This window comes from Leptodactylus fuscus, chromosome 1 (genome assembly GCF_031893055.1).
Source record: "Leptodactylus fuscus isolate aLepFus1 chromosome 1, aLepFus1.hap2, whole genome shotgun sequence".
NCBI lineage: Eukaryota > Metazoa > Chordata > Amphibia > Anura > Leptodactylidae > Leptodactylus > Leptodactylus fuscus.
In genome coordinates, this window is record NC_134265.1 from 6,206,960 (window position 1) to 6,345,167 (window position 138,208).

Below are 138,208 nucleotides of genomic sequence, written 5' to 3' on the forward strand. Positions count from 1 at the left end.
TTACAAAGGGTTACTGGCAGATACCATTATCTGATGAGGCAAAAGAAAAGACTGCATTCTCCACTCCTGAAGGCTTGTTCCACTATGTAGTGATGCCATTCGGGTTACATGGGGCTCCTGCTACATTTCAGAGGCTGATGGATCTGATCTTGAGACCACATCGTGATTATGCCGCTGCCTACCTGGATGATGTGGTCATTTTTTCACCAGATTGGAAAAGCCAACTCTGCAAGGTACAGGCTGTGTTAGACTCCATCAGTGATGCAGGCCTGACCATAAACCCTGAAAAGTGTGCAGTGTGTCTGGAGGAAGCAAAATACCTGGGGTACATCATTGGTAAAGGACTGGTTAAGCCCCAGATAAATAAGATTGAAGCAATACAGAATTGGCCTAGGCCATTAACAGAAAAACAGGTCAAGGCCTTCCTGGGCATTACCGGATACTACCGTTGGTTTGTGCCCAATTTTGCCTCAATTGCATCAGCATTGACTGACTTAACAAAGAGCGGTAAGTCAGTCATGGTAAAGTGGACTCCAGAGGCAGAGAAGGCTTTTCAGAGTCTAAAGTCTGCTCCGTGTGAACAACCTGTGCCTGTTTCCTCAGATTTCAGAAAACCATTTCCGGTTTAAACAGATGCGTCTGATACAGGGTTGGGAGCCATCCTGTCACAAGGAGTGAATGGGAAGAACACCCAGTGATGTACCTGAGTAGGAAACTGACCGCAGCAGAGAAAAATTGTGCCACAATGGAGAGAGAGTGTCTGGCCATCAAGTGGGCCTTGGAGTCCCTGAAATATTACCTGTTGGGCAGAGAATTTGTGCTGGTGACAGTTCACGCTCCACTTGCCTGGATGAAGTAAAATAGGGGGAGAAATGCGAGAGTGACCAGATGGTTTCTCTCGCTACAAAATTTCAACTTTAGAGTTGAACACAGAGGAAGGAAATGCGGATGCATTGTCCAGAGTGTACTGTATGTTCCGTAAAAGTGCCCAGACCTCTGGTCTGGAGAAGAGGGGGTGGGGGGTGGGGTTATGTGGTAAAGTGTACGGTAAAGTGCTGGACGGGGTGTATATCTCGCCTGGTTTCCTCAGCCAGGCGAGGTAAAGGAAACCCAGAAGAGGTGTTGCTTTAGTCTGCTGGGGCTCTTTTTGGTTACCATAACATGGGCTGGTTTTTCTGGACTGGAGGGCAGGTTGGTAGTGGGAGCCTTGCAGTGCACACCCCTACTCCACCACGGGTTTTTCCCTTTGTCCCAGGTGCTCACAGGTGAGGCTTCCTCATGGCCTTTACTAAGGAAGGAAGCCTGGCAAAAGGAGCGCTGAATGTTTTTGCAGTCAGAGTGAGACAAAGCCCCACATGGGACGGTACGTACCGTTTGGTCACGACATTGGATATATTTAACCTGCTTTAGCATAGAGAGGTATGCTGATATTCAGTTAGAGCCGGACACGCTTAGGTTTTTGTTTATTTTGTTTTGCTGACAGTGTTTTATGCTGAAGATACTAAAATAAAACACTCTGGATTTTAAAACTACTGCCTGTCTGACCCGTGTCATTGCCATACCCCAACCATGTGAGCTGGACCCCCTTACAATATATATATATATATATATATATATATATATATATATATATATATATATATTGTATAGAATGCCCGGCGTTTTTCGGCAATGTATGAAATGAATCGTTACGTACCTTCCCTCGGAATTCTGTAGAATGACAAATGCTATTTAGGCAAAGTATGAAAAACAAAAATAGAATGAGAGACTTTTCTGCTGGTGTTTTTCTGACAAGAAGGTTCCCAAAGGTGGATGTCCAGCTTAATATGATGACGTGTAACAGTGTGTTTTGTATTTGCTTGAATGTTCTTTCAACATTCTATAACATCCTCCTCCGTGTCCAATAGCCAATACCATGACGTGTAATGTTTTTGTATTTGGTTAAAAGTTTGTTTCATGTCCTTCTCCAACACTACAGCTTGCTCCTCCTCCCCCTCCATTTTCATGGACACTCATGAACAACCAGCTAATTCTAAGCCCGAGGCAGTGCACATGGGTTCAAAATCTAAATCTTTCTCTAAGCCTGAGGCAGTGACCGTTGGTGCTTGTATGCCTTGCTTATCGGCACAAAGCGCAATGAGAGATTTGCTAGTGCCTTGCCGGAACAAACGATGTGATCGGAGATGTGCTAGTGCCTTGCTGGAATGATGAGATGTCACCTATTTTATACTTTGCCACTTTGTCATTTGGAATTCTATAGAATGCCAAGGCAATGTGTGAAATTATAGTTGCATAGTAGATGAGGTTGGATAAAGACATCAGTCCATCAAGTCCAATCTATAACTCTACAATCTGAAAAAAAACCCATGAGGCTCATGCCAATTGCCCCAATTCAGGGAAGAAATTCCTTCCCGACTCCAAACTGGCAGTCAGTATAAAAACCCTGGATCAACGTGTCCTTAAAGGGATCCTATCGTATGATGAGAATTTTTTCTCCCTAAAACGTCGGAATAGCCTTTAGTAGGCTATTTGTCTCCTACCTTTAGAAGTGGTCTCCGCCGCGCCATTCGGTTGAAAAGCCCGGTTTTTGTTGTATGCAAATGAGGTCTCTTGCAGCACTGAGGGCTTCTCCAATGCTGGGAGAGACCTCTCCCGCGCCGTCTCCATCTTCTTCAGGAACGTCTCTTCCTGTGTCTTCTTCCGGCGGAGGCGGCAAAACTTGTAGGCCTCAGGCCTTGCGCAGAGCCTACTGCGCATGCCCACAGGCCACAAGAAAATGGCCGCTTACTTACTCATCTATTTGTTTTATTAGTATATTTTCAGCTTCTTCTGTTATATTTGGAGATTTATAACAAAAACCTTTCAGTATTTTATTATTTTTTGTTCCTCCCATAATTTCCACCCATAAGGACTCCACATATTCATTTTTCTCCCAGATGTCCTCACGCAGGACTGGCTTAAGGCAGAATTTTACATATAAGCAAACCCTTCCCCCTTTCTTATTTGTACGCTTTTCTAAACATACTGCACTCCTGTATATTTACAGTCATACAGTGTTGGGCAAAAGTATTGACCCCCCCTGCAATTCTGTCAGATAATACACGGTTTCTTCCAGAAAATGATTACAAGCACAAACTCTTTGGTAATATCTTCATTTATTTTGCTTGCAATGAAAAAACACAAAAGAGAATGAAAAAAAAGTCACATCATTGATCATTTTACACAAACTCCAATAAAGGTGTGGACAGAAGTATTGGCGCCCTCAGCCTAATACTTGGTAGCACAACCTTTAGACACAATAACTGCACACAACCGCTTCCGGTAACCAGCAATGAGTTTCTTACAAGGCTCTGCTGGAATTTTAGACTATTCTTCTTTGGCAAACTGCTCCAGGTCCCCCCTGAGATGTGAAGGGGGCCTTCTCCAAACTGCCACCAAGAGATCTCTCCCCCTCCCCCACAGGTGTTCTATGGGATTCAGGGCTGGACTCATTGCTGCCACTTTACAAGTCTCCAGGGCTTTCTCTCACCACCATTTTCTAGTGCTGACCTGAAGTGTGTTTTGGGTCCTTGTCCTGCTGGAAGACCCCTGACCTCTGAGGGAGACCCAGCTTTCTCACACTGGGCCCTACATTATGCTGCACAATGTGTTGGTTGTCTTCAGACTTCATAGTGCCATGCACACGGTCAAGCAGTCCAGTGCCAGAGGCAGCAAAGCAACCCCAAACCATCAGGGAACCTCCGCCATGTCTGACTGTAGGGGGCATCTTCTTCTCTTTGAAGGCCTCTTTTTTTTCCTGTAAACTCTATGTTGATGCCTTTTCCTACTTTTGTCTCATCTGACCAGAGAACATTCTTCCAGAACGGTTTTGGCTTTCTCAGGTAAGTTTTGGCAAACTCCAGCCTGGCTTATGTCTCTGGGTAAGAAGTGGGGTCTTCCTGGGTCTCCTACCATACAGTCCCTTCTCATTCAGACGCCCCCTGGATAGTACGGGGTGACACTGTTGTCCCCTCGGACTGCAGGGCAGCTTGGACTTGTTTGGATGTTAGTCGAGGTTCTTTATCCACCATCCGCACAATCTTGAGGTGAAATCTCTCGTCAATGTTTCTTTTGCGTCCACATCTAGGGAGGTTAGCCACAGGGCCATGGGCTTTACACTTCTTGATGACACTGCGCACGGTAGACACAGGAACATTCAGGTCTTTGGAGATGGACTTGTAGCCTTGAGATTGCTCATGCTTCCTCACAATTTTGCTTCTCAAGTCCTCAGACAGTTCTTTGGTCTTCTTTCTTTTCTCCATGCTCAATGTGGTCACACAAGGACACAGGACAGAGGTTGAGTCAACTTTAATCCATTTCAACTGGCTGCAAGTGTGATTTAGTTATTGCCACCACCTGTTAGGTGCCTCAGGTAAGTAACAGGTGCTTTTAATTACACAAATTAGAGAAGCAACACATGATTTTTCAAACAGTGCCAATACTTTTGTCCACCCCCTTTTTATGTTTGGTGTTGAATTATATCCAATTTGTTTTTTTGACAATTCTTTTTGTGGTTTTCCATTGAAGACAAATGAAATGAAGATAATAATACCAAAGAATTTGTGATTGCAATCATTATCTGGAAGAACACGAGTATTATCTGACAGAATTGCAGGGGTGCCAATACTTTTGGCCAACACTGTAGTCCTTAACCACAAGGCTGGCCCCAACCAAAGACACCAGGCTACCAGAGTCCAAAAGGGCCTTCACAGAGCGGCCATTAACCTTTAACATGCAAACATGCGGTTTAGTCCCTGGTCCTGGAAGGGCGGCACAAATAGGCTCTGCAAACAGGGACTGTCGCCGAGTAGCATCACACTTCATGGGCTCCGAGGTGAGTGGGCAATGGGCAAGCACGTGTCCCCATTCGTGGCACCTGCAGCACTGGAGGGCCCCTGGTCTCCTTGGCAGGGAGTCCTTTCTAGGAGTAGAGGGCCCCTGGGGTTCAGGACCAGTCTTTTGCCCTCACCCAAGCTCCAGGACCCTGCTACCTCTCGCACTTTTCCACACACCTCCCGCTGGAACCTTCTTACCCACAGGCGTCACGGGTCTGGCAGTCCTGGGAGGTGTTGGTGTTGCGTGGACATCATGGAGGTAGCGATGTACCTCTCCACCAGGTTCACAAGCTGCTCAGTAGTTTTGGGATCTCCGTGTCCAACCCAACATTGTAGCTCTGCCGGAAGCGCCCTGAAGAAATGATCTATGACCATCTTTTCCACGATCTGAGCTGGTGTACAGGTCTCTGGTTCCAGCCACTTTTTTACAAGATGGATGAGATCATACATCTGAGATCTGGCAGGTTTGTCAAAGGTGTAGCTCCAACTTTGGACTCTCCTGGCACGGACAGCTGGTGTAACCCCCAAGCGAGCAAGGATCTCCATTTTCAGTTTAGTTCCGGACATCCTGCTCCCTGAGGTCATAATAAGCCTTTTGCGGTTCACCTGACAGAAAGGGCGCAATCACTTCTACCCACTCTGCACCTGGCAGTCTCTTTTTCTGCCACTCTCTCAAATACTGTGAGGTAGGCTTCAATATCATCATCTGGTGTCATCTTTTGTAGGACACGCTGAACGGCCCTTTTCACATCAACAGTCTCAGATGGGCTTGCCTTCACACCAGTCTCTCTAAGCGCAGCAATCTGCTCTATTAACAGGTGCTTTGTCTCTTGTTGTTGTGCCATGACTTGTTGTTACTGTATATTGGCCTGTTGCTGAGCTTGTTGCTGGGATTGTAGAGCCTCTGCATAAAACTTTTGCTGCTGCTCATGTCTCAGGTTATCCTGCATCAGCTGCTTTATTACATCTTCCATTGCACTGGATCGGCTTTGCAAAGCAGTGGCAGCTTTCACCCAGGACATATGCTTCAGACTCTTTTAATGTCTGCAACATGCAATTCTCCAGCCTTCTATCATGCCGTTCTGCCTGCGTTCTCCACCACTTGTAGGGGGTCCAGCTCACACAGCTGGGGAACGGCAATGACACGGTTCAGAAAGGCAGTGGGTTTAAAATCCAGGGGTGTTTTATTCAAACCAATGCAAACCAAAACAAACAAAAGAAAACCTAGACCTGTCCGGCTCTAGCTATACACTTGGCGTACCTTACTAATCTAGTACAGGTCGAGACACACATCAGCAGATATAGCAGCAACATGTCACAAGCTGTGCCAGGAGTGTTTTCCTCTCACGCTCCCTGTCAGACTGTCAGCCCTTCCTTTTTCTAGGCTTCCTTCCCCAGTAACATATCAGGAAGCCTCACCTGTGAGCACCTAGGACCAGGGAACAAACCCATAGTGGACCAGGGGTGTGGACCGGAAGACTCCCACTACCAACCTGCCCTCCAGTCCAAAAAATCCAGCCCATGTAATCTTACACAAAAGAGTCTTAGCAGACTATGTTCTGCTAAAGCAGCACACAACTATCTGGATTTCTTTTATCTCACCTGGCTGAGGAAACCAGGCGAGATATACACCCCCGTCCACTATTTTACAGAACTCTTTACCACAATTCCTACATTATTTTTGAGTTTTTGGACATGTGTTTTATGTTATATGTAATGATGCTGTTTTTTTTGCTTCTTTTATGACCTTATGTCTTTTGATTGGTTCACATTAGCAGCAAATCCATAAACTGCTGCTAATTAAAACTTAACATTTAATAAACATCGGTTTAAAATATGAATGCATAAAAAAGAAGTGATGTTTCAATTATTTCCCACACTACTATGGGATGTGTAGGTAGGAAATGACACAATCAAAGATTACAACCTGCCGATAGCCCTTATCCCCAAATGACTTACTAGGGCATTCCTAAAGGGACAGCTTGGGACTGCCCTTGTCAGGGCGGGAGTCATTTTGGGGTTATGGGCTATCGGCAGGTTGAGCACAGGGATTGACTTACAGATCCTCCTGTGTTATGCCTGTTCTCCTCTGATGTCTTCCTGTTTTATCTTCAACAAATGGTGAGATGGTTTCATATTTGTTGTATAACTGACTATTGTGATACATCTTGTAATCTTTGATTGTGTCACTTCCTACCTACACATCCCATAGTAGTGTGGGAAAGAATTGAAACATCACTTCTTTTTTATGCATTCATATTTTAAACCTATATTTATTAAATGTTATGTTTTAATTAGCAGTTTATGGATTTGCTGAACTGATATCTGTTATCTTTGCACATGGGGCTCCTCCCATAGTGCATTTAGCTCATTTTTTCATTGGCTGATTATTCACATTAGCAGCATTTATATCACCCATGATACCATTCATGTCCACTCTCAGTATGATTTTTTTCTGACCTTCCTCATTGAGTTCAGGTAGCTCTGGTCCTCCTGTCTTATATATTATTGTTTGTTACTACTTGATATTTGTGTATTTTTTTTAAATTATACTTCAATAAATCTATCTATCTATATATAAAACTCTAATTCTGTAGTAGTCTGCTCTATACAAATCCACAGTTCTTGCCCGATTTGGCTGAAATATGGCTTGCCCCCTCTCCACTCACAGGAGCAGAATACTGTGCATGTTACATTTCGATAGCATCCCCCCGTCATGAGATTGGGGCCCCCGAAGTTAGGCCCTATACATATAATGGGGAAAAGTGAAGGTGAAAGTGCTGAGGGGAAAACAACAGTTGTGACTGACAGGGATGGATTATAGCGACGGCGCCAAAGAGTCGCTGCTAAAGGAGCCGCAACACCACACACAAACACCATATAAACATCACACAGACAGCACACATACACCGATCCACAAGCACAACACCACACAAATGCCACACTACAGCACACAAAACTGTCTGATAGTAAGATTGCCATTACTTACTATACAGGGAGCTTTCATCACTGAAACTGCTGAGGTAAAGTGAAAGCTGAGCTCTGATTGGTTGTTATGGGCAACTCCACAAGTCTGCCTGTGAGGCGGTTTTCATTACTGAGATGTCATAGTAATACTGTGAGGCGGCTCCTTCAGGTGATAGTAATACTGTGAGGCGGCTCCTTCAGGTGATAGTAATACTGTGAGGCGGCTCCTTCAGGTGATAGTAATACTGTGAGGCGGCTCCTTCAGGTGATAGTAATACTGTGAGGCGGCTCCTTCAGGTGATAGTAATACTGTGAGGCGGCTCCTTCAGGTCATAGTAATACTGTGAGGCGGCTCCTTCAGGTCATAGTAATACTGTGAGGCGGCTCCTTCAGGTCATAGTAATACTGTGAGGCGGCTCCTTCAGGTGATAGTAATACTGTGAGGCGGCTCCTTCAGGTGATAGTAATACTGTGAGGCGGCTCCTTCAGGTGATAGTAATACTGTGAGGCGGCTCCTTCAGGTCATAGTAATACTGTGAGGCGGCTCCTTCAGGTCATAGTAATACTGTGAGGCGGCTCCTTCAGGTGATAGTAATACTGTGAGGCGGCAACTTCAGGTCATAGTAATACTGTGAGGCGGCTCCTTCAGGTCATAGTAATACTGTGAGGCGGCTCCTTCAGGTGATAGTAATACTGTGAGGCGGCTCCTTCAGGTGATAGTAATACTGTGAGGCGGCTCCTTCAGGTCATAGTAATACTGTGAGGCGGCTCCTTCAGGTGATAGTAATACTGTGAGGCGGCTCCTTCAGGTGATAGTAATACTGTGAGGCGGCTCCTTCAGGTCATAGTAATACTGTGAGGCGGCTCCTTCAGGTGATAGTAATACTGTGAGGCGGCTCCTTCAGGTGATAGTAATACTGTGAGGCGGCTCCTTCAGGTGATAGTAATACTGTGAGGCGGCAACTTCAGGTCATAGTAATACTGTGAGGGCAGCTCTGTATTACTATTCATCCTATTACATCTCTTATCAGTGTCAGGTCTATACTAAAAGGTCAGAATCCTAAGGACTGTTTTTGAAAATGCCGCCCAAAAAACGACCATCTATTGGGCAAGTTCATCCAAAGGCTAAGAACGCAAAATTGTGTCTAAGAGCTGAGACAAGTGAACAACGTGACTCGTGGCTTGAAAAGAAACGGATGAGACAGGGAATGTCGTCTTTACAAAAATCGGATAAGGCAGCTGAAGCAAGAAATATGGAAACATCTGAACAAAAGGATGAGCGTTCTGAAAATGACCGCATACGACATACGCAACGTGTGCAGAGATGTAGGCAGGCTGATGCGAGTTTGGAAGTATTTCACTACAACCCAATTTAAGACTATAGGTCACATCAGAAAGTCAGAATTGGCAAAATGGACATAATATGCAAAACATTGTCAAGCAAAGAAGTTTCACTTGGAGAGGCCTGGTATGTGCTGCTCAGTTTGCCCCCTTTAGCTCGACCTCCTGAACCACTTCTATCATACATGTCAGGAACAACTCCTGAGTCGAGGCATTTTCTGCACAATATTAGGAGATACAATTCATCTTTCCAGAGGACATCCTTTGGTACGACAGCTGGACTCCCAGAGGCAGGATTTATGCCAAAGTCCAGGGCCAAATATATCACAAAATCGGTTCAAAGCTTCCTGCAGCAAATGAAGATCCAAAGTTTGTACAAATTTATTTTTTGGGAGACGAACAAAGGCAAGCTGATAGACGTTGTGAAGCTATACTTGAGAGAAAAGAAGAGATTGTGTTGAATTTGCAAAGATTTTTCCATCAGCACCATCAGTTAGTAAACCATTTCAAAACAGCCTTAGAAAGAATTCCAAGTGATGAATATCAAGTTGTAATAAGACAAGACACCGGTTGGCGATTTAATTCACCCACTGTTAATGCAGTAGCGATTGTACTGGTTGGACAGGACTTTCAAAGCCGAGATATAATTATTCAGCGACAATATTCAACGTATTGCAGAAACACATAGATCACATGATGCTCTGCAATATCCGATAATATTTTGGAATGGTCAAGATGGCTATCACTGTAATCTAACACAGACTGATCCCAACACTGCTAGGCCAAGCAATAAAAAAATATCAGCTATGGACTTTTATGCCTACCAAATAATGATCAGACATGGGTCTTCTAACCACATTTTACAATGTAGGCAACTTTTTCATCAATTTATAGTTGATATGTAAGCCAAGGTGGAAAGTGAGCGTCTTGTGTACATAAGATTGAACCAACAAAGACTTAGAGTGGATGAATACATTCATTTAAGGGATGCTGTTGCTAATGATGGCAATGTGGCTGACATTGGGTGTATGTTCATTTTACTGGCTACATTTACTGGAAGACCCAGACATATGCATGAGTCTGCTCAGGACGCCATGACATATGTTCGGATATATGGTCGCCCTGATTTGTTTATTACAGTTACATGTAATCCAACTTGGCCAGAGATAAGGGAACAGCTTCTGAATGGTCGGGGCCCCTCTGATCGACATGATTTAACAGCAAGGGTTTTTAAAACAAAAACTGATCAAGCTCATGGACGTCGTTACAAAGTGTTACATTTTTGGTGAAAGTCAGTGTTGGATGTATTCAATTGAGTGGCAAAAAGGAGATCTTCCACATTTTCATTTACTGATATAGCTAAAGGATAAGATACGCCCTGATCAAATTAAATGTGTTATTTCTGCTGAGCTTCCAAATCCAGAAGAAGATCCGATACTTTTTGAAACTATTTCTAAAAATATGATCCATGGGCCATGTGGGTCACTTAATTCAAGATCGCCATGTATGAAGGAAGGAAAATGTACTAAAAAGTATCCTCGTAACTTGATTGTAGAAACACAAATAGATGATGGTTATCCACCTTACAGAAGACAGAAACCTGAACAGGGAGGATATACTGCAACAATCAGATTAAAATGGGTTAAACAAAACACAGATATTGAAATAGATATGGGTTGTACCTTACTCTCCACTGCTTTCACAAATGTTTGATGCACACAGTAACGTAGAATATTGTAACTTTGTTAAGTCAATTAAATACATTTGCAAATATGTTAACAAGGGCAGTGATATGGCAGTTTTCCAGCTAGAGAATCCAAAATGTACATCTGATGAGATTATGCTGTATCAGATGGGAAGGTATACAAGTAGAGATGAGCGAACGGCGTTCGATCAAATTGATATTCGATCGAATATCAAGCTGTTCGAGGTGTTCGATTCCAATCGAACACCAGGTGGCAAACTCACTAAAAATTTGATTCCCTTCCCACCTTCCCCCGCGCGTTTTTTGCACCAATAACTGCGCAGGGGAGGTGGGACAGGAACTACGACAACGAAGGCAGTTAAAAAATTTTTAAAAACCTATTGGCTGCCGAAATCAGGTAGCCTCCAATTTAGACGAATGGTGAATTTACCATTTCGCTTAATTTGGAGCAGTGAACTATATGATAGTGGACTTGGTGACCCTCCTAAGTCGAATGGTAGGATCCCTTTTAGTGAAGCATTTTCTCCCATAGACTATAATGGGGTTCGATATTCGTTCGAATAGTTGAATATTGAGCGGCTATTCGAAACGAATATCGAATCTCGAACATTTTACTGTTCGCTCATCATTATATATATAAGTAGTAATGAAGCCGTGTGGCGATTACTAAATTTTCCCATCCATGAAAGACATACAACTGCAGTTCATCTCCGTGTCCATCTTGAAAATGGACGAGTTTATTTTGCTCCCAACAATGCAGAGGAAAGAGCTGCTCGACCACACAATACAACATTAACAGCTTTCTTTCTCCTGTGTCAAGCAGATCCTTTTGCAAGGACTTTATTATATTCAGATGTTCCAAAATATTATACATGGAATAAATCGAGAAAAGTATTTTGCAAGAGGAAACAAGGTGCAAGGGTCCCAGAATGGGATGGACGTTCCAGTGATTCTCTTGTACATGTGTATACAGTACATCCAAACAATGCAGAGTATTACTACCTCCGATTACTGCTTCACACTGTCCGTGGGCCAACTTCTTTCACAGGTTTGAAAATAGTTGACGGCGAACTATGTCAAACTTACAGGGAAGCATGCCAAAAACGTGGTCTGATTGAAGACAATCAACACTGGGACATCACATTGCAGAAAGCATCTCTCGCTCGCTTTCCACCTCAATTATGAGACCTGTTCGCTATAATAATTACAACCTGCGGACCTTCCAATCCCTGTGCGCTTTGGCACAAATACAAAGAATATCTTAGTGAATATATTCTTAGAGTACAAAGAACAGTTAATCCAGACTTAGACTTAAATTTCACCGCTGACATATTCAACAAAGTCCTCTTGATATTAGAAGAAAGGTGCATATCTATCAATAGTAAAACTTTAATAGAATTAGGTTTACCAGCACCAAATCAACCAGACTTTGATATTATGAACAGAGATATTCTGCAAGAAAAAAGCTATGATTTGGAAAAATGTAAAGAATTTGTCATATTAAATAAGCCTCTTTTGGTTGATGACCAAAGAACGGCCTATATGGCCATTATGGCTCAGATTTCCAGTGGAAATGGGGGACTATTTTTCTTAGATGCCCCAGGAGGTTCTGGTAAAACATTTTTAATTAATTTGCTGCTTGCAGAAGTTCGCTCAAACAATGACATTGCTTTGGCTGTTGCATCATCTGGGATTGCGTCCACTCTTTTAGATGGAGGGCGCACGGCTCATTCAGCTCTAGTATTGCCCTTTAATCTAAGCTAAGGTATTACAAACTTCCAAAGTAATTGTTTGGGATGAATGTACCATGGCGCACAAGAAAGCAGTCGAGGCTCTTGATCGCACTTTGAAAGATCTGCGGGGAACCGATTGTTTAATGGGGGGAATTGTAATTTTTGCAGGTGACTTCTGCCAGACGTTACCTGTTCTTAAGGGAGCAACACTAGCGGATGAGCTGAATGCCTAACATCTTCTTATCTGTGGATACATGTTCAGAAGCAAACTCTTACTACTTATATGCGGGTTCATTTGATGGGGAATACAACTGTGGACAAATTTACACACCAGCTACTATGTCTTGGAAATGACACGTTCCTACTGATTCCACTACTGGTCTCATTTCCCTTCCGGAAGATTTTTGTGAAATGACATCTTCGGTAATGGAACTTATTGACAAAGTTTTCCCTGATATTTGTAACAATTTTAACAACCATCAGTGGCTCTGTGAACGTGCAATCCTAGCGCCTAAAAATTATAGTGTCAGCTCCATAAATGTACTAATTCAGGGAAGGCTGCCTGGTATAGCAACCACATACATGTCCATTGATTCAGTCATGGAGAGTGAACAAGCCGCAATGTATCCATTGGAGTTCCTGAATTCTTTGGAGCCTCCTGTGATGCCACCGCATAAGCTCACTTTAAAAATAGGAGCCAAAATAATTTTGCTTCGGAACCTTGACCCACAAAAAATGTGTAACAGCACAAGATTGTGCATTAAGAGTGTCATGCTGTTACGGTTCTGTCTATATATATGAAAATAATAATATTTTAATCACGACAGAACCACTAGACTGCAAGACACTGCAGTGAGATCCACAAGCCCCAGGAGGGCAGCCGTCTGCCTGAATGCGAACTACCAGTTAAACTGCACTAGCAGTCAGTGGCGCAACTAGGAATGGCGGGGCCCCGTGGCGAACTTTTGACATGGGCCCCCCCTCAAACCGACGCCGAAGACCTCAACCGACCCCCTCCTCAGAACTCTATTATGTCCATTAGTGTCCCCTGCATACAGTATTAACCCCAATAGTGTCCCCTGCACACAGTATTAACCCCCAATAGTGTCCCCTGCACACAGTATTAACCCCAATAGTGTCACCTGCACACAGTATTAACCCCAATAGTGGCCCCTGCACACAGTATTATGTCCCACTGTGGACATCCATAAACAATTATTATACTCTGGGGTCTTTTCAGACCCCAGAGTATAATAATTGGAGACCCGGGGAATAAAAACATTTTTTTAAAAAAACAGTTGGTTACCTGTCCCCCGGCTCCTAGGCTGTCGGCTGCCGCTCTTGTCCTGCATTAATGATGTCGGACGTCACATGACCCGGGAAGCAGACCCGGGTCATGTGACGTCAGACACAAATGAGGGAGGCCGGAGGCAGGATCGTGGAGAGGTAAGTAACACTGTTTGTTATGTTCCCTTACCTCTCCCGGTCCACCGATCATTATACTCGGGGGTCTGCAAAGACCCCCGAGTATAATGATAGTGTTTGTGGGGCCCGTGGTGTCACTTGCCGATCCCGGCCCAGCCAGGATCAGCAAGTGAATGGGGCCCGTAACGGACTATTTAAAAAAAAACCAAAAAAAACGCAGCGGTAGTGGCTGTCACCGGGCCCCCTAATGGCCCGGGCCCTGTGGCAGCTGCTACTGCTGCTACCACGGTAGTTACGCCCCTGCTAGCAGTGATGTTGCGCGGTTCTAATGTGAACAGAGTGAAACACACACTCACCAGTTAAACTTCACTGGGAGAGCATGCCTGTGTATAGCTGCTGAGTGAAGCCAATTGAAGCCTTGCACAGACATCTGCTTTTTACAGCAGAGGAAACAGACCCTAGCAGACACTTCACCCTGCTACACAATAAAGACTGCCAGGGGTTAAACTCCACTCCTGGTCAGTAACAAAAAGGACTCCCCAAACAGCTTGGAGCTACAGAGTAAGTAGACAGTTCAAATAGGCTTTACTGATTCCCACTGGCAGAGCCAAGGAATCTTAACTAAGTCGCTAGACTGCTCCTGCCTTTCACTGGAACCTAGCCCTGACAAAGGCAAGTCCCCACCCCAGAGCGGCGGCATAACTTCACCGCACATGCTCAGCATGAGCAGAATGGGACTTAGCCTCCAAGCGGCTCTTAAAGGTCTGAGCATGCTCAGTAGGGGAGGAATGGGACTTAGCCTCTGGGCGCCTCCAAAAGGTCCAAGCACGCTCAGTAGGAGAGGAATGTGACTTAGCCTCTGAGCGCCTCCAAAGGATCTGAGTATGCTCAGTAGGTAGAGAGCTGGACCTAAACTCCACACTCCTTACTGCACAACGCCGAGGACGAGGGTTGGATTGGCCCGCAGGAGGCGCTATGCGCTGGTAGGGAAACCTACGGGACCCTATCCTAACATTAACCCCCTCCTAGCACCCCCCCCCCTCAAAAGTCGCAACAAGGTCTGGTGCGTCAATGTTCTTAGCGCGCACCCAAGACCGATCCTCGGGCTGAAAAGAGGAACCAGGACGGCAGAGAGTGTCAGCCACGGTCCATTCCCTTACCGCGGACTTATTACGGGCGCAGGGCACACATGCCCGCTCAAGTTTCCTGACATCACGGGCCATGCCAGGCCAGAAATATGTTTTGCCCAGGAGTCTCTGCATTTTCCTGCTAACAAAGTGTTCCCCAATGCATGAGGCGTGCGCCCAGGCTAGCATCTCCTGACGCCCATCAGATGATACGAAAGGTTTAACAGGAGTCACGGATTGGAGAGTGACCCCCTCCGATTGTGACAGGCAGTGCTGGTGACAGTGGTCACTCCAGGACAATATCTCTCCCGTGATGCAGTTGATCTGGGGAGAGTGTTGGCGAAGCCACGGGAGGCCCAGGAGGAGATCATCCATTCCCTCAAGAAAGAAAGACAAGAAATAGTCTCCCTATGTTTAAGGGGGAGTGTCATAACTACTGGCATTGTCTGTTGTGTGATCTCCACAGGTAAGATGGAGCCATTCATGACTTGCACCCCAGTTGGCTGTGATAGAAACACCAACGGAATGCCTTTTTTGCGTGCAAACTCAGATGACATAAAGACCCCGTCTGCTTCTGAATATAGTACGGGTACCTTCCACTAGGTGTACAGTAAAGACCAGTTTGGTGGGTGGTATATGCGTGGCTAGTAATCTCCCACCAATGGATACTAGTGGTTGAAGTTCTCCCTGTTTCTTAGGGCAGTGAGAGGAGAGATGCCCTGGCAGCCGGAAGGAGAAACATAAGTCATCCTGCTTCGGAAGCCGGGAAATAGATTCAGCATGAGAAATGCCCATTGGCTCAGGTGCACCCTCTATCGGCAGCACAGAGGAGCTGGAGGGGGGGAATTCGGGATCCAATCTGATACGGGATCAGCTGGCCACTTTCTCCATTCCTCGTGTGCTATGTTGCAAGTCTATGCGAGTAGCCAGGGCGATTAGGGCCTCTAGAGTTAAAGGAACCTCACGTGGGAAGCCAACCCTTTCCAAAGCACTAGTACTAAAGCCTTATCCGGCCAGTCAGTTTCGAATGCCAGTGTCCTAAATTGTACTGCGTATGCACTGACTGTACCCGAACCCTGGTCTAAGTCGAGTAGCTGCAGGGATGAGTCAAAGGTAACCCGTGGACCCAAGAAGGCTGTTTTCAGGGACCCTAAGAAAGATGTGGAGCGAGTGGTTACAGGATCGCCATGCTCCCATAGTGGCGTAGCCCACTCTAATGCCTGGCCAGCCAGGAGAGATATTACAAACCCCACGTTACTTTTTTTCGGTGGGGAATGCAGCTGATTGTATATCAAAGTGGATGGTACACTGGCTGATAAATCCCCTACACTCCTTTGACTCTCCTGAAAATTTATTGGGGAGAGCCAGATGGAGGTTTGCCCCAGCAGCTGATGGCATTTGAGCTAGGGCTTGCGCCATCACTTGTGCAGTGAGGGCGGCGTCCTCTGTAGCTGACGGCCGCTGCTCCAGAGATAGCAGACGAGCCTCCAACTGCTGCATTGTAGCGCTGCAACTGCTCTTGTTCAAACATGATGGCAAGATCTTGGCTCACACTTATGTTACGGTTCTGTCTATATATATGAAAATAAAAAAAATATTTTAATCACGACAGAACTGCTAGACAGCAAGACACTGCAGTGAGGTCCACAAGCCCCAGAAGGGCAGCCGTCTGCCTGAATGCGAACTACCAGTTAAACTGCACTAGCAGTGATATTGCGCGGTTCTAATGTGAACAGAGTGCAACAGACTCTCACCAGTTAAACTTCACTGGGAGAGTGTGCCTGTGTATAGCTGCTGAATGAAGCCAATTGAAGCCTTGCACGGACATCTGCTGATTACAGCAGAGGAAACAGGCTCTAGTGGACATTTCACCCTGCTGCACAATATAGACTGCCAGGGGTTAAACTCCACTCTTGGTCAGTAACAAAAAAGATTCTCCAAACAGCTTGGAGCTACAGAGTAAGTAGACAGTTCAAATAGGCTTTACTGATTCCCACTGGCAGAGCCAAGGAATCTTAACTAGATCGCTAGACTGCTCCTGCCTTACAGGATGCCCGGCTGCCTGCACCACCTACCCCGACACATCTCCTAACCCCTGCCTGGTCACCCTGAAGCCCGGCACGGTAGGAGCTGTCTCCTGAGGAGCCGCCATTACAATGCACAGTGCCTGTCGGATGCCGGAGCCCCCCCTAGTGCCCCCCACTGCTGCTACTGCCGGGGCCTCAGCCGAGGGGCTGGGGGGATACAGGGAGTTGTAGGAACAGGATCATCTTACTGCATTGATCACCAGCTCTAAACCTGCACTTGAGAAAGGACCCGTGGTGGTCCGAAACGCGTTGTGCCCTCTAATCGTTTTACAATAAAAAAAAACTTGTCTTCTACTACAACATTTGATCTTCCTACTATTATCCAAGACCTACCAGTAAGCGCGGACCTGTGCCTTTTAGTATTTTACCTTCCCTCTCCGGTTTTCCGGTGATTTCGCTGGTTCTGCTGCCACTCCCACCTGGATCTTCACTCAAAACGTGACTATAGAGGCTGTGATTATCACAAACGCTTCAGGTGAGAGGCCTACTGGTTTACGTACCTCATTTCATCATTCTTTTCAATATTAATACTACACTCAGAGCGCTCGGTGTCTCTGTTTTGTTTTTCACTGGCAGAGCCAAGGAATCCTAACTAGATCCCTAGACTGCTCCCGCCATTAACTGGAACCTAGCCCTGACCTCCTCCCGGCGGGCGTCGGCTCACACTATATTGTTAGGATCACATCCTCCATCTTGTATTTTGTCAGCCATCTTGTAACCTTTTTCTTATATAAACTTTATAAGCAATGTTTGTTTAGAGTCTAAGAGACCCCTTTAGGGGATAAGTGGAATGTTAATTAGAGATGAGCGAACAGTGTTCTATGGAACTCATGTTCGATCGGATATTAGGCTGTTCGGCATGTTCGAATCGAATCGAACACCGCGTGGTAAAGTGCGCCATTACTCGATTCCCCTCCCACCTTCCCTGGCGCCTTTTTTGCTCCAATAACAGCGCAGGGTAGGTGGGACAGGAACTATGACACCGGTGACGTTGAGAAAAGTAGGCAAAACCCATTGGCTGCCGAAAACATGTGACCTCTAATTTAAAAGAACAGCGACGCCCAGCTTCGCGTCATTCTGAGCTTGCAATTCACCGGGGACGGAGGTTTCCGTCCAGTTAGCTAGGGCTTAGATTCTGGGTAGGCAGGGACAGGCTAGGATAGGAAGGAGAAGACAACCAACAGCTCTTATAAGAGCTAAATTCCAGGGAGAAGCTTGTCAGTGTAACGTGGCACTGACGGGCTCAATCGCCGCAACCCAGCTTTCCCAGGATCCTGAATGGAACACACTGACAGTGTATTCCCGTATACCCCATATATACACCCCAAATCCCCGTTCCAACGGTGTGCCCCCCCACCTTCACCTCAGAAATACCCTGCAAGTCCCCTAGCAATAGAATTGGGGCTATATACACCCACTATTTTTGCTACTGGTATATAGTGCCATTGTCTCACTGGGAATTCAAAGAATATATTGGGGTTACAAATACCCTCATTTCTTGCTACTGCCATATAGTGCCATTGTCTGACTGGGAATTCAAAGAATATATTGGGGTTACGTGCACCCACAATTTTTGCTACTGCTATATAGTGCCAGTTTCTGACTGGGAATTCAAAGAATATATTGGGGTTATGTGCACCCACAATTTTTGCTACTGGTATATAGTGCCATTGTCTCACTGGGAATTCAAAGAATATATTGGGGTTACGTGCACCCACAATTTTTGCTACTGGTATATAGTGCCATTGTCTCACTGGGAATTCAAAGAATATATTGGGGTTACGTGCACCCACAATTTTTGCTACTGGTATATAGTGCCATTGTCTCACTGGGAATTCAAAGAATATATTGGGGTTACGTGCACCCACAATTTTTGCTACTGGTATACAGTGCCATTGTCTCACTGGGAATTCAAAGAATATATTGGGGTTACGTGCACCCACAATTTTTGCTACTGGTATATAGTGCCATTGTCTCACTGGGAATTCAAAGAATATATTGGGGTTACGTGCACCCACAATTTTTGCTACTGCTATATAGTGCCATTGTCTCACTGGGAATTCAAAGAATATATTGGGGTTACAAATACCCTCATTTCTTGCTACTGCCATATAGTGCCAGTTTCTGACTGGTAATTCAAAGAATATATTGGGGTTACGTGCACCCACAATTTTTGCTACTGCTATATAGTGCCATTGTCTCACTGGGAATTCAAAGAATATATTGGGGTTACGTGCACCCACAATTTTTGCTACTGGTATATAGTGCCATTGTCTCACTGGGAATTCAAAGAATATATTGGGGTTACGTGCACCCACAATTTTTGCTACTGGTATATAGTGCCATTGTCTCACTGGGAATTCAAAGAATATATTGGGGTTACGTGCACCCACAATTTTTGCTACTGGTATATAGTGCCATTGTCTCACTGGGAATTAAAAGAATATATTGGGGTTACGTGCACCCACAATTTTTGCTACTGGTATATAGTGCCATTGTCTCACTGGGAATTCAAAGAATATATTGGGGTTACGTGCACCCACAATTTTTGCTACTGGTATATAGTGCCATTGTCTCACTGGGAATTCAAAGAATATATTGGGGTTACGTGCACCCACAATTTTTGCTACTGGTATATAGTGCCATTGTCTCACTGGGAATTCAAAGAATATATTGGGGTTACGTGCACCCACAATTTTTGCTACTGGTATATAGTGCCATTGTCTCACTGGGAATTCAAAGAATATATTGGGGTTATGTGCACCCACAATTTTTGCTACTGCTATATAGTGCCAGTTTCTGAGTGGAAATTCCCCAAATAATTTGGGGATTCATTCACCCTACATCTCAGGCTCTTGCCATATTCACCCAGGTTGTCAGTGCTGCACCAGCTCGTTCCCAGACAGCTCGGCCCGAAAAACACGTTACCTATATAGAGGATTTGGACAATGAAGACAACATGTTCTAAATCTAATGTCTGCACCTTCTCCAGAATTAAAATAAAGGCAGCGTTTAACTTTCAAATAGCACTGCACAAAGGAAGAGCTTATCAGCTTGTCTCATGACATGCTACTGAAAAGTGTCATTTGTGTATCTTAATGTAAATATAGTTGTATAAGCTTTTTGGGTTTTAGGCACTGCCAAGTTATTTATTACCACCTGCTCCCTTATAATGATGATGACGCCAAAGTCACTGTGGGTGTTCAGAGCTCACAGCTTTGGGTGACATTTGTCTTGCTCTCTGTCGGTACCAGCTGTCTTTTTGGATACCGTAAAGTTATGTTGACTTTATTAACAGCTATAGAAGCTTTAGCCAGGTTGTGACGGTGTGTAACCCTAACAACACTAAGTGGGATACACATTAATAGTCAGTCTATGTACGCTAAACGTATCACTGAAGTAATTTTTTTTCCCTCTCCCCTAATATAAGAAAGGAACAGACATTAGACCTAGACCGGGGTTCGAGGCTTGTAAAAATCCAGTATTATTTGTTCTTCATGATGTGAAATATGTGTTGAAAAGCAACCCAAGATGAAGTCAGCCATGTGTGCCAGTGTGTTACTTGGCATGCCTTTGCTGGCCCCAACTGTAAGGGTCACTCTCCATTTCCTCCATTTTCCACTCCCCTTCACACCATTTGTGGTGAAGCAATGGGATGCACTGAAGTGCACCCTCTAGCCTCGTGTGGGACAGGGACATCAGATGCCACTCCAACCCCCTCGTCTTCCTCCGCCAGCCAACGGTGCGAAGATGAGAGGAGTGTGCTCTGAATGTTTTCTGCCTAGCAGAGGCTAGTTCTCACTTACGAAAATGGCCCCACTTTGACCTGTATATCAGGCACAATGGTGTAGGTTTCAAAGAAACATGGCACCAACAAGTTGAAAAACGTGGGCCATGCGTGGACCGTGTTTGAGTCTGGCAAGCTCCAGATCTGCTACCAGGTTCCAGCCATTATCACAGGCGCAAAAATGCCAGGCCCCAGGTGTAGCAGGGAAAAAAAAAAGCCATCTCAGCCAGGATGGCATCCCTGACCTCGGAGGCACTGTGCTGTCTGTCCCCCAAGCTGATCAGTTTCAGCATGGCCTGCTGACATCTCCCCATGCCAGTGTTACAGTGTTTTCCGCTAGTAGCTGGGGTGGAGGTTGCAGCATCGTAGGGTTTCAGTCTACTCCTGCCATGAATTTTGGCCTGGGAGAGGAGATAGGCCACCCCAGTTTGCACCCGGGGACCAGACTCCACCACATTCACCCTGCCTGTCATTAAAGATAAGCACTGCAGCATCCCTGACCACAGGCGCTTGTCCATGTGTCGGTGGTCAAGTGGACCTTGCAGCAAAGCGCAGAGCTCTGGGCCCGACTGATGTTATGGGACACATGCAGGCGCAAGGCAGGGACAGCACACCAAGAGAAGTAGTAACGGCTAGGCCCAGCATAGGGAGGTGCCCCAGCTGCCATCTGCTGACGGAAGGCCTGGGTATCCAGAAGCATTCTAAGATCCCAAAGGAAGCAGGCAAGAGATGTGCAGTGCAGAAAAAAAGATGAGAAAATAAGTGTAGGCTGTAGAGCACAGAGGGATCGGAGAGGACAGAGCTGGTGTCGGCCAGGTATTCCCACAACATGCGCCTATACTTGTCCCTCCTGGTGACACTAGGCCCCTGAGTGGCAGTAATTTGTCCAGGGGGGCCATTAACGTGTTCCAGACCTAGGAATAAGTCTTCCAACAGGGTAGAGTTTTGCATGCCTTTGCTTCTACCCACTGTTTTTGCTGCTTAGCTTCCCTCCACATCTACACTGCTTTCACCCCTAAACATCACCCCAGTTTATGCCTTTGCTTCTACCCACTGTTTTTGCTGCTTAGCTTCCCTCCACATCTACACTGCTTTCGCCCCTAAACATCACCCCAGTTTATGCATCTGCTTCTACCCTGTTTTTTTGTTGAATTAGCTTCCCTCCACATCTACACTGCTTTCACCCCTAAACATCACCCCAGTTTATGCCTTTGCTTCTACCCTGTTTTTTTGTTGAATTAGCTTCCCTCCACATCTACACTGCTTTAGCCCCTAGACATCACCCCTTTCCATGTGGGGTCGGTGGCCTCGTCATCCACCAACTCCTCTTCCTATTGCGCACTGCCCCCTTACTGCAAACCGCACATGACCACAGCTTGCCCTGATGGCAACTGTGTCTCATGATCCCCACTTAGGTCCAGACAAGTCGGTGGCGGGTCCAAAACCCCAAAATTGGAAGGAAATGGCGGATGCTGCAGTATTTCTAACACCTGTTCCTGGTGCTCGGGCCTGGTCTGTGTTGTAACCTGCACCCTGCTTAACGCAGCTGCCATATCCGGAGTTGTGATGAGCGCATGCTGATGTTTCGTGTCCAGTGCAATGGATGGGATGGGATTTCACATAAGTCTGCCACCCATGGCCACTCATGGTTGAGCAACTGAGGGAGTTGACTTTGACGAACCCGAGGGTTTTGGAGTTGGAACTACATCAAAGGTCTGTGCTGCTCACACACTCTGCTCAACACATGATATGTTTAGTGCCAGCAGTGTGGAGACGTCGCACAACAGCCGTTGTTCCAGCAGGTACAGGCATTGTAGGAGTGCATAGAGGCTAGCAGCGGCAACTATACACTTTAAAAACTATCCGCACAAGCGCCACACTTTCACCAGTAGCTCAGGAACATTGGGGTACCTTTTTAAAAAGATTAGCAGCAATGAGTTAAAAACGTGGCCCAGGCATGGAATATGTTGCAGGCTGCCAAGCTACAGAGCCAATCCCAGGTTACGGCCATTATCACACATGACAACATGCCTGGGCCCAGGTGCAGTGGCAAAAACCACATTGCCGTCTCATCGAGGATGGCATGACTCACTTTGTAGGCAGTGTGCTGTCTGGCCCCCAAGCTGATGAGCTTCAGCACGGCCCGCTGACGTCTCCCCACACCAGTGTTGCAGCGTTTCCAGCTCGTAGCTGGGGTCAATTTAACAGCGGAGGAGGGTGGTGTTTCAGCCCTCCTCCCAGGAATGTTGTGTGGGGAGACAAGTCAGGCCACCACATTTTGCGACCCGGTCCACGCCTCAACTACATTTAACCACTGTTCCAAAATTGAAAGGTAGCGTCCCTGTCCACATGCACTTGTCCATTCGTAACTGGTCACGTGGAACTTTAGGGCTAAGCGCTGAATTTAGGGACCGCCTCATGTTTGGGGGAAAGTGCTGGTGTGGACGGCACAGTGCGGTGGCGCAGTAGACACTCTGCCCAAAAAGGGCAGAGTGTCCCCCAGCCGGGATTCCAACATCTCCTGGGCCAGATTTCTTGAGATGAGGCCGTTGAAGCCTTGGTCATGTGGGTGGGTTGCGCTGTACTTTAGCATGAAATGAAAGGCTTGGGAGATGGGGAGTTGCTGGGAAGAGGCGCATGATGGCGCGGGCAAAAGGAGAAATGGCAGGAAAAGGTGAGGATGAGGGTGAACTCCCCAAAGTGTCAGAGGCAGATGTGGAGGTGTCCTGGCTGCTGGTCTGGACTGCAGCGCCAGCCCTGTCAACAGTGGGAGAGGCAGTGGCCGCCAGGCCAAACGACGATTATCCTGCGCTTGCTCTCACCCACTGAGCCCAGGGCTTGCCTTCCAAATGATGGCACCCGCAAGAGGTGGTGAGATTCCTCTCTGCAGATCTCCAACCCATCTTGGACTTGCAAATTGCACTAAATTTGTCATGTAACTGACATGTATATGATGAATCCATCCATTGTCTGTTCATTTTGATGAAAGTTAGCCTGTCAGCTGACAGACAGCTGTGCTTGTCAGTGATGATGCCACCGGCTGCTTGTACCCCCAGTTTTTGCTGCTTAGCTTGCCTCCACATCCACACTGCTTTTGCCCCTACACATCACCCCTATCCATGCCTGTGCCTCTAGCTATAAGTCTGCCACCCATGGAAACTCATGGTGCAGAAAGTGAGGGAGCTGACTCTGAGGAACCCTTGGGTTTTGTAGCTGGTACTCCATCAAAGGTCTCTGCTGCTCACACACTCTGCTCAACATACGGTATCTAGGGTTTGAGCGTGTGGTGACCTCGCACAACAGTAGGTGCTTCAGGCAGATGTAGGCCTTGCTGGAGTGTATTGCGGCTAGCTCCAGGTACTGTAGACTTGGGAAAGTGGGTGTCCAAGTGCCGCACTTTCACCCTTAGCTCAGCTAATTTGGGGTATGTTTTTAAAAATCGTTGAACCACTACATTGAACACGTGGGCCAGGCATGGAACGTGTTGGAGGCTGGCAAGCTCCAGAGCCCTCCAACAAGACAAAAAAGCCTGGCCCCAGGGGCAGCGGGGATAAACAAATTGCCATCTCATCCAGGATGGCATCCCTGACCTCAGTGGCAGTGTGCTGTCCGTCCCCCAAGCTGATGAGCTTCAGCCCAGCCTGCTGACGTCTCCCCACACCAGTGTTGCAGCATTTCCAGCTCGTAGCTGGGGTCAATCTAACAGCGGAGGAGGAGGAGGGTGGTGTTTCAGCCCTCCTCCCAGGAATGTTGTGTGGGGAGACAAGTCAGTCCACCACATTTTGCGACCCGGTCCATGCCTCAAGTACATTCAACCACTGTGCCAAGATTGAAAGTTAGCGTCCCTGTCCGCATGCACTTGTCCATTCGTAGCTGGTCCCGTGGATCTTTTGGGCAAAGCGCTGAACTTAGGGACCGCCTCATGTTTGGGGAAAAGTGCTGGTGTGGACGGCACAGTGAGGTGGCGCAGTAGCCAGCAGGCCCAAAAAGGGCAGAGTGTCCACAAGCTGGGACCCCAACATCTCCTGGGCCAGAATTTTTGAGATGAGGCCGTTGAAGCCTTGGGCATGTGGGTGGGTTGTGCTGTACTTTAGCCTGGAATGAAAGGCCTGGGAGATGGGGAGTCACATTGCAAAGTGTGTAAACCACACTCAGTTTGTCCTCGACCTATACATTTAGAAATTATCTCCCCCAGCGAGGAACGTGGCCTCGATGGGGGAATTTTTCTAAGGAAGCTAGAAAAGAGGGCATCTTGGGCCTTGCTGGCTCAGGTCTAGCTTCTGTCATGCAGCTGTCTTCTGCCTCTGGACATCCCTTTGCCTCTAGCCACCTTTTTCCCTGCTTAGCTTGCCTCCACATCCACACTGCTTTTGCCCCTAGACATCACCCCAGTCCATGCCTTAGCTTGTACCCCCAGTTTTTGCTGCTTAGCTTGCCTCCACATCCACACTGCTTTTGCCCCTACACATCACCCCAGTCCATGCCTTAGCTTGTACCCCCAGTTTTTGCTGCTTAGCTTGCCTCCACATCCACACTGCTTTTGCCCCTAGATATCACCCCAGTCCATGCCTCTGCTTGTATCCCCAGTTTTTTCTGCTTAGCTTGCCTCCACATCCACACTGCTTTTGCCCCATGACATCATCCCTATCCATGCCTCTGCCCCTAGCCATAACTCTGCCACCCCTGGAAACTCATGGTGCAGAAACTTTGGGAGCTGACTTTGAGGAACCCTTGGGTTTTGTAGATGGAACTCCATCAAAGGTCTGTGCAGCTCACACACCCTGCTCAAGATATGGTATTGTAGGGTTTCAGCGTGTGTGAATGACGGACAACAGCCTGTGTTTGGACAGATGTAGGCCTTGCTAGAGTGTTTTTAGGCTAGCAGCGACTCCTGTACACTTGCAAAAGTGGGCGCACAAGCGCCGCATTTTCAACAGTAGCTTCGGTACATTTGGGTATGTTTTCAAAAAACTTTGCACCGCTAGGTTAGACGTGGGCCAAACATGGAACGTGTTGGAGGCTGGCAAGCTCCAGAGCCGCTACCAGGTTCCAGCCATTATCACAGGCGCAAAAATGCCAGGCCCCAGGTGTAGCAGGGAAAAAAAAAAGCCATCTCAGCCAGGATGGCATCCCTGACCTCGGAGGCACTGTGCTGTCTGTCCCCCAAGCTGATGAGCTTCAGCACCGCCTGCTGACGTCTCCCCACACCAGTGTTTTAGCGTTTGCTGCTAGTAGCTGGGGTGGAGGTTGCAGCGTCGTAGGGTTTCAGTCTACTCCTGCCATGAATTTTGGCCTGGGAGAGGAGATAGGGTACCTCAGTTTGCACCCCGGGACCAGACTCCACCACATTCACCCTGCCTGTCCTTAAAGATAAGCAGCATCCCTGACCACAGGCACTTGTCCAAGTGTCGGTGGTCAAGTGGACCTTGCAGCAAAGCGCGGAACTAAGGGCCCACCTGATGTTGAGTGACACGTGCTGGTGCAAGGCGGGGACGCCACACACGGGAGAAGTTGTGACGGCTAGGGACGGCATAGTGAGGTGCCACAGTTGCCATCAGGTCCGGGAAGGCGGGAGTTTCAACAAGCCGGAACGCCAACCTCTCCTGGGCCAGCAGTTTAGCGATGTTGGCGTTCTAGGCTTGCGTGGGTGGGTGGTTAGCGGTGTATTTCTGCCGGCGCTCCAATGTCTGAGAGATGGTGCGTTGTTGTAAAAAAGCGCCTGATGGTGCCTTTGATGGTGCAAGAGAAGGAGATAAGACAGAAACAGGGGAGGATGAGGGAGAAGTCAACAAAGTGGCGGAGGCAGATGAAGTGATGTCCTGGCTCGTCCTCTGGAGTGCATCGCCAGCACTGTGAGCAGAGGCAGTGGCATGAACGGCGGGCGACGTTTGTCCTGCCGTTGCTGCCTGCCACTGATTCCATTGCTTGGATTCCAAATGACGGTGCATTGAAGTGGTGGACAGGTTGCTCTTCTCAGGGCCCCTACTCGATTTCGAGAGGCAAATTGTGTAGACGACACTATATCTGTCCTCGGCGCATTCCTTGAAAAAACTCTACACCTTCAAGAAACGTGCCCTCGATGGGGGAGTTTTTCTGGGCTGGGTACAAAAGGGAACATCTTCGGACATTCCGGGTCTGGCCTGGCTTCGGCAAAGCAGCTGACCTCTGCCTCTGGACATGTCTCTGCCTCTAGCTACCCTTTTTGGTGCTGCACCTGCCTCAACATCCACACTACTTTCCCAGCTTGACATCCGCCTTGTCCAGGTGGGGTCGGTGTCCTCGTCGTCCACCACCTCCTCTTCCAACTCCTGTCTCGCCTCCTCCTCCTGCACAATGCGCATGTCAACTGGCTGCCCTGACAGCAACTGCGTCTCATCGTCGTCGATGAGGGTGGGTTGCTGGTCATCCGCCACCAAATCGACCGGAGATGGAATGGAGGAGACTCTAGTGTTTGAGCATCTGGACACAGATACTCGTCTGTTAGGTCCGTGGAATCGCGAAATGGAGGGGCAGGTTGCGGTACAGTCAAAGGAAGGGAGAACAGCTCTGGGGAGCAGGGACAGTTGGGGTTATTGTTCTGGGAAGATTGGGAATTTTGGGTGGAAGGAGGACAAGACTGTTGGGTAAGAGGAGGTAGAGGCTGACTGGCTGGTGGACAATGTGCTTTAAGCGTTATCCGACAGCCATTGCAAGACCTGTTCCTGGTTCTCGGGCCTACTAATCTTTGTACCATTCAGCCTAGTTAATGTGGAACTTTTGTGCAAAGCGCAGAACTTAGGGCCCGCCTGATGTTAAGGGACACACGCTGGTACAAGGCTCAACTCACCCTAAGTGCCAAAAACACTGCTGGTGCAAGGCTCTACTCATGCCAAGGGCTTCAATCTCTGCTGGGAGCTCAGCTTAAGGTCCTGCAACTTTGTTTGGAAGGGCTCATGTTAAGGGCTAGAAAAGTGAATTTTGGAAGGTCTTACCACATCACACACACACACACTCAAAATGACAGTTAAGGGTGAGGGCTTTTGGATTTCCCATTGTCTATTCCATCTGTGGTTGTCATGGGGAACGTGATTTAAAGGGGTGGTTGTTACTGTTTGTTGAGCTTAAATTGGGGTTTGTGTCCATCCATTTGGGGAGTAAAGAAGGTTTCCAGGTATTTTCCCACTTTGATAGAGGTTTTTTTGAATGTGGAAAGTGTGTAGTTGTTAGGCTGTGATGTTGGGGTAATAGAGGGTCTTTGGTGTGTTAGATGCCCCCAGACATGCTTCCCCTGCTGTCCCAGTGTCATTCCAGAGGTGTTGGCATCATTTCCTGGGGTGTCATAGTGGACTTGGTGACCCTCCAGACACGGATTTGGGTTTCCCCCTTAACGAGTATATGTTCCCCATAGACTATAATGGGGTTCGAAACCCGTTCGAACACACGAACATTGAGCGGCTGTTCGAATCGAATTTCGAACCTCGAACATTTTAGTGTTCGCTCATCTCTAATGTTAATGGATGGGTTATAACTCCTGATCTGTTTTGTGGTAAGGGTCTCATCTTTGAAGGTGTGTGTAGAAACAGGTTCTATAACCTGTTGATCGTTAGCCCCAAACCAGAGTGGTCAGACCAGCATGTGATCATTATCTCTCACTGTGATATATACATCTAGAATTAGTGTAAGATGTTGGTTTACACATAGATATTTTAAATTCTTCATTTCATGAGAAAGGTCATCCCAGTTTGGAAAGTAATAATGAGATGCAGATTACATTAGGCCGTATCCAATAGTCATGTGCCACACCTTGTTATAGCTCTACAACGAATCATGTCATTAGAATAGTCCAACCTGCTTTTGTCTGTTTTGTATTTAAACTACCTTTTTGCACCATTAAAATCAGAATCCATTTTGATACACACCATCTGTGTCTTTGTGGTTCCCCAGGCTAAAGGATGGCTGTAGTCTATCCAGGCCTGTTATTTAATTTGAAACTACAACAACATAAGCTCTGGGGGTCTTGTGCCCCTAACAATATAAAGGCACGTCCCCACCTGCAGGGTGGCGGCGTAACTTCACCGCACATGCTCAGCATGAGCAGAATGGGACTTAGCCTCCAAGCGGCTCCAACAGGTCTGAGCATGCTCAGTAAAGGGGGAATGGGACTTAGCCTCTGGACGTCTCCAAAAGGTCCAAGCACCCTCAGTAGGAGAGGAATGTGACAGCCCCTGAGCGCCTCCAAATGGTCTGAGCATGCTTAGTAGGTAGAGAGCTGGACTTAAACTCCGCAGTCCTTACTGCACAACACCGAGGGCGAGGGTTGGATTGGCCCGCAGGTGGCGCTATGCGCTGGACAGGAAACCTGCGGGACCCTATCCTAACACGTGCCCAATGTTATTGAAGCCACTATTCTTATGGGAAACTCTAAGGGAGCAAATGTTTTAATTCCGTGTATTCCTTTGCTACCAAGCGACAGGCCCTTCAATTTTAAGCGTCTGCAGTTCCCAATCAGACTTGCATTTGCTATGACTATAAACAAAGCACAAGGTCAATCACTTAAAGTAGCCGGCATTAATTTGGAGAGCCCGTGTTTTTCACATGGACAGTTGTATGTTGCTCGCTCTAGAGTGGGTAACCCCAAAAATCTTTTCATATACAGGTATGTACCTGAAGGTAAAACCAGAAACATTGTTTACCAAAAAGCACCACAATAGATAGTTGTGTAACTGAAACCAATTTTAATCTTTTGTCCATGAACTATTTATAGATTACACTGGAGGGAGGGGGAAGGGCTGCACTATGTTGTTAATTGGGTGTAAATGTTTTACATGTTTGTGTAAGGGGCATACATTTTAATTTTTGATAAAATAGAATAGTTCAAAAAATAGTTGTAATAGTTTATACTACATAATATGTATTGAATATGTAAAATCAATAAAAATGTTGAAATTAAAAAATAAGTTGCTGTTCACATCAATGTTACGATAAATTAGTAAAATGACAAAATAATAAAAATTTAAAGTGGAAAAAAAAGATTTACTGTAGCTCTGTGAAAATATCAATTTCAGTGTGACACGGAAAATTTTACTTTAGCTCGTATAATCAACAATTTAACATATTTCCTGCGAGTGAAGCCGCGGGTATTCTACTAGTATTTAATATTTTAGCTATTTTGTTTTTGGTGATTTCTGTCTTTTGACACAGTAGTTTGTTCTGTTGTCTGAAAATTACCTTAAGTGCCTTTTTTTTTTTGCATATTTTTCCCATGATGATCGTACGGGCTCTGCTTCTGAGCCCGCTCAACCACCATCACGTACGTGGAGATGAAGCAACTACCCACATTCGCCTGCGCACATGTACATAAGAATGCATGAAGGAGTTAAAGAAAAATAAATAATTTAACCTAAAAAAAACAAACTGAATATAAGTTCTTTCTTACAACGTAGACGGGTCAATAACTTCAGGTTGAAAATCCACTTATAATTTGCTTCTCCCCTGTGTGATGCCTTCTTTGATGCCTAACAAGGTCTGATTTCCGAGTATAACATTTCCCACATTCTGGGCATGAAAATGGCTTCTCTCCTGTGTGAGTTCTTTGATGCCTAAGAAATTGGAAATTAGAGATAAACCATTTCCCACATTCTGGGCATGAATATGGTTTCTCTCCTGTGTGAGTTATTTGATGCCTAAGAAATTGGAAATTAGAGATAAAACATTTCCCACATTCTGGGCATGAATATGGCTTCTCTCCTGTGTGAATTCTTTGATGCTGATCAAGGCCTGATTTCCGAGCAAAACATTTCCCACATTGTGAGCAAGAATAAGACTTCTCTCCTGTGTGAATTCTTTGATGATTAACAAGGACTGATTTCCAAGTAAAACATTTCCCACATTGTGAGCAAGAATAAGACTTCTCTCCTGTGTGAATTCTTTGATGATTAACAAGGGCTGAATTACAAGTAAAACATTTCCCACATTGTGAGCAAGAATAAGACTTCTCTCCTGTGTGAATTCTTTGATGCTTAACAAGGTCTGATTTTCGAGCCAAATATTTCCCACATTCTGAGCAACAATAAGACTTCACCCCTGTGTGAATGCTTTGATGACTAACAAGGTCTGATTTCAAAATAAAACATTTCCCACATTCTGAGCAAGTGTAAGGCTTCTCTCCTGTGTGAATTCTTTGATGACTAACAAGGACTGATCTAAAAATAAAACATTTCCCACATTCTGAGCAAGTGTAAGGCTTCTCTCCTGTGTGAGTTTTTTGATGCTTATTAAGGCTTGATTTCTCAGCAAAATATTTCCCACATTCTGAGCAAGAATAAGACTTCTCTCCTGTGTGAGTTCTTAGATGCGTAACAAGTTTTGATTTCCAAGTAAAACATCTCCCACATTCTGGGCATGAATATGGCTTCTCTCCTGTGTGAGTTTTCTGAAGTATAGCACCCTTTCTACATTTTTCATTTTTTTTAACAGACGCCAATGAATTAGAAGAAAGATCTTTCTCTTGAATGGCTGAGGGTATATCTGGGGTAATGACATGCTCTTCATATGGATCTTGTGTGATACCATCATCCTCTGCTTTATAATCTGTAGATATCAGATGTCCCTCTGAGCTCCTGGTACAGTCATCTGACAAGAAGAAAACTGATGTTACTATTATTGAATAACATAACCTTATAAGTATATTCCCCACTGAGCTGCCGCTGCCTGAGACGCTTCAGACCGTGTGAAGAAGTGAAGTCAGTGGCACAGGCAGCAAACGATGGCAGCGCGGCCTACTTCATTAGTATTCACTGTGCCGAGACGGAGGTCAGTGACAGTGACTAGTCATGAAGCGGGGCAGGAGACGCCACCACTGCTCTAGGTCACTGTAGAGGTGAACACAATCCCTGGCTGCTTAAATATGGCAACTTATGTGGAATAATACTGTAGGACGCCATAAATCTTACTGTATTACACCCCATACACTCCAAACCACATCTGCTGGATTTCCCAGCCTGAACTCACTGCGGATCTGCTGTCCCATACAGTATGTAGTAGGGTCTGTGGAGTCACAAGGAAGCAGGGACTCCTAGCGTCATAGATCACTAAGATATGGGGAGTCCTGGTGTGTGGACAGAGTTCAGGCTGGGAAATGTGACTGATGTACAGACCAGATTTTCTAGTCCGGATTCCATAGTGTGATTGGAGTCTAAGGTGAGGTTTACACAGTGACATTTGTAGAAGCTGCTTCAGGAATTCAGAAGAAGAATTTTTCCGCTTTACCAAATCAGCCCCCGAATCTCCATCAGATTCCTTACTGGCCAGGCCGGATTTTCCACCTCCCATTTATTTCCATAGAGCTCTGAGGTAGAATCTGCCTGAAGATCGAGCAGGAGGATTATTTTTCTGGCCCCTGAAATAATCTGCTATATAATTCTGGTAAATTCTTTCCCTTCACGAGGACTGACAGCCGGTGAGGAAGAAATTTGCCTCGTTCACATCGATGTCAAGTCCATATTCCTGCTGTCCGCTCTATTCTATACTACATTTATTACCCCCTATAGCGGTATCACATTTATATTCAGGTATTATTAGTATTTTACCTGAATCGGGGAACAACAAATAGTCTAAACAATGTCTGAATAGAATCAGTGACCCTTCTGTGCTTTATATAGTGGTGACTCCTCACCTGGGCGGGTCCCTGTAGGAATGTCCTCCTCACACTCCTCATCACCACTCACATAGGGCTCTTCCTTTATTCTCATAGATATAGCATTCATGTCGCTCACATCTTTATCCGGATGGAAAATCTGGGAAACAAATAATGTAAAAGTCACCGGACAAATGGGGAAGTCACAGAGAATGTTCTAGATCATTAATCCGCATGTAGATGAAAGATGTCCTGACAGTAGCTGCAGGTCTGTGAGAAGCCGGATAAACATATTAGATGGCGGCTCAATGACACCGCCCATGTATATAACCATATAATACTGCTGGATACAACAAGACTGACCACAAGGACTTCACAGCCCGTCTACACATCATAGGGAATATCTCCATCTACCTGATCATCATCCTGTGGAAGAAGAGGACTGGGACATCTCTCCGGTGTTGTCCTCTCACTGGATCTACCTGTAGGAAACACAGACAGGGACTGAATTCATTCTGTACATACAAATAATGGAAGTCCATGTGTATATAGTCATGTCTATTACCTGCTGATGTGAGGGGCTGCTGGTCCTCCATCATCACCTCCTTGTACAGATCCTTGTGTCCTTCTAAATACTCCCACTCCTCCATGGAGAAATAGACAGCGACATCCTGACACCTTATAGGAACCTGACAACACAATGATACAGTCATCACCCCGACCCCTCCAGTTACTGTATAATGTCCCAGCATTCCCAGCAGTGTCACCTCTCCAGTCAGCAGCTCCAGCATCTTGTTGGTGAGTTCTAGGATCTTCTGTCCATTGATCTCCTCCTGTATCAGGGGGTGAGGTGGAGGCCCCGGGATTGGGCTCAGGGTTCCTCCATATCCATCATACACAGGAGCCTGACAGCGCCCACTAGAGGTCTTCTTCACTACTGTGTAATCCTGGTTATGGGGAGACACATTAATAAATCTCACTACATACATGTCCAGAGTCCATCACCTCTCCAGTCATATCATCTGTTATTACTATAGATAAGAATGATGTCATGATGACATCATCAGAATCTCTCACCTCTCCAGTAAGCTGGTAGATGATCTCTAGGGTGAGATTTAATAGACTTTCCGCCATCTTGTTCCTGTCTCTTTCCATCCTTGATGGATCAATCAGGAATATTCTCTTCTATAGAAGATACTGAGAGGATTCTATATTGTAGGAACCTGAATGGAGAGAAGATGAGACAATGTAATCACTACACGGAATCCCATGGAATAAATAGAAGAGTTGAGTCCCATTATTATCACCACCTCCTACTTCTGACGTCCGCAGCGTGTAGCTCAGGAAGGGAGTGACTTGTTGTGGGCCGGCTTGGTGGGTATATAAGGTGTGTGATAGGCTGAACAGAATCTCATTGGGAGTATTTGACCAGCCTCAAGCGTACTGGCTGAGGGGTGTTCAGTGCTGCCCGGGGTGTTGCAACACAAATTGGATCTGGAAGAACCAAAACCTGATGCCGAACAGCCCAGGAGTCTCCAGCAGCTCTAGTAGAATGAGCCGTGCTACCCACTAAGGAGGGGAAGAAACCCTCAAGAAGGTGAGGAAGAGTCCAAAGATACGGAGCTGACACTTGTAAAGATGACACTGACTTTCCCTGCAGCTTCAGTCACAAGTGATGGTTCGTCCATCGATCTCTTGGAACAGCCACAACTGTCACAGATAGATCTCCCACATCTCTGGCCATAGAGGCAGCGCCGCACCTCCCATGAGGCGACCTGAAGCGAGTGCTTCAGGCGGTTACCTATGGTTACCTAAGCCAGTCCAGGACAAGCTGTCCTGGACTGGCTTAGCACCGAGCGGTGGTTTGGGGAGGCCACTGGAGCAGCGCTGCTCCAGCAGCCTCCCCTCACGCTCAGGCAGAGAGCAGGTCTTCTCCGTGCCTGCTCTCTGTGCTAAGCCCCGCCCCCTTCACTTCGCCACACCCCCTCTGCTCCGCCCCCTCCTCCGGCAGGTGGGGGGCGGCTTTCTGTAGTTCGCCTCGGGCGGCGAAAGGGCTAAGTTCACCCCTACATAGAGGTGAAGACACTCGGCCCCTGATATTATTCACTGTGTGCAAAATATATGTTGATCTAGATAACTAGTAGATTCACTGAGGAACTATCTAGAAAGAAAATATATAATATGTAACTTTTATTAATTTATAGGATTAAAAAAGTATCAAAACGTGTTTCCAATAGCCAGGAAACAACAATGGATCTATGTCCTTGGTCACAATGCACACTAGGACGTATCCATGTGTACCAATAAATCGTGGAACTAATCGTGATATAAAACTATCTTTTAGGTCAAAAGGTAAAAGATACAAGGTATGAGGGTGCAGTGATTTTGTTGGCTAAAGCACAATAACTGAATGCTTCTCTGCCTCCCTCAACCGTAGAAAGCATGCCTAATAGAGATGAGCGAACACTAAAATGTTCGAGGTTCGAAATTCGATTCGAACAGCCGCTCACTGTTCGAGTGTTCGAATGGGTTTCGAACCCCATTATAGTCTATGGGGAACATAAACTCGTTAAGGGGGAAACCCAAATTCGTGTCTGGAGGGTCACCAAGTCCACTATGACACCCCAGGAAATGATACCAACACCCTGGAATGACACTGGGACAGCAGGGGAAGCATGTCTGGGGGCATAAAAGTCACTTTATTTCATGGAAATCCCTGTCAGTTTGCGATTTTCGCAAGCTAACTTTTCCCCATAGAAATGCATTGGCCAGTGCTGATTGGCCAGAGTACGGAACTCGACCAATCAGCGCTGGCTCTGCTGGAGGAGGCGGAGTCTAAGATAGCTCCACACCAGTCTCCATTCAGGTCCGACCTTAGACTCCGCCTCCTCCGGCAGAGCCAGCGCTGATTGGCCGAAGGCTGGCCAATGCATTCCTATGCGAATGCAGAGACTTAGCAGTGCTGAGTCAGTTTTGCTCAACTACACATCTGATGCACACTCGGCACTGCTACATCAGATGTAGCAATCTGATGTAGCAGAGCCGAGGGTGCACTAGAACCCCTGTGCAAACTCAGTTCACGCTAATAGAATGCATTGGCCAGCGCTGATTGGCCAATGCATTCTATTAGCCCGATGAAGTAGAGCTGAATGTGTGTGCTTAGCACACACATTCAGCTCTACTTCATCAGGCTAATAGAATACATTGGCCAATCAGCGCTGGCCAATGCATTCTATTAGCTTGATGAAGCAGAGTGTGCACAAGGGTTCAAGCGCACCCTCGGCTCTGATGTAGCAGAGCTGAGGCTGCACAAGGGTTCAAGCACACCCTCGGCTCTGATGTAGGAGAGCCGAGGGTGCACTTGAACCCTTGTGCACCCTCAGCTCTGCTACATCAGAGCCGAGGGTGCGCTTGAACCCTTGTGCACACTCTGCTTCATCAAGCTAATAGAATGCATTGGCCAGCGCTGATTGGCCAGAGTACGGAACTCGACCAATCAGCGCTGGCTCTGCTGGAGGAGGCGGAGTCTAAGATCGCTCCACACCAGTCTCCATTCAGGTCCGACATTAGACTCCGCCTCCTCCAGCAGAGCCAGCGCTGATTGGCCGAATTCCGTACTCTGGCCAATCAGCACTGGCTAATGCATTGTATTGGCGTGATGAAGCAGTGCTGAATGTGTGTGCTTAGCACACACATTCAGCTCTACTTCATCGGGCTAATAGAATGCATTGGCCAATCAGCGCTGGCCAATGCATTCTATTAGCGTGAACTGAGTTTGCACAGGGGTTCTAGTGCACCCTCGGCTCTGCTACATCAGATTGCTACATCTGATGTAGCAGTGCCGAGTGTGCATCAGATGTGTAGTTGAGCAAAACTGACTCAGCACTGCTAAGTCTGCATTCGCATAGGAATGCATTGGCCAGCCTTCGGCCAATCAGCGCTGGCTCTGCCGGAGGAGGCGGAGTCTAAGGTCGGACCTGAATGGAGACTGGTGTGGAGCGATCTTAGACTCCGCCTCCTCCAGCAGAGCCAGCGCTGATTGGTCGAGTTCCGTACTCTGGCCAATCAGCGCTGGCCAATGCATTCTATTAGCCCGATGAAGTAGAGCTGAATGTGTGTGCTTAGCACACACATTCAGCTCTACTTCATCAGGCTAATAGAATACATTGGCCAATCAGCGCTGGCCAATGCATTCTATTAGCTTGATGAAGCAGAGTGTGCACAAGGGTTCAAGTGCACCCTCGGCTCTCCTACATCAGAGCCGAGGGTGCGCTTGAACCCTTGTGCAGCCTCGGCTCTGCTACATCAGAGCCGAGGGTGCGCTTGAACCCTTGTGCAGCCTCGGCTCTGCTACATCAGAGCCGAGGGTGCGCTTGAACCCTTGTGCACACTCTGCTTCATCAAGCTAATAGAATGCATTGGCCAGCACTGATTGGCCAGAGTACGGAATTCGGCCAATCAGCGCTGGCCAATGCATCCCTATGGGAAAAAGTTTATCTCACAAAAATCACAATTACACACCCGATAGAGCCCCAAAAAGTTATTTTTAATAACATTCCCCCCTAAATAAAGGTTATCCCTAGCTATCCCTGCCTGTACAGCTATCCCTGTCTCATAGTCACAAAGTTCACATTCTCATATGACCCGGATTTGAAATCCACTATTCGTCTAAAATGGAGGTCACCTGATTTCGGCAGCCAATGACTTTTTCCAATTTTTTTCAATGCCCCCGGTGTCGTAGTTCCTGTCCCACCTCCCCTGCGCTGTTATTGGTGCAAAAAAGGCGCCAGGGAAGGTGGGAGGGGAATCGAATTTTGGCGCACTTTACCACGTGGTGTTCGATTCGATTCGATTCGAACATGGCGAACACCCTGATATCCGATCGAACATGTGTTCGATAGAACACTGTTCGCTCATCTCTAATGCCTAATAGACAAACAGCACGGTTCAAAATTGTGTCCAACTCACTTGTGTGCTTTAAAGCCCTCCAGCACTTGTCTCCCCCGAGGTTACTGGCCTAACGCCACGCCAACGGGATCTGGCAAGCCTGAAGGTGCTTAGTGAGTGGCACTTAACCGTCTGCTGTTTATCTAATAAAAGACATGTAACTAAATAGTCTGACCTATATGTAGCCCAACGCTGAATTTCTTCAAAACTATGAGTCATCAGGGGCCAATGAACTGTAATACAACATGGGTTAATAATCTAATCACAAATGAGTGTGACCACACGAGACCGCACTGATGCCGGCGGTAGCGCGTCGCAAACATAACCCACTCTTAAAGAACAGTCCCCTCCTTCCCTATGTCATTCCTCCAATCGCTGCGTTAGGTGGGTGTGTCATCACTCGATGATGCAAGCATATCGTCGTATATACACTGCACAGCCTCGCGCATGCGCATACTAGCGAGAGAGGGACTTAGTTTCGCGGTCGACATACCATTCCTCCAATCACTGCGCTCAGTGGGTGTGTAATCGCTCGATAGTATGAGCATATCGCGGTATGTCCATTGCACAACCCAATGTCGCATACATGGTCTCTTATTCTTCTCCTAAACGAATCCTGAACGATCGTGATACCCCAGTGGCAAGGCACTTTAAAAGGTGCCATAATGCAGACATCAGATCTTTGAAATTTCAGGCCATTGAAGTTGTGGGACCACATGCTCGTGGTGGAGATTGGGACAATTTGGTCCTGAGAAAGGAGACTCAATGGATCTATAAACTAGATACTCTCCAACCGAGTGGAATAAATGAGACCCTTGACTTCTCATGTTAGATTTGACATGGGTTAGGTACTTGGGTCATGTGATAACAACATAAGTTTATTCACTCCCAATATTATGATCTGTATTGGCATAGCCATCTACGTCACTTATGATTTGCTTTGTATATATTTTGCCTCTGAAGACATCTTGTTCACTTTCTGCCTAGATATTGGTAATGTCACTGGAAAATGAACCGCTTATCAGCTTTTGATCTGACCATTGGCTATGGTCAGTGTTTTCCCCCTTTTTTGTACTGATATTACAGTCCTCCTACGGGTATCATTTATTCTTATTGTCATTCTGAGACATATTGTAGCCATCCCCATGAACACCTACTCTCTAGTGAGCATATTTACCTGTCATGCTTCCTTTTCTGTTTTATCTAGCATCTAGAATCACAAGTGATAGCCAAAGGGTATATACGTTTCACTATTTCATAGGATTACTTGATGTATACCAGTTTGGTATTCACATCTTTTGACACCGTATATTAGTTATTAATGATAATAGTTATGTATACTTACCTTTGGATTATATGTTATATGTTAATTTAGAATAGAAAAAGTAATGAGCTATAATTATGCTAAGGCGGGTTGTTGCTCTGACAAGCTATTTATTCTTTTTGGGTGATTGGTGCTTTGGATGCATCTTATACACACCTGTTTTCTTCATGACATTGTTAGAACATATTGATGTTGGATACAATTGCATTATGTATCCATCATGTAGCGATGTCTGTCCTTGGTGTAGCTGTTCATGGTATGTGGTGTAAAGCGCATGCGCGAGCATCATTAAGCGGACGATAGACTAAGTTCCTCTTCTGTTATTATGCGCATGCGCCGGGTTGTGCAATGGACATACCGTGATATGCTCATACTATCGAGCGATTACACACCCACTGAGCGCAGTGATTGGAGGAATGGTATGTCGGCCGCGAAACTAAGTCCCTCTCTCGCTAGTATGCGCATGCGCGAGGCTGTGCAGTGTATATACGACGATATGCTTGCATCATCGAGCGATGACACACCCACCTAGCGCAGCGATTGGAGGAATGACATAGGGAAAGAGGGGACTGTTCTTTAAGAGTGGGTTATGTTTGCGACACGCTACCGCCGGCATCAGTGCGGTCTCGTGTGGTCACACTCATTTGTGATTAGGGTATTAACCCATGATGTATTACAGTTCATTGGCCCCTGATGACTCATAGTTTTGAAGAAATTCAGCGTTGGGCTACATATAGGTCAGACTATTTAGTTACATGTCTTTTATTAGATAAACAGCAGACGGTTAAGTGCCACTCACTAAGCACCTTCAGGCTTGCCAGATCCCGTTGGCGTGGCGTTAGGCCAGTAACCTCGGGGGAGACAAGTGCTGGAGGGCTTTAAAGCACACAAGTGAGTTGGACACAATTTTGAACCGTGCTGTTTGTCTATTAGGCATGCTTTCTACGGTTGAGGGAGGCAGAGAAGCAATCAGTTATTGTGCTTTAGCCAACAAAATCACTGCACCCTCATACCTTGTATCTTTTACCTTTTGACCTGAAAGATAGTTTTATATGACAATTAGTTCCACGATTTATTGGTACACATGGATACGTCCTAGTGCGCATTGTGACCAAGGACATAGATCCATTGTTGTTTCCTGGCTATTGGAAACACGTTTTGATACTTTTTTAATCCTATAAATTAATAAAAGTTACATATTATATATTTTCTTTCTAGATATTTCCTCAGTGGCCCCTGATATTACCAGCACACTGGAACTAACTGTACAGTCCTCCCTGACCCTGACAGAAGAGGAAGTATTACAGCCTAGTACGCAACGTGCAACAACAAGTGACTAATGCAGAGGAGAAAGTGGCCAACGAGAATCTGTAGGTTTGTGACTTACTGAAATGAGCAGAATCTTACATGATGGTATAGAGGACGTAGAGAATGGGCCCCGCTGTAGGGACATGAGAGGAATGAGTGTCCCGGAGAATGTTCTATCCAGAGATCTAACACCGATACAGGGGCTTGTAAAAGTATTCACACCCCTTGACCATTATAGTGTGTGGGGGCCACAAAGAGGACATTATAGCGAGTGGGGACCACAAGGAGGGAGACTGAATGTATGAGAAGGGCTGAAAGCGAGCACTTACCTCCTCGGGTACAGCAGCCGTCTGCTCACAGGACCTGTGATGATGTCATAGGTGTGGGAGGAGTCAATGAGTCACATGATCAGTTCCTGCTGTTATTGCTTTATCTGTGCAGAAGAGCTAAAGGCTGTGTAGTGAGCTAAAGGACCTGTGATGATGTCACCTGTGTGGGAGGAGTCACAGAATCACATGACCTGATATTAGACGTCTCTGCAGAGCAGTCTGTAGCGCAGCCATCTGTGTGTGACGTGTTTATAGCAGAGCCGTCTGTGTGTAATGTATATGTAGCAGAGCCGTCTGTGTGTAATGTATATGTAGCAGAGCCGTCTGTGTGTGACGTGTATGTAGCGGAGCCGTCTGTGTGTGTGACGTGTATGTAGCAGAGCCGTCTGTGTGTGACGTGTATGTATTGGAGCCATCTGTGTGTGATGTGTATGTACCGCAGGAGTCTGTGTGTGACGTGTATATATTGGAGCCATCTGTGTGTGATGTGTATGTACCGGAGCCGTCTGTGTGTGACGTGTATGTAGCGCAGCTGTCTGCGTGTGACGTGTATGTAGCGCAGCTGTCTGCGTGTGACGTGTATGTAGCGGAGCCATGTGCGTGTGATGTGTATGTAGCGGAGCCATCTGTGTGTGACGTGTATGTATTGGAGCCGTCTGTGTGTGACATGTATGTAGCGGAGCCGTCTGCGTGTGACATGTATGTAGCAGAACTTTCTGTGTGTGACGTGTATGTTGAGCAGCCGTCTGTGTGTGACGTGTATGTAGCGGAGCCGTCGGCGTGTAACGTGTATGTAGCGGAGCCGTCTGCGTGTGACGTGTATCTAGCAGAGCCATGTGCGTGTGACATGTATGTAGTGGAGCTGACTGTGTGACGTGTATGTAGCGGAGCATTTCATAAGAATAAAAATAATGTGAAGGTGAAATTTAGACATTTTTTTTTTCAGTAATACTTTTAATCCTAAAATTAAATTAATTTTCACAAGAGGATAAAAAATTCCCTAAAGTTTGTTACACAATTTCTCCTGAGTACAGCAATACCCCATATGTGGTCAAACTCTGCTGTATGGGAACATGGTGAGGCTCAGAATGGAAAGAGCAATATTTGGCTTTTAGAGGGCAGATTTTGCTGGAATAGTTTTCAGGTGCCATGTCACATTTGCCAAGTCCCTAAAGTGCCAGTACAATGGAAACCCCCCCCCCAAAGTGACCCCATAAACTACACCCCTCAAGGAATTTCTCAGGAAGTAAAGTGAAAAATGAAATTCTTAAAGAAATCTGCCATTTCGGTGCCCAGTACGTTGCACGCACTTTATGTCATCAGTGACATGCCATCCCAGGTAGAAAGAAGTTTATATGTGGGTGTACACTGCTGCTTGTGCACACAGCAGGGCTCAGAAGGGAAGGAGCACTACTTTTTTAGCTATTGGGGTACAGAGTTAGAGGGGCTTTCTGGACACCATGTTGTATTTGCAGAGCCCTGGAGGTGCCAGTAATTTGGAATTCCCCAAGAAGTGACCCCATTTTGTAGGGGCAATTTTATAATGTCTACAAATATGACATGGTGTCCAAAATCCAACAATCTAAATCTGTGCTCCAAAAACCACATAGAGCTTCTTCACATCTGAACCCTGCTGTGTACCCAAATGGCAGTGTATGCCCACATGTATGACACTGGTGTACCCAGGATAATGTACTTAATGTCATACAGTATGTGGGTATGAACTGCTGTTTGAGCACAGAAGGGAAGGAGCACTATTTTGGCCAGACTTCAGTTGTGCTCCCCGAGGCTCAGAGGCTTTAGTGTGCCGCAGAAGAGGACCCGGGTACTCTACAATATGCACAAGCTAAGGGTTCACATCCTACTGCTACAGGAAACCTACTTTAAGACAGGCCACGTGCCCACAATAGTAAACTGATATTTCCCTCGCTGGTTCCACAGCTCCGACCCTGATGGTAAATCAAAGAGAGTTAGTGTTGGCTTATATAAAGACCTCCAAGCCATGGTCATGTCCCAGTGCTCTGATGCACGGGGTAGATATTTGTTTCAAAAAAAAATCCTGGCCATCAGAAATTATTCAAGATCCCTAATTTCAATCTCCCTAACCAGAGCTAAACTCAATCCTGTCATTCCTTTCTGCCTTAGCTGAATTTGCTGTAGGGTTGAAGGTCATGAAATTAACCATGAATTCAATGTTGGATTTCTTGTCAGGCAGGTTCTCCATCCCTTTGTCACGTTTACTGGCCCTGTAATTTAAGGTCGCTGACATGCGGCTTGTCAATGTTTGGTGGGTCCTTCATCCCCAGATGAGAGACTGCACCTACTTTTCACAAGTCCACAACACTCACAGTACATGCTACTACTTCCTTATCAAGGCGAGGTGAGCGGGACTGGACTCTTAACACCAACCTTCTCAAAGACGGGGCGTGCACAGGGGTGATTTCACAAGCCATTATGGACTTTCTTCACCATCACGAGCATGATGTGACCCCAATCCCGATACAATGGGAAGCACTAAATAGTGTCAGCGCAGGGATTTCATTCAAGAAGGAGCGAGGGCTGAAGCAGGAGAGGATTTTTGAGATCTCATGCCTTCTTACTCAGATACGAACACCTGAATCCTTCCATAAATGCAACAGGGATCACAAACACTGGTGGACCTAGTGGAAGCTAGATGTGTGGCAGTTCCCTAGAAAAATTTCTTCACCCACAGCCACTCACTGCGTTTGTTCCTACCATTAAAATGACCCTGAAGAGTGCCTGTCCCACCCTAATGTTCAATCTTTCTAAGATTTCAACTCAAATCTCTACAATTGTAGTGGCCTCCTCTCAGATTTACCTCCGTAAGAGATGCAAACAGGATCAAAGATTAGGTGGCTGCAATGACACTCCCTGGGTTTATGGACGAGAGTAGGACCACACTAAATAAGGAACTCTTGGTTGAGGACCTTTCCCGGGTGATCTGGGACTCCCATAGTAGAAAGAGCCTGGGCTTAGGTGATCTCCCCGTGAAGTTCTACTAAATTTTTACTCCCCAACTCGCGTCTTTTGTGATGAGGGTACCCCTTTAGTCCCCAAATGCACTCAAATACAATAAAAGTCATCTCCTTGATAAATAATGATGTGAAATTCTTTGCGATACTCATTGAGAACTATCTGGCCTCTCTTTAACTAGAGGTCATCCATACGGACCAAATTCAACTCTCAGACCAAGACTGGCAGAAAATTTTCGTTTTCTATCACAAAGTTCCCATGGCCTGCCACGTTCAGAAAAAGAACGGGTCAGACTGGGATGTCTAGGGCCCACCAGTGGGATTTTTTTCTAGGGACCCACCACTAGGACCCCTGCAGATCAGATAATATCACATGTGTGCTATAAAATAGATGGGGTGTGATGTAAATAAGGGGCCCACACAGTATAATATGCTCCACAGTGTCCCCCCATAAAGTACAATATGCTCCGCAGTCGTCCCCACACAGTATAATAAGCTCCATAGTGGCAGCCATTTTCTTGTGGCCCAGGCATGCGCAGTTGGCCCGAGGCCTAGAAAATTGAAAACACAGGATGGAAGAAGACTCACAGACTGGGCATTCCAGAAGAAGATGGAGACATTGGTAGAAAACCAGGTTTTTCTGGTATGCAAATGAGAAAACTCATTTGCATACCAGAAAAAACCTGGTTTTCTACCGAACAGTGGCGCGAAGAAATCTAAAGGTAGGAAAAGAATAGCCTTTCTTAAGGCTATTCCTAGGTGTTATAGAGAAAAAAAAAAAGATATCCAATGATAGGATCCCTTTAATCACCTTCCCTAGGCCTCTGATTATTATACTCTGAGGTTGAACCCTTTCCATTAACAATGTTTATAATGATCGGGGAACCAGGCTTTTCCCGATCATTTTGATAGTGCTGCAGGTCCCTGACCACCTGTGGTCATGGTCGCGGGGGAGGAGTCACCTGTTACCAGACTTTCATAGCCTATTAAAATAAGCAGTGGGGGTCCTGTTGGCCCACTAAGTAAATGGGTACACCGGTCCTCCAGTGAGCCAGTCTGACCCTGCCCAGAGGTTTGGACCAGCCGAGGGCTCTATCCTCCACATATGGTAGTTGTGACCCATGCTATAACAATTTTGTACTGCAATCTATAAAATTTACACAGAAGTCACCGTGGGGTCTCTATCATCATCTCCTCAGTTGACTCTTCTTACCCTAATCCCTGGCCCCTTGGCCAAGATCAAAAATAGGCTCCTCCGACATTTCCTGGCTGCAGCTAGAGCTGTTATTCCCGAACACTGGTAGTCCCAGTTGCCCCCGACAGTGAATGAGTGGAGTAAAGAGATTGACCACTTGTACAGTATGGAGCTGTTGACTGGTGAAGAACATTGTGTCATAAAATTTTGTCTCAAAGTAAGCCAAGTAAGAGGTGGTATAAATGTAGACTAGACAGGATATAGATAGGGCAGATTTATCATCTAGCATCAGTCACTGTGATAAATCTGGTGTAGTGTCAGACTGCCTGTCTGAGTTTACACTTACACAATTGGGCTTGGTTACATAAGGGGGTGGTCTGCTTATAGAATGGCAGCTGTCATAACGAATAAAGGGAGGAAAATCAGCGGAAATATAAGTCCTTACAAGGGGGTGAATTTCTTAAAGGAGCGATGGCCTGGAGAGGTGTCACTGTATATGGTAGTTTAGAGGGATATGGGAAAGATGTATAAACAGTATAGGCCGCAGAGATACCTCTTGTAACCCCAGGCCTTGCCAAGAATAAAGAACTGTAAGGATTTATGTGTGGATAAAGGGAAAGAGAAACTAAAGCCATCCAGGATTTACTGAAAAACTGCATCAAACTATGTCACAGGTGTGATTACAGTCTAAATGTTGGATTTTAGTCTTGTTCTAATTGTCATTAAAATGAGTTTTTAGGAAAAAAAAAAAAAATTGCTCCTGTACTGGGAGAGCTCTTGTAAGTTTTAAGATGTGAATTGGGGATAAACCATTGAAAACAAAACTGCATTTTCTGTGTAAGTTCTGAGATGAAAGTTGGAAATATTTTCCATTTGAATATGTTCAACAAGCTTTGATTTCTGAGTACCGTATTTTACGGACTATAAGGCGCACTGGACTATAAGGCGCATTGCCCATGAGCGCCTTATAGTCCGTCTCGGTTCATAAATAAGGCGCACCGGACTATAAGCCGCAGTCCGGTGCGCATTATATGTTATTGAAAGCGGCGGAAGGCAGACTTTGCCAGCGGCCGCTTAACCCCTCGCGTGCCAGCCGCTTCTATTGGAAGCGCTCGGCAGGCGAGGAGGGGCTCTATCAGCAAAATCATGCTGATAGAGCCCAACCGTAAAAGTTAGATTAAACTACCCCCCCCCCCCCCCCCCGTTTTAAAATAAAAGCCTGAAACAGAATGTGAATGTGAAACTTACCGAGCGGTGCAGGGTGGGCGGGCATTCAGGCCTCCTCTTCCTCCGATGTTCCGTCCTCCTCCTCCGCCGCTCGCTAACTGATAATGGCCTGGGCGCATGCGCAGTAGCCGTAGTAGAAGCATTATGATATTGCGCATGCGCCCAGGCCATTATCAGATCGCGAGCGCCGGAGGAAGTGGTCAGGACATCGGAGGAAGAGGAGGCCTGAATGCCCGCCCGCCCTGCACCGCTCGGTAAGTTTCACGTTCTGTTTCAGGCCGGCGTGACAGCAGGGCTGCCGGACACTTCCCATTCATTTCTATGGGAGCCGGCATGCCAGCGCTCCCCATAGAAATGAATGGACTGCTTTTTTCCATTCATTTCTATGGGGAGCGCTCGCATGCCGGATCCCATAGAAATGAATAGGAAGTGTCCGGCAGCCCTGCTGTAACGCCGGCGTGTACGGCTGTGATACACGCCGGCGTTCCGTAGTGTGAATGCCCCCTTACGGTGCCTTTTATGTATGTATGGAAGCGGCACGCAGACTTTGCCGCCGCTTCCATCCATATATAAGGCGCACCGGACAATAAGCCGCACTTACGATTTCTGAGGAAATCGTAGGTTTTTATGTGCGCCTTATAGTCCGGAAAATACGGTAAAACATTTTCTACATTCTGGTCATGAATATGGCTTCTCCCCTGTGTGAGTTATCTGATGTTCAACAAGCTTTGATTTCCGAGAAAAACATTTTCCACATTCTGGGCATAAATATGGCTTCTCTCCTGTGTGAATTCTTTGATGTTGAACAAGATGTGATTTCTGAGAAAAACATTTTTCACATTCTGGGCATGAATATGGCTTCTCCACTGTGTGAGTTTTGATGGTCAACAAGATTTGATTTGTGAGTAAAACATTTCCCACATTCTAAGCATGAAAATGGCTTCTCTCCTGTGTGAGTTCTCTGATGTTTCACAAAAGTTGATATCTGAGCAAAACATTTCCCACATTCTGGGCATGAATATGGCTCCTCTCCTGTGTGAATTCGCTGATGTTTAACAAGATTTGATTTCTTAGTAAAACATTTCCCACATTCTGGACATGAATATGGCTTCTCTCCTGTGTGAGATCTCTGATGTATAACACCTCTTTTGCTTCTTTTATTTTGCTTTATAGATGAATGATGAATTAGAAGAAAGATCTTTCTCCTGAGGGGCGGCGGATATATCTGAGGTCATGACATGTTCCTCATATAGATCTTGTGTGATACCATGATCCTCTGCTTTATAATCTGTAGATATCAGATGTCCCTCTGAGCTCCTGGTACAGTCATCTGACAAGAAGAAAACTGATGTTACTATTATTGTATAACATAACCATATAAGTATATTCCCCACTGAGCTGCCGCTGCCTGAGACGCTTCAGACTGTGTGAAGAAGTGAAGTCAGTGGCACAGGCAGCAAACGACGGCAGCGCGGCCTACTTCATTAGTATTCACTGTGCTGAGACGGAGGTCAGTGATAGTGACTAGTAATGAAGTGGGGCAGTAGACTCCACTAGAGATTAGCGAACACTGTTCAGATCAGCCGATCCGAACAGCACGCTCCCATAGAAATGAATGGAAGCACCTGGCACGCAGACTTTGCCGGCGGCTGGCCGCTTAACCCCCTGCGGCCGGCCGCTTCCATTCATTTCTATGGGAGCGTGCTGTGAGCGTGCTGTTCGGAACGGCTGTTCCGAACAGTGTTCGCTCATCCTTAAACGCCACCACTGCTCTAAGTCACTGTATTGGTGCTGGTGGTGGGTGAATGAAGCGGGCCCACCCAGTCACAGCTCTAAGGAAAGGAATGGTGGCACTTACATACAGATACATCACATAAGATTCATTTCTAGTGCAAGTTACCGGCCTCCTTTTTTCTTAGAGCGGTGACCGGACCTCTGATAGCACCAGTACTGTTCTGATGGCGGCCCTGCCTGTCCCTGGTAGATCACCTTACTCATATTACATAAAGGACATTCAACACAGTCTAATTACAATTTCTGCACCCAGAGTAGTTTATCTTATCCACAAAAATATATATATAAAATATATAGGGCACAATGTAGAGATAGTTACCCAAATAATACAGAAACATTGCTGAAATAAGGAGATACTACCAAAAGAATGTACGCACGTATCTAATCCTACGACATGTGGTACTGTGTGCAGACATGCTTATCTATTCCTCTGGTGGTCCCATAAGAGCACATAGTACCACATGCCGTAGGATTAGATATGTGCATCTGCACACAGTACCACATGCCGTAGGATTAGATAAGTGCATCTGCACACAGTACCACACCAACAAGGATTAGATACTTGCGTCTAAACACAGTACTACACGGGGAAGGATTAGATACAGCTTAACTCCAGGTATCCATAACAACTCATCACAGGTTTTTCACTGATATCCAAAATGAGATACACATAATCACATGACGCTTATGGACATACACACAAAGCACATACAAAATACACCATCGCAAAATTGGACAATTCTTATGGGGCCACTACACAAACTTAAAATGTAATATACCCATGTGAAGCTGGGTCCTCCTGCTAGTATATACGGCGTGTACAACTGTGTGCAGACACGCATATCTAATCCTCTGGAGTGTGGAACTGTGTGTAGACGCGCATATCTAATCCTACGGCATGTGGTACTGTGTGCAGAGGTGCATATCTTATGCTCTGGTGAGTGGAATTGTGTGCAGATGCGTGTATCCAATCCTTTGGCATGTGGTACTGTGTGCAGACGCATGTATTCAATCCCTCGACGTGTGGTACTGTGTGCAGACGTGTGTATCTAATCCTTCGGCATGTGGAAACATGTCCAGACGCACGTATCTAATCAGTGGCGTAACTAGGAATGGCGGGGCCCCGTGGCGAACTTTTGACATGGGGCCCCCCCTCCCCAAACCGATGCCGAAGACCTCGACTGACCCCCTCCTCCGCACTCTATTATGTCCCTTAGTAAGCCCTGCACACAGTATTATCCCCCATAGTGGCCCCTGCACACAGTATTATGCCCCATAGTGACCCCTGCACACAGTATTATCCCCAATAGTGTCCCCTGCACACAGTATTATCCCCAATTGTGTCCCCTGCACACACAGTATTAACCCCTATAGTGTCCAATGCACACAGTATTAACCCCTATAGTGTCCCCTGCACACACAGTATTAACCCCTATAGTGTCCCCTGCACACACAGTATTAACCCATATAGTGTCCAATGCACACACAGTATTAACCCCTATAGTGTCCAATGCACACAGTATTATCCCCCATAGTGTCCCCTACACACAGTATTAACCCCTATAGTGTCCCCTGCACACACAGTATTATCCCCAATAGTGTCCCCATATGTCCCACTGTGGACACCTATAAACATTTATTATACTCTGGGGTCTGAAAAGACCCCAGAGTATAATAATCGGAGACCCGGGGGATTAAAACCATTAAAAGAACAGAGACAGTTGCTTACCTGTTCCTGTCGGCCGCCGCTCTTGTCCAGCTTTAATGACGTCAGACGTCACATAACCGGGGAAGCTGGCCTGGGTCATGTGACGTCAGAGACGTCAGACACGAATGACGGAGGCCTGGCAGGATCGTGGAGAGGTAAGTAACACTGTTTGCTATGTTACCTTACCTCTCTGGTCCGCCGATCATTATACTCGGGGGTCTGCAAAGACCCCCGAGTATAATGATAGCCTCTGTGGGCCCCGCGGTGTCACTTGCCGATCCCGGCCCAGCCAGGATCGGCAAGTGAATAGGGCCCGTAACGGACTATTTAAAAAAAACAAAAAAAAAAAAAACGCAGCGGTAGCGGCTGTCACCGGGCCCCCTAATGGCCCGGGCCCTGTGGCAGCTGCTACCACGGTAGTTACGCCCCTGTATCTAATCCTTCAGTGTGTGGAACTGTGTGCAGAAGTGCATATTTAATCCTCTGGCATGTGATACTGTGTGCTGATCTGTGTATCTAATCCTCTGATGCGTGTATCTCAGTTTGGATATCACTGTTGTATTGTGCATGTGGAGTGACCGTGTGTATTGCAGTTGGAATATGAGTGAAAGACTTGCAGGTTTGTATTGGCTAGGGGGGGGGGGGGCATTGTGTTTGGAATGCTGTATCTCAGCACGTATCTAATCCTCCCCTGTGTGGAATTGTGTGAAGAGGTGCGTATCTAATCCTACGGCGTGTGGAACTGTGTGTAGACATGTGTATTTGATCCTACAGCATGTGGTACTGTGTGCAGACGTGTGTATCTAATCCTATGGCGTGTACAACTGTGTGAAGACGCGCATATCTAATCCTCTGGCGTGTGGAACTGTAAGCAGACGTGCGTATCTAATCCTACGGCATGTGGTACTGTGTGCAGACGTGCTTATCTAATCCTCTGGTGTGTGGAACTGTGTGCAGATGCATGTATCCAATCCTCTGGCATGTGGTATTGTGTGCAGACGCATGTATCCAATACCCCGGCGTATGGTACTGTGTGCAGACGCGCGTATCTAATCCTCCGGCGTGTGAAAATATGTGCAGATGCACGTATCTAATACTACGGCATGTGGTACTGTGTGCAGACGTACGTTTCTAATCCTCTGGCGTATGGAACTGTGTGCAGATGTGCATATCTAATCCTCTGGCATGTGGTACTGTGTGCAGATGCGCGTATATAATCCTCCCCCGTGTGGTACTGTGTGTAGATGCACGTATCTAATCCTCTGGCGGTGGTACTATGTGAAGACATGCGTATCTAATCCTCCAGCGTGTTGAACTGTGTGCAGATTTGCGTATCTAATCCTCCTCGTGTGGTATTGTGTGAAGAGGTGGGTATCTAATCCTCCCCGTGTGGTACTATGTGCAGACACACGTATCTAATCCTTTAGCGTGTGGAACTGTGTGCAGATTTGCGTATCTAATCCTCTCCTGTGTGGTATTGTGTGAAGAGGTGCGTATCTAATTCTTCTCCGTGTGGTACTTTGTGGAGACACACGTATCTAATCCTTTAGCGTGTGGAACTGTGTGCAGACGCGCATATCTAACCCTCAGTCGTGCGGTACTGTGTGCAAATGCACGTATCTAATCCTCCCCTGTGTGGTACTGTGTGCTGAGACGCGTATCTAATTCTCTGGCATGTGGTATTGTGTGCAGAGGCATGTATCTAATCCTCCCCTGTGTGGTATTGTGTGAAGAGGCGCGTATCTAATCCTACGGCGTGTGGAACTGTGTGTAGACGTGCGTATCTAATCCTACAGCATGTGATACTGTGTTCAGATGCGTGTATCTAATCCTAGGTCAAATGCTAATAGAAAGGTAATAGGTAGGTGTATCCAAAAATTATAGGAAACTACTAAAGGATGATACACTTAAAAAATAACTTTTATTAGTTGTACATTAAAAAGTGTCAATTCGTGTATTAAAATATTAGACAAAAATAGGGAAACTATCTCCCAGTCAATGACCAGTGTTTTGCACTGGTGTATTTATGATAGAACCAGTGTCAATACCAAGCTACACTAATAATGTTTCCGTCTGTTATTGTTGCAGACTGGATAAACACTCATTAGTGAGACAGGCCACTATTATGTATTAGCCAGTGTTTAGATGCCCATACATAACAAAAGAAACTAATGTGCCTGTAGCAACAACAGACACTTAAGGTCACTAGATAACCAGGCTTAGTTAGAGGCACCTGCTTATTTTACCAGATAAAGGGAATACAGGGAGGAGGAGACTCATTCAATATCCTTATGTTTTAGTCTCAGGAACTTGACGGAACAGCATACAGAGGATTAGGGCTAGTGTTTGCCAATCCCCTGTCACTTTTTGTTAGTATTGTTCCCCTGTGTTTGCACATATCCACCCCCCTCCACTGTAGCACACTCCCCCTTCAAACAACGTGACCGAGGCCTGTCAGTTAATCCTAGATAGAGTGACTGGCTAAGAAACTCATAATAAGCTCCACTACACAGCTATTGCTTATCACTATCTATCTAAGCAGCAATGGTAACGTTAGGTATGGTTCTAATTACTGCCTGACGCGTTTCTGCTATTTTCTTCTTCAGAGGCAGACTAGGTCTTAGGATTCCCCAGAACTAAAGTCCATAGCGTAATTTTTAGACCCTAAATTCATTCTGGCCCCCAGTCATAGTTTTCGGCTGGCCCTCAGTCAGCCAGGTACGTCCTTCTCCACAGCAGCGCCTATCGCGCTGTGCTGTGTGAGCGGGGAGGAATGCCCTCTCCCCTCCTGATAATACTCGTCTATGGACGAGTACTGTGAGCAGAGGGAGGGGGGGCTTTCCTCCCCACTCACACTGTACAGCGCGATAGGCGCTGCTGTGGAGAAGGACGTACCTGACTGACTGTCAGGAACGCCCTTCTGATTGTGAAGAGCAACGGTACCGGCACTGCTAGCTCTTTACACGGGACACAGATCGGGAAAGTCGGCTTTCCAGCAGTATATAGAACTGCCTGTGCTTCGGACCATGAAAGGTCCTCTTTGCCTATGTATTGAGCTCATTGGCATCCGTAGCGGGAAAATAAGTGTAGGGCGCAGAGGGATCGGAGAGGACAGGGCTGGGGTCGGCCAGGTACTCCCACAACATGCACCTATACTTGTCCTTCATGGCGACACTAGGCCCCTCAGTGGTGGTAATTTGGCCAGGGGTGCCATTAACGTGTCCCAGACCTTGGATTAAGTCTTGGTAGAGTTTTGCATGAGTGGCCTTGCTGCCTCTGGACATGCCTTTGCCTTTAGCCACTGTAGCCGTTTTTGCTGCCTAGCTTGCCTCCATGTCTACACTGCTTTCCCCGCTAGACATCACCCCTGTCCATGTTGGGTCGGTGGACTTGTCGTCCACCAACTCCTCTTCCAATTGCTCACTGTCCCCTTACTGCAAACCGCATATAACCACAGCTTGCCCTGATGGCAACTGTGTCTCATCATCATCACTGAGGTCCAGAAACGTCAGTTGCGGGTCCACAACCACAAAATTGGAAGGAAATGGCGAATGCTCCAGTATTTGTAACACCTGTTCCTGGTGCTCGGGCCTGGTCTGCGTTGTACCCTGCACCCTGCATAACACAGCTGCCATATCCGGAATTGTGATGAGCGCATGCTAATGTTTCGTGTCCAGTGGAAAGGATGGGATAGGATTTCACATAAGTCTGCCACCCATGGCCACTCATGGTGCAGAAACTGAGGGAGCTGACTTTGATGAACCCTTGGGTTTTGGAGATGGAACTCCATCAAAGGTCTCTGCAGCTCACACACCCTGCTCAAAATATGGTATCTAGGGTTTCAGCGTGTGGGGACGTCTGCTTCAGGCAGATGGAGGCGTTGCTGGAGTGTTTTGAGGCTAGCAGCAGCTCCCGTAGACTTGCAAAAGTGGGCGCACAAGCGCCGCACTTTCACCAGTAGCTCGTGTACATTTGGGTATGTTTTCAAAAAACATTGCACCACTAAGTTAGACGTGGGCCAGGCATGGAACGTGTTGGAGGCTGGCAAGCTCCAGAGCTGCTACCAGGTTCCTGCCGTTATCACACATGACAAGCATGCCTGGCCCCAGGTGGGTGCAGCAGGGAAAAACAGTGTGCTGTCTGTCCCCCAAGCTGATGATCTTCATCGCGGCCTGCTGACGTCTCCCCACGCCAGTAGCTGGGGTCGATTCAACGGCGGAGGAGGAGGAGGGTGGTGTTTCAGCACTCCTGCCAGGAATATTAGGCGGGGAGACAAGGCAGGCCGTTCTCGCCTCAACTACATTCAGCCAGTGTGCCGTGCACTTGTCCACGCGTCGGTGGTCAACTGGAACTTTGTGCAAAGCGCAGAACTTAGGGCCCGCCTGATGTTACGGGACATGTGCTGGTGCAAGGCTCAACTAACCCCAAGGGCCAAAAACACTGCTGGTGCATGACTCAACTCACCCAAAGGGCCAAAAACTAAAGCTCTGCTGGTTAAAGGCTCAACTCACCCAAAGGGCCTAACATTCTGCTGGTGCAATGCTCATCTCAATTAAAGGTGCAACGTTTAGATGGCTTCTTTCCAAACTGAGGGTGATTCCTTTCGTTAAGATGTGATGGCTGTTTCCAGCCCTGATTATCCTGGTTGATCGTGTTCAGTAATGAGGCAGCTCAGCATGAGGATCTTGTATGTTAGGTTGTCCATGCCCACAAATATGCATGAAGACTCGATCACAGTAAATGTCCTTATTTTTCTCCAATTCAATCTCTGAATGAACTGCTCTGACAGATGGCCTAGGCACTGCTGCAATGGCAATCACTGGGGTCTCCTGTTCTGGTTCCAAAGAATCTTGTGTCTTACTTGAAGAAGAGACAAACACTAGCTTATTTTGTAGAGTAAAATTACATAGATAGAAATTTTGCTATTCCATTGACTTCAATGATTTTTTTTTTACACGTGTAAAAAATACGCGTGTAAAATGTCATTGAAGTCAATGGGATAGCAAAATTTCTATCTATGTAATTTTACTCTACAAAATAAGCTAGTGTTTACTCAGGTGCATTCACACTGAGTAAACGCGCGTGTATTTTTGCAAAATACACATGTAAAAATAAGACTCCCATTGACTTCAATTACATTTTACAGGTGTATTTTTACAGGCGTATTTTTACACGTGTAAAAAAATATCATTGAAGTCAATGGGATAGCAAAATTTACAAGTGAAAGGGTGCATTCACACTGCGTTTACGCCAGCTGATTCTGAACGTAAAACACGTTCAGAATTGGTGGCGTATAAAGCATTTGCCATTCAATTCTATGGGAGCCGGCATACGAGCGCTCCCCATAGAAATGAATGGGCTGCGTTTTTCTATTCATTTCTATGGGGAGCGCGCGTATTCCGGCTCCCATAGAAATGAATGGGAAGTGTTCGGCAGCCTGCCGAAGCGCTGGCGTGTACGGCTGTGATACACGCCCGGCGTTACTCAGTGTGAATGCCCCCTAATTTTACTCTACAAAATAAGCTAGCGTTTACTCAGTGTGAACTTACCCTTAGTCTGACTGCTGGTTGCTTGTGCTGCAGCATGTGGAGTTGGGTCTGTCAGCCTTGTGATGAACTCCTCATTCTGGATCCCATTACTTTCAACAGTCTCTAAAGTCTTTTGACACTTTGAATTTTGTTCAGTTCCAAAGGACTCTGTGTTTAGATTTGGCTCAGTCGCAGCTCCAGGACAGGCCTTGGAAGGCAAGGTTTCCTTTAGTGGCTCCATCTCAGCAGGATGATGATGATGATGGTGAAGCTTGGTTACATCTGGTGTTGGAAGGGAAAGTGGTTTCTGATCTACATGTAAAGTACTGGAGCATGTCTTTTGGACTATTAACACCTGATCAGAACCCTGTAGAGGTAATGTAGAGTCCCATATTAGAGGACCATTACCGCTAGTAGTGGTTGCAGCCAATTCTCCACCTTTGCGGCCCTCTAAATAAAAGTTACCCCCAGGAGTTGAGGCCAAAATGTTATCAATTTCACAATCCAAATCAAGGTCAATGTTTGGGTCCTCAGTCCAATCCACTGCATCATTCCAACACAATGAGAGTGATGGTTCTGGAACCACCGTTTTAGGGGCTAAGAATTTTAAAGGGGCTAACACTCTGCTGGTGCAAGGCCCAACTCACCCAAAGGGCGTAAAACTTTGCAGGTATTGGCTGAAGTTACCTGAAGGGCCTCAATCTCTGCTGGGAGCTCAGCTTAAGGGCCTCTAAGTTAATTTGGAAGGGCTCACGTTAAGGGCCATAAAAGTGAATTTTGGAAGGTCTTACCACATCACACACATCCACAATGACAGTTCAGGGGGGGATCTGATGGATTTCCCATTGCCTATTCCATCTGTGGTTGTCATGGCCAACATGATTTAAAGGGGTGCTTGTTAATGTTTGTTGAGCTTAAATTTGGGTTTGTGTCCATCCATTTGGGGAAGAAAGAAGGTTTCCAGGTATTTTCTCACTTTGATAGAGGTTTTTTTGAGTGTGGAAAGTGTGTAGTTGTTAGGCTGTGATAGTGGGGTAATAGAGGGACTTTGGTGTGTTAGATGCCCCCAGACATGCTTCCCATGCTGTCCCAGTTGCATTGCAGAGGTGTTGGCATCATTTGCTGAGGTGTCATAGTGGACTTGGTGACCCTCCTGAGTCGAATGGTGGGATCCCCTGAAACGAAGCATTTTCTCCCATAGACTATAATGGGGTTCCATATTCGTTCGAATAGTCCAATATTGAGATGCTATTCGGAACGAATAACGAACATCGAATATTTTACTGTTCGCTCATCTCTACTTATTATAGAACACTGGAGGGAGGGGGGAAGGGCTGCACTATGTTGTTAATTGGGTGTAAATGTTTTATATATTTGTGTAAGGGGCAGAAATTTAAATTTTTGATAAAAAACAAATAGTTCAAAAACTAGTTGTAATAGTTTATACTACATAATATGTATTGCATATATAAAATCAATAAAAATGTTGAAATTAAAAAATAAGTTGCTGTTCACATCAATGTTACGATAAATTAGTAAAATGACAAAATAAAAATTTTAAGTGGAAAGAAAAAGAGATTTACTGTAGCTCTGAGAAAATATCAATTTCAGTGTGACACGGAAAATTTTACTTTAGCTCGCATAGCCAACAGTTTAACATATTTCCTACGAGCGAAGCCGCGGGTATTCTACTAGTATTTAATATTTTAGCTATTTTGTTTTTGGTGATTTCTGTCTTTTGACATAGTAGTTTGTTCTGTTGTCTGAAAATTACCTTAACCCCTTAATCACCAGGCCATTTCTTGGTTTCACATTTTCGTTTTTCCCTCCTCTCATTTAAACAGCCATAACGTTTTTATGTTTCAGTTCACATGACGGCTTATTGTTTGCGGGACAAATCATACTTTGTATTGGCACCATTCAATATGCTGTGCAATGTACTGGGAAGCTGGAAAAAAATTCAGAATGAGGTGCAATTACCGATTTTCATATGGGTTTAATTTTTACAGCGTTCACTGTTTGGTACAAATGACACCTTACCTGTGTTCTACATGTCAGTACAAACACGGTGATACCAAATTTATAGAGTATTTGAAATGTTTTGATACATGAAAAAACAAAAAATGAAAAACTTTGTGTCGTCATGTTCTGACACCTGTAACTTTTTCATATTTCCATGTATGGAGCTGGGTGCGGTGTCTTTTTATGCGGGACAAGATGACGTTTCTAATGATACCATTTGGTGAAAGATCTGATGGTTTGATCACTTTTTATTCAATTTTTTATAGGAGGCAAAGTGTTGAAAAAAATGCTATTTGGCTATTTTTATTTTTTTTGCCGCTACGCCGTTCACAGTATGGAAGAAATGTTTTAATATTTTAATAGTTCGGGCATTTTGGAGCGCGGGGAGACCTAATATGTTTATATTTAATGTTCTTTGTTTACTTTTATAGCTGATCTAGGAAGAGGGGGGTGATTTGAACTTTTATATTTTTTTAATTTTTTTAATACTTTTAAAAACTTTTTTTCTTCTTTTAAATTTATGATCAGACCCCTTAGGTACCTTGAAACCTAGGGGGTCTGATCGCTCATACAATACTACAGTATGGCAGTGAATAGCAAAATGCCATCACTTCTATTAGACGCTGCATCTGGCATCGTCTAATAGAACTAATGCAGGGACAAGCCTGGAAACCTTCAATAGGCTTCCGGCTGTCATTGGAACCGATCACCGCCCTCCGATGACGTTCAGGTGGTCGAAGATTGGCGGAAAATGGCAGCGCCCGTGGCGCCTGCACCCTTTACACGCTGCGGTTTGCATATTTTTCCCATGATGATCGTACAGGCTCTGCTTCTGAACCCGCTCAACCACCATCACGTATGTGGAGATGAAGCAACTACCCACATTCGCCCGCGCACATGTACATAAGAATCCATGAAGGAGTTAAAGAAGAAACATAATTTAACCTAAAAAAAAAACCCTGTGAATATAAGTTCCTTCTTACAATGTAGACGGGTCAAAGACTTCAGGTTGAACATCCACCTGCAATTTGCTTCTCCCCTGTGTGAGTTCTTTGATGCCTAACAAGTGCTGATTTCTGAGTAAAACATTTCCAACATTCTGGACATGAATATGGTTTCTCTCCTGTGTGAGTTCTCTGATGTTCAACAAGGTTTGATTTCCAAGTAAAACATCTCCCACATTCTGAGCAAGAATATGGCTTTTCTCCTGTGTGAATTCTTTGATGATCAACAAGGTCTGATTTCAAAATAAAACATTTCCCACATTCTGAGCAAGTGTAAGGCTTCTCCCCTGTGTGAGTTGTTTGATGCCTAACAAGGCCTGTTTTCCAAGTAAAACATTTCTCACATTGTGAGCAAGTGTAAGGCTTCTCCCCTGTGTGAATTCTTTGATGAATAACAAGGTTTGATTTCCGAGCAAAATATTTCCCACATTCTGGGCATGAATATGGCTTCTCTCCTGTGTGAGTTTCTTGATGTATAACAAGATTTGATTTATGAGCAAAACATTTCCAACATTCGGGGCAAAAATATGGCTTCTCCTTTGTGTGAGTTCTTTGATGTGTAACAAGATGTGATTTAGAGATAAAGCATTTCCCACATTCTGGGCATGAATATGGCTTCTCTCCTGTGTGAGTTCTCTGATGTTCAACACCCCTTCTGAAGCTTTCATTTTGCTTAACAGACTGTGATGAATTAGAAGAAAGATCTTTCTCCTGAAGGGCTGAGGGTAGATTTGGGGTAATGACATGTTCTTCATATGGATCTTGTGTGATACCATGATCCTCTGCTTTATAATCTGTAGATATCAGATGTCCCTCTGAGCTCCTGGTACAGTCATCTGACAAGAAGAAAACTGATATTACTATATTGAATAACATAACCTTATAAGTATATTCCCCACTGAGCTGCCACTGCCTGAGACGCTTCAGACCGTGTGAAGAAGTGAAGTCAGTGGCACAGGCAGCAAACGACGGCAGCGCGGCCTACTTCATTAGTATTCACTGTGCTGAGACGGAGGTCAGTGATCGTGAATAGTAATGAAGCCGGGCAGGAGATGCCACCACTGCTCTAGGTCACTGTAGAATAATATGTGGAATAATACTGTAGGATGCCATAAATCTTACTGTATTACACCCCATACACACAATAGAATCCAAACCACATCTGCTGGATTTCTCAGCCTGAACTCACCGCGGATCTGCTGTCCCATACAGTATGTAGTAGGGTCTGTGGAGTCACAAGGAAGCAGGGACTCCTAGCGTCATAGATCACTAAGATACGGGGAGTCCTGGTGTGTGGACAGAGTTCAGGCTGGGAAATGTGACTGATGTACAGACCAGATTTTCTAGTCCGGATTCCATAGTGTGATTGGGGTCTAAGGTGAGGTTTACACAGTGACATTTGTAGAAGCTGCTTCAGGAATTCAGAAGAAGAATTTTTCCACTTTACCAAATCAGCCCCTGAATCTCCATCAGATTCCTTACTGGCCAGGCCGGATTTTCCACCTCCCATTTATTTCCATAGAGCTCTGAGGTGGAATCTCCCTGAAGATCGAGCAGGAGGATTATTTTTCCGGCCCCTGAAATAATCTGCTATATAATTCTGGTAAATTCTTTCCCTTCACGAGGACTGACAGCCGGGGAGGAAGAAATTTGCCTCGTTCACATCGATGTCCAATCCATATTCCTGCTGTCCGTTCTATTCTATACTACATTTATTACCCCCTATAGCGGTATCACATTTATATTCAGGTATTATTAGTATTTTACCTGAATCGGGGAACAACAAATAGTCTAAACAATGTCTGAATAGAATCAGTGACCCTTCTGTGCTTTATATAGTGGTGACTCCTCACCTGGGCGGGTCCCTGTAGGAATGTCCTCCTCACACTCCTCATCACCACTCACATAGGGCTCTTCCTTTATTCTCATAGATATAGCATTAATGTCACTCACATCTTTATCCGGATGGAAAATCTGCGAAACAAATAATGTAAAAGTCACCGGACAAATGGGGAAGTCACAGAGAATGTTCTAGATCATTAATCCGCATGAAGATGAAAGATGTCCTGACAGTAGCTGCAGGTGTGTGAGAAGCCGGATAAACATATTAGATGGCGGCTCAATGACACCGCCCATGTATATAACCATATAATACTGCTGGATACAACAAGACTGACCACAAGGACTTCACAGCCCGTCTACACATCATAGGGAATATCTCCATCTACCTGATCATTATCCTGTGGAAGAAGAGGACTGGGACATCTCTCCGGTGTTGTCCTCTTACTGGATCTACCTGTAGGAAACACAGACAGGGACTGAATTCATTCTGTACATACAAATAATGGAAGTCCATGTGTATATAGTCATGTCTATTACCTGCTGATGTGAGGGGCTGCTGGTCCTCCATCATCACCTCCTTGTACAGATCCTTGTGTCCTTCTAAATACTCCCACTCCTCCATGGAGAAATAGACAGCGACATCCTGACACCTTATAGGAACCTGACAACACAATGATACAGTCATCACCCCGACCCCTCCAGTTACTGTATAATGTCCCAGCATTCCCAGCACTGTCACCTCTCCAGTCAGCAGCTCCAGCATCTTGTGGGTGAGTTCTAGGATCTTCTGTCCATTGATCTCCTCCTGTATCAGGGGGTGAGGTGGAGGCCCCGGGAATGGGCTCAGGATTCCTCCATATCCATCATACACAGGAGCCTGACAGCGCCCACTAGAGGTCTTCTTCACTACTGTGTAATCCTGGTTATGGGGAGACACATTAATAAATCTCACTACATACATGTCCAGAGTCCATCACCTCTCCAGTCATATCATCTGTTATTACTATAGATAAGAATGATGTCATGATGACATCATCAGAATCTCTCACCTCTCCAGTAAGCTGGTAGATGATCTCTAGGGTGAGATTTAATAGACTTTCCGCCATCTTGTTCCTGTCTCTTTCCATCCTTGATGGATCAATCAGGAATATTCTCTTCTATAGAAGATACTGAGAGGATTCTATATTGTAGGAACCTGAATGGAGAGAAGATGAGACAATGTAATCACTACACGGAATCCCATGGAATAAATAGAAGAGTTGAGTCCCATTATTATCACCACCTCCTACTTCTGATGTCGGCAGCGTGTAGCTCAGGAAGGAAGTGACTTGTTGTGGGCCGGCTTGGTGGGTATATAAGGTGTGTGATAGGCTGAACAGAATCTCATTTATGTTTTTCTTATGTTGATTGTGAGCCCCATATAGGGATCACAATGGACTTTTTTTTTTTCCTATCAGTGTGTCTTATAAACATATAAACTCCTTGCAGATGTTGTTACTGGCGGGATTCGAACCCAGGACTCAAGCGCTGCAAGGCTGCAGTGCTAACTACTGAGCCACCGTTTTGCCCCCAGAATCTCATTGTTGTCTCGGATAAAGGGGACGACTTATCAGAGTTGCACAAGGGATGATTATTGGCTGTCGGACCAAGGGTGACTATTTCTCCAACAGCGCAGGTTGTGAACTGTTCATGCGCTGCTTTGGTGAAAGTGTATTGTGAGCGGAGAAATGGCGCCATTGGGAATAACCAACATGGAAACTGTGGAGAATCACGTGCCCCTGATATGAAAGTTGAACCTCAGCTATGAAGGTGTGTGAGGGAAGATCGACACTCTACAGTGGAGCAGCTCAGCATGAAAATGAGTCTGGGCTACCAGATGTGTCTAAAACAACAGTTCAGTGAGCCCTGATGTGTATGGAGGTTCGATTATCCCTACTCTAGCAAACAAATGGCTTCACTTTACACGGCCATATTGGAATTGGACCACCAATGATTGGCTAAGGGTTGCCTTCTCCTAGGAGATGGACATCTCCATGTCAGGCAAGAAACATCAGAGAACAAACACTCTGAAACCAGTGCTGGAAGAAGACAAGCTGGTGGTGTTATAGTTATAGTTATAGCGTTATAGTCTGGGGAACTTTTTCACACCATTCTCTGGGCCCGCTCGTCTATGTAGAAGGCAATCTGAACAGATTTGGGTATGAATCCATCCTTGCAGATCACATCCACCCGTACATGTCATTTGTCTTCTCTCGGGCAAATCGAATCTTCCTGCAAAATAATGACTAGAAATGTCCGACAGTGGTTGGAGGAGAATTTGTGTAAAGCAGAATATATGCAGCTCTAACCACTGTGGAATGACCTGTATATGGATTCCATAGATATGTTAAACGAGCAAATGGGCTGCACAGAGAAACCCCCGGACTGTCTCACGGGGTGGACAATAGTAAAAAAAAAAAAAATTACTCCAGCATGCCCAATTATGAATAAAATTTTACTTTTACTTCAGCTAATCTGTTTTTTGTACGTGCCTGGATCCATGTCTGTACTATGGTTTTAAATTTTTGAAGTAAAAGTTAAATTTTATTCATAATTGGGCATGCTGGAGTAATTTTTAGTTTTTTGACTGTTGGAGTAGAATGACCAAGACTTCCAAGTACTTCCCTGACTCCCTTATTCCCTAGACTTGAACCCAGTTGAGCATCTGTGGGGCCACCTTTTTCGTTGTGTTTGTTCTATGGCTCCTCCCCATGTCCCCTCCAGTAAATGTGGGGTGCACTGCAGTCAGCATGGCTCCAGATACCTGAGACAACCTACCAGTCACTCCCAGTCCATCTATCTGCTGTCCGGGCTGCACACGGCAAACTCAGCCAGTTGCGGCCACAAATCCAGTTTGGCTGCCCAAAAATCCAGCGAATGTTCCAGGATGGGTGGCAGGGTGCACTACCTGCTGGTTCAAGTTCTGCTCTGTGTCTAGCTGCTGATGCGGGTGAAGAAAGCTGCTCATCAGCGACTCTAGGCTCAGACTGCTGCTGATGGAGCCGATACTGCTCCTGCCACCCCCACCCCCTCTCACAGCTGCCATGCCAGTGTAAGCTGTGCGCTCAGGGCTCCCCTGGTAGGACATATGAGAGGATGGATGGTGGTGCAGATAGGCAGTGACCAACTTACTACTTAGCATGTCTCTATAGTAGTTCAGTTTGTCCTCCCTCTAAGCGAGTGTAAAAACAGCCCCCATTTTTCCCCGGTAGTGAGGGTCTAACATTGCGGAGATCCAGTAGTCCTCCCAATTGTGGTCGGCTACATCGTGATCCAATAATGTCTGTAGGTCACTGATGTCCTCCTCAATGGTCTCTAAGCCAGGAACCTGACCACTCACAACACCAGCTCTCACACCACTCTCCTCATCACTAGTAGCGGTGGAAGCAGCAGATGTCTCCTCCAGATCTGGTCCGGGCTCTAGATGATGACTGTCCAGTAGTAGCTCATCCTCACTGTATAGTGGATCTGAGCCCATAGCACGGGGGCAATTTCAGACAAAATGGGGCCCTGGGCAAAATAAAAAGTGGGGCCCCAAATTCTGAAATATTGTACCAACAACAATGTCACATTCTGTTAATTCAGTGTGCAGCAGTAGCTAAAGCTGGTACTTACAGGGGTGTTCCTATGTCTTTTAAGGGATTGTATGTAAAAAAAAAATTTGCCAAGTTAAACTTGTGAGCCTTATATTTAAAGACCCGATGCACAAACAACAAGGCACATGCCCGATCCCACACTAAAAAATACTGATATACCTACAGAGTTATCAAATAGGACCGCTATACCAGGACTAAACACTGTCACATCACACACTGACCGCTATACCAGGACTAAACACTGTCACATCACCCGCTGACCACTATACCAGGACTAAACACTGTCACATCACACACTGACCGCTATACCAGGACTAAATACTGTCACATCACCCGCTGACGACTATACCAGGACTAAATACTGTCACATCACCCACTGACCGCTATACCAGGACTAAACACTGTCACATCACCCGCTGACCGCTATACCAGGACTAAACACTGTCACATCACCCGCTGACCGCTATACCAGGACTAAATACTGTCACATCACCCGCTGACCGCTATACCAGGACTAAACACTGTCACATCACCCACTGACCTCTATACCAGGACTAAACACTGTCGCATCACCCGCTGGCCGCTATACCAGGACTAAACACTGTCACATCACCCGCTGACCGCTATACCAGGACTAAACACTGTCACATCACCCGCTGACCGCTATACCAGGACTAAATACTGTCACATCACCCACTGACCGCTATACCAGGACTAAACACTGTCACATCACCCGCTGACCACTATACCAGGACTAAATACTATCACATCACCCGCTGACCGCTATACCAGGACCAAATACTGTCACATTACCCGCTAACCGCTATACCAGGACCAAATACTGTCACATCACCCGCTGACCGCTATACCAGGACTAAACACTGTCACATCACCCGCTGACCGCTATACCAGGACTAAACACTGTCACATCACCCACTGACCGCTATACCAGGACTAAATACTGTCACATCACCCGCTGACCGCTATACCAGGACTAAATACTGTCACATCACCCGCTGACCGCTATACCAGGACTAAACACTGTCACATCACCCGCTGACCGCTATACCAGGACTAAACACTGTCACATCACCCGCTGACCGCTATACCAGGACTAAACAACTGTCACATCACCCGCTGACCGCTATACCAGGACTAAACACTGTCACATCACCCGCTGACCGCTATACCAGGACTAAATATTGTCACATCACCCGCTGACCGCTATACCAGGACTAAACACTGTCACATCACCCGCTGACCGCTATACCAGGACTAAACACTGTCACATCACCCGCTGACCGCTATACCAGGACTAAACAACTGTCACATCACCCGCTGACCGCTATACCAGGACTAAACACTGTCACATCACCCGCTGACCGCTATACCAGGACTAAATATTGTCACATCACCCGCTGACCGCTATACCAGGACTAAATACAGTCACATCACCCGCTGACCGCTATACCAGGACTAAATACTGTCAAATCACCCGCTGACCGCTATACCAGGACTAAACACTGTCACATCACCCACTGACCGCTATACCAGGACTAAACACTGTCACATCACCCACTGACCGCTATACCAGGACTAAATACTGTCACATCACCCGCTGATCGCTATACCAGGACTAAATACTGTCACATCACCCGCTGACCACTATACCAGGACTAAACACTGTCACATCACCCGCTGACCGCTATACCAGGACTAAATACTGTCACATCACCCGCTGACCACTATACCAGGACTAAACACTGTCACATCACCCGCTGACCGCTATACCAGGACTAAATACTGTCACATCACCCGCTGACCACTATACCAAGACGACATACTGTCATGTCAGCCACTTACTGCCAGATTCCCCTCTGACCTCATAGCCACTAAACACTTCACTATCAGTTTCCTCCATTCCCCATATGAAGAATACAACTACCCCCCTTTTATTTGCAGATGCCCCCTCATAATACCAGCCAGCCATTAACCTCTTCCTGCCCTGCACTGTAATAGGACGCTGCAGTAAGCAGGTTGTTCCTAGGAGCCATGTACTATTCACTGGTGAGCGCTGCGCATTACAATGACATAAAATCATGTCTGCAAAATAACGCGGCGTATACAATCCAGGCTCCCATTGAAATCAATAAGGAAAATGTTTGTTCTCGTATCGTGTTAGCCAGTGGGTTGGAAATATAAAGAAAACAAAAAAGCTTGATATCAACTACTGAAGACTATCTTTTTAATGGCTAACTCTATAATGATGACAGATTACAACGTTTCGGAACGTCTCGGCTCCTTTCTCAAGTAAATTTAAACCATTTCTGAAGGATGCATATTTATATACAGTACACAAAGGACACATAGGGATAGAATTCCGGGGGGGGGGGGGGGGGGGGGGGGGTAGGGGGTTGTTAGTAATTGGTAGAGACAATGTAAACACTTACAGGTCATTATCAGTTCACAGGTTTCTGTAAAGTGACATAAAACCATGTGACAAATTTCCATTCTTCGTTCTCTAATTGTATGGCAATGTGAGTTCATCTGCATTCTAAGCTGCTGTCCAGTCTCTCCAACATACAGATTATCAGTGGAACATTTGGTGCACATTATTAAATACACTACATGTGGGTGTGCTGCAGGTGAACGTACCTGGGACTTTATATTCCCTGTTAGAGTTTGGTATCTCTATCCTGTCCATGGTCAGTACGTGAGGACAGGTTTTGCAATGTTTCTGTCCACATGGAAATGTTCCTGTGTTAGTTGGAGGTGACAGTGAGCTGCTGACAACCATATTCCTGAGTTTTGGTGGCTGTCTGTAGCACAGGAGAGGGGGGGGGGGGGGTCTGGAAATATGGATTTTAGACGGTGGTCTTTTTGTAGTAGTGGATGTAGTATACGTGTGATTCCTCTCAGCGTCTCACATCGCCATACAATTAAAGAACGAAGAATGGACCTTCCTGTATCAAAACATTTCTGCAATGAGGATCATAATATGACCGATCACATGAAAGTTTTGGTTTTGGGAGGGAATTTCAAATCAAAGAGAGAACGACGCATTCATGAGTGTAAATTTATGACCCTGCTTCAAACACTGGAGAGGGGGTTAAATTTGTCACATGGTTTTATGTCCCTTTACAGAAACCTGTGAACTGATAAGGACCTGTAAGTGTTTACATTGTCTCTACCAATTACTAAACCCCCCCCCCCCTGGAATTCTATCCCTATGTGTCCTTTGTGCACAGTATATAAATATGCATCCTACAGAAATGGTTTAAATTTACTTGAGAAAGGAGCCGAGACGTTCTGAAACGATGTAATCTGTCATCATTATGAGTTAGCCATTAAAAAGGTATCAACTACTGAAGACTATCAAGCTTTTTTGTTTTCTTTATATTTCCATTGGAATCAATGGGAGCTTTAACGGCACGCACAGTATCACACGCCATATACGTGCCACATCACACAGCACGTTACTCCGTGTGAATGGACCCTAAGAGGACATGAGGCTGCTGCAGTATAAGGGGACGTGAGGCTGCGGCAGTATAAGAGGACGTGAGGCTGCCGCAGTATAAGAGGACGTGAGGCTGCCGCAGTATAAGAGGACGTGAGGCTGCCGCAGTATAAGAGGACGTGAGGCTGCCGCAGTATAAGAGGACGTGAGGCTGCCGCAGTATAAGAGGACATGAGGCTGCCGCAGTATAAGAGGACATGAGGCTGCCGCAGTACAAGAGGACATGAGGCTGCCGCAGTATAAGAGGACGTGAGGCTGCCGCAGTATAAGAGGACGTGAGGCTGCCGCGGTATAAGAGGACATGAGGCTGCCGCAGTATAAGAGGACATGAGGCTGCCGCAGTACAAGAGGACATGAGGCTGCGGCAGTATAAGAGGACATGAGGCTGCGGCAGTATAAGAGGACGTGAGGCTGCCGCAGTATAAGAGGACGTGAGGCTGCCGCAGTATAAGAGGACGTGAGGCTGCCGCAGTATAAGAGGACGTGAGGCTGCCGCAGTATAAGAGGACGTGAGGCTGCCGCAGTATAAGAGGACGTGAGGCTGCCGCAGTATAAGAGGACGTGAGGCTGCCGCAGTATAAGAGGACGTGAGGCTGCCGCAGTATAAGAGGACGTGAGGCTGCCGCAGTATGAGGACGTGAGGCTGCCGCAGTATAAGAGGACTTGAGGCTGCCGCAGTATAAGAGGACATGAGGCTGCCGCAGTATAAGAGGACATGAGGCTGCCGCAGTATAAGAGGACATGAGGCTGCCGCAGTATAAGAGGACATGAGGCTGCCGCAGTATAAGAGGACATGAGGCTGCCGCAGTATAAGAGGACATGAGGCTGCCGCAGTATAAGCGGACATGAGGCTGCCGCAGTATAAGAGGACATGAGGCTGCCGCAGTATAAGAGGACATGAGGCTGCCGCAGTATAAGAGGACGTGAGGCTGCCGCAGTATAAGAGGACATGAGGCTGCCGCAGTATAAGCGGACATGAGGCCGAAAGTTGAGAAAGTCTAAGTGAAGTCAGATAGTTGGAAGCCGTCTGTTTAGTTAGGAAAGGTGTTGAGATTAGTGCCGTAACATATTGCTGGACACAGGCTGTCGAGTCCGAGAAAGGAGCCAGGACAGGTGTCCACAGGACCCTTAAGGTCCCGTAAGTCTGCTAGAGGCTTAAGAGATAAGGCATGGTAGCCCTACAGTTGTAGGTTGGGGACCTAACGGCAAGATCCTCTAGCCAAAGGGGGGGGGGCGATCTTGTATACGTAAATGTAAGCCTAACACCGGTGGGCAGCTGCACTGGTGTTGTATCTCTAATTAGTGATCATGTTACGGCGTTTCAAATGTAAACATACTTTGCCCAGTGGGGCACAGACGGCAGTAGAGTTGGTCAAGACTAGAGAGGGAAAGAAGCATGCTTACGGTCCGTGTTTAAGTCAAAAGAGCCTGTCCATGAAGGACATGAATACCCCCATGATTTAATTGTGAAGAGAGAAGGCAAACAGCATGTTAAAAAAATGAAAAGATTAATGGAAGTGTTTATGTATAATCTGCTTTTATTGAGATTTTTACAAAAGAACAGAATAAAGCACAAGAAAAAAAAAAAAAAAACACCAAAAGAAAACAAGGGTCAACAGACCAGGCGCGCAGGCCCCAAGCAGTAAGAATTGGCAAGGGGGGAACCCCCCAGCCCAATAATGTAAAGGACCACAAGGGCCACGGAAACACAAAAGTAAAAGAAGGGGTACAACAGAAACAGACCTGAACCAGGCCATAACCAAGAAAACAAAAAGAAAGGGGGGGGGAAGGGGAGGATACAGCAACAGCCGCTACGAGGAGACAACTAACGTATGACGAGACAAGACCACAAACGGGAGGAAAAGGGCAGACACATAGGGAAGGGGGGGCAGTCAATAAGAAGTAAGGGGAGGGAAATGAAAGAACAACCAGAAGCTAGTCAAGAAAGAAAGACGAGAAAGCAGAAGATTCCTGAAAGATCACCCAGGGCCGATCAAACCAGGAAGAGTCAGGGGAGCTTCCATTCTCCGTATGAGGAGAAATTCCTGTAGGAACTCAAGCATTGAGGGCGGCGTAGAGCTCTGCCAATGTCGTGGGATGACAGCCCTGGCGGCCATGAGGAAATGACCCAATAGGGTTTTTTCAATCCGAGAAAGCTTACCAGGTATGACGGACAGCAAGGCCAGTTGGGGAGTAGGAGCGACAGAACGATCATATACCTTAGCATAAAGCGAGAAGACTGCATCCCAAAAGGACCGGAGGACGTCGCAATCCCACCAAATATGAAGCATGGTGCCCCTCTCGGCACCACAGCGCCAACACCTGTCAGAAACAGCAGGGAAGATCCTGTGGAGAAGGTCGGGAAACCTATACCAACGTGTCAAAATTTTAAAGTTCCTCTCCTGCGCACTACAAGGTAAAGCCAATCTATGGGACAACATGAAAGATTTACTCCAATCGGCAGGCAGCAGACTTGAAGGGAGATCAGAATTCCAAGACTTGACAAAAGAGGGAAGCCCTGGAGTGGCGTCACAAACGAGAAGATCATAGAGGGCAGAGAGGACACGCGGGAAGGAAGCTGAACCCGCAGCGTAGGATTCCAGCGCGGTCAGGGGCAAGGAGAGCAAGGGAGGAAGAGAAAACTTCCTCAGAGTGGACGACAACTGACCGTATTCCAACCAGGAGAGACGAATATCGGGATGGGAGAGGCAGAACTGAGCAAAGGGGGAGAGTAAGGAATTGCCAGCAACCTGACGAAGGCGAACATCTTCCTCTCTGCCCCAATAGAGAAAGCGAGCTACGGACTGACCCGGAGGAAACATGGGGTTGCCGAACAAAGGAGTCAGAGGTCCCGGAACCCTAGCCAGCCTCCCAGTAGAGCACACTAGGTCCCAGACTTTAAGAAAATGTAGAGAGAGAATGGAGTGGCCCGAAGGGCCGGAAGTGCGACGGGATCCACGGCAGGGAAGAGAGAGAGGAGGAAATCAAGTCCGCCTCTATGGAAACCCACTGCTTGTCATCATGGTGAAATCGCCAGTCAAACAAACGGAGGAGCACCGAGGCGCGTTAATACAAACGAACGTCGGGCAGACCCGCACCCCCCCCTCTGTTTACGCCGAGTGAGAGTGCGTTAATTAACCCCTTAACGACCCATGACGTAGTAGTACGTCATGGAAGCTAGGTACTTCGTGCACCATGAAGTACTAGTACGTCATGGTTATAAACAGTCTTAGTGTCTCTAGACACGGAGACTGTAAGAAAGCTGCTGCTGTCCGTGACAGCTGACAACTTTCTACATGTGAATCAGGCGGTTTAACCCCCTCCCCGCCACGTAGATCGCTGTAATTGGCCGATTGTTTCACATCGGCCAATTACAGCTTGCCGGCACAGATCCAATGATCTGTAAAGATCTGTAAAGATAAAAGTGACTGTGATTGGTGCTATACGTAGCACCAATCCCTGTCGAGTGTTTGGGGGGGGTGTACAGTGGTGCCACCCCTCCAGATGTTGCAATTGGTCACTCTGCCTGTGTCATGGCAAATTGACCAATTATGGCGTGCAGGGCAGTGGTAAAGATCGGGTCATTTCTCTGCTCACGCCACTCCCTCTGGGAATTGCGAGCAGAGTAGACCCTTGCTGCCCTGTGAGCGATCTGTGCGTTACCGCTGCATTTTTCTGTGATCTCCGTGATCAGTCGTCCATTGCTACTGTCAGACATCCTTCGGCTCTCCCAGCTGTAAAATCCACCTTCCCCCAGCTGTACATCCAACTCTCCATTCCCCTGCCGACCCCAATCTTCCCCTCCCCCTCTGATCTCCTGTCCACCCTTTCCTTACCTACTCCAACAATCTCCAACCACCCCTGACCTTCTCCACTGTCTGGCTCCTGCATCATCTGGCTCCTGCACTTTTGAATCTGTGCAAAGAGTCTCCCCCCTCCTGCTGGTAAATTAACCCTTTTTTGAGAAAGCCCTTTTTGGCTTTTCTCTTTTTTTTTTTTCTTAGTTGCCTATAATAATATATCTATCTATCTATCTATCTATCTATATTATTATAGTTCAATTTTAGGTAGAGGAAGGGAATTTTTATTTTTTTAGCACAAGAATTTTTCTTTTTTGCCGCCACAAAGCACTAAACAGTAACGTATATTTGTTACTGACATCTGTGCTTAGTTTTTTGGCGCAGTTTTTTTGCTCTCATAGTAGTTAGAATTGCTATTTCATATAGATAGTCGTTTACTATCTATATAGATAGCTCAATTTTAGCTAGAAGAACTTTTTAAAAAAATTTTGTTGCACAAGCATTTTTTTTTTTTTTTTACATAAAATACACGTGTTAAAGCACAACACACACCCCACACTTTGAACTAACAATAAAGTTTCAAGAAATAAAGTTTTATATTCTCAAGTAAAACACCACAAACACAAAAATGTCCCAACAGTCCCAATCATCCTAAAGAAGGTTTTCAGTAGAAGAGGCGTACGCCATACTGGCCTCTGACACTGATACCGCTAGTGAGGGGGAAGAGGAAAATGCCCCATTCCTTTATTTTTCCTCTTCTTCCTCCTCCAGTGATGAGCAACCCCAAAGGAGGCACCCCAGAACAATTGCTGATTCAGTTGCCCCACCTGTAGAGCCCATGTGAACCCCACCTCCAGAAAATTTTGAACCTCAGCTTCCTGACTTTGTGGCCCAGTCAGGAATAAAAATTGAGACTGAGGGCTTCAGAGAAAATGATTTTTTCAAAATCTTTTTCTCTGAGGAGTTTGTAGATTTTATGGTGGCTCACACTAATTTGTACGCCGAACAATTCATACAAGAAAACGCCACCTCTTCCTATGCCAGGCCCGAAAACTGGACCCCAGTAAATGCAGCAGAAATGAAGATTTTCTGGGGTCTTATTCTGCATATGGGCATAGTGAAAAAACCTACAATTTGTCAGTATTGGAGTACAGATGTCTTGCACAACACTCCAATCTATCGAATGGCTATGTCCAGGAAGCAGTTTGAAAGCATCCTAAAATTCATCCATTACAACGATAAATCCCAGTGCCCGCCCCAAGATGCCCCAAATTTTGACCGCTTATACAAAGTTAGGCCACTGATTCAACACTTTAGTACTAAATTTGCAGAGTCCTACATTCCTGATCAGAACATTGCAATTGATGAGTCTCTGATCAGTTTCAAAGGGAGGCTAAAATTCCGCCAATACTTGCCCAGTAAGCGGGCACGGTATGGCATCAAAATGTACAAGCTGTGTGAGAGCAGCTCAGGATACACTTATGAGTGTAGGGTGTATGAAGGAAGAGACACAAGGATTGAGCCCCCAGACTGCCCCCCAATCCTAGGAGTTAGTGGGAAAATAGTGTGGGATTTGCTGCACCCACTGCTGGACAAGGGTTATCACCTCTATATGGATAAGTTTTACACCAGCATCCCACTCTTTAGGTCCCCGAGTTCCAGAGGAACTGCAGCTTGTGGGACAGTGCGCAGAAACCAAAGAGGCCTCCCTAGGGTACATACTGAGCAGCGCCTCAGAAAGGGTGAGAGCAGTACCGTCTGCAATGAAAATACGCTGCTGGTCAAGTATAGGGACAAGAGGGATGTCCTTGTACTGACCACAATTCATGGCAGCGGCAGCACCTCTGTGCGTGGCACCAATACCACTGTCTCCAAGCCACACTGCATCCTGGCATACAATAAGTACATGGGAGGGGTTGATCTGTCTGATCAAGTCCTAAAGCCCTACAGTGCCATGCGAAAAACAAGAGTGTGGTACAAAAAGCTGGTGGTGCACATGGTTCAGATGGCATTGTATAACGCTTACGTGCTATCACCTTGTGCAGGCCACACAGGAACTTTTCTTGAGTTTCAGGAGGCAATTATCAAGACCCTGATATTTGGGGACCTAGAAGTGCCAGGCCCCAGTACTTCTGAAGCTCATGGTTCCCGTATTGTACCAGGGCAACATTTTCCCGGTGAAGTCCCCCAAACTGCAAAAAAAGGGAGAAGCCAAAAAAGATGTAAAGTGTGTCACACCTGCCCTGATAAACCTGGCCTGTACGTGAAGGAGTGCTTCAGACTGTACCACACTTCCATGGAATATAATTTTAGAATGTATTTTCCATGGAATATCGCCTCCTTATACCATCACGTACTCTGCGCACAATTACTTTCATCCGATTATGCAATAATTTCTGGAAAATAAATTATTGTCATACAAGTTGCATCCAAATGTTTGCTATACTACTTGGTAAATTTTTTAAGCGGTGTAATTTAACACTAACGTCACTGAAGTCAAGGGGTCTAGTTTCCAAAATGGGGTCAAATTTTTTGCAGTTTTCACTGTTTTGGCACTTCAAGGCCTCTGCAAATGTGACATGGTAGCTAAAATCAATTACAGCCAAATCTACCCTGCAACTATTGTTCTCTCCCACTGTGTGACCAGACATCACTTTACGTCCACATGTGGGGCATTTCTGTAGTTGGGAGAAAATGCTTGACAATTTGTGGGGTGCATTTTCTCTTTTAACCCCTTGTGGAAATGCAAAATTTGGGGTTAAAGCAACATTTTAGAGCAAAAAATGTTACTTTTCCTTTTGTTGGGCCAATTCTGCTACACTCCTGTAGGGTCAAAGGGCTCACTACTGTATACCCCTTGATAAATTCCTTGAGGGGTCTAGTTTCCAAAATGGGGGTGACATTTTGGGGGTTTCCACTGTTTTGGCACCTTGGGGGCTCTGCAAACGGGACATGGTGCCTGAGAAGTATTCTAGCAAAAGCTGGCCTACAAAATCCAATTAGCGCTCCATCCGCTCTGAGAGCGACCGCGTGCCCGTACATTAGGGTACCAGCACATATGGGGTATTGTCGTGTTCGGGAGAAATTGTGTAACAAAATGTGGGGTGCAGTTTCTTCTCCTTTAACCCTTAGTAAATGTGTAAATTCTAAGGCTAAATGAATATATTAGTGACAGAAATTCAAAAATGTAAATTTGACCTCCATTTTGTTGTCATTGCTGTGAAATGCTGAAAGGGTTAAGAAACTTTCTAACTGCTGTTTTGGATTCTTTCAGGAATGCAGTTTTTAGAATGGGGTGACTTATGGGGGGTTTTATTAGAGAGGCCTTTCAAGTTCCCTTCAGAACTGAACTGGTCCCTTGAAAAATGTGTTTTGGAAATTTTCTTGAAAATTTGGAAAATTACTGCTTGACTTGTAAGCCTTATAATATCTGAAAAAAATGAAAGGGTGATTAAAATGTGATTGCTCCATAAATCAGAGACATGGTTAATTATATTTATGAAAAAAATTGGGTAGTATGGATTTCTATTTGAAAGGCTTGCAATTTCAAAGTTTGAAAACTGCATTTTTTTCAAAATTTTCACCAAATTTCCTATTTTTTCATAATTAAAGACCAAACATATTGACGAAAATTCACAACTGACATGACGTGCAATGTGTCACGAAAAACCAATCTCAGAATCACTTGTGTAAGTTAAAGCTTCTCAAAGTTATTGCCATTTAAAGTGACACATAGCCAGTGCCCTGACCGGAACCTCACCTTAATTCAGGGTCCGTCCCTGATTAACCCTTTCCAACAATTTGTATATGCCAAAGTAAAAAGGGCTAGTAAAACACACAATAGCATTCAAACAAAATAGCATGACCCGACATGCACGTTTCGTGGTATGCAATGTATATAAATGCACCCGCTCATCAGGGGTAAATAGCAATAAAATAGTAGAGAACAGCCGTCTAAACTCATCCAAGTCCAGAAACACTCCGGAGTGCCAGCGAGTGTGCGTCTCTTCCAGGCAAAACCCTTCTACTACAGCTTACCAGATGGCAACTTTATAGCTATCCTGAGTGCACATGCTCATCAATCAGACATCGCACCTGTGTAGTTCAATTCAGAATAGAGATCTGAGAGCCCGTGCCATACAACAACCTGTACACGCCTGCACTCACAGATATAGAAAAAGAGCCCTAAAAGGTGGATATAGGCTCCTAAAGAAAAGGGCAGGATATGGTTAAAGAACTAACCCACAAATAACTTCAAGCAAAAAAGGAACATCCCACCCAAGGGGATATATCCTGCCTGAAAGAGTGATCAGGACTGTGTCCATAATGTAACTACTCACAAAAACGCATCGTCTGAATACGGGTCAAGAACACAGTGCAAAGAAAGATATTTAAACTAGTCCAAAAACCCAGGACAATCTTATATACCGGCTCAGTGGCCATCATGTCAATAATGACCCTCAAACTATGAAAAAACTGGACTATCATAAACCAAATCATATAAAACAGGCAAAACTTAGTTGCTCGTTTAATCCGGAAGGATAAACAGTTTTTAACCTGTGAATCCATCTTGTCTCGGTTTTTTGTAATAAGTCAATCCCAGTCGCCTTTACATAGCGGAAATTTCACCACGTCAATCCCCATAAACCTGAAAAATCCCCTGCATGTTCATTATGGATGTGTCGTGCAATTGGGGTGTCTCATCCATGCCGAATGTCCCCCAAATGCTCCCCCACCCGTCACCTGAACTCCCTTTTCGTTTTGCCGATGTATTCCAAGCCACAGACGCACACTGCCCTATAGATAACACCTGTGGTACGGCAATTAATAAAATGCCGGATGTCATTATTCATACCCGTTGCATTACTCCTAAAACTTTTAGCACTGGCAACATGTGGACAAGCCACACAACCACTACATTTATAACATCCTTTAATCCTTGAAGGAAGCCAACACGTATTCGTAGAGTTGTCAACAAAATGGCTATTAACAATCCGATCACAGATATTTCTTTTTTGGAATTTTCCTATCACGGATTGAAGTCGGGTAAGTGTGATTGGTTACCTTACTTGGGACCGCCGTGTCCACTGTAAACTATTCCGTGGTTGTGGAGATGTTTCATTGTTTTCTATGAGGTGACATGTCAGATGTGTGACTTTTTTTTATATTTTTGTGTATATTTATACTTTTAATTTATATCATTAAACGTTAAGTCTTATATCTTGGTTGCTCTTTTTGGGTTACAATTGGATTAAGTGAGCAACATTTTCTGCACTATAGAGTGTTTTTCTTGTCTGTACATTATTTGCTACTTATATGAAAAGAAAAAATAAGCTTGGCAGCTCACCACAACTTCTGCTTGTGCTGCTTAGTATGCTGGGTGCTCAATCCTGGCTTCTGGACGCTGAACAACGATAGAAGGATTGGCTCGACCAGGCTTCATGTATAAAACATAACCTTTAATCCATTATGCTTAAAAGCGGTGATACAGACATCTTGGTGAAGTAGAGAAAAAATAGTGAGTTAAAACCGCATCCTGGCTGACACGTTTCGAGATCCTTATCTCTTAGTCATAGCACGCTATGCACTGAATTTTGCTGCTGCTTAAAAGGCCTGTTCAGGGCCACTCCTACCCAGATAGCATCTGTTGACTATCAACATATTAACTCTTGGGAAACCTGCTTAATAAGTACTGACATGCAGTGAGCCCATCAATATAGATATAAATAAACTACATTGCTTAAAAGCGCTTGTTAGGGGGCGTTCACACTACCATCTGTGTCCAACAGGTAGTGTCCGCTCCTAGTGTCCGTTCAAAATCTCTCATGAACATTAGGAGCGGACACTAGCTGTGTACGTGACACTTGTAATTCACTTAAATGGCGATTGGGGGCGTTGTTTTGCACTCCGTGCCCTTCCTTCACTGTCCGCATGTAAAGATGTCCGACTTTTCAAGCGGACAGAAAAACCTGACATGTCCGTGAGAGATTTTGAACGGACACTAGGAGCAGACACTACCTGTCGGACACTGTAGTGTGAACGCCCCCTTATAGTTACTAATTAACATTATCTCGTGTACATATCCATTATCTCATTTTATGACTCAATTTGTTATAGATCTGGATATGATGCATGGCTTTTTTTTTTTTTTTTTAAATGTAGATCGTGAGCCCCACATAGAGCTCACAATGTACATTTTTCCCTATCAGTATGTCTTTTTTGGAATATGGGATGGAAATCCATGCAAACACGGGGAGAACATACAAACTCCTTGCAGATGGTTTTTTGCCCTTGGCAGGATTTGAACACCAGGACTCCAGCGCTGCAGTGCTAACCACTGCGCCACCGTGTGGCCCTGTATGATGCATGGCTTTTACACTCCATGTTTCTATATATTTCCCATGAAGCCGATTTAAAGTATTGTTGGCACAATCTCTATCATTATAATATCCTGGTAAGTGCGTGCACCAACATAACTCTCATATATGGACATGTTGTCGGGGTAAGCACCTCCCCCAATGATTATGTGATCGGACCTTACAGTGCTTGTGAAGAATGTATCATCTATTACCCCTGCTATGCATTAAGCTGTGGGTCCGGATACAAAGCATGGCTCCGTGCACAGCATTACTACTACATTCCCCACAATGCTGAACCTGAATGCAATCCCAGCTCACCAGCTGTCCGTCCAGGTCACCTCCCCCATGTTCTTAGTGACCCAGGAAAATTGTCTGACATTATTATTTATTTATATAGCACCATTAATTCCATGGTGCTTTACATTATTATATTAATCCCATGGTGCTGTACATTATTATATTAATCCCATGGTGCTGTACATTATTATATTAATCCCATGGTGCTGTACATTATTATATTAATTCCATAGTGCTGTACATTATTATATTAATCCCATAGTGCTCTGTACATTATTATATTAATCCCATGGTGCTGTACATTATTATATTAATTCCATGGTGCTTTACATTTGGGGGTTACATACAATACACAGAATATACAGGTAGATATAATACTAACAATGACTGACTGGCACAGTGGGGTAGAGGGCCCTGCCCGCAAGCGCTTACAATCTGTGGGGGAAGGGGGGAGTAGAGACAGAAGGAGAGGGGGAGACTGTACAGATGGCGGTAAGGTCACAGTGTTATTGGGGGTGTAGGTCTTCCTGAATAGGGGAGTCTTCAGGGCCTTCTTGAATCCTGTGATTGTGGGGGTCAGTCTTATGTGTCGTGGTAAGGAGTTCCAGAGTATGGGGGATGCACGGGAGAAATCTTGGAGGCGGTTGTGTGAGGAGCGGATGAGAGCAGAGCGGAGTAAGAGGTCTTTGGAGGATCTGAGGTTACGTGTGGGCAGGTAGCGGGAGATGAGGTCAGAGATATATGGAGGGGACAGGTTGTGGATGAGGTCAGAGATATATGGAGAGGACAGGGTGTGGATGAGGTCAGAGATATATGGAGGGGACAGGTGAGGATGAGGTCAGAGATATATGGAGGGGACAGGGTGAGGATGAGGTCAGAGATATATGGAGAGGACAGGGTGAGGATGAGGTCAGAGATATATGGAGGGGACAGGTGAGGATGAGGTCAGAGATATATGGAGGGGACAGGTTGTGGATCGCTTTGTATGTTAGCGTTAGTAGCTTGAACTCAATTCGCTGGGCTATAGGTAGCCAGTGGAGGGACTGGCAGAGGGGAGCAGCCGATGAAGACCGGGGGTTGAGGTGGATCAAGCGAGCAGCGCAGTTTAAGGTGGACTGGAGGGGGGCGAGGGTGTTTGCTGGGAGTCCATGGAGAAGGGTGTTGCAGTAGTCTAGGCGGGAGATTATGAGGGCATGGACGAGCATCTTGGTAGTTTCCTGGTTGAGGAAGGGGCGAATTCAGTGGATGTTCTTGAGCTGGAGGCGGCAGGAGGTGTTGAGGGCTTGAATATGTGGCTTGAAGGATAGGTCAGAGTCCAGGGTTACCCCAAGGCATCGGGTCTGTGGGACTCTGAAACATCAATAGAACTGACTTTGCTACATAGCTGTTGCTATATTTGTTAGAATACATTAGTTAACCCTCTAATTCTTCAAAGAACACATATTCGGGAGTGAACTCCTTTCCTGATATTATGTAGTTAAATAGTTCGGGCTCAAATTATAGATGAAAGAGATCCATGTTTCTATATGACATAAAGGGATCAGCCCGTTCACTGACTTAGATATATTGAATGATGCTACTGATGAACCTACCATCCCCTTTCTTATCAGTTCACATGGACTGAATAGGATTTAAATATTTTGAACCCCCCCATGTCATACTTATCTGATCACTATGTACTTTGTAATGTAGAGCTGTACAGAAAAGACATTGTCCATGTTAATAGACCAATGCCAGATCTGATCTGAGATTAAGTCCAGATGGAGATCTACTTTCAAATTTTAATATAAAAAATGCCTCTTTTTTATGTAATGCTTTTTTCATATCTCCCCCTCTTTTATTTGGGTAAATTTTTTCTAAACCCCAAAATCTAAGGGAATCTACTGATCCTCCATGTACTGTGGTAAAATGCCTTGCGGCGCCCGATATGTTGTCGGATGCATTTTTTGAGCTGTCCCGTATATGTTCCTGAATACGTGTTTTTAACTGGCGAGTAGTACTACCTAAATAGTCAAGATCACAACTGGTGCAACGTATACAATAGACTACAAAATCTGAATTGCAGTCTGAAAGCGATTTCTGAGTATGAAGGAAATGATTTGCACTGCTCTTGATATTATTGATGTTACATGTGTATTTGCATACTTTACATTGCGGTCTCATCATTTGTGCTGGTAGGTGTTTGTAAAAAAAACTAGGTGCTAGAGTGTTTCCTAACGTGGCTCCTTTTTTTGGCCACATATCTCATGCCTTTTTGAAGAATTTGGCTTGTAATATTATCTGTCTCAAGTGTCGGGAGATTTTTCTGGATTATGCGTTTTATTTCTGGAAATTCGAGAGTGAAGGGCGCGGAAAAGACTATAGGTGAGTCTTTGTCACTTTTTTTTCCCCGTTTTGGTCAAGAGATCTTCTCTGGTTTTGATGTTCATTTTTGTTTGCGCTCTTTTCATCATCCAGGTAGGGTAAGCCCTAGCTTTCAGGCGTTTGGTGATATTGTTACTTTCTTGTTCGTAGTCTACATCCCGACTACAGGATCTTCTGGCTCTAACCAGTTCCCCCATGGGGATGCCCTGGATGGTGCTCCGAGGATGCCATTGCTGGAAGTAGGCTTTCTATAAAGTTTTGTCACTACTTGTCCTTTTTTGGGCAAAACCTCCAACGTGATATCCAAAAAATTGATGCCATTATTTGCTACTGTACAATGCATCAGATAATCCATATTATACAATGACAGTGTGCGGGGGCCACAGGGAGGGAGACTGACAGTGTGAGCAGGGCTGGGAGCGAGCACTTACCTCCTCGGGTACAGCAGCCGTCTGAGCACGGGAGATGATAAATCCTAGTGGGCTACAGGACCTATGATGACGTCACGACCATGTGATCAGCCTCTGGTGTGGGCGGAGCTATTCCAGACAGTGCCGAGTTACACAGGAAGAGAAGGCTGCAGTGAGTGGAGGGAGGAGACAGCAGGTGTCAGCAGGGCGGAGTCTAGTATGCAGCGGCTCCTGTTAGCTCCTCCCTCCAGTAACTCCAATCTATTCCCCTCAGTACAGGAGCAGCGAGAGGGGCGTGTCTATAGGGAGGAGCCAGAACTGGCCAAGACAGACATTGTATATGTATATGATATCAATAAGAATATAGGAAATCACATTCCTGGACATAGATACATATGGCACTGAGATATACAGATAGATAGACCTAGATTATATTACATATATAGTTATAAATATATATTTGCCATATGGTCTGTACAGGGCGGTGACGCCGCAGCCTTACGTGCTTATTATAACTCGCGCCACTTTCTTGTAAGTGATAATGGAAATATATGGCAATTAATAACTGATATAGAGATAAATTCTGACGTATCGCTGTGCGCCTGATGTATCAGTATATAGTGACTGCAGGTAGGTTCATGGTCTGGGTATATTCTCTATAGGTTATTCAGTATAGGACCTATATCTTATGATAAGCTCCGCCTACAGTAATATTAACCGGTTAAGGACCGCTGGCCGTAAATTTACGGCCAGCAGTCCTGGTCTCTAAGACCAGCCGATAGTAAATTTACGGCCGGTCTTCAGAGACTCACTAGGCAGGGGGTGGGGCGGGGGGAGGGCAGGGGTTAGGTGTTACTGACACCTAACCACCCCCTCAACAACGTTCAGTCGGACTCAGTTCCGACTGAACGTTTTAACCCTTTCGATCCTGCCGTGAAACATCACGGCGCGATCGAAAGGGATCCGCCGCAGATTGAAGCTGATCAGCACCCCCCGCGGCGAGATCGGGGGGTGCCGATGTCAGTAGAAGGTAGTCTGGGGTCTGGCCAGTGACCCCAGACTACCGGAGCCCCACATACCTGGTTGATCCTGCCGACCGATGGAGGAAGTGAGCGATGTGTCTCACTTCCTCTGCAGCTTACAGGACACGAGCAGGCTCATGTCCTGCTCGTGTCCTGCAAGCTACTATACAGAATCAGTTGATGTTTTCAACAAAGCATCAACTGATTGAAGTGTCCTAAATGGACACATGAAAAAGTTAAAAAAAAAAAGTAAAGTATGAAAAAAGTAATAAACTTATAAAGCCCAAAAATCCCTTTTTCTCTATACAAAATGAATTATATAAAAAAAGGTACTAAAAATTAATAAAAACAATGCATATTTGGTATCGCCGCGTCCGTAACAACCTGTACAATAAAACTGAAATAATATTTAATGTATACGGTGTACATCTGAAAAAAAAAAAAAACGGAAAAAACCCGCCGGAAGTAATGATTTTTCACCATATCACCTTACAAAATATGCTATAAAAAGTGATCAAAAAATCATATGCACCCCACAACAGTACCAATAAAAAGCGCAGGTTGTCCCGCAAAAAATAAGCCCTCAACCAACACTGTCAACCGAAAAATAAAAATGTTACGCCTCTCAGAAGATGGCGATGCAAAAATCACTGATGTATGTCCCCAAATGTGTTTTTGTTCTGCAGAATTAGTATCGCATAAAAAAATACTATAAATGAGGTATCGCCGTAACCGTACTGACCCGCAGAATAAAGGCTACATGTTACTTATACTGTGCACTGCATGGCGCAAAATTTAAAGGGTACAACTCAATGCCAGGATTGATTTTTTTTTTTAAATCCAGCAAGAAAGAGTTAATAAAATGTATTCAGTATGTTGTAGGCACCCAAAAATGGTGTCATTACAAAATACATCACATCCCGCAAACAACAAGCCCTTATATGGCCACGTCACCAAAAGAATAAAGAAAATATAGCATCTCACAATGTGAAGACAAAAGTCCGCAAAATCGCCAAATTATTAGAATACAACTGGCGGCGTCAGGAAGGGAATATATAAGCTGTGTGAGCGAATATCAGGGGACACCCCAGATTTACAGCTTATGAGGGAACAGACACCAGAAGTGACCCCCAAAGTGACCCCCAGAGTGACTTCCCCAATCATAGGAGCTACGGGGACATAGTAGGGAATTTGGTGTCTGCAATGTCCTCCGCACAGCTTATATATTCCCTCTTCGCCATCCGCTGTGCAGTCACGTCTTGGATACTAATACTCACTACACCCCCTGATACATTCTTTGAGGGGTGCAGTTTTCAAAATGGGGTCACTCCTTTGGGGAATCCACTTTTCTGGTACCTTACAGGCTCTACAAACATGACATGGCGTCCAGATACCAAACATCTGAATCTGTACTCCAAAAGCCTCATCGCGCTCCTTCCCTTCTGCGCCCTGCTGTGCGCCCAAACTGCAGTCTATGCCACATGTATAACACATGTATGACACTGGTGTACCCGGGATAACGGACGTAATGTCATATGTGGGAATAAACTGATATTAGGGCACAGCCGGACACAGAAAGGAAGAAGGGTTATTGGGTTTTTGGAGCGCAGACGGTTTGGTTTTTGGATGCCATGACACTTTTGTAGAGCTGAAACGCCAGTAAAGTGGAATCCCCTGATATGAGACCCTATTTTGGAAACTACACCCCTGAAGGATTTCTCCAGGGGTACAGAGAGCATTTTTAGCCCCCAAGTTTTGCTATAACTTATTATCCATAAATGAATACGAAGCTGATTGTGAGAGGTGAAAATGACCATTTTTCCAGGAATACATCATTTCTGTGCGTAATATAGTGTGCCCGACTTGTATCAGAGATGAACGCTCTGAAAGCTGTTGTGCCCGGGATACCCGCTTACCAGTTTTTGGAGTGTCTCTGATGACATAAGTTGGGCACAACATATCGGGTACTGAAATGGCGAATCTCTGGAAATTTTTCATTTTTAATTTCTCATTATCAGTTGCGATTTCATTTCTGGAAACTAAATAAATGCAACACTCAAGGGTTAAAAATTCTCGCTACTTCATTTGATAAATCCCATCAGTGGGGTAGTGTCCAAAATAGGGTGACATGTCTGCAGATTCCACTTTACTGACAATTCAGGGGCTTTGCAAAAGTGACGTCCAAAAACCAAACTGCGCCAAAAACCAAAATAGCGCTCCTTCCCTTCTGCGCCCTGCTGTGTGCCCAAACTACAGTTTATGCCACATGTATGACACTGGTGTACCCGGGATAATGGACGTAATGTCATATGTGGGTATAAACTGATATTAGGGCACATGTATGACACTGGTGTACCCGGTATAACGTACGTAATGTGATAAGTGGTTATAAACTGATATTAGGGCACAGACGGACACAGAAGGGTTATTGGGTTTTTGGAGCACAGATGGTTTGGTTTTTGGATGCCATGACACTTTTGCAGAGACCCTAAACTTGCCCCTACAAAATGGGGTTTACAGTTACCTCCAGGTCTCTCCAAAAGGAACATGGCCCCCAGAAAGTCCCTCTAAATCTGTACCCCAAAAGCTAAAAAGCGCACTGCTCCTTCCCTTCTGAGCCCTGCTGTGTGCCCAAGCAGCAGTTTACACCCACATATATATTTTTTTGCCCCTCGGGATGGCCCCTTAATAGTTTTAGGAGTGGAGGTCTCTGACAACACAGAGTGGGTGCAACGTATTGGGCACCGAAATGGCATATTTCTTTCAAAATTTCAATTTTCATTTTGGACATTCATTTTTTGGAAGCATTTTAGGCACAAAATGATAATACCCCTTGATTCATTCCATGACAGGTGTAGTTTATAAAATGGGGTCACTTTTGAGGGGTTTCCATTGTATTGGTACTTTAGGGGCTCAGCAAATGTGACATGGCCCCTCAAAACTATTCCAGCCACATCTGCCCTCCAAAATCCAAATACCTCTCTTTCCATTCTGAGCCTCACCATGTACCCATACAGCAGATTATGGCCACATATGGGGTATTGCCATGTTCAGGAGAAATTGTGTAACAAACTGTGGGGGGCTTTTAATTCTTTAACTACTTGCAAAATTAAAAATATGGCGCTAAATGGACGATACATTGTGAAAAAAAAGTAATTTTTCATTTTTACGTCCCAATGTTAATAAAATCTGTGAAACAGCTGTGAGGCCAAAATGCTCACCAAACCCCTAGATAAATTCTATGAGTGGTGTAGTTTCCAAAATGGGGTCACTTTTAGGGGGTTTCCACTATATTGATACTTTAGGGGCTCTGCAAATGCGACATAGGACTTGAAAAATATTCCAGCAAAATCTGTCCTTCAAAAGCCAAATAGCGCTCTTTCCATTCTGCGCCCCGCCATGTTCCCATACAGCAGATTATGACCCCATATGGGGCATTTCTGTGTTCAGGAGAAATTGTGTAACGAACTTTAGGGAGCTTTTTCTCCTTTATCCTCTTGTGAAAATGAAAAATTTGGGGCTAAATTGACAGTTTATTGGAAAAAAAGTAATTTTTCATTTTCATGCCCCAATGTTAATAAAATCTGTGAAACAGCTGTAGGGTCAAAATGCTCACTCTACCCTTTAATATGTTCTGTGGGGGGTGTAGTTTCCCAAATGGGGTCACTTTTAGGGGGTTTCCACTGTATTGGTACTCTAGGGGCTCTGCTAATGCGACATGGCACCTAAAATTATTCCAGCAAAATCTGCCATCCAAAAGCAAAATAGCGCTCCTTCCATTCTGAGCCCCACCATGTACCCATACAGCAGAATATGGCCACACATGGGGTATTGCCGTGTTCAGGAGAAATTGTTTAACAAACTGTGGGGGGCTTTTACTCCTTTATCCCCTTGTGAAAATTAAAACTTTGGGGATAAAGTGACATTTTAGTAATTTTTCATTTACACATCCCAATGTTAGTAAAATCTGTGGAACAACTGTGGGGTCTAAATGCTGACTATACCCCTTGATGAATTCTGTGAGGGGTGTAGATTCTAAAATGGGGTCACTTTTGGAGGGTTTCCATTGTTTTGGTACTCTAGGGGCTCTGCAAATGAGGCATGGTGCCTGAAAATTATTCCAGCAAAATCTGCTGTTCACACACCCAGTGTCGCTCCTTCCCTTCCATGCACTGCTGTGTACCCAAAAATCAGTTTACGCCCACATGTGGGGTATTTCTGTGTACGGGAGAAATTGCATAACAAAATGTGAGATGCATTTTTTCCTTTAACCCTTTGTGAATGTGTTAATTTTAGGTCTAAATTAATGTATTAATGAAAAAAAATGAAATGTCTAAATTTCACTTCCATATTATGTTTATTCTTATGAAAAACTTAAAGGGTTAACAAACATCCCAAATGCTGTTTTGAATAATTTGAGGGGTGTAGTTTTGAAAATGGGGTGATTTATGGGGGCTTCTATTATATAGGCCTTTATAATTCCTTACAGAACTGAAGCGGTCCCTAAAAAATTGGTTTGGAGAATTTTCTTGCAAATCTAGAAAATCGCTGTTACACTTGTAAGCCTTGTAACGTCCAAAATAAATTAAAAGACCATCAAAAGATGAGGCCGATATAAAGCAGAGATATGGGAGATAATATTTATTCATGTATTTGGGTGGTATGACTATCTGCCTGAAAAGCAGAGAATTTCACATTTTGAAAATTGCAATTTTTTCCAAATTTCCATCAAATTTCCTAGTTTTTTTTATAAATAAATACACAAATATTGATTAATATTTACCACTAACATGAAGTATAATGTGTTACGAAAAAAACAATCTCAAAATCATTTGTGTAAGTTAAACCGTCTCAAAGTTATTGCCATTTAAAGTGACACATGTCAGTTTTGAAAAAAAAGGCCTGGTCTTTAACATACTTTTGGGCCTGGTCCTTAACCGGTTAATAAAACAAACATACATTTTAAAAAATGATAGTGGGGTTCAGGCTGTGTATGTGAGCATGATAGTGGGGTTCAGGCTGTGTGTGAGCAAGATAGAGGATGTGGGGAGCACTTTGTGTGAAAAATAGAGGGGGATGTACAGGATGCTTGAGAAATAAAGAGGAGATGGGGGTGCAGGCTGCCCAAGATGGAGAATTGGGGTTGCAGCTTGCGTGATAAAAGGGGTACATTAAGGGTATAGCTCTGTGTGAGAAAGGGACACGGGGTTCAGGCTGTGTGAGGTGAGAGAGGGAGAGGTGCAGGATGGGTGACAAATGGCTCAGTCTCATGAAAGGAACACATAACATATGGGGGGGGGGGTGTATTCATTGTGTTACATGGGGCTTGTGTCTCTGCTGTCACATCAAATTCCAGAATGTCCTCTGGTTTTTTTTTTTATACATTTGACTAAAAATAAACCTCAAAACAATGTTTATCTAGGTTTTTGTTTGTTTCTAGGTTTATGTGAGATCTCAATGGTGTGAAGACCCCGCTACAAGATCATTAGGTGCCAGTGCTCTAGACCAAGCGAAGTGCCCCCTAGTGATCAAATGTCTCAACCGGGCACCTCCAAATAGGCAACACTTATAAAGGTTTATATAACAAGGCTTTGTTTGGAGCTTTCAGTAACATTTATTTGATGGCCCCTCAGTGCCCCCCCCCTTCAGTGCCCACATGTAATATAATGGCCCTTACTCTGCCTCTACATGTATGTAGCCTGCAGTAGAAGTGCCAAAATTTTGTAATGCATTACATTAGGGATCAGACTCCCTGGGGTTCAAGGCCCCCCGGGGGTACACCTGCCCTATGCACCCCCATACACAGAATTAGAAAAAAGTTATGGGTGTCATAATAATGGCGACTTAAAGGGGTTGTCCCACGTCGCATACTCACCAGTCTTCGTTTCTGTGAATTCTTCTGTCTTCCGGCTTTGGCTCGTCATTGGTGGGCGGGGTCACATATGCAAAGCCAAGCGGCGAGATGCCACCGGCCCTGCGTGCGCGCTCATAGACCAGTCTACCCTTCACAGTGCAAATATAGACCCGACAGGGTGCCGGGTCTGTATTCGCATTGTGATGGCTAGACTGGTGTATGAACGCGCACGCAGGGCCGGCGGCATCTCGCCGCTTGGCTTTGCATATGTGACCCCGGAGCGGAATAACAGCATCGCTTCTGCCGCTGCTTGCTTCATGCAGGGCAGAAGCATAGCGATGTTGCTGGCTTCACCTGTGCCGGCGTCTAACCCTGCATTGGCAGCCCCTTCCCCCAAAGGGTAAACTACCCCCCCCCCCCCTCCAGGCTCACTCCCGTGCACTTAGCCCCTCCTCCCTCCCCCCTGAGAGCAGGCTGATACATCACTTGACTCAGGTCAGGGCTGTGGCCACAAAAAAATGAATAAAGTAATATAGTAGACAAACAAAGCAGTTTTGCTGAAGCAATGTATTTAGGAAAAGTCTTACATTCACATTAACAAGCATTATAGATAGGATCCTTGTGACGGGACAACCCCTTTAAGGGATTCAAATTTAAATGTGGCTGTTTATGTGAAAAGGGCCCACACTGTCGATATGGAGTTCTTGGTATCATTGTAACGGTTATGGTGTAACATTGTCTAATCTCAACAAGTCTCAACAAATTTGTAAACTTGACATATTTTTAAATAAAATTTTTGCATAAAACAAAATTGTGATTTTTTTACCCAAATATGTTTTGGACTATTTTCTCTATAATTAGTATCGACGATCTGGGCCCTTTTCACGTAAACAGCCACAAATAAAACCATGTAAATTAGTTTTCCCCGGAATTGTACCGAAACACAGAATACAGGTGACACACATATAATACAGGGGGGACACATAGAATACAGGGGGACACATAGAATACAGGGGGGGACACATAGAATACAGGGGGGACACATAGAATACAGGGGGGACACATAGAATACAGGGGGGACACATAGAATACAGGGGGGACACATAGAATACAGGGGGGGACACATAGAATACAGGGGGGGACACATAGAATACAGGGGGGACACATAGAATACAGGGGGGGGACACATAGAATACAGGGAGGACACATAGAATACAGGGGGGACACATAGAATACAGGGGGGACACATAGAATACAGGGGGACACATAGAATACAGGGGGGACACATAGAATACAGGGGGACACATAGAATACAGGAAGGACACATAGAATACAGGAGGACACATAGAATACAGAGGGGACACATAGAATACAGGGGGGACACATAGAATACAGGGGGACACCTAGAATACAGGAAGGACACATAGAATACAGGAGGACACATAGAATACAGGGGAACACATAGAATACAGGGGGACACATAGAATACAGGGGACACACATAGAATACAGGGGACACATAGAATACAGGGGGGACACATAGAATACAGGGGGGACACATAGAATACAGGGGGACACATAGAATACAGGGGGACACCTAGAATACAGGGAGGACACATAGAATACAGGAGGACATATAGAATACAGGGGGGACACATAGAATACAGGGGACACATAGAATACAGGGGGGACACATAGAATACAGGGGGGACACATAGAATACAGGGGGACACATAGAATACAGGAGGACACATAGAATAGAGGGGGACACATAGAATACAGGAGGGACACATAGAATACAGGGGGGACACATAGAATACAGGGGGGACACATAGAATACAGGAGGACACATAGAATACAGGGGGGACACATAGAATACAGGGGTGACACATAGAATACAGGAGGACACATAGAATACAGGGGGGACACATAGAATACAGGGGGGACACCTAGAATACAGGGAGGACACATAGAATACAGGGGGGACACCTAGAATACAGGGAGGACACATAGAATACAGGAGACATATAGAATACAGGGGGGACACATAGAATACAGGGGACACATAGAATACAGGGGGGACACATAGAATACAGGGGGACACATAGAATACAGGGGGACACATAGAATACAGGGGGGACACATAGAATACAGGGGGGACACATAGAATACAGGGGGGACACATAGAATACAGGGAGGACACATAGAATACAGGGGGACACATAGAATACAGGGAGGACACATAGAATACAGGGGGGACACATAGAATACAGGGAGGATACATAGAATACAGGGGGGACACATAGAATACAGGGAGGACACATAGAATACAGGGGGACACATAGAATACAGGGAGGACACATAGAATACAGGGGGGACACATAGAATACAGGGGGACACATAGAATACAGGGGGGACACATAGAATACAGGGGGACACATAGAATACAGGGGGGACACATAGAATACGGGGGGACACATAGAATACAGGGGGACACCTAGAATACAGGGAGGACACATAGAATACAGGGGGGACACCTAGAATACAGGGGGGACACATAGAATACAGGGGGGACACATAGAATACAGGGGGGACACATAGAATACAGGGGGGACACATAGAATACAGGGGGGGACACATAGAATACAGGGGGACACATAGAATACAGGGGGGACACATAGAATACAGGGGGGACACATAGAATACAGGGAGGACACATAGAATACAGGGGGACACATAGAATACAGGGAGGACACATAGAATACAGGGGGACACATAGAATACAGGGGGGACACATAGAATACAGGGGGACACCTAGAATACAGGGGGACACCTAGAATACAGGAGGACACATAGAATACAGGGGGGACACATAGAATACAGGAGGACACATAGAATACAGGGGAACACATAGAATACAGGAGGACACATAGAATACAGGGGGGACACATAGAATACAGGGGGGACACATAGAATACAGGAGGACACATAGAATACAGGGGGGACACATAGAATACAGGAGGACACATAGAATACAGGGGAACACATAGAATACAGAGGGGACACATAGAATACAGGGGGGACACATAGAATACAGGGGGGACACATAGAATACAGGGGGGACACATAGAATACAGGAGGACACATAGAATACAGGAGGACACATAGAATACAGGAGGACACATAGAATACAGGGGACACACATAGAATACAGGGGGGACACATAGAATACAGGGGGAACACATAGAATACAGGGGGACACATAGAATACAGGAGGGACACATAGAATACAGGGGGGACACATAGAATACAGGGAGGACACATAGAATACAGGGGGGATACATAGAATACAGGAGGACACATAGAATACAGGGGGACACATAGAATACAGGGGGGACACATAGAATACAGGGAGGACACATAGAATACAGGGAGGACACATAGAATACAGGGGGACACCTAGAATACAGGGGGACACATAGAATACAGGGGGACACCTAGAATACAGGGGGGACACATAGAATACAGGGGGACACCTAGAATACAGGGGGGACACATAGAATACAGGGGGACACATAGAATACAGGGGGGACACATAGAATACAGGGGGGACACCTAGAATACAGGGGGACACATAGAATACAGGAGGACACATAGAATAGAGGGGGACACATAGAATACAGGAGACATATAGAATACAGGGGGGACACATAGAATACAGGGGGACACATAGAATACAGGAGGACACATAGAATACAGGAGACATATAGAATACAGGGGGGACACATAGAATACAGGGGACACATAGAATACAGGGGGGACACATAGAATACAGGGGGACACATAGAATACAGGGGGACACATAGAATAGAGGGGGACACATAGAATACAGGAGGGACACATAGAATACAGGGGGGACACATAGAATACAGGGGGGACACATAGAATACAGGAGGACACATAGAATACAGGGGGGACACATAGAATACAGGGGTGACACATAGAATACAGGAGGACACATAGAATACAGGGGGGACACATAGAATACAGGGGGGACACCTAGAATACAGGGAGGACACATAGAATACAGGGGGGACACCTAGAATACAGGGAGGACACATAGAATACAGGAGACATATAGAATACAGGGGGGACACATAGAATACAGGGGACACATAGAATACAGGGGGGACACATAGAATACAGGGGGACACATAGAATACAGGAGGACACATAGAATACAGGGGGGACACATAGAATACAGGAGGACACATAGAATAGAGGGGGACACATAGAATACAGGAGGGACACATAGAATACAGGGGGGACACATAGAATACAGGGGGGACACATAGAATACAGGGAGGACACATAGAATACAGGGGGGACACATAGAATACAGGGGGGACACATAGAATACAGGGGGGACACAGAATACAGGGGGGACACATAGAATACAGGGGGGACACATAGAATACAGGGGGACACATAGAATACAGGGGGGACACATAGAATACAGGGGGACACATAGAATACAGGAGGACACATAGAATAGAGGGGGACACATAGAATACAGGAGGGACACATAGAATACAGGGGGGACACATAGAATACAGGGGGGACACATAGAATACAGGAGGACACATAGAATACAGGGGGACACATAGAATACAGGAGGACACATAGAATACAGGGGAACACATAGAAGACAGGGGGGACACATAGAATACAGGGGGGACACATAGAATACAGGAGGACACATAGAATACAGGGGAACACATAGAATACAGAGGGGACACATAGAATACAGGGGGGACACATAGAATACAGGGGGGACACATAGAATACAGGAGGACACATAGAATACAGGAGGACACATAGAATACAGGGGAACACATAGAATACAGGGGGACACATAGAATAGAGGGGGACACATAGAATAGAGGGGGACACATAGAATACAGGAGGGACACATAGAATACAGGGGGGACACATAGAATACAGGGAGGACACATAGAATACAGGGAGGACACATAGAATACAGGGGGGGACACATAGAATACAGGGGGACACATAGAATACAGGGGGGACACATAGAATACAGGGGGGATACATAGAATACAGGGGGGTCACATAGAATACAGGGGGGGGACATAGAATACAGGGGGGACACATAGAATACAGGGGGGACACATAGAATACAGGGGGGACACATAGAATACAGGGGGGACACAAAGAATACAGGGGGGACACAAAGAATACAGGGGGGACACAAAGAATACAGGGGGGACACATAGAATACAGGGGACACATAGAATACAGGGGACATATGTCATTTTTGGCTACAGAGTAAATGCCATTAAAACAAAGCCGGTAAAAAAGTTGCACAAATGCAGTTTTTCTCCAATTCCACCCACGTCTGAATTTTTTTTCCAGCCTCACAGCACATTGTACAGAATAATAAATGGCACCTTTATGAAGAATAAATTTGTCCCGCAAACATTAAAAGAGTGGTCCAGGATAAAATGTAATTCCTATACTAATATAAACACCCCCCCCCCTGACTACTTTCTAAATTACATAATTTATCAAAAATATATATTTACCCCGATCATGTGACCGCCCCAGGGACATTTTCTGGTTACTGGTGACGTTCCATTTCCGGAAACAGAATGTTAGTACTACTCCCCCCGCCCCTTTTCCCTCCACCCCATCATACTTACCTCTCTTCCTTCTAGACTTCCTTCTGCGGGATGTCTCCTCCCTCTTTGCTGACAATCCACCTCTACTATGCAGGTGTGGGAGCAATAGCCTCTGATGCCTGCGTTGTAGAGGTGGATTGCCGACTGCAGAGCAAAGAGCAGCGGCGGGACTATTGCGTGCTCCGGCAGAGTCAGAAAAGAGGGAGGAGCTGTCTCACCGGAGGAAGTCTGGAAGTAAGAGAGAGGCAAGTATGATGGGGCGGTGGGCTAAGTTAGTTGGGAAGGTCTAGTAGTGGGCGGGATAGCTAGAGAGACGGAGGTTGAGGCAGTGCGAGTCACCCTACACATACCATGATGCATTTGCTAAGGCCTGGTGCACATCAGTGTTCGGTATTCCATTCAGGGAGTCCGCTTGGGGATGCCCTCTGAACGGAATATTGAACGCATTAAAAAGCAATAAGCAATGAAACCACATGGACCCCATAGGCTATAATGGGGTCTGTGTATTTTCCACATGAATCATGCGGAGAGAAAAGTGCTGCTTGTAGGATTTTTCTCTCCACATTTTTCAAGCGGAATAGGGGACAGAGACCCCCAAAGGAAATATCGCAGGTGTGAATCCACCTATTGCTAGTAACAACCAATCCCAGTGCAGTGTAGGTGCGACCCCTCAGGATCTGACACTAGCTGTTACCCCGGCCCCATGAGATGTCCATTATTATTACAGTGTTGGCCAAAAGTATTGGCCCCCCTGCAATTCTGTCAGATAATACTCGTGTTCTTCCAGATAATGATTACAAGCACAAACTCTTTGGTAATATCTTCATTTATTTTGCTTGCAATGAAAAAACACAAAAGAGAATGAAAAAAAAGTCACATTGTTCTGTCCTCCCTATGTGTGTGGGGTATAGGTTGACAGGCAGCTAAACTCCTTCCCAGTAACTCATGCACTCTGGAGAGGTGTCCAAACTTTGCTTTTATTACAAGGGATAGGGTGAAACTGGGGAACAGAAAACAGTACATTGCAGTTACAATGGGCATGTGGTAATCTTCCATGACACAAACTGTGTATGTATTACTATGGCAGACATACATGTGACAATCTTCTATGACATGGCTATGCAGGCATTACTATTACATAACAGCACACTATGACACAAACTATACATGTATCTTGCTGGAAGGAACATCAGATATGTAACATTGTGGTAGTGGGGAGGTAATAGACATCTATGAGGCGTATGGTTACATGTGGTCTGGAATGGGAGCTGGGTCTGGCTCAATGAGCATGGTCTACTAGCTAGAACAACTACATATAGAAATGATGCTAGGGAGTGTGGAAACATAACAATATATGTAATACATGAAGGTATAGTGCTGGGTATAGCTATTACATACCAACGATGCTACTTAAGGCCCAAGTCTTGGAGAAGGTATAAGATGGTGTGGCAGGGTCCATGCCTGAAGTGAAAAAGACTAACTACAGTGTAGCCTGGTGACAACACCAAGTTGTGGGCAGGAACTACGGTGACTCTAGTGGGACACATAAAAAAGCTATAGTAGTTTGTAATTTGCACAATGGCCACTAGATGGAGCTATGACAGGTAATATGAGATACCTGCTGGAGGCATAACACACATCATTGATCATTTTACACAAAACTCCAATAATGGTGCGGACAGAAGTATTGGCGCCCTCAGCCTAATACTTGGTAGCACAACCTTTAGACACAATAACTGTGCACAACCGCTTCCGCTAACCAGCAATGAGTTTCTTACAAGGCTCTGCTGGAATCTTAGCCCATTCTTCTTTGGGAAACTGCTCGCGGTCCCCCCTGAGATGTGAAGGGGGCCTTCTCCAAACTGCCACCAAGAGATCTCTCCCCCTCCCCCACAGGTGTTCTATGGGATTCAGGGCTGGACTCATTGCTGCCACTTTACAAGTCTCCAGGGCTTTCTCTCACCACCATTTTCTAGTGCTGACCTGAAGTGTGTTTTGGGTCCTTGTCCTGCTGGAAGAGCCCTGACCTCTGAGGGAGACCCAGCTTTCTCACACTGGGCCCTACATGATGCTGCACAATGTGTTGGTCGTCTTCAGACTTCATAATGCCATGCACACGGTCAAGCAGTCCAGTGCCAGAGGCAGCAAAGCAACCCTAAAACATCAGGGAACCTCTGCCATGTCTGACTGTAGGGGGCGTCTTCTTCTCTTTGAAGGCCTCTTTTTTCCTGTAAACTCTATGTTGATGCCTTTTCCTACTTTTGTCTCCTCTGACCAGAGAACATTCTTCCAGAACGGTTTTGGCTTTCTCAGGTAAGTTTTGGCAAACTCCAGCCTGGCTTATGTCTCTGGGTAAGAAGTGGGGTCTTCCTGGGTCTCCTACCATACAGTCCCTTCTCATTCAGACGCTGACGCTGGATAGTACGGGGTGACACTGTTGTACCCTCGGACTGCAGGGCAGCTTGGACTTGTTTGGATGTTAGTCGAGGTTCTTTATCCGCCATCCGCACAATCTTGCATTGAAATCTCTTGTCAATTTTTCTTTTGCGTCCACATCTAGGGAGGTTAGCCACAGGGCCATGGGCTTTACACTTCTGGATGACACTGCGCACGGTAGACACAGGAACATTCAGGTCTTTGGAGAGGGACTTGTAGCCTTGAGATTGCTCATGCTTCCTCAGACAGTTCTTTGGTCTTCTTTCTTTTCTCCATGCTCAATGTGGTCACACAAGGACACAGGACAGAGGTGGAGTCAACTTTAATCCATTTCAACTGGCTGCAAGTGTGATTTAGTTATTGCCACCACCTGTTAGGTGCCTCAGGTAAGTAACAGGTGCTGTTAATTACACAAATTAGAGAAGCATCACATGATTTTTCAAACAGTGGCAATACTTTTGTCCACCCCCTTTTTTATGTTTGCTGTGGAATTAGATCCAATTTGGCTTTTTGACAATTCTTTTTGTGGTTTTCCATTGAAGACAAATTAAATGAAGATAATAATACCAAAGAATTTGTGATTGCAATCATTTTCTGGAAGAACATGAGTGTTATCTGACAGAATTGCAGGGGTGCCAATACTTTTGGCCAACACTGTAAGTATATACTATATAATCTTTTAACGTGATGTGGTCTAGAATTCCCTTCCCCCGCCTCTCCTCTTCCTATTCCCATTCCTTGTTTATTTGGGTCTTACCCTTCTCCTCGGTCTTTCTTTTGTAGGTTTTAAATTTTTTTTCCTTAAATTATGCTATACATTATGGGTTTTTATGTGATCTTTATTTGTATGCCCCCTGCACGGGGTTTTCTATATTTTGTACATATATATAATGTTTTCTTTGTATTTTAATGAATACCTTTTTAATACTAAATATGAAATTAAAATCGATTTTTAACTAAATATATTCATTGTCCTGTTTTCATTTTGATGGTCCCCCCCCACCTTAGGATAAGGTCACCAATATTCGATCAGTGGGGCCCAGCACTCAGCACTTCCAGCCAGTCTCCAGTGCTAGAACCTAGAAGGCTCTGTAGACTGTATATAGGCGGGGTAGAATACTACAGCTCTGATCGCTGTATATAGGCGATGGTTAATACTACAGTTCTGTTCACTGTATGGCTGGTCTTACACGACCGTAATGTAAGTCCACAAATGGTCTGCAATTGAGGGTTTTCAATTGCAGACACATTATACTCAGTGCGGCCTCTTACACCACCAGATATTTTATCCGTGGTGTGGCCGGGCTGAAACCGTGTTCTGCAATTTATAGAGCATGTCCGTAATGCCCGTGAATTGCGGCACTGCATGGACTCGCCCATAGAACTGTATGGGCGAGTGCAGCAGGACACGGACGTCTGCAGAGTGAATGTTGCCGATCAGCAACTAGTGTTGCTGATTAGCAACATGCGGACCGTAGAATCATTACGGTCGTGTAAGACCAGCCTAAATAGGCAGTGGTTAATACTAAAGCTCTGTACACTGTATATAGGTGGTGGTTAATACTACAGCTCTGTACACTGTATATAGGTGGTGGTGAATACTGCAGCAGTGTACACTGTATATAGGCGGTGGTGAATACTACAGCTCTGTACACTGTATATAGGTGGTGGTTAATACTACAGCTCTTTACACTGTATATAGGTGGTGGTTAATACTACAGCTCTTTACACTGTATATAGGCGGTAGTTAATACTACAGCTCTGTACACTGTATATAGGTGGTGGTTAATACTACAGCTCTTTACACTGTATATAGGTGGTGGTTAATACTACAGCTCTGTACACTGTATATAGGTGGTGGTTAATACTACAGCTCTTTACACTGTATATAGGTGGTGGTTAATACTACAGCTCTTTACACTGTATATAGGTGGTGGTTAATACTACAGCTCTGTACACTGAATATAGGTGGTGGTGAATACTGCAGCTGTGTTCACTGTATATAGGCGGTGGTTAATATTACAGCTCTGTACACTGTATATAGTCAGTGGTGAATACTGCAGCTGTGTTCACGGTATATAGGCGGCTAATACTGCAGCTGTGTTCACTGTATATAGGTGGTGGTGAATACTGCAGCTGTGTACACTGTATATAGGTGGTGGTGAATACTGCAGCTGTGTACACTGTATATAGGCGGTGGTGAATACTGCAGCTGTGTTCACTGTATATAGTCATTGGGGGCAGGGCTGTAGTCCTCCAGCACCACCGCTATACCAGGGATACAGATGTCGGCTTCCAGCACCAGAGGCAACAAGCTATTCCCTCTAGGAATAAGAAGTCGATCACTGGGGATCTGTCTATTGGGCCCCCACTGATCACATGTCCTGTTTCTCCCCTATATGATCCACAATGTGCGCTGATGATTCCTTCATCTCTTTGAGATGCCAGTGATAATAATTCTGATCTCTACTTCTTTTCATCAGTCCCATAGAGATGAATGGCGCAGTAGTACAAATGTAGGACCCCTGTTTTGATGATGGTGGGGGTCCTAGTGGTCAGGATAGATTAGTGTCAGAGCTGTGGGGATTGGCCGCTGTAATAGGTACTAAGCTTAAAATAAAGCCCTGTAAATAGGATTATGCCATGAAAAGTATTTATCTGTCCACAGGATAGGCGACAAATATCTGATCGGTGCGGGTCTGACGGCTGCGTCCCCCACCGGTCCTGAGAGTTGGGGGGTTCTTTTCACCTGCTTTGTATTGAGCCTGATCAGTGTCAGGCTGAATGTAGGTGTATCTGGTGGTGGACGGTGTCAGATATCACTGAATGCTGGACTTTGGCTATCTCCGGTGCACCCACTGAAGAGAATGGGGGCGCCGGCCACTACCAGTCATGCCTCAATGTGCAGGAGGGGAAAATAATCTCCTGTTCTTGGGATAAGTGGGGGTCTCAGTGTTCAGACCCCACTGATTAGGTATTTATTCTCTATACCAGGGGTAGGGAACCTTTGGCTCTCCAGCTGCTGTGAAACTACAACTCCCATCATGCTCCATTCACTTCCATGGGAGTTCCAAGATCAGCAGAGCAAGTATGCATGCTGGGAGTTGTAGTTTTGCAACAGCTGGAGAGCCGTACGTTCCCTACCCCTGCTCTATACTATAGATGGGGCCTCTATTGGGAAACAAGGTGGGAGAGACATTCCCTTTAAGATCCTTTTAAAGAGGGTTTTGATGACCAGGCATCTTTTACTGTTCCATCATACACTTCTGATGGAAATGTTTGACGATGAACAGAAGACATTATGGTCAGTATGATCAGGCGCTCCTCGTAGATAAGACACGATTCAGGGGAAATGTGCGCCATCTCGTAGCCGCCATACGTTTCCCCCATCATTTACGACACATTTCAGGTGTAAATGATGGTAAATCTGATGGGGCCTCCTTGGAAAAGTGGCACAGGCAGCGCAGAACCAATTTTGTTGTGCAAATTGCCTTTTAACACAGTTGCTATTTTTATGCCTTGTATGCCAGAAAACTGCCCCAGGCAACATGGTGTGAATGCAGCCCAGCCGACAGACACGTTACAGCAGCTTGTGCTCCAGGGGGTCTTATCTGCGGTCAGACCAGACGGGCGAGCCTTCACTCCTCACATCCATTGATGAGCTTTAGGTTCGCATGACCCTGTTGCTGGTTCATTGGTTGTCCTTACTTGGAGCACTTTTGGTAGGTACTAACTAAAATATACCATGAACACCCCACAAGACCAGCCATATTGGAGATGCTCCCCCCCCCCCCAATAATCTGGTCACCAGTTTGGCCCACGTCAGTGTGTGTTTTTACTCTATTTTTTTCTTGCTTTAAACTCACTGGGAAATTCATCAACCCCTTGTGCTTATGGCAAAAAAAAGTTGCAAACTTTTTTATTTGCAAATCGCCTCTTACACCAATATTAGCACTTTCTGGAAAGAAGGCAGGGTGTGGATAGGTCATCAATATTATCGCAGCAGTATGACACTGGGTTCCCTCACGTATTAGCAGTATGACACCGGGCCCCCCCAAACATATTGGCAGTATGACACCGGGCCCCCCAACATATATCGCCGACATGACACCGGGCCCCAACGTACATATCAGTGGTATGACACCGAGCCCCCCCCCCACACACACATATGGGCGGTATGACACCAGGCCCCCAACTCACATATCGGCAGTATGACACCGGTCATCAAATCAATCACATGGCCTGGTTACAGTTCACTCCTATTCAAGTGGCTAAGGCTGAGCTGCAATTCGAAGACCAGCCTGGACACAGTAAGGCTAAGTTCACACGTGGGGTTGATTCTGGCACCGAGAGTGACGCGGGGAGCAGCATCACTCTCGGGTCAAAACCTGCCTGCCATGACTGTCGCGGCTTTCCCTCCCGGAGTCGGCTCAAATGAATGGGCCGATCCCGGAGGTTGCTGCCGCCAGGTGGACGCCGCAGATCACCGAGCCACGGAATCCGCCTGTTTCTTTTTACTGTAAGCGGCAGCATGCAGCCTGGCAGTCAGCATAGACCACCACTGTGAGGGGGCGAACTATGATGTGGATTACGTGCCATAATTCGCCCCTTCTGTGCCCGTGTGAACAGGCCCTAAAGAGGTGAGGTGACAGAAAAACAGCATTTCTAATAGAGAGTTTCTGCTTTTTCTATGGCAGCCATCTCACTGTATAAATAACATTACATTTACAATCTAGTGGGCTAAAAGACGTGTTCACCCGGCCACTAGAATACAACTGGTCCTGAACATAAGGATTCAGCTACTGTGCGCACTAGGATTTATCCTGCTCTACACACTACAAGGTTGAGGTCCCACCTTACAGAAATTTAGCTTTTTTTTATGCGGATTTTGCTGCAGTTTTCTGAGCAAAAGCCAAGAGGGTACTGATGAGCATATTATATAGTGGGGGGAGGGTACTAATGAGCATATAATACAGTGGTGGTGGGGGGGTACTGATGAGCATATAATACAGTGGGGGGAGGGTACTAATGAGCATATAATACAGTGGGGGGGGAGGGTACTGATGAGCATATAATATAGTGGGGGGAGGGTACTAATGAGCATATAATACAGTGGGGGGGGGGGGAGGGTACTGATGAGCATATAATACAGTAGGGGGGGAGGGTACTGATGAGCATATAATACAGTGGGGGGAGGGTACTGATGAGCATATAATACAGTAGAGGGGGAGGGTACTGATGAGCATATAATACAGTGGGGGGAGGGTACTGATGAGCATATAATATAGTGGGGGGAGGGTACTAATGAGCATATAATACAGTGTGGGGGGGGAGGGTACTGATGAGCATATAATACAGTAGGGGGGGAGGGTACTGATGAGCATATAATACAGTGGGGGGAGGGTACTAATGAGCATATAATACAGTGGGGGGGAGGGTACTGATGAGCATATAATACAGTAGGGGGGGAGGGTACTGATGAGCATATAATACAGTGGGGGGAGGGTACTAATGAGCATATAATATAGTGGGGGGAGGGTACTAATGAGCATATAATATAGTGGGGGGAGGGTACTAATGAGCATATAATACAGTGGGGGGAGGGTACTGATGAGCATATAATACAGTGGGGGGAGGGTACTGATGAGCATATAATACAGTGGGGGGGGGGGTACTGATGAGCATATAATACAGTAGGGGGGGGAGGGTACTGATGAGCATATAATATAGTGGGGGGAGGGTACTAATGAGCATATAATACAGTGGGGGGAGGGTACTGATGAGCATATAATACAGTGGGGGGAGGGTACTAATGAGCATATAATATAGTGGGGGGAGGGTACTAATGAGCATATAATATAGTGGGGGGAGGGTACTAATGAGCATATAATACAGTGGGGGGAGGGTACTAATGAGCATATAATACAGTGGGGGGAGGGTACTGATGAGCATATAATACAGTGGGGGGGGGGGGGTACTGATGAGCATATAATACAGTAGGGGGGGGAGGGTACTGATGAGCATATAATATAGTGGTGGGAGGGTACTAATGAGCATATAATACAGTGGGGGGAGGGTACTGATGAGCATATAATACAGTGGGGGGAGGGTACTAATGAGCATATAATACAGTGGGGGGAGGGTACTAATGAGCATATAATACAGTGGGGGGAGGGTACTAATGAGCATATAATACAGTGGGGGGAGGGTACTAATGAGCATATAATACAGTGGGGGGAGGGTACTAATGAGCATATAATACAGTGGGGGGGTACTGATGAGCATATAATACAGTAGGGGGGGGAGGGTACTGATGAGCATATAATATAGTGGGGGGAGGGTACTAATGAGCATATAATACAGTGGGGGGAGGGTACTAATGAGCATATAATACAGTGGGGGGAGGGTACTAATGAGCATATAATACAGTGGGGAGGGAGGGTACTGATGAGCATATAATACAGTAGGGGGGAGGGTACTGATGAGCATATAATATAGTGGGGGGAGGGTACTAATGAGCATATAATACAGTGGGGGGAGGGTACTAATGAGCATATAATATAGTGGGGGGAGGGTACTAATGAGCATATAATACAGTGGGGGGGAGGGTACTGATGAGCATATAATACAGTAGGGGGGGAGGGTACTGATGAGCATATAATATAGTGGGGGGAGGGTACTAATGAGCATATAATATAGTGGGGGGAGGGTACTAATGAGCATATAATACAGTGGGGGGAGGGTACTAATGAGCATATAATACAGTGGGGGGAGGGTACTAATGAGCATATAATACAGTGTGGGGGGAGGGTACTGATGAGCATATAATACAGTAGGGGGGGAGGGTACTGATGAGCATATAATATAGTGGGGGGAGGGTACTAATGAGCATATAATACAGTGGGGGGAGGGTACTAATGAGCATATAATACAGTGGGGGGGAGGGTACTGATGAGCATATAATATAGTGGGGGGAGGGTACTGATGAGCATATAATACAGTGGGGGGAGGGTACTAATGAGCATATAATACAGTGGGGGGAGGGTACTGATGAGCATATAATACAGTGGGGGGAGGGTACTAATGAGCATATAATACAGTGGGGGGAGGGTACTAATGAGCATATAATACAGTGGGGGGAGGGTACTAATGAGCATATAATACAGTGGGGGGGGAGGGTACTGATGGGCATATAATACAGTATGGGGGGGAGGGTACTGATGAGCATATAATATAGTGGGGGGAGGGTACTAATGAGCATATAATACAGTGGGGGGGAGGGTACTAATGAGCATATAATACAGTGGGGGGAGGGTACTAATGAGCATATAATACAGTGGGGGGAGGGTACTAATGAGCATATAATATAGTGGGGGGAGGGTACTAATGAGCATATAATACAGTGGGGCGGGGTAGTGATGAGCATATAATATAGTGGGGGGGTACTGAGGAGTAAATAATACAGTGGGGGGGGGGTTACTGAGGAGTATATAATACAGTGGGGGGTACTGAGGAGTAAATAATACAGTGGGGGGGGTTACTGAGGAGTATATAATACAGTGGGGGGTACTGAGGAGCATATAATACTGTGGGGTGGGGGCATACTGAGGAGCAGGGGTGAACCTAGCCTTTTTTCCGCCTGAGGCGAAATATTTCGGCCCTCCAGTGTTTTGAAGGACACTGAACTGGCCGCGTGTTTGAAAAGTTTGAGGACCCCTGATTTAGACTCTACCGAGCACTCACAGTAGTGGCCCCTGCACACAGTATTATGTCCCATAGTGACCCCTGTACACAGTATTATGTCCCATAGTGGCCCCTGCACACAGTATTATGTCCCATAGTGACCCCTGCACACAGTATTATGTCCCATAGTGGCCCCTGCACACAGTATTATCCCCCATAGTGACCCCTGTACACAGTATTATGTCCCATAGTGGCCCCTGCACACAGTATTATCCCCCATAGTGACCCCTGTACACAGTATTATGCCCCATAGTGGCCCCTGTACACAGTATTATGTCCCATAGTGGTCCCTGCACACAGTATTATGCTCCATAGTGACCCCTGCACACGGTATTATCCCCCATAGTGACCCCTGCACACGGTATTATCCCCCATAGTGACCCCTGCACACAGTATTATCCCCCATAGTGACCCCTGTACACAGTATTATGTCCCATAGTGGCCCCTGCACACAGTATTATCCCCCATAGTGACCCCTGTACACAGTATTATGCCCCATAGTGGCCCCTGTACACAGTATTATGTCCCATAGTGGTCCCTGCACACAGTATTATGTCCCATAGTGACCCCTGCACACGGTATTATGTCCCATAGTGACCCCTGCACACGGTATTATCCCCCATAGTGACCCCTGCACACGGTATTATCCCCCATAGTGGCCCCTGCACACAGTATTATGCCCCATAGTGAACACCAATGAACAATTATTATACTCTGGGGTCTTTTCTGAGGGGGATACCAACATAAAAACCACTGTTGATTACCTATCCCTGGCTCCGCTGCACTCCTCAGTGGTGTCGGCCATCTTCAATGATGTCGAGACCCGAGTATAATACTAGTGTTTGTGGGGCCCCTGCCAGGATCGTTAAGTAAATAGGGCCCGTTACTGTCACTGTACTGTATGAGAACAATACACGTAATAGCACATAGGTCAGCGGTAAAGCTGAATGCACATACAATGTTACTGTATGTTTGTGGTATCGGTAATACAATTGTATGATGTGAACACATTCCTTTATAAGATTTATCACATCTGCCGCCATGACTCCATTCACACACACAGTCAGAATCACAACTAGTGTGAATAGATTATTACTGATTCATCTGCATTGCATGTATACAGGAATATGCACAGGGAACATGGAGTGAATATGGCCCTGTACTACCTCCATAATCAGGGTGTATATACTATTTGTGCAAGCTGTATAGCTTCATGCTGGTCCGGCATGGTAGTGGACCCCCGGCTACCTTCATGGAGATAATGACAGGTCTACCCATGGCCTATCAGATTGCTTGGTAGGGACTGTGATAATAATTCCATCCATGGCTCACAGCTTCCAATGACTTGCATCCCTTTCTCCCATAACATCAGTAATAACGGTGGGCATTTTCATTGTGTGGGGTAAAAGAGTCTTGATATTACAGTTTTGGGGCAAAAATTGAATATTATTGTTTTTACTAACTAAACCAACAATTCCCCTCTTTGTGCCTCTACGCAAACAATAACAATGACTCCCTTTGTGCTACGTAATAATCAATAAAGCCCGCTCATAGGTTACAGTGCTTTGTTATTAGTCCTCGTGCTCCATTATTTTCTCTAGTGCCTCCATATTAGTTCCCTGTCGTCCTACAGCGGCACAATATGGGGTATTTCTGCCCCTGTGTGCTGGTAGGACAGGCGGATTTTTAATTAGCCAATTAATCATGGCTTGCCCTGTAAGAGGGCCTAAGAACCTCCCCCCTGCGTGTTTTTTTCTGTCCTGTGTGACCGGACAGGTGGTGAGGAGGCCTGTGGCCTCCTGCAGGGGTTGGAAGAAGGTGTCTGTTAACCCTTCTTCTCCCCCTTCTTTTCTTTCCTCCTGAGAGAGAGATTTAGGTTTTGTCTTCCCTGCTCTGCAGGGTGTCTGATGGTTCAGCTGTGCACAGCTCATTCACTCCCCAGTAAGGTAAGCTGAGTCCTAGCTTTACTCTGTGTTTAGTGCAAACTAAAAGCACTGATACTTTTTGCTATGGGCACACTGTCATGCTTAGTGCATAGTCTGAGCACTTATGTCTATTGCAATGGCCTGTATGTGCCTGGCTGTGTTACATTCACAGGCATGGAAATGGTGTGGGAGCTTCCAGCGTTCCCTTTATGCTTCGTGCATAGTATGAGCACTTATGTCTATTGCAATGGCCTGTATATGTCTGTGTTATAATCAAGCATGGAATTGGGCATGTCTATTGCGATGACCTGTGCGATTGCTATGGCTTGTGCGCACCTAGCTGGCCAGGTTTCGCCCGCTGCCATAAACCGCAGCTAATGGGAACAGCAGCCTATGAGATGGCAGTGAGTTCTCCAGAAACTCCCACAGCTCTGGTGAGGTAAGCTGAAGGTGCACCAAGACTACTTTTGTGAGTGAACAAGGCCCTTAAAAAAAAAAAAAAAAGTTTTTTTTTGTGTTTCTGTCTGTAATGAAACAGACTTTTATGTTGAGTGCACCGGGTCTAGAGTTCTATACTGTTTGTACTCTACCCGAAGGTTAGACCTGCCTGCTGCCATCTGCCTGTGGGCTGCTTGACTAACGCCTACTGTGTCGGCTTGACTACCTGGATCATCGCACTGCTGCCTACTTGGGCAGCCATCTGCAGTATCTGCCTGACTCGGCTACTGGCCTCCTAGTGAGGGCTACCTGCCTTGAATACCTGCTACCTCTGCTCCTGAGGAGCATCATGAGCAGAAGCATATTGCTGGTGCAGATTATAGACCCTCCTCAAGGAGGTGGTTTGGTGAGTACGGATCCGGAATAAAGTGAAAGCATTTCCTCACTTCTGGTAGACATCCGTACTTCCTTGTCTCAGCTCAAAGAAGCCATGCCCTGGAAGGCTTTCCCTGTCGCTCCCCTATTTGAGGCTCCAGGAAGACGACGACTCATTCCAGTAGACATATCTCCTATTAGGACCAGACCAGGCTGCTGAAGTCCATCCGGTCTACAGAGGACTAAGGATGTTGACGGGGAAACCTCCACGTCTACCTCTGGGGGGTACATTACCTTCCATGCAGACGCATCTCTGGCCAGCATCATGCTTCAGCAATGGAAACAACCTGAGAAGGGACATTCCTCTATGAGAGTCAGGTCCCTGTTCCCCAGGACCCATCACAATGGGACAAGTGGGGGCCTCCCCCGAAGATAGACCTTAGAAGATGGCTCGAATCTTCAGGACCTCCGGGATCACAAAGCGGACTTTAACCTAAAGAAGGTGTATTCCGCCTGGTCACCTCAGGCCTCAGTAGCCATAGCCTCAACTGCTGAGTCCGATTATCTGTGGACCCGTCTTTCTCAACTAGAATGGAAGCCTCCACAGAACAGTGAACTACATCTCGTCCAGACAACAGCTAAGGCTCGCCTCCAGTTCCATGGCTATGTCTACGCCCGTATGAGGCCTCTATGGTTAAACTTTGGAAAGCTGATCTCGCCTCAAATTTCGCGCTCTGCTCCCTTCCCTTTGAGCCTGGGAAGGTATTCGGCTGAGGGCTGGATGACCTCATGGAAGGTCTAGTTGAGGGCAAAGGGAAATCCCTGCCGCAAGCCTCCAGAGGAAGGAGATCGCCCCCTCCTAGGGGTCAAGGGTCAACATCTGGTCTTAGACGCCAGCAACACCGGCGGTCTAGATACCGTCCTAGAGGCGCGGGTAGTGGTAATCCGGGGATGACCCCAAAAAGAAGCCTGAATTGTTATGGGGCACCGCTCTCTGTGGCCATCATTCATGTTGGAGGACGTCTTTCCATTTTTTTATGTGGTATGGAGAACCAACATAGAAGATCTTTGGGTTCTACTGGTGGTAGAACGCGGTTACTCTATAGAGTTCGATCATCTACCTTCCGACCGGCGGTTGGAGTCTGTAGACACTAACATTTTATCTACAGCAGGGAGAAGTAATGATCACTCTAGATCTTAAAGACGCGTATCTCCAGGGCCCTATTTTTAGTCCTCACAGGAAGCATCACCAGAATCGCCATTTATATGGCCCACCACAGAGAGCATTATCAAGTCACCGCATTGCCGGTTGGCATTTTCTCAGCCCCATTCATATTCATCAAGGTGGTCGCTCCGGTCGCCACCGCCCTCAGACTACAAGGCCTATTCATCGTTCCCTACTTCAGCGACTGGCTTGTAAAAGCTCAGTCTGCTGCAATCCTCCAACACCTCCAGATAGCTATCAACCTCCTACAGAAGTTAGGTTGGATAGTCAGAGATCGTGCCAGCTACCCGGAAGAAGTTCCTGAGTTTTATTGTGGATCCAGAGTTGATGCAGATCTTCCTTCCAGCCCAAGGCGGTTGAGTATAGAGGCTGCCGCCCGCTTCCTATTTCGGACCCGGCGAGTTACCATCCGCACCGCCATGAGAGTCCTCGGCCTGATGTCATCCTCGGCCAGGGCGGTCGCTTGGGCTTTATGGCATTTGCGTCCCCTTCAGACTGAAGTGTTGAGTACCTGGAATGGCTCTCCACAGGGATTGCACAAGAAGATCTGCTATGACTATAAACAAAGCACAAGGTCAATAACTTAAAGTAGTCGGCTTTAATTTGGAGAGCCCGTGTTTTTCACATGGACAGTTGTACGTTGCTCGCTCTAGACTGGGTAACCCCAAAAATCTTTTCATATACAGGTATGCACCTGAAGGTAAAACCAGAAAAAGCACCAAAAAGCACCGCAATAGATAGTTGTGTAAAGGGTTTACGCTAGAAATTGTGATCGGCCTGTCTGATAAGATGCGTCTTTAGTTTGCGTTTGAAACTGTAGAAATTGGGAGTTAATCTGATTGTCTGGGGTAGAGCACTCCAGAGAAGTGGTGCAGCTCGGGAGAAGTCTTGTATACGAGCGTGGAAAGTTCTGATAACACAGGTCAACGGCATTTTTGGGGCCAAAGATATTTCAACGAATTTAGGGTAACTTTGGGGTGCTGATTCTGAATATGTCATCAGTTTTGCCAGATTGGCTCAAGTTTTTGAGATTTTTCGTAAAATGTGTAAAAAAAAAAAAAAAAGACGTAATTTGCTACACGCGCATTAACTTTATTGATATTGTCATGAATACAATAAATTTAAAGTAAATGTTGATTTTAGTTTATTTTAACTAGTTTTAGAAAGTAATCTTCAAAAATGAACAAGACATGAAAGATAGGAGACATTTAATCGCTGGAAAAGCGCTTTTTATATGATTTTCTTCTATGTGAGCTATTCGGGCAGTCACGCTGTAGATTCCAGCAGTAATCAGCCATCATATGTCTGTCCCATCTGCCTTGGTACCTTTCCTCCATCACCATAATATCCTGATGAAATCTCTCCCCTCGTTCTTCGCTAAAATCTCCAAGGTTTTCTGGAAATCTGTCCAAGTGACTGTGAAGATACTGCAATTTAATGCTCATGTGTACACCCAGATTTCTAAATCTCAATAGCATGTTTTGTACCAGTTCTTCATAATTGTCTGCCTTTTTATTTCCCAAGAAGTTCTTCACTACCAACACAAAACTACACCATGCAGCAGCTTCAATGTCATTCATTTCCTTAGGAAAATTTGAATCTTTAATGAGTTTCCAAATTTGAGGACCATCAAAGATTCCTGCCTTCAGTTTTTTGCTACTAAGACCAGGGAAAGATCTGCAGATGTACATGAAGCAATTACCATCTTTGTCTAATGCCTTTACGAACTGCTTCATTAATCCTAACTTTATGTGAAGTGGTGGTAGAATGATTTTTTCCCTGTCCACCAAAGGTTCATTCACTATGTTTGATGCTCCTACTGTCAAGGTGTCCCTTGGAGGCCAATTCAGTTTCTCCCAGTGCTGATGTTTTGCTCTACTATCCCACATGCAGATGAAGCAAGGATACTTTGTGTATCCACTTTGCTGTCCAAGTAAAAAGTTGACCATTTTTATATCAACACATAGCCACGAATGTTCATGGTAGCACAGTTTCTCCAAGACCATTTTTGTATTGTTCTGCAAGTTTAGTTGAGTGAGCTACTGGAAGAGATGCACACTGATTGCCATTGTTCAACAAAACACATTTCAAACTCCTTTTAGAACTATCTATGAAAAGCCTCCAGTCTTCAGGACGATATACTTGTAAACCCATTTGCAGCATCAGGCCAGGAATATCCTTACAATATACAAGTAGGTCATCTTCACAGAAAAATTGAAGAAGTGCTTCTTCTCTGGTCCTGTAAGATGTAATTTTAGTTCCAGGCGTCAGACAATTTTTTTCACTTAGCCTTAAAGCTAAAAGTTCGGATGCACTTTTTGAGAGGTTGAGGTCTCTTATTAGATCGTTGAGCTCTCCTTGGGTAAATTGCGTAGGTGTTCTGAAACTTCCTTCATATTCTGGTTCACTTCCAGAACTAATGCTTAGCTCCATACCCTGCATTTCATCATCATCAGGTGGGGGAAGGTCAGGTAACATGGTAAACACAGGTACAGGCACATCTTCACAATGAGGGACAGGCCTTCTTGCAGATTCCATGTTAGGATACTCCCATTTTCGTTTCTTATGCTTATTGAATCCTTGCACTGCACAGAAATAACAGTCATCATGATGATTTTTTTGCCCTCTCCACACCATTGGAACACCAAATTTGAAGCTTTTTCTTTGTCCTTTGCTCCATTTTCGTAATAATTCGATACATGCTTTGCACACTATGTGTGGTGCCCAAGACTTGTCTTGGTCCCCAAAGCATAACCCCAAAATAGGCCAAATACACTTTTTTTATGAAGTCTGTTATGTTTCTTCTATGTTTTTGCAGTGTATATTCACCACAAATGTAACAGAATGAGTCTGGATCGTTAAGACAACTTCTTCTTGATGAGTTCATGCTTTTCACTGGAAAACAGACAACAACATAAAGTTAGTGCAAAAATCAAGCTATGAACAAACTTTTAGAACACTAATTAACAAAAAACTATATTGAGAACTGCTCAGTTCAAGTACTAATCCAAATAAATTAATGAGATGATGCGTCGCATTTACCAACAAGTGCTATAAATAAGATACCAAAAATCTCAAAAACTTGAGCCAATCTGGCAAAACTGATAGCATATTCAGAATCAGCACCCCAAAAATACCCCAAATTCATTAAAATATTTTGGACACCAGTAAATTTTTTTTTTTTTGTTGACCTGTGTAATAGAGGATGTATGTGTTAGGTCATTGAGTGAGCGGAGAACACGGGTTGGGCGGTAGACAGAGATGAGGGAGGAAATGTATGGAGGTGCGGCATTATGGAGAGCCTTGTGGGTGAGAGTAATAACTTTATATTTTATTCTATAATGAACAGGCAGCCAATGTAGCGACTGGCACAGACCGGAGGCATCGCTGTATCGTCTAGCCTGATAGATGAGCCTGGCCGCTGCATTCAGAATAGATTGTAGAGGGGAGAGTTTAGTGAGGGGAAGACCGATTAGTAAGGAGTTACAGTAGTCAAGGCAAGAATGAATCAGAGAGACAATAAGTGTCTTTAGTGTATCTCTGGTAAGGAAAGGGCGTATTCTGGAGATGTTTTTGAGGTGGATGTGACATGAACGTGCGAGTGATTCAACATGAGGGGTGAAGGAAAGGTCTGCGTCAAACTTGACCCCGAGGCAGCGGGCCTACTGCCTAGGAGTTATAGTAAGGCCTGAGACTACAATGGATATATCAGGGACAGATCTATTAGATGGTGGAAACAGAAGTAGTTCAGTCTTGGAGAGATTTAGTTTCAGATAAATTAGTAAAATGACAAAATAATAAAAATTTTAAGTGGAAAAAAAAGCTGTAGCTCTGTGAAAATATCAATTTCAGTGTGACACTGAAAATTTTACTTTAGCCCGCATAACCAAAAATTTAACATATTTCCTGCGATCGAAGCCGCGGGTATTCTACTAGTATTTAATATTTTAGCAATTTTTTGGGGGGTGATTTCTGTCTTTTGACATAGTAGTTTGTTCTGTTGTCTGAAAATGACCTTAAGTGCTTTGTTTTGCTTTTTGTTGCATATTTTTCTCATGATGATCGTACGGGCTCTGCTTCTGAGCCCGTTCAACCACCATCACGTACGTGGAGATGAAGCAAGTACCCACATTCACCCGTGCACATGTACATAAGAATGCATGAAGGAGTTAAAGGGATTCTACCACTAAACTAACATTTTTTTCTAATGACCATGTCGGAATAGCCTTAAGAAAGGCTATTCGTATCCTACCTTTAAGATAATCCTAAAATAAGATAATCCTTTAATAGTCCCACAATGGGGAAATTTCAGTTAGAAATTTCTTTAGATGTGGTGCCCGAGAGCTGTTTCCAGTGCCGCCTCCTTCTTGCGCAGCAACTCCGCCTCTTCTGTCTTCTGATGCGGTCCAACTTCAGACGCCTGAGCAGTAGGCTCCTGCGGAGAGCTCATTTGCATACCGGTTAAAACCGGTATTTCTGCGGAACGGCGCGGCGGAGACCACATCTAAAGGTAGGAGACGAATAGCCTTTCTTAAGGCTATTCCGACGTGGTCATTAGAAAAAAATGTTAGTTTAGTGGTAGAATCCCTTTAAAGAAAAATAAATAATTTAACCTAAAAAAAACAAACAAAAAACCTGTGAATATAAGTTCTTTCTTACAACGTAGATGGGTCAATGACTCCAGGTTAAAAATCCACTTACAATTTGCTTCTCCCCTGTGTGAGTTCTTTGATGCCTAACAAGGCTTAATTTCAGAGTAAAACATTTCCCACAGTCTGGACATGAATATGGCTTCTCTCCTGTGTGAGTTCTATGATGCTTAACAAGGTCTGATTTCTGAGCAAAACATTTTCCACATTCTAGGCATGAAAATGGCTTCTCTCCTGTGTGAGTTCTTTGATGCTTAACAAGGTCTGATTTCTTAACAAAACATTTCCTACATTCTAGGCATGAAAATGGCTTCTCTCCTGTGTGAGTTCTTTGATGATTAACAAGGTCTGGTTTCTGAGCAAAACATTTCCCACATTCTAGGCATGAAAATGGCTTCTCTCCTGTGTGAATTCTTTGATGCTTAACAAGGTCTGATTTCTGAATAAAACAATATCCACATTCTGGGCATGAAAATGGCTTCTCCCCTGTGCGAGTTCTTTGATGCCTAACAAGGCTTAATTTTCGAGTAAAACATTTCCCACAGTCTGGACATGAAAATGGCTTCTCTCCTGTGTGAGTTCTTTGATGCTTAACAAGGTCTGGTTTCCGAGCAAAACATTTCCCACATTCTGGGCATGAAAATGGCTTCTCTCCTGTGTGAGTTCTTTGATGTATAACACCACTTCTGCAGCTTTTATTTTGCTTAACAGACTGTGAATTAGGAGAAAGATCATTCTTCAGAATGGCTGAGGTAACATCTGGGGTAATGACATGTTCTTCATATGAATCTTGTGTGATACCATGATCCTCTGCTTTATAATCTGTAGATATCAGATGTCCCTCTGAGCTCCTGGTACAGTCATCTGACAAGAAGAAAACTGATGGTATTATTATTGAATAACATAACCTTATAAGTATATTCCCCACTGAGCTGCCGCTGCCTGAGACGCTTCAGACCGTGTGAAGAAGTGAAGTCAGTGACACAGGCAGCAAACGATGGCAGCGCGGCCTACTTCATTAGTATTCACTGTGCTGAGACGGAGGTCAGTGATAGTGACTAGTAATGAAGCGGGGCAGGAGACGCCACCACTGCTCTAGGTCACTGTAGAGGTGAACACAATCCCTGGCTGCTTAAATATGGCCACTTATGTGGAATAATACTGTAGGATGCCATAAATCTTATTGTATTACACCCCATACACACAATAGAATCCAAACCACATCTGCTGGATTTCTCAGCCTGAACTCACCGCGGATCTGCTGTCCCATACAGTATGTAAGATAAAAACAAACCTTGCACATAAGAGGGAAAAGCTAAATATAGTTTTAAGACCCCCAGATGAAGGCAGGCGTGCCGAAACGTGTGCGTCGGTGTGAGCCGGCGTTTCCTCTTATATCTGTTTACGTGGTTTATATCATGGGTAAGCTCTACTTCCATTTATAAATATTATAGACCTGCTGATTAACTTCTGCTGCCGCTGATTAAGTCTCTTACAATCTACTTTGTGGCCATTTTTTCTTGTCTAAAAGTACTCAATGCTTACATGTTGTGATATTCTACTTTTACCTTCAATGCATTTTTGCTTTATTGCACTTTGCACTATATATGTTACATGATAAATTTGGCCTCCTTTTGGTAGCACTTGTATAATCTGGCCTTATGTTTTTGCCTACCTTGTTGATTCATGTGGTATATATATAGTCTGTATACCACTTACGTTTAACTACATCTAATAACTACCCTGGTCAATATTGGATTCTTTGCTGTGCTCTTTTCTGTACATTTACCTGTGTGTCACTCGCATAATATATTTTGTATAACTTTTTAATGTGATACTATTAAAGTTTGTATATTCCTATTACTAGAGATGCGCGAACACCAAAATGTTCGAGGTTCGAAATCCGATTCGAACAGTCACTTACTGTTCGACTGTTCGAACGGGTTTCCAACCCCATTATAGTCTATGGGGAACATATACTCGTTAAGGGGGAATCCCAAATCCGTCTCAGGAGGGTCACCAAGTCCACTATGACACCCCAGGAAATGATGCCAACACCCTGGAATGACACCGTGACAGCAGGGGAAGCATGTCTGGGGGCATATAAATCACTTTATTACATGGAAATCCCTGTCAGCTGGCGATTGTCGCAAGCTAACTTTTTCCCATAGGAATGGATTGGCCAGCGCTGATTGGCCGAATTCTGTTCTCTGTTCAATCAGCGCTGGCTCTGCTGGAGGAGGCGGAGTCTAAGATCGCTCCACACCAGTCTCCATTCTGGTCCGACCTTAGACTCCGCCTCCTCCAGCAGAGCCAGCGCTGATTGGCCGAATCCCGTACTCTGGCCAATCAGCGCTGGCCAATGCATTCTATTGGCGTGATGAAGCAGTGCTGAATGTGTGTGCTTAGCTCAACTACGCCGGTGGAGTAGTTGAGCTAAGCACGCACATTCAGCTCTGCTTCAATCAGCGCTGGCCAATGCATTCTATTAGCGTGATGAAGCAGAGTGTGCACAAGGGTTCAAGCGCACACTCGGCTCTGATGTAGCAGAGCCGAGTGTGCACAAGGGTTCAAGCGCACCCTCGGCTCTGATGTAGCAGAGCCGAGGGTGCACAAGGGTTCAAGCGCACCCTCGGCTCTGATGTAGCAGAGCCGAGGGTGCACAAGGGTTCAAGCGCAAACCTCGGCTCTGATGTAGCAGAGCCGAGCGTGCACTTGAACCCTTGTGCACCCTCGGCTCTGCTACATCAGAGCCAAGGGTGCGCTTGAACCCTTGTGCACACTCTGCTTCATCACGCTAATAGAATGCATTGGCCAGCGCTGATTGAAGCAGAGCTGAATGTGTGTGCTTAGCTCAACTACTCCACCGGCGTAGTTGAGCTAAGCACACACATTCAGCACTGCTTCATCACACCAATAGAATGCATTGGCCAGTGCTGATTGGCCAGAGTACGGAATTCGGCCAATCAGCGCTGGCTCTGCTGGAGGAGGCGGAGTCTAAGGTCAGACCAGAATGGAGACTGGTGTGGAGCGATCTTAGACTCCGCCTCCTCCAGCAGAGCCAGCGCTGATTGGCCGAATTCCGTACTCTGGCCAATCAGCGCTGGCCATTGCATTCCTATGGGAAAAAGTTTATCTCACAAAAAACACAATTACACACCCGATAGAGCCCCAAAAAGTTATTTTTAATAACATTCCCCCCTAAATAAAAGGTTATCCCTAGCTATCCCTGCCTGTACAGCTATCCCTGTCTCTTAGTCACAAAGTTCACATTCTCATATGACCCGGATTTGAAATCCACTATTCGTCTAAAATGGAGGTCACCTGATTTCTGCAGCCAATGGCTTTTTCCGATTTTTTTTTCAATGCCCCCGTTGTCGTAGTTCCTGTCCCACCTCCCCTGCGCTGTTATTGGTGCAAAAAAGGCGCCAGGGAAGGTGGGAGGGGAATCGAGTTTTGGCACACTTTACCACGCGGTGTTCGATTCGAACATGGCGAACAGCGTGATATCCGATCGAACATGTGTTCGATAGAACACTGTTCGCTCATCTCTACCTATTACGAGTTTTGGTCTTTTTCTGACCTCACCATTCTGAGTGTCTGTATACCTACTTTTGTGTTTTTTCTCCATACAGTATGTAGTAGGGTCTGTGGAGTCACAAGGAAGCAGGGACTCCTAGCGTCATAGATCACTAAGATACGGGGAGTCCTGGTGTGTGGACAGAGTTCAGGCTGGGAAATGTGACTGATGTACAGACCAGATTTTCTAGTCCGGATTCCATAGTGTGATTGGGGTCTAAGGTGAGGTTTACACAGTGACATTTGTAGAAGCTGCTTCAGGAATTCAGAAGAATTTTTCCGCTTTACCAAATCAGCCCCCGAATCTCCATCAGATTCCTTACTGGCCAGGCCGGATTTTCCACCTCCCATTTATTTCCATAGAGCTCGGAGGTGGAATCTGCCTGAAGATCGAGCAGGAGGATTATTTTTCCGCTACCTGAAATAATCTGCTATATAATTCTGGTAAATTCTTTCCCTTCACGAGGACTGACAGCCGGTGAGGAAGAAATTTGCCTTTCACATCAATGTCCAGTCCATATTCCTGCTGTCCGTTCTATTCTATACTACATTTATTACCCCCTATAGCGGTATCACATTTATATTCATGTGACCTCCCTTATATCCGCAAATATTATAGAGCAAATCAATTGGCATGGTGGCTGGAGTTGACTTCTCCCATACGGTCTGGATTGCCCCTTCGCTTCCTGTCGCCACGGACCTCCTCCCCACCCTTGCCTGCCCTCTGGATCCCTTCTTCCAAGACCGCCAAATCGCTTCAATCCAACCCTTTAATGAAAGGCCCAATGTCACTCTGGTCGGTCCTAAGCAAAGACCTCGCGCCGGCTCCTTCTCCACTGATGCCCCTCCTGGCTCTCCCAGATCTCCTAGGGCTAGATGGCACTCCTTATCGAGAGATGTGGTCTAAATTCGGCTCCACAACTCTTCTGGACATCTCGACTGCGGAAGGTCTTCTACCACTGCCTGATATTCTCGCTTTGTTTCCAAACCTCTCTCTTTCCTTCCTCTATGTCCAACACATGAAAACCTGCTTAAGCCTCCTTCCTCAGAAATTTACACTCAGGACTGAGCTCACGGAGTTTGAGAAATTGATGGTTTCCAAGACCTCCCTTCTCAGGAAGACCTCTCGTCTATTACAACGATACATTGACCCCATTTGCTATAACAAACCGCACTTTATCGACTCATGGGAACAAGAACTAGGCATTGTTTTCCCGGAACATGTGGTCGATTCTATTTTACAGCACTCTCACGGTCCGTCCAGATGTATACGCTTACAGGAAAGCCACTATAAGCTCCTAACGAGATGGTACCGCACTCCCTCCTGGCTAAATCGCAAAGGTCTTGCCCCCACGAACCAGTGCTGGAGATGTCTTCAGGCAGAAGGCACTTACTTACATATTTGGTGGGAATGCCCCCTCATCCAACAGTACTGGACCGACGTCAGAGACACAATAAGATCCATTGGATACCCTCAGTTTGAGTTCACGCCGGCTATGATCTTCTTCTCCGCTTCGTCACCTGAGTATCACCCCTCCAAACACATCCTTATTTCTCACCTCTTGGCTGCTGCAAAGGCGCTCATACCCCTTTCACTGGCTACAAACCGTCCCCCCGACTGCTCAGAATTGGATTCATAAAGTAAATCTCATTGCACGATTTGAGGAACTCCTTAGTTGGGCCAATAGGTCACATGACAGGTTCTATAAAGTGTGGTCACCTTGGTTAGACCGTGCCGCTTGACCTGCCGCCTTCCTCCCCCCCCCCCCCCCCCTTCTCCCCTGTGGCTCAGCAATTACCGGTCTTATGATCCTAGGTACCTACCTGGTGAGTTTCCCCCATTCCCACTTGACTCTACTCATCTCATATTCCCCTTCTCTATCTCTTCCACCACCCCCCTCCTTTTTAACCCTCTCTTCTCTTCCTGCTTCCCCCCCCCCCACCTTACTCGCGATGGCTTACTCTCTCTCATCCTCCCCCCACTCCCACCCCCCCTCCTTTAGTACACAATTCCTAAAGATGGGGTCCTGTGGGGTCCGCGTCCCCCCCTATTCTTGTTTGTCTTCTCTCCATTGACATGTAATCTACATGCCTCACTCTCATATTCTCTTCTTGTCTCTATTTTTTGTTCTTCAACACCCATCATCGCACTTCCCTTTTCTCTACGTACCTACGTTGTGTAGGTATTGACGCATTTCTTCATATAGTTATTTTTGTTCATCAACTATACCCTCATTCTGTTTATAGTACTATGTTGTTCCATACTCAATTTATTGTACTTTTCTATGTTTGCCATTTATCGTTCAAAACTTAATAAAACTTGTTGAATTTAAAAAAAAAAAAACCCAAAACATTTATATTCATGTATACAACAAATAGTCTAAACCAGGGGTGCCCAATACGTCGATCGCGATCTACTGGTCGATCGCAATGGACGTATTGGTTGATCGCAGGATGCAGCCAGGGATCCCCGGTGTCTGCTTGTTCACAGTGCAGGCTAAGAGTTGACTCTCAGCCTGCGCTGTAAACAAGCACTCCGGACACTTGCAGGCCGCTCTTAGGGATGGAGGGGGCCGGGGTGCTGCTTGTTCACAGCACAGGCTGAGAGTCATCTACAGACACTGGCAGGCGGTGTCCAGAGATAACGCTCAGCCTACGTTGTGAACAAGCAGACAGCGGGGATCCCTGGGCGGCCACAGAACGCCGCTGTCTCCTGCTCTCACGATCCGTCCGGCCCCGCCCACATGCCCTGCCCACAGACACGCCCCACCCACAGGCCTACCCCACCCCCAAGAAGTGAGTAGTAGATCTTTCGACTTGGGCATGTTATAAAGTAGCTGACATGCTGACAAAGTGTGAGCACCTCTGGTCTAAACAATGTCTGAATAGAATCAGTGACCCTTCGTGCTTTATATAGTGGTGACTCCTCACCTGGGCGGTTCCCTGTAGGAATGTCCTCCTCACACTCCTCATCACCACTCACATAGGGCTCTTCCTGTATTCTCATAGATATAGCATTAATGTCGCTCACATCTTTATCCTGATGGAAAATCTGCGAAACAAATAATGTAAAAGTCACCGGACAAATGGGGAAGTCACAGAGAATGTTCTAGATCGGACCTGGGCAAAGCCCGGCCCTAGGTCCATATCCGGCCCTCTGACTGATTCAGACTGGCCCGCACAGCTTGACCAGGGAGGCGTGTCTAGGGGGCGTGTCTTAGTGCCGGCAGAAGATGGAGACATGTGGTGTGTGTCATAAGGTACTGAGAGATGTAAGGTGAGATGCAGGGTGGAGAGTGTGTGTGTGTGTCTATATGTGTCTGTCTGTATGTGTGTGTCTATATGTGTGTGTGTCTAAGTAACCTAGGGGCAGAGATGTAAGGGGAATGTTAAACTAGGGCAGAGATGGCAGATGGAGGGGGGGGGACATGAAATGGGGCAAATAAAGGGGGATATGAAACTGAGGGAGAAATGGAGGGGGGACATTAAACTGGGGACAACTGGAGGGGGCATTAAACCATAGAGGAAGCTGTAGGGGGACCTGTCTGCCTCTAGTTGCCCTCAGTTTAATGTCACCCTCCAGCTACCCCTACGGTTTAATGTCTGCTTCCAGCTTCCCAATTTTAATGTCCCCCTCTAGTTGTCCCCAGTTTCATGTCCGGATCCAGTTGTCCCAGCTTCATGTCCCCTCTAGTTTCCACCAATTTAAACTGGGGCACCAGGAGAGGGACTTAATACTGTGGGGCAGTTGGAAGGGAACATTATAATGATTATAATGTGGGGGCATATAATGTACGGGTGACTGTAGGAGGATTATATTTTGTGGGGGCACATGGAAAGATGATTGGGAATGGGCGGAGTCAACGTAGAAGCGGGTGGAGCTAAATTTGCCGTGGCGCAGCCCTATAGCATAGTTTCAATTTCTTATGCGGCCCCATGGGAAAATTAATTGCCCACCCCTGATCTAGATCATTAATCCGCATGAAGATGAAAGATGTCCTGACAGTAGCTGCAGGTTTGTGAGAAGCCGGATAAACATATTAGATGGCGGCTCAATGACACCGCCCATGTATATAACCATATAATACTGCTGGATACAACAAGACTGACCACAAGGATGTCACAGCCTGTCTACACATCATAGGGAATATCTCCATCTACCTGATCATCATCCTGTGGAAGAAGAGGACTGGGACATCTCTCCGGTGTTGTCCTCTTACTGGATCTACCTGTAGGAAACACAGACAGGGACTGAATTCATTCTGTACATACAAATAATGGAAGTCCATGTGTATATAGTCATGTCTATTACCTGCTGATGTGAGGGGCTGCTGGTCCTCCATCATCACCTCCTTGTACAGATCCTTGTGTCCTTCTAAATACTCCCACTCCTCCATGGAGAAATAGACAGCGACATCCTGACACCTTATAGGAACCTGACAACACAATGATACAGTCATCACCCCGACCCCTCCAGTTACTGTATAATGTCCCAGCATTCCCAGCAGTGTCACCTCTCCAGTCAGCAGCTCCAGCATCTTGTGGGTGAGTTCTAGGATCTTCTGTCCATTGATCTCCTCCTGTATCAGGGGGTGAGGTGGAGGCCCCGGGAATGGGCTCAGGGTTCCTCTCCATCCATCAAATACAAGGGTCTGACAGCGCCCACTAGAGGGCTTCTTCACTACTGTGTAATCCTGGTTATGAGGAGACACATTAATAAATCTCACTACATACATGTCCAGAGTCCATCACCTCTCCAGTCATATCATCTATTATTACTATAGATAAGTATGATGTCATGATGACATCATCAGAATCTCTCACCTCTCCAGTAAGCTGGTAGATGATCTCTAGGGTGAGATTTAATAGACTTTCCGCCATCTTGTTCCTGTCTCTTTCTATCCTTGATGGATCAATCAGGAATATTCTCTTATATAGAAGATACTGAGAGGATTCTATATTGTAGGAACCTGAATGGAGAGAAGATGAGACAATGTAATCACTACACAGAATCCCATGGAATAAATAGAAGAGTTGAGTCCCATTATTATCACCACCTCCTACTTCTGACGTCGGCAGCGTGTAGCTCAGGAAGGGAGTGACTTGTTGTGGGCCGGCTTGGTGGGTATATAAGGTGTGTGATAGGCTGAACAGAATCTCATTGGGAGTATTTGACCAGCCTCAAGTGGACTGGCTGAGGGGTGTTCAGTGCTGTCTGGGGTGTTGCAAGACAAATTGGATCTGGAAGAACCAAAACCTGATGCCGAACAGCCCAGGAGGCTCCAGCAGCTCTAGTAGAATGAGCCGTGCTACCCACTAAGGAGGGGAAGAAACCCTCAAGAAGGTGAGGAAGAGTCCAAAGATACGGAGCTGACACTTGTAAAGATGACACTGACTTTCCCTGCAGCTTCAGTCACAACAAGTGATGGTTCGTCCATCGATCTCTTGGAACAGCCACAACTGTCACAGATAGATCTCCCACATTTCTGTCTGGACTACAATCTACTGGCCATAGAGGTGAAGACACTCGGCCCCTGATATTACCAGCACACTGGAACTAACTGTACAGTCCTCCCTGACCCTGACAGAAGAGGAAGTATTACAGCCTAGTACGCAACGTGCAACAACAAGTGACTAATGCAGAGGAGAAAGTGGCCAACGGGAATCTGTAGGTTTGTGACTCACTGAAATGAGCAGAATCTTACATGATGGTATAGAGGACGTAGAGAATGGGCCCCGCTGTAGGGACATGAGAGGAATGAGTGTCCCGGAGAATGTTCCATCCAGAGATCTAACACCGATACAGGGGCTTGTAAAAGTATTCACACCCCTTCACCATTATAGTGTGGGGGCCTTGAGGAGGAAATTATTATTATTTATATAGCACCATTAATTCCATGGTGCTGTACATTATTATATTAATTCCATGGTGCTTTACATTTGGGGGTTACATACAATACACAGAATATACAGGTAGATATAATACTAACAATGACCGACTGGCACAGTGGGGTAGAGGGCCCTGCCCGTGAGGGCTTACAATCTATGAGGGAAGGGGGTAGAGACAGAAGGAGAGGGGGGAGACTGTACAGATGGCAGTGCGGTGATAGCGGGCAGCACGGTGGCTCAGTGGTTAGCACTGCAGCCTTGCAGCACTGAAGTCCTAGGTTCAAATCCTGCCAAGGGCAACATCTGCAAGGAGTTGTTCTCCCCGTGTTTGTGTGGGTTTCCTCCAGGTACTCCGGTTTCCTCCCACACACGCAAGGCATACTAATAGGGAATGTAGATTGTGAGCCCTATATGGCACAGTGATTGACAATATTTGTAAAGCGCTGCGGAATATGATGGCGCTATATAAGTAAGCATAATGAATGAATAGTGTTATTGGAGGTTATAGGCCTTTCTGAATGGTAAAGGCTAAATACTAGACACCGTAAGGACCTTCTGACGTCACAAGGTCACATGACCGGATAGGCGTGTCTTTAATTGTAAGCAGGACCTTCCACTGTATCCTGTGTAGTGCAGCAACATGGAGAGCTGCTGTGAGGTGCAGGGTGTAGTGAGGGGGAAGATACAGTAGGTGGCCTGCAGGGAGAAGTATAGAGGGGGAGAAATGTGGGGTACAGGGTGTAGTGTGGGGGAGAGATGGTGGGGTGCAGGGTGTAGTGTGGGGGAGAGATGGTGGGGTGCAGGGTGTAGTGTGGGGGAGACATGGTGGGGTGCAGGGTGTAGTGTGGGGGAGACATGGTGGGGTGCAGGGTGTAGTGTGGGGGAGAGATGGTGGGGTGCAGGGTGTCGTGTGGGGGAGAGATGGTGGGGTGCAGGGAGTCGTGTGTGGGAGAAATGTGGGGTGCAGGGTGTAGTGTGGGGGGAGAGATGTGGGTGCAGGGTGTAGTGTGGGGCGCAGGCGTAGTGTGGGGGGGACAGATGTGGGGCGCAGGGCGTAGTGTGGGGGGCAGATGTGGGGCGCAGGGCGTAGTGTGGGGGGCAGATGTGGGACGCAGGGCGTAGTGTGGGGGGGACAGATGTGGGGCGCAGGGCGTAGTGTGGGGGGCAGATGTGGGGCGTAGGGTGTAGTGGGGAGAGATGTGGGGTGCAGGGCGCAGTGTGATGTGCAGGGCGCAGTGTGGGGGGGACAGATGTGGGGCGCAGTGTGGGGGGGACAGATGTGGGGCGCAGTGTGGGGGGGACAGATGTGGGGCGCAGTGTGGGGGGGACAGATGTGGGGCGCAGTGTGGGGGGGACAGATGTGGGGCGCAGTGTGGGGGGGACAGATGTGGGGCGCAGTGTGGGGGGGACAGATGTGGGGCGCAGTGTGGGGGGGACAGATGTGGGGCGCAGTGTGGGGGGGACAGATGTGGGGGGGACAGATGGGGGGGACAGATGTGGGGGGGACAGATGGGGGGGACAGATGTGGGGGGGACAGGTGTGGGGCGCAGTGTGGGGGGGACAGGTGTGGGGCGCAGTGTGGGGGGGACAGGTGTGGGGCGCAGTGTGGGGGGGACAGGTGTGGGGCGCAGTGTGGGGGGGACAGGTGTGGGGCGCAGTGTGGGGGGGACAGGTGTGGGGCGCAGTGTGGGGGGGACAGGTGTGGGGCGCAGTGTGGGGGGGACAGGTGTGGGGCGCAGTGTGGGGGGGACAGGTGTGGGGCGCAGTGTGGGGGGGACAGGTGTGGGGCGCAGTGTGGGGGGGACAGGTGTGGGGCGCAGTGTGGGGGGGACAGGTGTGGGGCGCAGTGTGGGGGGGACAGGTGTGGGGCGCAGTGTGGGGGGGACAGGTGTGGGGCGCAGTGTGGGGGGGACAGGTGTGGGGCGCAGTGTGGGGGGGACAGGTGTGGGGCGCAGTGTGGGGGGGACAGGTGTGGGGCGCAGTGTGGGGGGGACAGGTGTGGGGCGCAGTGTGGGGGGGACAGGTGTGGGGCGCAGTGTGGGGGGGACAGGTGTGGGGCGCAGTGTGGGGGGGACAGGTGTGGGGCGCAGTGTGGGGGGGACAGGTGTGGGGCGCAGTGTGGGGGGGACAGGTGTGGGGCGCAGTGTGGGGGGGACAGGTGTGGGGCGCAGTGTGGGGGGGACAGGTGTGGGGCGCAGTGTGGGGGGGACAGGTGTGGGGCGCAGTGTGGGGGGGACAGGTGTGGGGCGCAGTGTGGGGGGGACAGGTGTGGGGCGCAGTGTGGGGGGGACAGGTGTGGGGCGCAGTGTGGGGGGGACAGGTGTGGGGCGCAGTGTGGGGGGGACAGGTGTGGGGCGCAGTGTGGGGGGGACAGGTGTGGGGCGCAGTGTGGGGGGGACAGGTGTGGGGCGCAGTGTGGGGGGGACAGGTGTGGGGCGCAGTGTGGGGGGGACAGGTGTGGGGCGCAGGCGTAGTGTGGGAGGGACAGGTGTGGGGCGCAGGGCGTAGTGTGGGGGCAGATGTGGGGCGCAGGGCGTAGTGTGGGGGCAGATGTGGGGCGCAGGGCGTAGTGTGGGGGGCAGATGTGGGGCGCAGGGCGTAGTGTGGGGGGCAGATGTGGGGCGCAGGGCGTAGTGTGGGGGGCAGATGTGGGGCGCAGGGCGTAGTGTGGGGGGCAGATGTGGGGCGCAGGGCGTAGTGTGGGGGGCAGATGTGGGGCGCAGGGCGTAGTGTGGGGGGCAGATGTGGGGCGCAGGGCGTAGTGTGGGGGGGGACAGATGTGGGGCGCAGGGCGTAGTGTGGGGGGGACAGATGTGGGGCGCAGGGCGTAGTGTGGGGGGGACAGATGTGGGGCGCAGGGCGTAGTGTGGGGGGGACAGATGTGGGGCGCAGGGCGTAGTGTGGGGGGGACAGATGTGGGGCGCAGGGCGTAGTGTGGGGGGGACAGATGTGGGGCGCAGGGCGTAGTGTGGGGGGGACAGATGTGGGGCGCAGGGCGTAGTGTGGGGGGGACAGATGTGGGGCGCAGGGCGTAGTGTGGGGGGGACAGATGTGGGGCGCAGGGCGTAGTGTGGGGGGGACAGATGTGGGGCGCAGGGCGTAGTGTGGGGGGGACAGATGTGGGGCGTAGTGTGGGGGACAGATGTGGGGCGTAGGGTGTAGTGGGGAGAGATGTGGGGTGCAGGGCGCAGTGTGATGTGCACGGTGTAGTGTGGGGGGACAGATGTGGGGCGCAGTGTGGGGGGGACAGATGTGGGGCGCAGTGTGGGGGGGACAGATGTGGGGCGCAGTGTGGGGGGGACAGATGTGGGGCGCAGTGTGGGGGGGACAGATGTGGGGCGCAGTGTGGGGGGGACAGATGTGGGGCGCAGTGTGGGGGGGACAGATGTGGGGCGCAGTGTGGGGGGGACAGGTGTGGGGCGCAGTGTGGGGGGGACAGGTGTGGGGCGCAGTGTGGGGGGGACAGGTGTGGGGCGCAGTGTGGGGGGGACAGGTGTGGGGCGCAGTGTGGGGGGGACAGGTGTGGGGCGCAGTGTGGGGGGGACAGGTGTGGGGCGCAGTGTGGGGGGGACAGGTGTGGGGCGCAGTGTGGGGGGGACAGGTGTGGGGCGCAGTGTGGGGGGGACAGGTGTGGGGCGCAGTGTGGGGGGGACAGGTGTGGGGCGCAGTGTGGGGGGGACAGGTGTGGGGCGCAGTGTGGGGGAGACAGGTGTGGGGCGCAGTGTGGGGGGGACAGGTGTGGGGCGCAGTGTGGGGGGGACAGGTGTGGGGCGCAGTGTGGGGGGGACAGGTGTGGGGCGCAGTGTGGGGGGGACAGGTGTGGGGCGCAGTGTGGGGGGGACAGGTGTGGGGCGCAGTGTGGGGGGGACAGGTGTGGGGCGCAGTGTGGGGGGGACAGGTGTGGGGCGCAGTGTGGGGGGGACAGGTGTGGGGCGCAGTGTGGGGGGGACAGGTGTGGGGCGCAGTGTGGGGGGGACAGGTGTGGGGCGCAGGGTGTAGTGGGGAGAGATGGGGATGCAGGGTGTAGTGTGATATGCAGGGTGTAGTGTGGGGGGGGACAGATTTGGTGCGCAGGGTGTAGTGTGGGGGAGAGATGCGGGGCGCAGGGTGTAGTGTGGGGGAGATGATGGATGCATGGTGTTCTGTAGGAGGAGAGATGCAGGGTGTACTGTGGGGGGTGGATGTAGGGTACACAATTGACTGTGGGGGAGAGATGTGGGGTGCAGGGTGAATTGGGGGGGGGGGGGGGATTTAGAGCTGTGTTACTTTAGGGGATGACAAGCTATGGTTGATGCTTGGTGGATTTAGGGTAAGTTCACACGGGTTTTTTTGGTCAGGATTTTGAGGCCGTATCCACCTCCTGACCATACAGACAGCTACCATTGAAACGAATAGGAGCCGTTTGTTCCAGCTTCCGGAAAAAAGAACGGACATGCTCATTCTTCAGGCCGAGTCACCTCGCAACATCCGCCTGAAAACACTCCGTCCTCCCGACTAGGCCCATTCATTTGGACCTAATACGGAGCGGAGTGCACTGCACCGACATCCAGTTGTGGCTACCCGTATTTTGTACTGAAACCTGAGGCAGCCTCCGTCTCAGATTCCGGTCCAAAATACCCCATGTGAACCCGGCCTAAGGTTTGCATAAGAGGCGCAAAGAAACTCCTCCATTGGCGGTGCAGAGGTGATTGACAATGTACTTTAGGTTAAAGCCCCACATAGGGGGCCACAGCCAAAAAGCCCTGCAGGAAAAACCTCTATGGAAACACACTGCGATCTTCCCACAAGGCCTTTCACATAAAATGCGCAGTTTTCCTCTGCGGACTTTCCACTTTCGATATACTTATAGGGAGTCTGCCAGCGTTTCCATAGATATAGTTTCCATGTGCTGCAACGTCCATAAACTCCCCAGGTATTTTCTGATATTTGTGGATGGGATTCGCTAGTCTCCACTTTGCAGGGACTGTAAACGCTGCGGTTTTTGCTGTGGTGTTTCTGCCATGTTGGGCTTCAGCCTTAATAGACACGTGGGGAGCTGTGGGAAACTTGTTTGGGGGCTCTGAGCTGTGGAGTGCTTAACACTATGGGGGTGCACTAGAGAGCTGTAGAATGCTTGTGAGGGGGTGCACAGGAAATATATGGATATTGGTGAAATGCTAGCATTGCGGGGGCAGGCTTATAGGAGCTATCTGGTGACCACAAGGTAACCCCTCCCCGTGGGCATCATGCACAGGGGTGATAAGAGTTCGGGTGTTTTGCACACCAGTCTTAATGGAATGGCTGCTCTTTAAGGTTCATGGGGGATAGTAACGGTGTGGGGGTACACTGGAGGGACATGGAGGATAGTGCGGTGCTTGTTAGTAATGTGGGGTACACTGGAGGGACATGGCGGATAGTGAGGTGCTTGTTAGTAATGTGGGGTACACTGGAGGGACATGGGGGGATAGTGTGGTGCTTGTTAGTAATGTGGGGGTACACTGGAGGGACATGGGGGATAGTGCGGTGCTTGTTAGTAATGTGGGGTACACTGGAGGGACTTAGGGGGACAGTGCGGTGCTGGTTAGTAATGTGGGGTACACTGGAGGGACATGGGGGATAGTGGGGTGCTTGTTAGTGATGTGGGGTACACTGGAGGGACATGGGGGATAGTGCGGTGCTTGTTAGTGATGTGGGGTACACTGGAGGGACATGGGGGATAGTGGGGTGCTTGTTAGTAATGTGGGGATACACTGGAGGGACATGGGGGATAGTGTGGTGCTTGTTAGTAATGTGGGGTACACTGGAGGGACATGGGAGATAGTGGGGTGCTTGTTAGTGATGTGGGGTACACTGGAGGGACATGGGGGATAGTGAGGTACTTGTTAGTAATGTGGGGTACACTGGAGGGACATGGGGGATAGTGCGGTGCTTGTTAGTAATGTGGGGTACACTGGAGGGACATGGGGGATAGTGCGGTGCTTGTTAGTAATGTGGGGTACACTGGAGGGACATGGGGGATAGTGCGGTGCTTGTTAGTAATGTGGGGTACACTGGAGGGACATGGGGGGATAGTGGGATATACCTGGATGTAGTTATAGCTGCACTCATTAGTATCGGGTCTCCATTATACAATACTCTGAAGACCCAGTGGCTATGATGGCCGCCATCTTTAAAGGTCCGACATGTACTATTACGGATGTCGGGAAGGGGTACAATTATTTAAAGGGATCCTATCATTCAAACGCATTTTTTTATGACTAACACGTCGGAATAGCCTTAAAGGGATCCTATCATTTAAACACTTTTTTTTTTCTAGCTGACACGTCAGAATAGCCGTAAGAAAGGCTATTCGTCTCCTACCTTTATCCGTCGTCTCCGGCCCGCCATTCGGTAGAAATAACAGTTTTTTACAGGTATGCAAATGAGTTCTTTCGCAGCAGTACTCAGACAGCACTGGGGGCGTCCCAAATGTTGCCAGAGAACTCTCTCCAGCGACGCCTCCATCTTCAACAGCACCCGCCTCTTCTGCGTCTTCTCTTGGGTCACACTCCGGCACCTGCGAAGTCGGTTCTGCCATTGGGACGCAGGCAAGAGCGGAGTGCACAGGCCGGTGGCTATTTTTTTGGAGGCCGCTACACACGCATATGCAGTAGGCTCCTGTTCTCCATACAACTACAGGAGCGTACTGTGCATGCGTGCGTAGCGGCCTCCAAAATAGTGGCCGCCGGCCAGCCTGTGCACTCGGCTCTTGCCTGCGTCCCAATGGTAGAGCAGACTGCGCAGGTGCCGGAGTGTGACCCCAGCCGGAAGAAGACGTAGAAGAGGTTGTTGCTGTTGAAGATGGAGGTGTCGCTGGAGAGAATTCTCTGGCAACATTGGGGACGCCCCCAGTGCTGTCTGAGCGCTGGGGCCTGCCCCCAGTGCTGCGAAAGAACTCATTTGCACACCAGTAAAAACCTGGTATTTCTACCGAACTGCAGGCCGGAGACGACTGATAAAGGTAGGAGATGAATAGCCTTTCTTAAGGCTATTCTGACGTGTCAACTAGAAAAAAAAAAAATGTTTAAATGATAGGATTAAAGAAAGGCTATTCGTCTCCTACGTTTCGTTGTCTTCTCCGCGCCGCCGTTCGCCTGAAATCCTGGTTTTTGTCGGTATGCAAATGAGTTCTCTTGCAGTACTGGGGGCGGGCCCCAGCGCTCAGACAGCACTGGGGGCGGCCCTAATGCTGCGAGAGAACTCTTTGCAGTGCTGCCTCCATCTTCATCAGCAACGGCCTCTTCATCTTCTTTCGGTGCGCGGTGGGTCAAAATTCAACAAGTGCGCAAGTCTGCTCTGCCAGTGGGCCTTGGGCAGAGCCAACTTCACATGCGGGTGGCCCTTTTTTTGTGGCTGCTTACACAAGCAGGCACAGTAAGAGCTCCATAGAACTACAGGAGTGTACTGCGCCTGCTCGCGTAAGCGGCCACAAACAAATGGCCGAGGCCCGCTGGCAAAGCCGACTTGCGCATGCGTTGAATTTTGACCCACCGCGCACCAGAAGAAGATGAAGAGGCTGTTGCTGACGAAGATGGAGGCAACGCTGGAGAGAGCTCTCTTGCAGCATTGGGGATGCCCCCAGTGCTGTTTGAGCGCTGGGGCCCGCCCACAGTGCTGCGAGAGAACTAATTTGCATACAGACAAAAAACAGGATTTCAGGCGAACGGCGGCGCGAAGAAGACAAGGAAACGTAGGAGAAGAATAGCTTTTCTTAAGGCTATTCCAACGTGTTAATCATAAAAAAAATGCATTTGAATGATAGGATCCCTTTAAAAAGTGACCTCTGAGTTTGTTCATGTTTTGCTGTTATTTTGTTGTTTTTACTTTATGTATGTTTTATTTTTTTGCCCCCAAAATAAAATTTTATAAAAATAAAAGTGTAAATAGTGTTTTCTGAGTGTCATAGCTTTAATAGTAAGAAATCTACCAATTAGCTATAACTTAATCACTCCCCCCCCCCTTGTGTCACCAAAACGACTCTGACCCATCAAGTCACAATAAGATCTCTGCATAAAGTAGTGGAAGACCTAGAACATGATGGAGTAAGGTTATGTTCACACTACTGTTATACATGTCCGTTACTGTCATCTGTCATAGGATGAGAGCAACAGACATAGATGGAGCCTCCTCGTCCTCCTGCGTCTGTTCCCATTGACTAGAATGTTACAAAAACCCCATTAAGGACGCCGTCTTCTGTCTCCCTTTTTCTGTCTCGTGTTTCTTCCGTTATTTTTGTAAAGGAAGGAAAATGTCCAGTGCGCGCAACTTATTCTTCAGTCAGATAACTAAACCTAAATGATGGAAGACGGAGGAGAGGCGGGAGGCGGAGGAGAGGCGGGAGGCGGAGGACAGGCGGGAGGCGGAGGACAGGCGGGAGGCGGAGGACAGGCGGGAGGCGGAGGACAGGCGGGAGGCGGAGGACAGGCGGGAGGCGGAGGACAGGCGGGAGGCGGAGGACAGGCGGGAGACAGCGTCCATTATGTTGTTTACATTAGTGTTAATGGGAATGGTCACTGACTGTTTCTGTCCATTTCTCTGCTGCAGTTTATGTTCGTTGCTCTCATCCATCAATGGACATTAACAAGGGTAGCCTGAACCCGCCCTAGAGCTGCTATTACACAGGTGTGTTTTTGATCAGAGTAGAAACAGCAGCACATGCGCTAATGTGAATAAAGACCACATGTGTAATGGCACCCTAAGGCCGGCTTCACATGGACACATTTGGTTGTCAGCAGTATAGTTGTTTATGATGTTAGGAGTCTCTGCTTCGTCGCAGCTTCAGTGTCTCATACTGTAATGTCTGTGTGAAGCCGGCCTAAGGGTGAGTTCACACGGAGTAAAGTGCTGCGTGATGTGGCACGTATACGCCGCGTGAGCTTTTGTGGGCTGTATACGCTCCCATTGATTTCAATGGGAGCCGGGATCATATACGCGGCACTATTTTGCGGCCGCAAAATACTGCAACAAATAAAGCTGCGTTTCCGCAACGTGGGTCCTTAGCCTAAAGGAGTATTCTAGGAATATGCTGTAGAGCTCCACTTCTACTCAGGTAGTATCTGTACGTCACACGGCCATGCTGTAGTGCAATCTAATTGAACTGAATGTGGATGAGCTGCAATACTCAGCACGGCCTCTGTACAGTGTATGGCGCTGTGCTTGGTAAGTAGAGAAGAGACCGCAGCAATCAATATCATAGTCCCAATAATCCCTTTAATTAATACCTTCATGTAACTTTAGGCTGAGGCCACACAAAATAGGACTGATCTAAGGGCGGGTCCACACTGCGCCCGGTCTCTGCCTTGTGAGTTTCCATCTTGTGCCTGAGAAACCCTGATGGAAACCCGGAATTCAGTGTCCGCTGGTGAGCGTCCGTCTTCTGATCTCCACGGCGAAACCATTTCTTTTTTTAACCAGACACAAAGTGCTGCATGTCCGACTTTGTGTCCAGTTAAAAAAAAAAAAAAAACTGTTTCGCCGCGGAGACCAGAAGACGCTCACGGGCGGACACTTTGCAAACCCATTCAAATGAAAAGTGACCGCCAGTTTTCGTCTCCTGTCCAGTTTCTCGGGCAGTGGACGGAAACCTGCAAAGCGGAGACCGGACCAAGGTGTGAACCCGCCCTAAGATACATTCAGCACAGTTTACTATACAATTGTATAGTGAATACTGGATATTACCGGAAAACAGCGGCTTCACTCACAAAACTGCTGCCGATGTTACAAGCCGTGCGGCTTCTGGGTAATACAGCAGTTATCTACTATATATAAGCAGTATACAGTACTCATATTATAAGCCTACATTCACACCACACTGAATAATGGTCATGTCATCACATGGCGGTCTTACATTCAATGAGGGGATTCACATATCCGGGTCACGGACCGTCAAACAATACAACATGTTCTCTTTCCTCACAGATCTCTTCATACACTGACTATATACTATCTTATACCATCTGACACCTCCTAAGTACAGTATATGATACATGGATACAGTGTGAGACATAAGAAAAGGTCCTTACGGAGTATAGTAAATAGCCAGTTCAGTGTGAGACGGCTAAATACTATCACTGGAAAGGACCCGACCACTAGGGGGCAAAAAGGTCCTTACCAGTAATGGGAAATAGACAACTCACACTGAGCCGGCTAATACTATCACTGGTAAGGCGCAGATCCCTATGGCGTCCAGAATTTAGTCACAACCCTTCCTGAATAGTGAGGTCACAGTGTTATTGGAGCTTGTAGGCCTTCCGGAATAGGGGAGTCTTCAGGGCCTTCTTGAATCCTGTGATTGTGGGGGTCAGTCTTATGTGTCGTGGTAAGGAGTTCCAGAGTATTGGGGATGCACGGGAGAAATCTTGGAGGCGGTTGTGTGAGGAGTGGATGAGAGCAGAGCGGAGTAAGAGGTCGTTGGAGGATCTGAGGTTACGTGTGGGCAGGTAGCGCGAGATGAGGTCAGAAGTATATGGAGGGGACAGGTGAGGATGAGGTCAGAGATATATGGAGGGGACAGGTGAGGATGAGGTCAGAGATATATGGAGGGGACAGGTGAGGATGAGGTCAGAGATATATGGAGGGGACAGGTGAGGATGAGGTCAGAGATATATGGAGGGGACAGGTGTGGATGAGGTCAGAGATATATGGAGGGGACAGGTGTGGATGAGGTCAGAGATATATGGAGGGGACAGGTGTGGATGAGGTCAGAGATATATGGAGGGGACAGGTGTGGATGAGGTCAGAGATATATGGAGGGGACAGGTGTGGATGAGGTCAGAGATATATGGAGGGGACAGGTGAGGATGAGGTCAGAGATATATGGAGGGGACAGGTGAGGGTGAGGTCAGAGATATATGGAGGGGACAGGTGAGGGTGAGGTCAGAGATATATGGAGGGGACAGGTGAGGATGAGGTCAGAGATATATGGAGAGGACAGGTGTGGATGAGGTCAGAGATATATGGAGGGGACAGGTGAGGATGAGGTCAGAGATATATGGAGGGGACAGGTGAGGATGAGGTCAGAGATATATGGAGGGGACAGGTGTGGATGAGGTCAGAGATATATGGAGGGGACAGGTGTGGATGAGGTCAGAGATATATGGAGGGGACAGGTGTGGATGAGGTCAGAGATATATGGAGGGGACAGGTGAGGATGAGGTCAGAGATATATGGAGGGGACAGGTGAGGATGAGGTCAGAGATATATGGAGGGGACAGGTGAGGATGAGGTCAGAGATATATGGAGGGGACAGGTGAGGATGAGGTCAGAGATATATGGAGGGGACAGGTGTGGATGAGGTCAGAGATATATGGAGGGGACAGGTGTGGATGAGGTCAGAGATATATGGAGGGGACAGGTGTGGATGGCTTTGTATGTTAGCGTTAGTAGCTTGAATTCATTTCGCTGGGTTATAGGTAGCCAGTGGAGGGACTGGCAGAGGGGAGCAGCCGATGAAGATCGGGGGTTATAGCGTGTGGGGGCTGCGAGGAGGGAGAGTGAATGTATGAGAAGGGCTGGGAGCGAGCACTTACCTCCTCAGGTACAGCGGTCGTGACTAGAATGGAGTTGCTCCTGGTAGGTATGATGTCACAGGAAGGGCGTGGCCTCTCAAAGGAGGGCGGAGTTTCGGCCATCACTGCTCGGTGCTGTATAGAGGAAGGGTAAAGGCTAAATACTAGACACCGTAAGGACCTTCTGACGTCACAAGGTCACATGACCGGATGGGCGTGTCTTTAATTGTAAGCAGGACCTTCCACTGTATCCTGTGTAGTGGAGTAACATGGAGAGCTGCTGTGAGGTGCCGGGTGTAGTGAGGGGGGAGATACAGGGTTGCGTCTAGAATGGAGCTGCTCCTGGTAGCTCCTCCCTCCAGCAACTCCAGTCTAGTCACCTCACTAGTGGCCGCTCTAGATTGGAGTTGCTGGAGGGAAGACCAGCAGGAGCAACTCCAATGTAGACTGTTCAGTACTGAGGTGACTAGAATGGAGTTGCTTAGAGGAGCCACCGCCAGAAACTCCAATCTATTCCCCTCAGTACAGGAGCCGCGAGAGGGGCGTGTCTATAGGGAGGAGCCAGAACTGGCCAAGACAGACATTGTATATATATAAAATTATCGATAAAAATATAGGAAATCACATTCCTGGACATATATACATATAAAACTCAAATATATATATATATATATTTTACATATATATAGGGGTAGATAAATATATATATATATATATATATATATATATGTACCATATGGTCTGAACAGGGCACTGATTCCGCAGCCTGATGTATTTACTATAACTTGCGTCACTTTCTTATTGTAAGTGATGATGGAAATATATGGCAATTAATAACTGATATACAGTTAAATTCTGACGTATCGCTGTGCGCCTGATATATCAGTATATAGTGACTGCAGGTAGGTCCATGGTCTGGGTATATTCTCTATAGGTTACAGTATAGGGCCTATATCTTATGATAAGCTCCGCCTACAGTAATAATAAAACAAACATACATTTTTAAAAATGTATATTTTATTGAAATAAAACCATCCGCACAATCCTCATCCATTTTAAAAAACAAAACAATAAACAAACAAAAACCACCTCCACTAGTTACCAATGTAGTCTATCACCCCCCCCCCCCCCCCCCCCCCCCCATCCACTTACCTGTCCTGGTCTAGTATTTCCTGCTCTCATGGGAAAAAAACCAGCCACTGTCGTCTCATGTGATGGGGTTACTAGAGTACAGACAGGATCACATGTGCGCCAGGCTGTACATTGTTTAAAGAGGAGCTCTCACCTCCTGGGGCACATGCAGTGTAATACACCGCTAGAAAGCCAACAGTGTGCTGAATGTAGCGCTCTATCGGCTTTCCCGTTCTGTGTCACTGGTGAAGAGCTATCAGTGCCGGGTACCGTAGCACTTCACTGTCAGAAGGGCATTTATGACAGTCAGGAACGCCCTGGACTGCGAAAGCGGGCAGGAACCCCACACACACACACACACACTACTAGTCTATGGACGAGTATTATCCCCAGGAACCTTCTCCACCATCACATAGATGACAACCCATCAGGGATCTGACCCCATGCAGACAGGTGGCAGCCTGCCCAGGGACGCCCACAGCCTCCCCTCACATCAGTGCCTATAGTGCTGTACTGCGAGAGCGGGGAGGAACGCCCCCCAGTACTAGTCTATGGACGAGTACTATTAGGAGGGGGAGGAGGCGTTCCTTCCCGCTCTCACAGTACAGCGCTATAGGCGCTGCTGTGAGGAAGGGCGTTCCTGACAGAGTATCAGAAACGCCCTTCTGACTATGAAGAGCTACGGTACCGGCACTGATAGCTCTTCACCGGGGGCACAGATCGGGAAAGCCGATAGAGCGCTGAATTCAGCCCACTGTATAAAACCGCATGTGCCCCAAGTGATGAAAGGTCATCTTTATACACCGTGGAGAGTGAGCAGTGCAGAGTGTTTATGTATACAGCTCACACCTGGATATAAAGGCTGGGACAGTAGGATGTGGGGCCATTCTATGTATAATGCAGAAGGAGGGAGAATATATAACACAGGGGGGGCACTACTGTATGTGATAACTTCAGCGTCCCTGCGCCATGTAACCAGAGATACGTGATTTACTCTGCTTACACCCAAGCAGCCCCTTCCCCAACCACCTACTTCACACATGCAGAAACACCCAGGGACTCCACACACACTAGAAAAACGGCAATCCCAGGAACCCCCTCCACCAACACACAGATGACAACCCACCAGGGACCTGACCCCATGCACACAGGTGGCAGCCTGCCCAGGGACACCCACAGCCTCCCCTCACACACAGGCAGCACCCCCCACTTACATGAAGATAGCACCCCACACCAGACAGCAACCTCTAAGGAATCCCCCTTCCCAAGGCACAGACGGCAGCCCCTAGGGACTGGAACCCGTATCATACAGGCAGCCCCCCAGGGTCCAGATCACAACAGCTCACAGACAGCAGTCTCCCAAGTACCGGAGATCCTAGCACACAGATTGCAGGCCCCCAGCATACAGGTGGCAGCCCCCAAGGACCGGACCACCACCTCCCCTAGCATACAGGCAGCAGCCGCCCATGGACCGGACCCTCCCCCCCAACACACAAGTGGTAGCCCCCCAGTGTCTGGATCACCTCAGCACACAGGCAGCAGCCCCCCAGGGTCCAGATCACAACAGCACACAGGAGGCAGCCCCCAGGTCCTGGATCCCCCTAGCATACAGATGGCAGCCCCTGCGCCCCTCTCAGGATACAGATGGTAGCTCCCAGGGACTGAAGCCCCATCCCCCTCAGCATACAGCAGAAGCACCCTAACACATAGGTGGCAACACCTCAGGTGCCGGACCCCTCCAACACACAGGTAGCATCCCCACACGCACACCGGTGGTTGCATCTCAGAGTCCATCAACCACCCCCGCCCACATACAGGCAGTAGCCGCCCATGGACCGGATCCTCCCCCCAACACACAAGTGGTAGCCTCCCAGTGTCTGGATCACCTCAGCACACAGGCAGCAGCCCCCCAGGGTCCAGATCACAACAGCACACAGGAGGCCGCCCCCAGGTCCTGGATCCCCCTAACATACAGATGGCAGCCCCTGCACCCCTCTCAGGATACAGATGGTAGCCCCCCAGGGACTGAAGCCCCCATCCCCCTCAGCATACAGCAGAAGCACCCTAACACATAGGTGGCAACACCTCAGGTGCCGGACCCCTCCAACTCACAGGTAGCATCCCCACATGCACACAGGTGGTAGCATCCTAGGGCCCATCAACAACCCCCGCCCACATACAGGCAGCATTGCAGGAATCCCCCATTCACATGAAGGCATCACCCAAGTGACCTAAACACTACAAAGCAGTACCCCGGAACCTCCGCCACATGCCCACAGGTGGAAGTACCCAAGGGGCCACCACCAGCACCCCCCTCACCACACAGGTAGCATCCAGGGACCTCCAAACAAGGACACAGGTGGCAGCACCCAGGGACCACCTCCAGAACTCCCTCTCACACACAAGCAGTGCCCCAGGAACCCAACACACAAATTCAATACCCCTGGGATCCCATACAAAACGCATGCAGCAGGTCCCCTGCCCACCATTACATGCAAGCAGCACCCCAGGGATGTTTACTCCCCCTTTAGATGCCAGCAGCACCCTAAAGGCCCCCGCCCCTCCTTCAGATGCAAGCCGTACCCCAAAGACCCCCTGCCCCCCTTAGATGCCAGCAGTACCTCAAAGACCCACTGCCAGGGGCGTAACTATCGTGACCAGCTAGAGATAGCCGGGGTTCAGTACCACTATGACAGCGGTGGAGGAAAGCCTGGTTCCCCGACCATTATATATATTGTAAATGAAAAGGGGCACCGGCATGTTGCCAGGCCCTTTTTCTTTTTTTTCTATGTAGATTGTGAGCCCCTCCCCCCTCATAGAGCGCACAATGTACATTTTTTTGCCTATTAGTATGGCTTTGGAATATGGGATGGAAATCCATGCACACTCGGGGAGAACATACAAACTCCTTGCAGATGTTTTTTTTTTTTTGCCCTTGGCAGGATTTGAACACCAGGACTCCAGCGCTGCAAGGCTGCAGTGCTACCGGTAATCACTGAGCCACCGTGTGGCCCCCCGTCAGGCCTTTTTAATAGATACTAACCCAGGGGAGGTGACTTAAAATAATAAATAGATATACTCACCTCTCATGGGCTCTGCGTCCTCTCCGCGTCTTCCATCATGTGCATGAGAATAGGCCCCAGCAGTCAGATGGAGCGCAGCGGTGTAATGACGTTAGTGTCCCACCACATGACTGCTGAGGACCAATCACAGGCCTCAACAGAGACGTCGGGAAGATACTGAAGGCAGCCAGAGACAGGATGCCAGGAAAGGCGAGGATTAGTGATTGGTATTTTTATTCACCTGCCCTAGGCCTCCGATTATTATACTCTGGGGTCTGAGGAGATCACAGTGTAGAATAATATCACCGGAGCGGAGGGGGGCTGTTGGGAGCATATAATATTTGGGGGGGGCACTGCTGGAGATATAATTGTGTGTTTGTGTGGGGGAACACACTGCTGGGCATGTAATACTGTGGGGGGGGGACACTGCTGGGCATGTAATACTGTGGGGGGGGCACTGCTGGGCATGTAATACTGTATGGGGGGACACTGCTGTGCATGTAATACTGTGGGGGGGGGCACTGTTGGACATGTAATACTGTATGGGGGGGACACTGTGGGGCATATAATACTGTATGGGGGGGGCACTGCTGGGCATATAATACTGTGGGGGGGGGCACTGCTGGGCATGTAATACTGTATGGGGGGACACTGTGGGGCATGTAATACTGCTAGAAATGCCCCCCCCCCCTTCCTGACCGACACCGAAGACCTCGACCGACGACCCCCCCCCCCCCCCCCGCCGCATTCCTGCACGTGCTATTATGTCCCATAGTGGCCCCTGCACACAGTATTATCCCCCATAGTGGCCCCTGCACACAGTATTATCCCCCATAGTGGCCCCTGCACACAGTATTATGTCCCATAGTGGCCCCTGCATACAGTATTATGTCCCATAGTGGCCCCTGCACACAGTATTATGTCCCATAGTGGCCCCTGCACACAGTATTATCCCCCATAGTGACCCCTGCACACAGTATTATCCCCCATAGTGGCCCCTGCACACAGTATTATGTCCCATAGTGGCCCCTGCACACAGTATTATCCCCCATAGTGGCCCCTGCACACAGTATTATGTCCCATAGTGGCCCCTGCACACAGTATTATCCCCCATAGTGGCCCCTGCACACAGTATTATGTCCCATAGTGGCCCCTGCACACAGTATTATGCCCCATAATGACCACCCATGAACAATTATTATACTCTGATGTCTTTTCAGACCCCAGAGTATAATAATCGGAGACCAAGGGTGATACAAACATAAAAAACACTGTAACTTACCTATCTCCCGCTCCGCTGCAGTCTTCGGTGGTGTCGGCCACCTTTAATGACGTACGGACGTCACATGACCCGGGCCTAGTTGTGTGACGTTTATTATGTTCTCTTACCT

At 46.8% G+C, this 138,208-nt stretch overlaps 1 protein-coding gene across 1 annotated transcript; it reads right to left on the bottom strand.

Annotated features, from left to right (window-relative positions):
- Positions 1-30,482: 30,482 nt before the first annotated feature.
- LOC142193878 (uncharacterized) lies at positions 30,483-118,259 on the bottom strand. The gene is made up of 6 exons (XM_075262927.1): positions 118,142-118,259; positions 111,716-112,495; positions 58,057-58,680; positions 57,054-57,060; positions 46,843-47,188; positions 30,483-31,439 (listed from the first exon to the last, which is right to left on the bottom strand). The coding sequence occupies exons 1-6, from the start codon at positions 118,215-118,217 to the stop codon at positions 30,483-30,485; spliced, it is 2,790 nt and encodes a 929-aa protein (XP_075119028.1). The 5' UTR covers positions 118,218-118,259.
- Positions 118,260-138,208: the final 19,949 nt, after the last annotated feature.

Coding starts and splice junctions, on each gene's coding strand:
- LOC142193878 (XM_075262927.1), bottom strand. CDS start 118,217: ATGAGAATACAGGAAGAGCCCTATGTGAGTGGTGATGAGGAGTGTGAG. Junction 58,681..111,715: donor GAAATTAAGCCTTGTTAGGC/ATCAAAGAACTC, acceptor GGGGTGTTGAAC/ATCAGAGAACTCACACAGGA. Junction 31,440..46,842: donor AAAACTCACACAGTGGAGAA/GCCATATTCATG, acceptor CACACAGGAGAG/AAGCCATATTCATGCCCAGA.